The sequence below is a fragment of the Jaculus jaculus genome, chromosome 2 (assembly GCF_020740685.1).
Source record: "Jaculus jaculus isolate mJacJac1 chromosome 2, mJacJac1.mat.Y.cur, whole genome shotgun sequence".
In the NCBI taxonomy this organism is placed as follows: domain Eukaryota; kingdom Metazoa; phylum Chordata; class Mammalia; order Rodentia; family Dipodidae; genus Jaculus; species Jaculus jaculus.
Window position 1 is genome coordinate 69,575,243 of NC_059103.1, and position 143,547 is coordinate 69,718,789.

At 44.1% G+C, this 143,547-nt stretch overlaps 3 protein-coding genes and 1 pseudogene across 7 annotated transcripts; all 4 read left to right on the forward strand.

Annotated features, from left to right (window-relative positions):
* The first annotated feature begins 11,731 nt into the window (after window positions 1-11,731).
* On the forward strand, window positions 11,732-86,494 carry Tmc7 (transmembrane channel like 7). Of its 4 annotated transcripts, XM_045143878.1 has the most exons (17): window positions 11,732-11,784; window positions 12,596-12,668; window positions 25,825-26,068; window positions 27,898-28,046; window positions 31,414-31,581; window positions 32,216-32,298; window positions 38,978-39,123; window positions 42,265-42,412; window positions 43,993-44,166; window positions 48,259-48,416; window positions 58,498-58,624; window positions 58,896-58,993; window positions 61,712-61,898; window positions 65,339-65,469; window positions 81,154-81,309; window positions 82,885-82,963; window positions 84,555-86,494. In XM_045143878.1, exons 4-17 carry the CDS (start codon window positions 27,917-27,919, stop codon window positions 84,627-84,629), a joined length of 1,860 nt encoding a protein of 619 aa, XP_044999813.1. In that variant the 5' UTR covers window positions 11,732-11,784; window positions 12,596-12,668; window positions 25,825-26,068; window positions 27,898-27,916; the 3' UTR covers window positions 84,630-86,494. The 4 variants fall into 4 exon arrangements, with proteins under 4 accessions (XP_044999813.1, XP_044999812.1, XP_004665489.2 ...); XM_045143877.1 differs by lacking the exon at window positions 12,596-12,668; XM_004665432.2 differs by lacking the exons at window positions 11,732-11,784; window positions 12,596-12,668 and having other exon boundaries at window positions 25,765-26,068.
* A 3,930-nt stretch (window positions 86,495-90,424) lies between these two features.
* On the forward strand, window positions 90,425-101,422 carry Coq7 (coenzyme Q7, hydroxylase). 2 transcript variants are annotated; one of them, XM_004665431.2, is made up of 6 exons: window positions 90,425-90,517; window positions 96,681-96,856; window positions 98,659-98,773; window positions 99,586-99,725; window positions 100,728-100,796; window positions 101,222-101,422. In XM_004665431.2, exons 1-6 carry the CDS (start codon window positions 90,445-90,447, stop codon window positions 101,297-101,299), a joined length of 651 nt encoding a protein of 216 aa, XP_004665488.1. In that variant the 5' UTR covers window positions 90,425-90,444; the 3' UTR covers window positions 101,300-101,422. The 2 variants fall into 2 exon arrangements, with proteins under 2 accessions (XP_004665488.1, XP_044998470.1); XM_045142535.1 differs by having other exon boundaries at window positions 90,431-90,523.
* A 10,923-nt stretch (window positions 101,423-112,345) lies between these two features.
* LOC123458667 lies at window positions 112,346-116,309 on the forward strand (annotated as a pseudogene).
* A 16,868-nt stretch (window positions 116,310-133,177) lies between these two features.
* Window positions 133,178-139,369, forward strand: Itpripl2 (ITPRIP like 2). Its single transcript, XM_045143045.1, has one exon. The coding sequence runs from the start codon at window positions 133,184-133,186 to the stop codon at window positions 134,834-134,836; it is 1,653 nt and encodes a 550-aa protein (XP_044998980.1). The 5' UTR covers window positions 133,178-133,183; the 3' UTR covers window positions 134,837-139,369.
* The last annotated feature ends 4,178 nt before the right edge of the window (window positions 139,370-143,547 follow it).

Consider the following 143,547-nt stretch of genomic DNA (forward strand, 5'->3'; position numbering starts at 1 on the left):
TAAAACATTAAAAATATTTCACCTGAGAGGAGGTCTCAGAAGTTGGAACTGGAATCCTGCAGGATTTGATGCTTGTCCTGCTTGTTTTAGATCTTTCATTGGTTCAATGTTTTCTTGTTATGCTTTCTGTTGCAGTAGGAATGTTTACTCCAAACCATTATGTGTATGTATCTATATAACTTATGTTTTGATTCTACAGACTCACAGTTAAGAGACATTGGAGCATGCAGATGTTTGAACAGTGCTGGGAATGGTAAAATCTATGGTAACTTTTAATGTTAGACTAAATTCATTTTACATCTTGAGATACCTTGCATGTGGGGGACAAGGGTGGAATGTGGTGGTTTAAATCACATGTCCCCTAAACTCACGTGTTTTCAATGCTTGGTCCCAGCAGGTAGTAACTCTAGAGGTGGAGCCTTGCTTGAGGGCGGTGTGTTGCTGTGGGTAGGCTTTGGGATGTAGTAGCTAGTTCCCTCTTGTTAGAGTTTAGCGCGCTCTCACTGCTTTCTGCCAGCTGCTATGGCAAGGACTGATATCCAGCCTCTGCTTGTGCTATGCTTCCCCTGCCATCGTGAAGCTTCCCATTGAGACTATAAGCCAAAATAAATCTTTTCTCCCATATGCTACTTTTAAAAATATTTTTTCCTGGAATGGATTATACTAAGTGAGGTAACCCAGGCCCAGAAAGCCAAGCGCCACATGTTCTCCCTCATATGTGGATCCTAGCTACAGATGATTGGGCTTCTGTATGAGAATGAAAATACTTAGTAGCAGAGGCCAGTAAGTTGAAAAGGATACATAAAGGGAAGAGAAAGGAAGGGAGGAGGATACTTAATAGGCTGATATTGTATATATGTAATTACAATGATTGTAATGGGGAGGTAATATGATGGAGAATGGAATTTCAAATGGGAAAGTGTGGGGGTGGGGAGGGAGGGAATTAACATGGGATATATTTTGTAATCATGGAAAATGTTAATAAAAATTTAAAAAAATTAAAAAAATAAAAAATATATTTTTTATTAAGCCAGGTGTGGTGGCACACGCCTTTAGTCCCAGCACTCGGGAGGTAGAGGTAGGAGGATCGCTGTAAGTTTGAGGCCACCCTGAGACTCCATAGTGAATTCCAGGTCAGCCTGGGCTAGAGTGAAACCCTACCTTGAAAAACAAAAAACAAACAAACAAACAAACAATATATATATATATATAGATAGATAGATAGATAGATAGATAGATATGTATAATTTATTTATTTGAGGGAAAGAGAGAGAATGGGCATGCCAGGGCCTTCAGCCACTGCAAACAAACTCCAGATGCATGCCCCTCATTGTGCATCTGGCTTATGTGGGTCCTGGGGAGTCGAACCAGGATCCTTTGGCTTTGCAGGCAAATGCCTTAACTCCTAAGCCATCTCTCCACCTCCCATCTGTTACTTTTTGTTAAGAGTTTTGTCCCAGCAATGCAAAGGTAACTACAACAGAGTGTTTGCAAAATATGGTAGGGAAATAGAAATAGGGACCTCTGTGGGTATGGTGGCACATACTTTTAGTCACAGGGCTCAGGAGGTAGAAGTAGGAGGATTGCTGTGAGTTTGAAGCCAGCCTGAGACTCCCTAGTGAATTTTAGGTCAGCCTGGGCTAGAGAAAGACTCTACCTGAAAAAACAAGCAAGCAAGCAACAACAACAACAACAAAACGATAAACAACAACAAAAGAAATAAGGTTAGAGAGATGGCTTAGAGCTTGCCTGTGAAGCCTAAGGACCCAGGTTCAATTCCTCTTTATCCACATAAGCCAGATGCAGTAGGTGGCATATGCGCCTGGAGCTTGTTTGTAGTGGCTAGAGGTCCTGGCGTACCCATTCTTCCCCCCTTTCTATCTGCCTCTCTCTCATAAATAAATAAAATATTTTTTAAAAGAAACATGGGCCCTCACAGGGGAAAAGTCTCCTTAAACAAGGAGAAAATGGTTTTGAAGAAATACTTTCCTTATAGCTCAAACCATAGATCTGCTCCACATCCAAGGAAATGCTGTTCTCTCACTGTGTGGTCTGCATTTCTTCTGCCAGTACTGCCTCTTTTCCTTCCAATGGTGACTTCTGCTTGAGTTCCTACTCAGTCTCAGTTTCTATCACCATAAGCAAGGAAAAAGTTCTCATAAGTTTGCCATGACATGAGAGACACCATCAGGAAGTGAATACCCAAAGAATAGACAGACCTGTGTAGTGTTTATGGTTTGGTTTGATGAACATGTAGCCAGTGGTGGAGAAGTGAGATCAGGCATGCAGGGTGTGACCTAGTGGCAAAACACTGGGGGGAACCTGTCAAGGTCTGTGTATTACTTTACTCATTGCTATTATCATATACCTGACAGGAAGCAACTTAAAGAAATAGGGATTTATTTAGGCCAGGTGTGATGGTGCACACCTTTAATCCCTGCACTCAAGAGGCAGAGGTAGGAGGATTACCTTGAGTTCACGGCCACCCTGAGACTACATAGTGAATTCCAGGTCAACCTGGGCTAGAGTGAAAACCTACCTCAAAAAACAAACAAACAAAAAAAGGGATTTATTTGGTTTACAGTTTGACAAGTTATAGTCCAACATGGTGGGAAAGGCATGGCAGCTGGCGTGGGAAGCCAGATGGTCACATTGTATCCAGAGTCAGGAACCATAGAGCAGGGCTGTGAGATCTCAAGTCCCACCCCCAGTGACCCACTTCCTCCACCAAGGCCCTGCCTCCTGAAGGTTTCACAACCTTCCTAAATAGGGTCACTAGCTGGGGATCAAGTGTTCAAGCACATGAACCCATGGGGGGAAATTCATGTTTAAACCTCAACAGCGTGTTTGCTCAGATTCTTCTCCATGTCCATGTGCCTTCACAGGTGTGGTTTGGGTCAGATAGTCCTCATAAATTCATGTTTTTTGTATACTTGGTCCATAGCTGGTGACATTTTGGGAGGTGGAGCCTTGGAGGTGTGTTGTTGAGGGCCAGCTTAGGAGTATTAAAGCCGGCTCCCCATTGCCAGAATTCTTCTCACTCTCCTGCTGCTGTTTTCCACCTGCTGTGGTAGAGGTGATGTCTAGCCTCTGCTCATGACATGCTTTCCCCTGCCATCATGAAGCTTTCCCTCAAGATTGTATGCCAAAATAAAAAAGTTTCCTCCCATTTCCTGGTTTTGGTCTGGTGCTTCATTCCAGCAGCAAGGAGGTAACTGCAACTGAATATTGGTACCAAAGGAGTGGAGTCATGGCTGCTAGAACTCTGACTATAAGGAGTTTGATCTTTGGAACTGATTCTTAGGAGAAATGTGGAGGATTTGAAACCTTGGCCTGAGAGATGCTTTGCAGTGCTATAAGCAGAGTTGGACGGAGCAAGTGGTCATCCAACTCTGATCAGAATTGAAAGACCCAAATGCAGAAAGAACTGTGGACTGTGAGGCTTGGCCTTGAGAAAAGAAAGAGCTTTGTCCAGACTGGGCTAGAAGCAATTTGTATGAGAGTCTGGCTATGCTCTTCCCATGTCCTGAAAACTTGAGCAGGGTTGAATTTAGAAGAAAATGGACTGGTGTGAGAAGGAAATAGCACAAAAAGAAATGAAAGTTTCAGGCTGGAGACAGTGTCTGTTCAGCTGCAATTGTTTGAGATTTTACCACCATTGAGATTAGGCCAGATGTTCTGAATTGGGACAGCAGGAAGAATGCTGACACTTTTGAAAGTAGAAGGCCTAAATGCTGACTGAAGGAGTGTCCTGCTCCTCGATGTTCCTGAATTAACAAATTCAGTAGCTCACCCGATACTATGGAACATAACAAGTTCAGGAAAGAGAGGGTCATTGGATTTTCAACATGGTTTGTTTTTTGGAAATGCCTACTGGGCAAGGTGTGGCAGGGTTGGAGTCCTTGCATCAGAGGATGGATGGAGCCATGAGCATGAACTGTGGGTTGCAGTGGAGACCCCAGGATTGTGGATATGCAAGGACTGTGGGATGGCTGCCAAGGAGAGCTGCTGGAATGGATTGTTCCTCAGGCTGTGAGCAGCCCAGCTACAAGGGTGGAATTGGTACCCCAGAAACTTTGTTATGGGTCTCAGGTGGACACAGAACTGCAGGATTTTATGTTTTTCCCATTTGTTTTAGATATTCCATTGGTTCAATCTTTTCTGACAATGCCATATTTTACAGTCTGAATGTTTTCTCTGTGCCATTATGTGTTTTTGGTTTTACAGGCTTGCAGCTAGGAGACAATAAGGAACTATGAGGATGTTTGAACAGTGTTGGGATTGATAAAAACTATGGGGATTTTTATAGTTTCACTGAATGCAGTGCATTTTGCATCATGGATGGTTATGAGTTTTTAAGAACCAGGGGAAAAATATGGTCATTTGAATTAGATGTCCCCCATAAACTCATGTGTTCTGAATGCTTGATATCCAGCTGGTGGCAATTTGAGAGATAGAGCCTTTCTGGAGAAGGTGTGTTGTTGGGGGTCAGCTTAGGGGTGTTATAGCCAGCTTCCTCTCCGGCTGCTATTGTCCTCCTGCTACAACAGAGGTGATGTTCTGCCTCTGCTCATGCCATGCTTTCCCCTGCCATCATAGAACTTCCACTCAAAACTGTAAACCAAAATAAAAATATTTTTACCATTGGCTGCTTTTGTTTTGGCATTTTGTCCCAGCAATGAGAAGGTAACTGCAACAAGAGGTAAGGGTGCTTTTTTCTTATAGGGATAGGGAAGGCACATGTGGACTGGGGTTTCTCTAGCTGCTTTGGAATCTTCCTGCTCTGTAAGTAAGACCTTACCCCGAGGCTGAGAGAGGAGCATTCACAGGGGTAATCTGGACACATGGAGCTCCATCAAAGCAGCTATGCAGAGGTTGCCATCCATGCTTTGATGAAACTTTTCCATGCTATGGCTGCTGTGGGGTCTCTGTGTTCCTGAAAGTTACCCCTCACCCTCCTCTGTGAGTAACCCCAATAAACTCATTGGCTTACCAAAACTGATTTTGGTGCAGTCATGTTTTGGTCTTTCGTCTGAGCACTGTCTGGGATGAATAGTGTGTTTGTGTCTCCCCAGGGGAAAAAAGTTTCATGCAACACATGTCCTAGTTTTTAACATTAGTCATTGTAGCTATGGCTGGCTTCCAGAAGAGATATCCCAAATGCCACATCTATGAGTGGACTTATCCAGGAACATGGCAATGATGACCAAGATGCTGAGCGACTGAGTTTCTGAAGCAATTTGAACCTAAGTAGCCAATGCTCTTCTCATAGCATACATGACGGTGTTCCTGTAATGATGCAAAAGCACTTAGTGGCTGTTGATAGCACAGACTGGCTCTTGGCTCAGATCATTGTTCCAGGCTCCAGCTGCGGCGTGTCTGCTCAGATGTCCTGCAACACAGGATGGGAGCACCTCCAGCGAGCTGCTTTTACTCATCCATTCTGAAGTTGGTAGCATCTCCAGATCACCATGGCTCTTAACCTGTCCCTAGGGCAGGCATAACCCTGGTGCAGAATCATTGCCCTCACCCATGTATTTTTGTAAATATTTTAAAACCCAAGGACCCCCTGGGTGAAATGATTTGTCGTTGAGTAACTGCAGCCTAATGCTAAGTACTTGGGCTGCACTATTATTGCCAGTGTGAGTGATAATGGAGATTAGATGTTCAGCATCTTGTATGATAAGCATTTAACCAAAGAGGAAGACATGGAAACACTACAGGTGCCTGATTACATGTTTCAAAACCGTAACTTCCAGGTGGCAGTGGTAGCATGCACCTGTAAGCACTTGGGAGACTGAGATGGGAGGATAGTAATTTCATTCCCCCCTCCCTCCCTCCTTCCTTCTTTCTCTCTCTTCTTTTTTCAGATAAGGTATCATTGTGTGGAGTAGAGCAGGCTGTCCTCAAATTCACAGCTTTCCTGCCTCAGCCTCCCTGGTGCTAAAATAGATGTGTGCATGGCACTCAGATCAATAACTTCCATTTTGCCATTACAAATAGTTTGCTAGAAAAGTTTGACAATGAATTATAACATGGTGGTGCATACACATGATCCCAGCACTTGGGAAGCAGGAGGATCTGGAGTTCAAGGCCAGTTTTGGTGAATATAATAATGAGTTAAAGGCCATCTTGAGATGCATGAGATTCTAAGAAAATAGAAGAAAACATAGACAAGAAAGTAAAGTAACGAAAGTGGTTTCTGTCATCACCTTATATGACTGCTGCTCTTGTTCTGATGGTGGTGGGTGGTATATGTACATGAGTGTGCTTGCACAGTGATGAGTATACATGTGTCTGCACATTGATGTGTGTACACGTGTATATGCACAATGATGAGCTTACATATGTATGCATACTGATGTGTGTACGTCTGCACACTAATGAATCGACACGTGTCTGTACACTGATGTGTGTACACATGTGTCTGTACACATGCCTGCATTTTTTTTTACTGCACTTGAATTATATCCTTTACATTATGTTTAAGATTGCTCATTTTTTCATTAACTTGTTTTTGAGACAGGTTCTCACTGTGTAGCCCAGGCTGGTCTTGAACTTATTACTATCCTGTCTCAGTATCTCAATATCTATAGCCTGTGCCAATGAGCCTAGTAAGATTTATTTTTTAAATAATGCCAATATCCTATATTAATTATTCAACAGAACCATGATACTACCAGGAATAGAAAAATGTGCAAAGAGCTGTAAGTCAAAAATGCTGTCTAAATCATGAAGAATAGCGTAAGAAGTATTTGGAGCTGTGTCAGAAGCTGGGCAAAGACACACTGCATCAGACACCTTCCCACAGACTTGGCATCCTGTCTGGCCCACCGTCACTGGCACTTTCATGTGTCCCTGGTGCCAGCCACTGCTCCTGAGACTTTTTTCTTTTAAAGGATGACAGGTTTGTGGTTTTTTTTTTTTTTTATGTAGGGTTTTGCTGTAGCTCAGGCTGACCTGGAATTCACTATGGAGTCTCAGGGTGGCCTCCAATTCACAGCAATCCGATCCTCCTACATCTGCCTCCACAGTGCTGGGATTAAAGGCATGCACCATGCCCACCTAAAGGATGGCAGATTTTTAAAATTTGAGAACTTCGTTGTCTGAACACATTGCATAGTGGTTATCTTCCCATTGGGTTGTACTCTTATGTCCCTCTCCCGTGTCCCCGTTCCACTTAGGGCCTCTCAGTGGGCAGTGGTGGGGGATGCCTCAGACTAGTCCTTCTCACCCTGTGGCCCTTTATTCTCCATCTTCCACAATGTTCCCAGAGCCTTGGAAGGCGTTGCATTTAGTGTTGAGCTGTCAGCAAGCCTGATTTTCCGATTTGATGAGTGTGGTGATTTGATTCAAGTGTCCCCAAACTTAGTCGTTCTGAATGCTAGGTCCCCAGCTGATGGAAATTTGGGAATTAACACTTCCTAGAGGCAGTGTATTGTTGGGAGTAGGCTTATGGGTATTATAGCCAGTCTCCACTTGCCAGGACTTGGCACACTCTCCTTTTGCTGCTGTCCATCAGATGTTGGCCAGGAGGTGATGTCCACCCTCTGCTCATGCCATCGCTTCTTCTGCCATCATAGAGCTTCTCCTTGAGTCTGTAAGCCAAAATAAACTCTTTTTCCCACAAGCTGCTCTTGCTCAGGTGTTTTCTGCCAGCAATGTGAACCTGACTGCAACAAAGAGTCTTGATGTATCTGCCTTTCTAGTGATTCTCAGTATGAACTCATGCTGACTGTTACCACTCCTGCTATGTGGGACGCACGCTTCTTGCTCTGCTTTCTGTTGCCACCTGCCCTGTTAAGCTTGGGCTGCTGGGTCCACGACTGTCACCTCTCCATTCCTTGTCTGCTTGTGTGTCTGCTACTTTTTCATTGCTGTGACAAAATGCCTGACATAACAACTTAAAAGGAGAGAAGATTTATTCTGGCTCCCGGCTTCAGAGGGATTCAGCCCATCATGATTGGGCAAGCAGAGCAGAGCAGCTCAAATCATAGCAGTGGGAGCATGTTGCAGAGGCAGTTTCCATCATGCGGACAGGAAGCAAAGAGGGGGATGGGAAGAGAAAGAGCGAGAGTGAGAGAGAATGGAATGCGGTGGGTATAACCTTCAAATTCCTTCCCCTAGAGACCCACTTCCCAGTTACATCATACCTTCAGTGTCCCAAACACAGTGGCACCAGCTGGGGAACAAACATTTAAACCACCAGTCTGGGAAGGAGATTTCAGATTAAAACCCCAACAAGGGGCTGGAGAGATGGCTTAGCGGTTAAGCGCTTGCCTGTGAAGCCTATGGACCCCGGTTTGAGGCTCGGTTCCCCAGGTCCCACGTTAGCCAGATGCACAAGGGGGTGCACGCGTCTGGAGTTCGTTTGCAGTGGCTGGAAGCCCTGGCACGCCCATTCTCTCTCTCTCCCTCTGTCTGTCTTTCTCTCTGTGTCTGTTGCTCTCAAATAAATAAATAGAAAATGAACAAAAAATATTAAAAAAAAAAAACCAACAAGGCACTTTGCTGAACTTTTAGTGAACATTACATATAGAGACAAGAACTAGTTGATTACATTCAAACTGCCTTTAAAAATATTTTTTCATTAATTTTTATTTATTTATTAGAAAGAAAGAGAGGGAGAGAGGCTTTTGCCACCTTGTGCATCTGGCTTACTTATGTCCTGGGTAAATGAACCTGGCTCCTTTGGCTTTGCAGGTAAGTGCTTTAACTGCTAAGCCATGTCTCCAGCTCTCAGACTGCCTTTTTTTTTTTTTTTAACCTGTGAAATGTGTGTTGTGTGTACATGGGTGTGCATGGTTGTGTGCATGCATGGAGGCCAGAGATGGATATGCAGTGACTTCTTTGATCACTCTGCACCTTATTTAACTCAGAGTTTGAATTCAGAGCTCACTGACTCCATCAGTCTAGCTAGCCAGCTTTTCCAGGGGATCCTGACTCTGCCTCCCTCATGCTGGGGTGGCAGGTGGGCTGTATTGTCTGCCCAGCATTTACCCAGGATGCTGGTGACCTGAACTCCAGTCATCATGCTTGTATGATAGTTACTAAGCCCTCTCCCCATTTCAAAACTACTTTAAAAAAATTTTTTTCCTATTAAAATGTTCTTCTGTTACTCTTATCCATAAGAAACTTTTCATTCAGGTAATTAGGTTGCCCAGTGCACCTAACAGCAAAACTTGGAAATCCATATAACTTTGCATGGATCTCCTAGCTGGGCTCTGGCTTTCCTCCAGCTGGACCTCACAGTGAAGAGACTGCAGAGCGGGCTGTGCACTTCCTGCCATCAACACTCAGCCTGGTTTCAGTCCATGGCCACCGGGTTCCATTGTCCCTGGGCATCATGGCAGGGCCAATGGTGAGGGAAGCTGCCCACTCTGCAGACAAGTTCCGACCAGATTCTACTTTTCCTTCTCCCTTTCTTCCTTCTCCCTCTCCCTCTCTCTGCTTTCTTTCTTCACTCTTTCCTTTTAACTTTACTATTTATGTGCATGCATGTGAATGAGTGCATCAGGGTGCTGTAAATGGATGTCAGATGCATTTGCTAATTTGATTCCAGCTATGCACAAGTGCTGGGGAGTTGAACCTGGGCCATGAGGCTTTGCAAGAAAGTGCCTTTAACTACTAGGCCTTCTCCTCAGCCTTACATTTTTTTCATTTTGATGACATATTGTTAACAGCTTTCATTGTCATCATAGGAATCTGACCACGTTGAGTTGCCTAGTGTTGCTTTAAATGGATGTTCTGGAATTTACCCAACTGATCTTTTTTATAGTTGAGTAGTGTGGTGCTTTGATTCAGGTGTCCCCCATAAAGTTAGGTATTCTGAATGCTAGGTTCCTAGCTGATGGAGATCTGTGAATTAATGCCTCCTGCAGGCAGTGTATTGTTGGGGGTGGGCTTATGGGTATTATAGCCAGTATCCCTGTGCCAGTGGTTGGCACACTCTCCTGTTCCTGTTGTCGACCTGATGTTGGCCAGGAGGTGATACCCACCCTCTGCTTATGCCATCCTTTTCCCCTACTGTCATGGAGCTTCCTCTTGAGTCTGTAAGCCAAAATAAACGTTTTTTTTTTCCCCCACATGCTGCTCTTGGTTGGATGATTTCTGCCAGCAATGCAAACCTAACTGCAACAGGCAGTTTTCACTTTTTAAAAATTGTTTTCTTGGGGCTGGAGAGATGGTTGGGGTGCTTGCCTGTGAAGCCAAAGGACCTCGGTTTGATTCCCCAGGACCCATGTAGGCCAGATGCACAAGGGGGCGCATGCATCTGGAGTTCTTTTGCAGAGGCTGAAGTCCTGGCACACCCATTCTCTCTCTCTCTGCTTCTTTCCTTCTCTCAACCAAATAAAAATAAAATATTTTAAAAAATTGTTTTCTTGTTTTAGACAAACTTCAGCTTTGCTACTTGCTAGTTACATGACCTTAGAGAGGGTATCTGAATTCTGGCATCCCTATTAAGTGGGAATGTGCTGGTTTCTACCTCACTGGGTTAGTGCAGGGGCTGAATGAATTAGAGTACCAAATGTACACAGATGATGTCACAACAAAATACTCACACTACCATTATCACCATCCGTATTGTCTGGACCAAACATGAGACCCTACTGTGAACGCCATCTGCAAATGCTGTCTCAATGTTAGGAATACAAATTTAACAAAGGCAAGGATTTAGACTAAAAAAAAAAAAACAAAAAAACAAGCACACAAATCAGACAATGTTTTAAGTAGGTTTATGGTTTTGTGTTGGCCTAAATTCATGTCCCACAGACAGCAGGTTGTATATACCTGCTAGTAGGAGACATAATTAAACACACACTTGTAATATTTGATATTCAAATGACCATTCACTAGAAGCATATTTAGTGTCTTAAGTTATATGTGTGTACTTATACATACACCCACATTATATGTACCCAAATGGCAACTTGCTAGACATGTTTGGTGTTGTACATATACACACACATACATAAAACACACACGTGTCTTGGTACCTGTGGTGGTTTGATTCAGGTGTCCCCCATAAACTCATGTGTCTTGAATGCTTGATCCCTAGCTGGTGGCAATTTGGGAATCGTATCCTCCAGGAGGCGAGGTATTGCTGGGCTTGGAGGCAGGCTTGTGGGTGTTATAGCCAGCTTCCTCTTGACTGTGTTTGGCACATTCCCTTGTTGCTGTTGTCCACTTGATGTTGGCCAGGAGGTGATGTCCACCCTGTGCTCATGCCATCGCTTTCCCCTGCCATCATGGAGCTTGTCTTCCAGTCTGTAAGTCAAGATAAACTCTTTCCTCCTACAACCTGTTCTTGGTTGGGTGTTTTCTGACAGCAACGCGAAGCTGATTGCAACCATACCCAAAGGCCGGCTTACAACCGGGTATGGCGGTGTGCACCTGCCATTCATCCCAGCACTCAGGCGGTGGAGGCAGGAGGATCAGGAGTTCGAGGTCATCCTCACCCACATCTCGCATTGGAGGCCAGCCTGGGCCCAGTCTTGAAAACAGAGGGGTCAGATGACGACTTACTAGACCCACTTGCTTCCGCGCGTTCTGGACCCTCCGGCCGTGGGGGAGGTGGCCGGACTCCGCGCCCTCGCGGCGCGTGGGAACGGCCTGCGCCCCGCCCCGCCTCTGTGACGTCACGCCGGAACCCGGGATCCCGGCGGCGGAGCGGGTCGGCGGCTGGGCGCAGGCGGCGGGGCGCAGGCGGCGGGGCCATGAGCGAGGGCAGCGTGGGCGCGCTCCCCACCCGCGGGCCGAGCCGGCAGCCGGCCACTCACGCAGGTAGGGCGCGGGTGGCGGGGCGCACGGGGCGGGGGCTGCGGACGCAGGTGTGGGGAGGGACCCGCCGGTGCCGGGCGCGGCCTCCCGCCTCCGCCCATCCCGCGGGGGCACCGGGAGCCTGCCCCACCTGAGGGAGCCCGCGAGGGGCAGGCTCCACCTTCCTCGCTCGTCTGCGCGATGCAGACTGTGGAAGCCTCACCCATCCCAGCGCGCTGATACGAGACGCCTGTTCCCCCCAAACGCAGGCTTTCCCTGACACCCACCCCATGCATCTTCCCGGCTGTGTTGAATATTGCTATGCGGCTTGCCTTCTCCGAGCCTGTTTCTTAAAGAGAAGAGCCCGGTGGTGGGGTAAGCGCCTGTTACAGCCCTGACCCATAGAGAGCACCAGGAATGGCAGCCAGCCAAACACAATCTGTTTTATTGAGTAAAACACAGTAAGTTACAAGAAAATATAAAACCACTGCCCAGTCAAGATAGGAAAGCTGCCAAACTCCTTGGCGGGCTTCCTTGTAGCCTGAATATCTTACTTCTGTCCTGAACCACATACGTGTACGACCTTACTGTGAATGCTATCAGTAGTGTACTTTGTTATTTTTTTTCATTTATTTATTAGAAACTTTGTTGTATGGACAAATCATGTGTTGGTCCCACTCTCCGTGTCCCCGTCACTGTTTCACCATGGGGTTAAGGGTTCTGAGTTTTGGGAGCAGCACATTGTGTATGTGGTGGGTATGTGTATGTGGCAATGCCTCTGGATACTCCTTCCGACCCTGTGGCTCTCACGATCTTTCTGCCCCCTCTTCTGCAGTGTTCCCCGAGCCTTGGTGGGGGTGTGATAAATCTACTTCAGAGCACTCAGCCACTTCTGGATTCCCGCACTGGTACGTTTCGAGTGTCCTCAGTGCGTATTTTGCCATCACCCCGCACAGGTTGTCAGGCTCCGCGTGAGAACAGCTCTCATACCAACTTGCCAATTCCCCTGTGGTGTCACCTAGCCCCTGGCTGATGTGCAAGAGGTGGCTCATCTCATGGTGGAGAGTCAGCTATCTTTACTTGTCATGTTGGTGAATGTTGGTTCTCCCTGGTTTTCTGCAAGAGAGAAAACAGATGGTGAGAGCAGACGGGCTGAAGGGGATAAGCGTGGGCAATTAACAGATTCTGACGGGTGTAGCCTCTGTTTTGCCCAAAGGCTAGTGGGAGCTTTTCACTGGAGTTCACAACCCTTATCCCCATAGAATTCTGACTTGGTTCTCATTATCACAGCTTCCCACTGAGAGGGTCTCTTATTTACCAGAGAGCCATTGGTTACTTGCCTGGGCTGAGTACCACTGTTGTGCAGGTGTGTGCATCTTGTCCTGCTGGTTGATTTCTTATCTAGCCAGATCCCCTGCTTGTTCACAAGGTTGGTGGCCGTTCTCCCCAGTCACACCCCCACCCTACAGTTCATGTAGCGTTTTTCAGCACTATGAGGGGTAACCGTCAGGAATCTGGCTTCTTTTCCAGATTCCAGCATGAGTTCTCCATGTTCTGTATCAGCAGCTTGTGGTATCTTTAGCAATAGGGTCTTTTAGCTCAGGCAAGTAATTAAGTGCATTGACATAAGCCTGTCTTGTTTTGGGGACCTCATAGATCTCTCTGATAAATAGCTCACTGTGGGTGTAACCCATTTCTGGCACAGGGAATTACAAGCCAGAGTCAATGGTTATAGGATTAGGCTTCCTCCCACCCTCTCTGGGGCCCTTCTCTTTTAATGTGGGAACAGAGACTTAATAAAGGCAAGGGCTAAATCTAAAAACCTTAGTGTAGATTTGGGCACTGTGCCTTCCAAACAGATTGTTCTCAACATGGAGAAGAAACGTCTAGAAGACCCAACCCTGGGTACTCAGGAATCAGAGAAGAAAACTCAGACGAGATGCAGTGGTAATTACTTTCTAGCTCAGTGTGAATTTTGCTGATGTCCACTTTACTTTGGTCTTTTAGTAAGTCCGGGGGCTGGGGGTGTGGCTCAGTGGGAGAGGTGTAACCCAGTAGGCTGGAGGCTCGGGGTTGCATCCCCAGCACTGCAGAGAAAGCTGAGTGTTTTTCTAGTTGCTTTCCACTTAGCTTCCTTCTAACAATCCTTTTCACCTCAGAAGACAATTTCTGTCATCTTTTTCAGTTCTTTGTTGAGAATTTGGGAGCATTCTAAGCAACTTTTTGGCTCCTTTAGCAGTTATGCCTTCTCCTGCCTCTTGGACATGTGAAGTATTGGGTAAGGATTGAACCCAGCCCTGTAAGCATGCTAAGCAAGAGCTCTCCTAATGAGCTACATCTACAGCCCTCTTTTTACTTTTTAATTTTTTGAGACAGGGTCTCATGTAACCCAGGCTGGCCTCAAACTCCCTGTGTACCCAAGGCTAACCTTAAACTCCCGATCCTCCTGTCTCTGTTCCCCAAATACTGGGATAACAGGTGTGTATCACTACCTCTAGCTACATTTTAACTTTTGAGACAAGGTCTTGCTAGGTTGCCCAAGCAGGCCCTCAATTTGTGAGGTCTTGCCTCAGCCTCCTGGTAGCTGGGTGTATAGGCTACTGGCCAGCTATAATGTTTTGTCTTGTAACCACTAGTACAGGTGGGAGGCTGAGAAATGACCTAGCTGTGACTTTGTAGGACTATAAACCATAGCTGCTCTGTGGACATCCTGGGAGGACAGCTGGGTAGGGGTGTGTCAGGCAGCTGGCCATCACTGCAACAAAACAGCTAAGCTAGTTTACAGTTTTAGAGATTCCTATGGTGGTTGTCTCTGTGGCTTCAGGGGAGACAGCATATGGTGGTTACCTAGAATAGAGCAAAACTGTTCACCTCGGGGAGCCAGTGAAGCAAAGAGAAAAAGCTGGAGGAAGGGTGGGGTTCCCTGGTCTCCTTTAAGGACATGCCCACAGTGACCACCACTGACCTGAAGAGCTTCTCTTTGATCTTTACCATCCATCTTCATCCTCCTACTTTGTTGTATTATCATCCATGGGGCCATCTTGTTTGAAGGGATGTTTTCACTGGACCTCCAAGTTTCCTTGCTATTTTTCAAGTAGTTACCCTGATGTGAAGTCAACTGTTACATTGTTTCCTCATTGTGGAATGTGTCTTCTGAAATGTGGGGCCACAAGCAGGGGCTTCATCTTTGGCAATGAACAAGTGAGGGAACAAGTGAATGAATGAGTCAAGCAGTGAGTAAGTGAATGAATGTGAGAGATGAGGGAATGAATGAACAAATGAGTACACAAGTGAATGAATGAACAAATGGGTGAATGAGTGAGTGGGTGAGTAAGTAGGTGAATAAATGGGCGGGTAAGTGTGTGAGTGAATGAGTGGGGGGGCATGTGGGTGAATGAGTAAACATATGAGTGGGTGGGTGAGTGAGTGGGTGAATGAGTGAGTGGGTAAGTCAGTAAGTGGGTGGGTGAGTGGATGAATGTGTGGGTGAATGAGTGGGTGGGTGGGTGAATGTGTGAATGAGTGAGTATGTGAATGAGTGAGTGGATGATTGAAAGAGTGAATGAATCATTGAATGAAGCAATGAGTGAGTCAGTGAGGGAAGTGCATCTACTGCTGTGCTGACAGCTGTTATGTGGATATTGTGAATCTCGACTCTGGGGTCTGGAGGCATGGGCTTCTTTAGAGCTTCTTGGGTTTCTCCATGACTTGGCCACTAGCTTCAAGAAGATGATCCCATGAGGGCAAGGTGGAAGCTGCAATGCAAATTGATGTTTAGTGTACAAGAGGGTGTGAGCACATGGGTCTTGGGACCAGGCTTTCTGGGGTAGACCACAGTGTTAGGAAGTGTTTGTTGCTGTTATTGATGGCTGTGCCTTCCTGCTATACTGGACATCAGGAGGGTGGCCTCGCCTCAGTGGCTCACAGTATTTTCTGGGATAGATAGGACTCTGGTGGTCAGTAGTTGAGAGGATGCCCTTCTCCAGTGGTCCCTAGCTTGGCTCCAGTTTCTCCCACGTTTACCTGAGAGGGTGCCCTTTTGGAGTGGTCCGTAGCTTGGATCCCATTCTCCCCATACCTGCCTGATACTCACTGTTCTGCCAAGTACCTGTCCCTCTACCATGGGAATGTGATTTTCATTATACATCACACACTCTCCTCTCCCCTTGCAATGTTCCTTCCTCCTGGAAGCCTCACTTGACCACCATGTTCCTGCCTGTACTTATGCGGTCCCCTAGTCTCTCCCTGTCAAGCGTCCATTGCAGTGGGACTCTTGCTTCTCTGGAGCTAATGCATATTTGGTTTGGTTTGTTTTGTTTAAGACATAGTTTCATTATGTAGCCCAGGCTGGCCTGAAACTTTCTATGTAGGCCAGGTTGAACTTGAACTCATGACCCTCTTCCTTTGGCCTCCTGAGTGCTGGAATGGTGTGTGTGCTGCCATGCCTGGCTGAGTTATCATCTGTTTTAGTGCATTGGCTTGGAAGACATTCACGGTGAGATGCAACCATCACTTCTGTCTAGTTATAGCACATATCTGTCATCCCAAAGGAGACTCTCTTCCATTAGGCAGTCCCTCCCTCATCCCCAGCCTCAAGTGAGCCATCTGCTTCTATCGCCATGGGTTTCCTGTCCGAACATTTCATATGAACACTTTGTGGCCACCACTCAGCATATGATGCCTTCAAGATTCATCCCATGGTTGAATCAGTGCTTTGTTTCTTTTCATGGCTGAATAATACTCCATTGTCTGTGTTGGCCAGGCTTTGTGCTTACCGTCATCTGCTGATAGACATCTATGTTGTTTCCACCCTTTGACTACTGGGAATAGGGCCTCTCTGGACACGTGTTGTTTTAGTCACTTTCTGGTTGTTGGGACAGAATATCTGACAGGTAGTAAGTGAAGGAAGGGGGTACTTTCCATCCTGGTGGGGCTGGCATGTTGGAGGGAGCAGGAAGCCTGGCTGGTCACATTGTAACCAGAATCAGGAAGCTGACAATGAACAGGAAGTGAAGCTAGGCTGTGAAGCCTCAAGGTCCGCTCCCCAGTGACCTGCTTCTTCCAGCCAGGCTCTACTTTCTGAATGTTCTACAACCTTCTCAGGCGGTGACACTAGCTGGGAACAACGTGTTTAGGCAGATGAGTCTTGGGAGACATTTCACATTCAAACCACAACATACGTGCATAGTTTTATTTATTTATTTTTTTGTTGGAACATCTTCCTCCCTTCATCTCCTCTTTCTCTCTTTCTTTCAGAAAGTGTCAGGCTATATAGCCCATGATGGCTTTGCACTCATAAATGCTCTTGCCTCAGGCTCCTAAGTGCTGAGATTCACCATGCTGTTTCATCAGTTCTATGTGCACCTGAAAACTCTAGAGACCCAGGGTGAATGTTCCATTTTGATGCTAGGGCCCATGAAGCCACATGACATATAGAAATTTGATTGGGCCAAAAGATTGTGTGTGAGCTACAGCCTCAGCAGGAAGCCCAGCGAGGTCCTCTCATTCTGCTTGGTCCTCATTTGAGTCTTCTTCCCTGAGGAAGGGGCAGGATCCCTAAGGACTTGGATCTGCATCATCTTAGGTCAAACAGGGAAAGGCCCACTCCTAGATAGAAGGTGGGGAAGGGGAGATTGAAGTACATTTTTAGGGCTCACGGCCTGCTTTGGGAACAAGGGCTTCTACTTTTCATGACCCATTTTGGACAAGATAAATTCTATTTGCTTGGGCTTATGTTGGAGCTGGAGACAGAAGCATTTGCAAAGGGTTAAAGAGTAACTTTGCTTTCTGAGGCCCAACGTGCCATGCTTAAAAGCATTGTTTCCTCAGCCCAGACAGTATTGCTAAAATTAAAAATTTTTTTATTGGGAGCTGATGCACAAGGAGGCACATATGTCTGAAGTTTGTAGGGGCTAGAGGCTATGGTGCACCCATTCTTTCTTTCTCTCTCAAATTAATTAATTTAATTTTTTCCCCCACATGTAAGACAATTCAGAAACATACAGTAAATGGATGGATTCTACTGTGTGATAAAATATTTTTCAAAAAAAGAAACACCATTTAGAAGCCATCATAAAGATGTTAGGGATATAGCTCAGTGGTGGAGTACTTGCCTGTGTGAAGCCCTGAGTTCAATCACCAGTACACCCTCCCTTCACCCAGAAAAAGATCTTTTTTTCTAATCCTAATCCAGGCATAGTCCAGAAAGATTGTACAATAATATTTGTAACTGTTATGCAGCTGAAATGCTGACACTTGTTTGTTGGAACATTTTTACTTGTATCCTCATATTTATATTAAAAATATACACACAGGGTGTGGAGAAAAAAAAATTTTATTGGGGTTTTGTAATCCTGACAGCAGTAACGTTGGATGACTGCATGAGCCATGCACCTCCGCTTTCTGCAGCTGTGTGGTTAGGCCTTTGTGGTGTTTACAAGCTATTCTTCCATCTGCATTTGAGTTCAGGGCACAGGATTAAACAGACGTGATGACAAATGGCCGTTTGAACTGTGCTGTTTATTTTTACCCTTATCTGCTAAGCCCATTCTGGTGGATGAACTATTCTCCCTGAAGGTGCCTCAGGAGGGTGGAATGTTCTGGAAATAGCTGGAGATACTGCAGTCCATTTTCAGACAGGACTGGTTCTCTGGGGACTCCACCACCATCTGACTTGGGTTATTTTTTCCCCCTTGTCTGAAGGAGTGGAACACTTCCTAGCAACTGGATCCTAGATTAGGCTTACAGGTCCCGGGTGACTTTCTTGTTTATTTTTGCAGGAAGTGAAGAATTTTGAAGGATCAAAGGGGGAAGTGGCTTTGCAGTGTGGTGACCTTTGTGATAAGCTGGCTGGTCTCTCATGGAGGGTTTTTTAGGTCTAGGACCACCCATCCTTCTGGGCTCTACCCACCAATACCCTTCCAGAAGTTGAGAGCAAGAGAGGAGTCAGGCTCTTGGACTAGCCCGTGGGGAGCCAGTGTGGAAGAGGGAGATGGGTCCTTGTGTTCACAGAACCTTAGGTCCAGGGGAAGGAAGGATAGGAAGAAAATGTGAGGGAGCAAGGAGATCAGTAGATCAGAGGCAGAGGGAGGAGGCACCAGCTTAGACCACGTAGTGCTTTGAGGTAGAAAGGTCTCAGGTCTCACAAGGTGGAAGGAGCATTCAGGGAGATGGGACCCCCAAGGCAAAGGACTGGATGTGGAGGTAGTTATGCAAAAAGGGGATCTGGTGTGGAAGGTGGAAGCAGGAGGATCAGGAGTTTGAGGTCATCCTCAGCTATAAGGCTAGTTAGAGAGGGGCGAGGCAGAGAGAGAAGAGAGGAGGGGAATGAGAACACATACATGGGACATGAGAAGAGAAGCACCCCTACTGCCAGCGCTTCTTTCTGTCCCTCACTGGCTGACACTCAGGAATTTTGACAGTAACTGACCAGACTACCTGCAGAATAACTGTACTCTCAGTTTGGAGAGAGAGCTCAGTGAGTCAAGTGCTTGCGTTGGGAGCATGTGGTCCAGGGCCTGTAAACCCCAGCACTGGGGAGGTGGGGACAGGTAGGTTCTTAGGGTCCCCTAGCCAGCCAGGCTAGCCTACTTGGCAAGCTCCAGGCCAGCGAGAAGGAAATGGATGGCATTCCTGAGGTTGACACCAAGGTTGTCCTCTGACCTCCACATGCATGTGCACACATATGTGCAGTAAACATACACATGTTCCTACACACAACACATAGCATATGACACAGAAAGAAACTGTACTCCTAAGAAGCATCACAGGTGAGATGCTAAAATGGCTACTGAAAGAGGGCTCAAGGCCATCCTCCTTGTGACCTGGGTATAAGCTAGGACCACCCTGCTTCATGCTTCAACCCCAAGCATGCCCTTCTCCCGCTTCCAGCTGCACAGTGGACTGGACAAGTTTCTAAACCCAGAACTTTGTACATAACAAAAACAGCCATGGCAGCACCTGCTTTCCCTCATTTCTCAGCTTAGTTACATGTTAAGTAGCTTCCAAGCCTCAAATCACATAGCAACTGCTGAGGCACCCTGGGCTCTCTTTTCTGGATGACTCAATCTTTTCTAAGGGTGATTGTCATCTTTCCAATTAATTAGTGGACTCACTCATTTTGCTTCAGACTTGGCTGGGCCTCAAATTCTCTTCTGTGGTAGGTGTTCAGATCCTGGCTTTCCCCCGTGTCATGGCCCCTGAGACTCTGAGAGTGTCCTCTCTGCCTGCAGCATGGAGCTGCCAGTGACAGGGCATGTCCTCCATGCCTGAGGAGGCCTGAGCTGGGGCTTTTAGAAGAGCCGGGATGGGCCTTGGTCAGGCATGGGAGGTTCTTCATGAGGATTGGGTGGCCTGAATCTGCATTTTGATTTTGGAGTCTATAACTTTCCTCAGTTCTGCATAGCAACTTGATGAAGTAAGGGTGATTTGCCCATTTTGCCTCTGTGGAGACTGAGGCATAGAGAAGTTACTTGTCAAGCCTCTTGCAGTGGGTTGAGATGTGACTTGTTCCCTGAGGGTCTGTCCATGTGTGGGCGGCTTGGACCCCAGGGTGCTAACATTGGAAAGTAATGTGGTACTTTTAGGACATGGAGCTTAGTGGGAGGTTCATAAGTTAAATGGGGGCATGTCCTCCACAGGGATTGTGAAAATCCCAGGCTCCTCTCTTAATTCTTGTTTGGCAGTGTGAAGCTCCCTGAAGCCTGCTATCCTGAGACAGAGCTCAAAGGCTCCCACCAGAGCCGAACCGGTGCAGGCACCATGCTCTTGAATCTCCAGGACAGAGCAGAAACAACTGCTTTATGGAAAGCTAGCCTGTCCCAGGTTTTTGTGATAGCGATGATCGCGCCAGGGCAGCAAGTGAGCAGCAGCGTCCTCAGGCTCGTGTGTCCATGTGTTCATTTGATGGCGGCTAGATGAGTAAACATAACTGTCCTCTTTTCCCTCGGGGTTCAGGCCTTAGCTCACTCTCGGGCTGAGTTCTTACCTTTACTGACCCTTCCATAGCTGCAGAAGGAGGATATTGTATCACAAGAGCCTGTGTGATAAAGCCATTGCAAAGTCCCAGGTGACCAGATGTAGAGTGTTGGGTGGTCCTGGTGCATGCTAAATGCCTCAAAGGCCGCCACGGCTGGGCCAGGGTGGTTTCTGGGGCTTGCAGCATCAGCACACTCTCTTTTTCATGTTTTAAATTTTTTTTGAGACAAGGTTAGCCTGTAGCCCAGGCTTGCCTTGAATTCATAGTCTGGATTCTTGCCTCAGCTTCCTGAGTGTGGGGATGTCAGACCCTCACCTCCATGCCTGGCTTGGAGCTCTCTTGAAGAGGTGTTGGCAAAGAAGAGAATCCACATTAAAGAGGAATCTGGTCACTGGTAAGAAGTCTCCCTTTACTGCAGATTCAAAACCATCATGTATCCGGGCATGGTGGCATAGGCCTTTAATCCCAGTATTTGTGAGGCTGAGGTAAGAGGATGGTGTGAGTTCAAGGCCACTCTGAGACTACATAGTGAAATTCAGGTCAGCCTGAGCTAGAGTGAGACTCTACCTTGAAACAACAACAACAAAAGAAAACACACGCACAAAACCCCATCTTATATATTAAGCTTACCAGTAAATAATGTCAGGTGACAACTGTCTAGCATAATATCTGGAGCTTTGTTTTAAGCCAGGGACCTGCAAATTCAGCTCCAACATAGATTATTGTGAATGAAGCTTTATTAGAACATAGCCCCACATGATTCCTTTTAAAATATATTTTTTTTTCTGAGGTAGGATCTCACTCTATCTTAGGCTGACCTGGATCTCATTCTGTAGTCTCAGGCTGGCCTTGAACTCACAATGATCATCCTGCCTTTGCCTCCCAAGTGCTGGGATTAAAGGTGTATGCTACCACACCCAGCCATGATTCACTTCTGAATCATTCTTGCTACATGAGTGGCAGACACTATAGAGCATATGGTAAATTTTTACTGTCTGACTGTTTCCTAAAAAGCTTCAAAGCCTCTTATCTGAGCTCTTTATGTATGACAGCCACCTAATCCTCAGGAATGACCTCTGCGGTTCAGGTAGGAAAAGGAAGGCAATGAGATGGCCAGGAAGATTGCAGGCTTGCACAGGTGGGAAGGGGAGCCTGGGAGTCTGGCTCCAGGCTATGTACTTCACCTCCTCCTCAGACTCAGAATCACAGGAGCTGGCCCACAGCCAGTGCACCACACCCATGCTTGAGCAGTGTGGTGAAATCACATGGCGCATGCTTGGTCCCACTAGGGCCGGGAGTGGTACCTTTGCCCAGTGTATCCATGCTATGTGTGCTACCCACCGGCTGGTCACTTAGTGGTCACCTCGGTAACAGACTGTGGTGACATAGCTTACATTTAAGTAGCCTTTAAAAAAAAAGATTTATGTATTTACTTATTAGAGACAGAGAGGGGTGGGCAGAGAGAGACAGAAAGAGAGAGAGAGAATGAATGGGAGTGCCATGGCCTCTAGCCACTGCAAATGAACTCCAGACTCACGCATCATCACCATGTGCATCTGGCTTACATGGAACCCAGAGAATAGAACCTGATTCCTCAGGCCTTGCAGGGAAGCACTGTAACCGCTTAGCCATCCAGTCCCAAGTAGCCTTGTTTTACTCAGCACTGACCCCCAAAGCACAAGAGGAATGAGGTTACAAAATTATATATGCTGAAGAGAAGCAAGCCACAAAATGCTTCTCAAGTGAAAGGGTTACAGTTTGACATAATAAGAAAAGAAACAAAAACATCATAGGTTAAGGTTGCTAAGATTTATAGTAGGAATGTATCTTTCATCTATAAGATTGTGAAGAAGGAAAAAGAAATCCATGTAAATTTTGCTATCACACTTCTGAAAGCTGTGGCCTGAGTGTATGATAAGTACTTATTTAAGATGGAAAAGAGAGGGCTGGGGTGTCGCTCAGTGATAAAATACTTGCCTAGCATGCACATGGTTGTGGGTTCAATTCCCAGTAACATATACACATGATGAAAAAGATACTAAATTTGTGTGTGTGTGTGTGTGTGTGTATGTGTGTTGTCCCTTGGTTTCAGGCATCCACTGAGGGTCTTAGAACATATCTTTTGAGGAAAAAGGGGAAACTTATAATTCCCATAGCAGGTGGCAAAGTCTGGACTCCACAACTCACAAGGTCCTTTCTTACCCTGAGATCCCATGAACCTGAGTGAGAAGCCAAGCTGATAGTGAACCCGGCATCAAATACAACTAGATTAGTGCCACTTATACCATAGCTGGCCCATCTCCCGGGAGAGTTCATGTCCTTTGCCAAGATTTGATGATTGAACAAAGAGTCGCCAAGAAAGTCAGGAGCTAAGATACTTTCCACATGATTGATGATTGATTGATTGAGGCAGGGTCTTTCTGTATAGCCAAGGCTGGTCTGGAACTTGCAGCAATTCTCCTGTTTCAGCCTCCTGAGTTTCTGGGATTTGGTATGGATTGGGTAGGCTTGGCTTTAGGTATTTTCAATAGCCTGGCATAGAGTAAGTGCTCACTGCAGCTCAGCCACTATGGTGTGTGTTGTTTGTAAGCCATGATAAGGTTGGTGGTATTATATCCCCATTCCTGAGAGAGATGAGAACAGCTGTGTTCTCCTGCAAGTGGCCTGGCTGGTGGGTGGCAGGCCAGCATTTCAGGTCAAGCCAGGCAGCATTTCCCACAATGGGTCTCTGACCCCAAAGCTGCTGAATATTCATAGGTCTGTCCTGCTCCATATGCAAAGACCTTTGTTCCTGGTGAATAATAGTTCTTTGTGGCTGCTTGAAGGGAGGAGGGCCCCCATGGCCACACTGTAATAGTATCCAGCTGCCTTCAGGGCCGCACCTCCTACTTGCCTGAGGGAGCCCTTGTCTCTGAGACAGTGTATCACATCCTTAGGAAGTGTTGTGGATGGACACGAAAGGGTGAGTGGCTCACAGCTTTCACAAGGTTGGCAGAGTCCCAGGCATGTATCTGTGCATCATGGGCAGTGGGACAGCTGCTGCCTTATGTCTGAACTTGCCCATCAGGGAGGGGCAGACTTTACAGGCATGCATGTCATAGCAGAACATCGCAAGCAGGTCCTGCTCCCCCAGCCCTTCCTCATCTCCTAATGTATCTGCGGGGTCCACCGTATGCCTGCCATAGTGCTGAGACCTCATACCTTTGTGATCACTCTGATGCTGTGAAGAGGTTGCTGTGCTCAGGCCTGTTCTTAAGGTCCCACTATGTAGCCCAGGCTGGCCTTAAAGTCACGATCCTCCTGCCTCAGCCTCTCAAGTGCTGCCAGGTTTGTGCCACTGTGCCAGGCTTCAGGCAACCTTTGTAGGAGTGTCCAGCCTTCTGACATTAAGAACCACCTTGTCATCTACAAAGTTCATGCTAGAGAACCATGCAATTGAGGTATAAAAAATAATTGCCCCTCCCACCAAAGAAACTCCCCATAAGAGATGGAGCAGATATGCTCCAGACAGAGGGAGAAGCACCTGTAGACTGAGAAGGATGGAAGATCCTTCAAAGTGAGTTCAGTATGGTGGCACACATCTGTAATCCCAGCACTCTGGAGGTAAAAACAAAAGGTTCTTGAGTTAAAGGTCAGTCTGGGCTACATACTGAATCTGAGACTAGCCTAGGCTGCATAGGAAGACCTTGTCTTAAAAAAAAAAATCACTGTGTGATTGGAGAGCTGAAAGCCTGGGGAGCCAGAGAGGTGGGCAGGAGCTGGGTCTTTCAGGGTTTTGGGGGTCAGGGAATGGGTTGGGTAAAGCTGTTCTCATCCTGCAATGGAGGTAATAAAGGACCTTGCCTCAGCTGGGTCAGCTGCATGAAGGCTGGCCTGAATGGCTGCCTGCTGTTCTCCACCCCACAGTCTGCAGTGCTGGGGCTTGATATAAGGCCTGGTGCCCACTAGGCGAGCACTCTACCCCTGGGCAACAGCCCCATCCTTTTCTTTTCTTTGAGTCAGGGTCTCACTAAGTTGTTCATGCAGCTTTGAATGTGCTCTGAGACCAGATTGGCTTCAAACTCACACTTCCCCTGCCTTAGCCTCCTGAGCTGCAAGAATTGTAAGGCTTCTGTACCACACCTGGCTACATGGTGTGACACTCTTAACATGTTGCCAATTGAGTAGGAGAAGCTTTGAAAATTGTTAATGTTGTGACCAACATGCATTTACATAACACTGTATGCTTTCCTGTTTGTTTGGGATAACATACATTATTAGGCCATACATTGCTTGGAGATAGAACAGTATTATGAGCTCTACCTTAACAAATGGGCTTCATATGTAGCTAGTGGCCAAGGCCACTCGGGTATCCATCAAACAATGTAAAGAATGAGAGAGAAAGAGGGAAAGAATTAGCACACCAGCCACTGAAATTGAACTCCAGGTACGTGTGCCACCTTGTAGGCATGTGTGACCTTGTACACTGGCATCACTTTGTGCATCTGGCTTACATGGGACCCAAAGTGTTGACCATGAATCCATAAGCTTTGCAGGCAAGCACCTTAACCACTAAGCCATCTCTCCAGCCCAGTGTAAAGCTTTTTGAAGATACCTGCAGAGTCCATTTGACAATGATTTTATTGCCCTGTGCACCATCAGGGCAAATGAAGTAAGATTCAGCCAGGCTTGGTAGCACAAGCTTGTAATTCTGTCTACTCAGGAGACTGAGGCAGGGGAATTTCAAGTTCAAGGCCAGCCTGGGCCACTTATCAAGGTCCTGTCTCAAAAACAAAATAAAACAAACAATAACAACAACAAAAAATGAAATGAAAAAAAGAGCTGGGGATGTAGCTCAGTGGTGGAGCACTTTGTCTAGCATGTGTGATGTTGTGGGTCCATTCTCCTCTAAAACACACACACACACACACACACTCTCTCTCTCTCTCTCTCTCTCTCTCCCTCTCTCTCTCTCTCTCTCTCTCTCTCTCTCTCTCTCCAAATGTTTCTGTCAGTGGACCAGGTTGGTGACTGTCTACAAGGCTTGGTTATGGTCTCCAAGGCTGCCAAGCAGTCTGGAGTGAATGGCTTTTCCTTCTCCTACCCAGAGAACCTGTCTCTGGATTCCAGTTGCTTCTTGTCTCCACCTGTGAACTTCCTTCAAGAACTGCCAAGCTACCGATCAATTGCACGCAAGAGGACAATCATCCTTTCCCGGGACAAGCCAAGCGGCACGTTGCTGAAGCCCACAGACTCTTACAGCTCCCAGCTGGAGGGAGACATCGCAGAAAACCTCAACAGCCAATCCATTCGAAAGTATGCACTCAACATCTCTGAGAAGCGGAGACTGAGGTTGGTTCAGTGGCCGCCTGGCAGTTACAGGATACCTGCTGTGGGCAGGGGTGCTTCATGTGTGGTGTACAGTGCCCAAGGGGCTAGGGAATACTCCCATTCTGTGACATGTTGTGACGGAGATACCCAGCTGTATACTTCAACAGGCTTCATGTTTGCTTTCTGTTTGAGCAATGTCTTAGGTGAGGACTTTGTAGTCATTCAGAGACCCATACCCTTCCCTTCTCTTTCCCTCCCTCTCTTCCACTGTCCCTCCCTTCCTTTCTTCCTACATCTGTCTACAATCATCTATGATCTATCTAATGGGAAATATTCTAATAGCTGTGGGAAAGCAATTCATCTTCCATGGACACAGGAGCAGGTAAATCTTTTCAACAGGGGACTGTGTGTTCATTAGTGATGGGTAGTTACTGAGAGCCTGTTAAATGCCTGGTGCTGTGTCCATGCTAGAGATAGAGTGAAGATCAAAATAGACCTGGCCAAAGCTGTAGAGGAATCTACTGTCTGTGTGCAGGATAAGGGACCACAAAAATAAGTACCACTAGTCCTAGCCCTTTCAGAACTTGAGTGTCTTGGGAGAGACAGACACTAATAAGACTACAGGACAATTGAGGAGGGAATGAGATCAAAAGAAGGGATGTTCTGGGAAGTAGACTGGGGGAAGTTGATTGGCTTGGATTGTGGGGCAAGAGGTCAGGAGTGGTTACAAAGGGCCATTTTTACTGAACACACAGTACCTGCTGTCATAGACAGTGTGTAGTTCCATGACGGCACACTGACAGCATGCAGCTGTCACCTGCAGTCTCTTCAGGAAGTGCTTCAAACACCCAGGTGGAAACTGTACCTTGACCGTCACACAGCCACTCCCTACTCCCTTTGTCCCTTTAGCCCAGGCAGCTACTAACATTCTCTGTCTATAGATCTGCCAATTTAATACATTCTATATAAATGGAAACATACAGTGTGTGACCTTTTGTGTCTAGCTTCTAGCACTTCGAATGATGCTTTCAAAGTTCACCCAAGTAGTAGCATATATCGATGCCTCATTCTTTTTTTTTTTTTTTTTGCTGTTTTTAAAATTTTTAAATGTTTAAAGCCAGGTGTGGTGGCACATGCCTAATTTAATCCCAGCACTTGGGAGGCAGAGGTAGGAGGATCACCATGAGTTCAAGGTCACCCTGGAGACTACATAGTGAATTCCAGGTCAGCCTGAGCTAGAGTGAGACCCTATCTTGAAAAACAAAAAACAAACATAAATTAATTAATTAAATTAATTTATTTATTTCAGAGAGAGAGAGTAAAAGAAGTAGAAAGAAAGAGAGAGAATGGGCATATAAGGGCCTCCGGCCACTGCAAACAAACTCCAGATGCATGTGCCACCTTTTGTGTGGGTCCTGGGGAATCAAACCAGGGTCCTTTGGCTTTACAGGCAAACACTTTAACCATTAAGCCATCTCTCCAGCCCTGCTTCATTCTTTCGTATGGTTAATAACATTCCAGTGCATGGATAAGACCACATTTTATTTATCCATTTTCCACTGATGGGCATTTGTGTTGTCTGTTCCCTTGGGTTACTGTGAAGAATGCTGGCTGTGAACATGAGTGGAATGGTTTTGTGTGAGAACTGCTTTCTTTTCCCTCGGGTGCATACCTAGGAGTGGAATTTCCTGGTCCTCTAATGGCTCTGTATCTACTGTTTGGTTACCGCCAGGCCGTGCATTCCTAGAAGCCGTGGCTGAGGGCACCTAGCCGGTGTGCTATACTTGATGCTTAGGCTTCATGCTGCCCTTGTTGTTACCATGGCCATTCATTCTCACTTTTTAATGCAGAGACATTCAGGAGACTCAGATGAAGTATTTGTCAGAATGGGACCAGTGGAAACGATACAGCAGCAAGTCTTGGAAGAGGTTCCTTGAGAAGGCCCGCGAGATGACCACCCACCTGGAGTTGTGGCGCAAGGACATTCGCAGCATCGAAGGTTAGCCTCCTCGGGATGTAGATGCTTCTGGGGTTGGGGTTTCCTCCCACGATGAGTGATTAACAGCCACACTCAGCATTGGCAGGATCTGTGTCTCTGTCGCCTGAAAAAGTCATAGACACTGTCCTGTCCCCTTAGCATAGTTGTTCTGGGATGACACCATTTTAATGTATATCTCCTTTGAAGCCTCAAAAGTTGTTAGATCTGCCTTTGTGTCTTGTTATTAATATGCTATTGAAGATGCTTATCCATTACTTCATCATAAATGTGTGTTTTTCAGACTTCTCAGAGTTTTTTTATAGTTAGGAATTAAAAAAAATATTTTTATTTGCAAGGAGAGAGAATGGGCATGCCAGAGCCTCCAGCCACCTCAAAGAAACTTCAGAGGCATTCAGGGCATCTGGCTTTACATGGGTACTGGGGAACTGAACCCAGGTCTTTGGCTGGCAAGTGCCTTAACCACTAAGCTATCTCTCAAGCCCTACTCTGAATTTTGGTAATGTTTGTATTTTATCATATTCATGTGTGTGTGTGTGTATATATATATATACATGTACATATACATATACATATATATATGTATATATATATATTTATATATATAGTTATATTGTATCAGGGATTAAACTTAGGGCCTTATTCATGTTAGGTAAGCCTTGTAACACTGAAATACATCCATAGCTCTCTTCTCTCTTTTTTACTTGTTATTTTGAGACAGGGTCTCACAATTTGTTTAGACTGGCCTTGAACTTGTAATTTTTATGCCTCAAGTGCTGGAATTATAAACCCAATCTAGGCTTGTATTTCTAGATGGTGTTCCTAGAATGTACCAGAGTGGGAAAGGTATTCATAACCAAGAGACAACAGAAGAATCTCCACTTTCCCATGGTGGTGAAAATCTGGGTTAAAATAGTAGTGGTCAGCTTGGGTGGCCATAAAAAAAACAGCATAGAATAGTGGCTGAAGAAACTGTGGCTGGGGATCTAGCTCAGTGGTAGAGCACTTGCCTAGCATGTACAAGGGCCTGGGTTCAATCCCTAGTATCACAACATTAAAAAAAGAATAGGAGCTACAAGGTCTAGCATATTTTTTTTGGCACAATAGAGCTGGAAGCAGAGTGAGATGCTTCTTATCATAATGTATTTTCTATTATAAATCAAAATGATTTTATAAGCTTTCCCTCAAAACTGCTAAAATGGGATCTGAGGCAAAGGCTTAGATAGATTTGGGTGATAAAGTGGGTGACATGCTTGCCTCACAAGCTTGGAGACCCAAGTTGGAGCCCTAGAGCCCATGGGAAAAGCTAGGTGTGGCATTGTTCTCCCCACAGAGACTGACTGGTACATTCATGACCCCACAGCTATTGCCAAAACCCCACTGAGGAGCGACCTCAAAGTGAACATAAGAGTGTGACCCAATGGGCATGTGACACATATGTAATATGTTTATATATTAGAGTTGTTGTGGTGGCAGGTACTTGTAATCAAGGGCATTCTGGGGCTCACTGGCCAGCCAGCCTAGCCTAATTGACGAGACCCAGGCCAATGAGAGACCCTGTCTCGAAAGCAAGGGGGGGGCAATGTTCCTGAAGAACAACACTTGAGGTTGTCCTCAGGCCTCCAAATGCATGTGCACCTGTGAGCATGTGCACTTCAACACACACAAACACATATACACCCCCCCCACACACACACATGAAAACCTCCTGTGCCTTACTAACAGGGAAATTTTATAAAATCACAGCAGGATAAGTTGAAGAAGTCATTTTTCCCTTACAACTAGTTTTAGAAATATAAAATGTTGGGCTGGAGAGGTGGCTCAGTGGTTAAAGGTGCTTGCTTGCAAGGCCTATTGGCCTGAATTCGATTCCCTAGTACCAACATAAATAAAGCCACACATGCAAAGCGGTATATGCATCTGGGGCTTGCAGTTGCAAAAACTACCTTTTTAAATTGTTATTTTATGTGGAGAATATAAACATGTTTCTAAGGGGCTTAAAGGGTTATTTAAAATTTCAACAACGCAATTTTTTTCTCTTGAAATGTAAGCATAGCATGTTTGGAGCAAAATAATAGAAGCTAGTCCTTATGAAGCATCTGCTGTGAACCAAGTGTTGGGTTTGTTATTTCACTCACCTCAGGCCTCACAAGAGCCTTTCAGATAGTTATTTTGCCATTTCTTGGCTCAGAGAAGTTAGATCCTTGCTTGAGTCACTGAGCTGGGATGAGGCAGGTCCAGACCTTGATCCCAGGCAGTCATATCTCACAGACCAAGTGTTATGTGTGATTGTAAAATGTCCTCCATAGGCATATGTGGTTGAACACTTGGTCCCCAGCTGTGGTAGGCCTTGAAGTTGGGACTAACTGGAGGAATAGGTCATTGGGAGTGGACCTTGAGTTTTCTTAGCCATGCCCCGCTTCTTGTCTACTCTGCTTCCTTCCATGAACACAACCCAGCCAGCTGCCTCATGCTCCCACTGGGTGCCTTCCCCTGCCATGCTGGACCATGGCCCCTCAAACTATAAGGCTCAAGTTGAATAATAAGAAGAAAAGTCACTGTTGTATCAAGGTTTCAGCCTGGGGCTCAGCTTCCTCTCTGGTGAAGTGGCATACTCTGGTGGTGTTATCGGAAAGTGGCATGTATGTCAGAGGCTGGCCTCTCCCTGGGGACCTGGGGCTTTGTTGTCTCCTCAGTTATTTGTGGGATTTCTTGGCTGGCTGGATACTCCTTTGGCAGGAAGAGAAGGTGTGCCACTCAGGCTCATGGTCTCTGGTGAGGCTGGTGAATACTGAAGAGGCAAAGATGGTAGCTATCTCATATCTTCAGTGTCCCAAGACATACTCTTTGCTCCCACCAGGAAAAATGTCCTCAGCAATATAGCCTGGTGGAGGGTTGGTCTTCTGTTTGAAAGTCAATCCACATAGTTGATCATGTGAACAGAACAAAAGAAAAATTGTGATCAACCCAAGTCATACAGAAAAGGCCTAGATAAACAAGGAAGTATGAAGTAGATGGGTCCTTTTTTGCCTGTGTGCATGGAACAGGAAAGCGTCCAGAAGCAATCAATCAACAAAAAGCAATCAGTCAGTTGTGTTGGGTCAACTGGATATTCATATAAGGAATTCATGTAACTGTGGACTTCTTGCTCACATCACACTCTTCTCAGAGGACTAGTTCCTGGAACCACCCATCATCCTCCCAGCCCCTCAGAGGAAGAGTTCAGAAGTGAGAAATGGTCTTGTCAGTAGGGCATTAAAGTCAACAGTAGAAAAGGAAAATGTCTTCCCTCTCCCTACCCTTGCTGACTGAATCCACAGCAGGGAGTGAGCCAGTGCTCTCAAAGATGTCCGCATTTCTTTTCTTCCAGGGAAATTTGGCACTGGGATTCAGTCCTATTTCTCCTTCTTGCGGTTCCTGGTGCTGCTGAATTTGGTGATATTTATGATCATCTTTATGTTGGTTTTGCTTCCAATCTTGCTCACCAAATACAAAATTACCAATAGCACCTTTGTGTTCATTCCATTCAAGGATATGGGTAAGTTTAAGACGTGCTTTACCACACGAGCCTTCTTTTTCCTGTTTGAGGCTAATCTGGGCTACATAGAGAGACCTTGTTTCAAAAGAACAACAACAAAATGGAAACCAGCAAACCAAAAAGATATTTTATATGTATGTATGTATGTTTGTATGTGTTTGTATGCTTTCCCATTTTTTTTAGGGGAGAATAGTAAAGAAAATGCTAAGATTAGCGATAGGTGAAATGAGCTAGGTATAATGGCGCATGCCTTTAATCAGATCACTCAAGAGGCAGAGGTAGGAGGATTGCTATGAGTTTGAGGCCAGCCTGAGACTCCATAGTGAATTCCATCCAGGTCAGCCTGGGCTAGAGTGAGACCCTACCTTGAAAAAAAAAAAAAAAACAACAAAGAAAAATAAAAGAAATAGAAGAAATGGGTATCACATCAGACACATTAGGGTTTGGAAATAGAAAACAGAAAATCATAAATTCATAAGTACATCCATGTACAAATGTGCAGCCATATGAGACATGTCTGAATAGCTACATAGTTACAAGCTTATGTTTACAAATCACGAGAGATAAGTCACAGAAACTATTAGATAGTCATGAAACTATTCCTAACACATGCTCTTGTTTTTGTTTCTTACAGATGTACAATGTACACTCTACCCAGTAAGCAGTTCGGGACTTATTTACTTTTACAGTTACATCATAGACTTGCTTTCTGGTACTGTAAGTATTTAACTCAATCCTTTAGACCGTCAGTACACTGAAACTTGGTTGAGTTAAACATCAGTGTCCTGCACTGGGTGCTGGGGTGCAAACCTGTAATCCGAACTCTGTGCAGGTGGAGGAAGGAGGAGTGTTAGACCAGCCTGGGCTATACAGAGGAACACTGTCTCAAACCATCAGAAAATAACACTAAGAACAACAAAACAAAGCAGCAGCAAGGTCACCAGCAAGGCTGCGCTCTCCATCTGCAGGGCCACGCCCCTCCTAAGCAAAGCCGCACTCTCCCCTGCAAGCACATGCTTCTCCCCTGCAGGGATGTACTGCACCAGCAAAGACTGCACTCACTCACTGACCTCCTGCTAGAAGGTTCAGGAAATACATTTTGCTTCTTCTAGCTAGTGGGCTTTAGCTGACCTCTGTCACTTTTATTGCCCTGGAAGAAAATACTGAGTTTGCCACAAAAAGGAGTTGGATTGCAAATGAATCACGACTGAATTGATTTATTCTTTAACACTGGGAAACCTAGATCACATGGATTTAGGCTTGGCTTCTTTGTGCATAAATTATACAAGGGACACATGTGGCACACAACATACATGTCATGAGCATGCATATGTGCACACATGCCACCCAAGTCCATGTGCATACGCAGATTCCTTGAAACACCTTGAAAGTGTCAATTCTAAGTTAACAGGTAGCCTAGGCTGGCCTCAGATTCACTATGTAGCAGCAAATAACCTTGAATTCCTGATCTTCCTGCCTTTGTCTCCTCATTTCAGGGTGCTAGGATTCTAGCATTTGCCGCTATGCCTGGCAGTAGTGTGTGTTTGGTTGGTTGGTTGGTCTTTGTAGTACCAGAGATAGAACCAGGGTCTATTTTCTGTGTATGTTAGAAAAATGCTTTACCAGTGGACTACTGTGGTAGTCTGATTCAGGGTGTTCTGAATGCTAGGTCTCCAGCTGATAGAGATTTGGGAATTAACGCCTCCTGGAGGCTGTATATTTTTGGGGGTAGATTTATGGGTATTATAGCCAGTGTCTTCTTGCCAGTGTTTGACATACTCTCCTGTTGCTGCTGGCTGCCTGATATTGTCCAAGAGGTGATGTCCACCCTCTGCTCAGAGCATCATATTCCCCTGCCATCATGGAGCTTCCCCTTGAGTCTGTAAGCCAAAATAAACCTTTTCCCCCTACAAGCTGCTCTTGGTTGGGTGTTTTCTACCAGCAATGTGAACCTGACTGCAGCAGTAAAGTTGGTAGCAGAGTAGGATTATTGGTGCTTGAAACCTGACTGTGTGGCTTTGGCCTTTTGGAGCTGATTTTCAAGAGGAATGTGGAAGGATTTGAAACCTTGGCCTAAAAGACATCTTGCAGTAAGGTAAGTATAGCTTGATGGACTATTCTGGTCAGAGTTGAAAGATGTGACTGTAGTGAGAACTAGGGACTTTGAGGTTTGGCTTGTGAAGGTGAGAAAGAGCTTTGGCTGGACTGGGCTAGAGATAGTTTGTGTAAGAGACTTACCATTATGCCCGTGTTCTGAAAACTTGTGCAGGGTTGCATTTCATAGAAATGGACTTGTGTAAGCAGAAGGATATGGCACAGAACAAAATGAAATCTTTGGGCCGAAACTACTGCCCATTCAACTGCAATTGTATGAGAGATTACAACCATTGAGATTGGACCAGCTGATGTGCATTGAGACCACAGGGAGAATGCAAACTCTTTTGAAGGGGCCTGAATGCTGATGGAGTGTCTTGTTCTTCAAAGTCTGCTTTATTCCCCCCCGAGATTAACAAATTGGCACCCTACCTGTTATTATGGAATCTAAGAAATACAGGAAAGAGAGGGTCACTGAGTTTGCAACACAGTCTTGTGTTTTGGAAATGGCCTTGGGCTGTGTGAAGCAGGTTTGCCAATGCCTGCATGGAGACCGAAGGAGCCGTGAGGATGAGCTGTGGATTGCAGTGGAGACCAGTGGAGATGCCAGGACTACAAGATGGCTGCCAGGGAGAGCTGCCAGCCCTAGATGAAGTTTTCCAGGTCTGTGAGTAGCCTAGCTGGAGGGGCAGAGTTGGAACTCCAGAGATTTGTTGCTGGTCGGACTTGGAGATTTGTCATTGACTAGAGTTGTTGGACTTGGAGCTACAGAGATTGGTATTTGTCCTGTTTAAATCTTGTTTTGGTTGAATATTTCTTTGCTATGCCCAATGCCATATTTTGCAGTGTGCATGTTTATTCTAGGCCGTTATGGGCTTTGGGGGATTTTTTGGTATTACGGCTCAGTTAAGAGATCACAGACTATGGGATTGTTTGAACATCATTAGGATTGATAAAAACTATGGGGACTTTTAAAGTTGGACTGAAAGCATTGCATTTTATATTATGGATGGTTATCAGTTTATGGGGGCCAAAGGCAGAATGTGGTGGTTTGATTTAGTTGTCCCCCATAAACTTAGGTGTTCTGAATGCTAGGTTCCCAGCTGATGGAGATTTGGCAATTAATGCCTTCTGGAGGAAGTGTATTGTTGGGTGCGGGCTTAAGGGTGTTATAGCCAACTTCCTCTTGTCAGTGTTTAACACACTCTCCTATTGCTGTTGCACATCTGGTGTTGGCTAGAAAGTGATGTCCACCCTCTGCATGCCATCGTTTTCCTCTGCCATGGAGCTTCCCCTCGAGTCTGTAAGCCACAATAACCTTTTCTTCCCCATAAGCTGCTCTTGGCCAGGTGATTTCTGCCTGCAATATGACCCTGAACTGCACCTACACCTTTAGCCCTTCTTATAATTATTCTAAATTTTTTTCAATCTTCTAAAAATGATATTATATGTCTTTGGTTCATTGTTCTTTAAATCCACCTTCTTTAGCCAGTAATATTGTAGCTATGAGATATGATCATCTTTGACTCTTTACCAGGGTTTTCTGATCCTGTATCTTCGTGCATTTAGGACATTGGCTATGGGTGGGTCATGTGTATTATTGGGTGCTGACTAGCATCTTCAATCTCTATGCAGAGTATCAATAGCCAGATCTCTGTTGTGAGGTCCAAATTGTCTCTAGGTATTTCCATATGTTTCCTGGGGACAAAATAGCTCCTGGTTGAGAACAGTTGCTCTAGATGTGTAAGAAATAAATACAATTATACTTTAGGTATCTCTGATCTGAAAATTCCAAATTAGTGTTTTTCATTGTCAAATTTAAAAATGCTCAGAGCTAGTAAGGCTTATGCTAATATTCCAAAATTGTATAATGTCTGAAATCAAAAGGCATTTGCTTCCAGAAATTTCAGGTAGAGGATACTCAGCCCTCATATTAAACCATCTGTCTGGAAGTTCCTGGTATTAGAATGGCATGTCTTGGAGCTTGTAATTTTCTTCCATTAATGTATAACTAGGCCCAACCCTGCTTAGCTTCTGAGATCAGGCAAGATCAGGCATGTTTAGGGTGGTATGACCTTAAGTTTCTTGTAATTTTTTTTTGAACAGGTTAAGTACAAAGCTGTGAGTCTGATCATTGCATTTTATTTGAATTTTACAGAAGTGCTTTTATACCTCCAAACTGTTTTCCTCAGAGAAGCTCAGAGTAGTTATTGGGTGCATAGTCAAGTATCACATACACAAATGAGAAAATGGAAACACTAAAATAAGAAGTGGCTTGAGTAGTGTCACACTGCTACTGAAAGCAAAACTGGGAGCGTGTCCTAGAATTACTATTAGCCCTTCCTTTCTTCCTTCCAGGTTTTTTTTTTTTTTTTAAGCCAGTCTTATTATGTAGCCTAGGTTGGCCTTGAACTCATTGTAGCTTCATTTCTTTCTTTTTTTTAAAAAATTTTTTTGTTTATTTTTATTTATTTATTTGAGAGTGACAGGGGGGGGGGAAGGGAGGGGAAGGGAGGGAGGGAGGGAGAATGGGCACACCAGGGCCTCCAGCCACTGCAAACGAACTCCAGAGGAGTGCACCCCCTTATGCATCTGGCTAACATGGGTCCTGGGGAATCAAGCCTTGAACTGGGGTCCTTAGGCTTCACAGGCAAGTGCTTAACCCCTAAGCCATCTCTCTAGCCCTCGCCTCATTTCTTTATGTTACACCCTAAAAGAAAGCTTGTTTGTAAATTTTTAAATTTTTTATAATATATTTTATTTATTTGAGAAAGAGGAAGGGTCGGGGGAGAGAATGGGTGTTCCAGGGCCTACAGCCACTGAAAATGAACTCCAGATGCATGCTCCCCCTCATGCAGCTGGCTAATGTGGGTCCTGGAGAATCAAACCAGGATCCTTTGGCTTTACAGGCAAACACCTTAACCGCTAAGCCATTTCTGTAGCCCTTGTTTGTAAATTTATACATACCATAACCATCTTCCTTATGGATATGCTTTTATAGGACAGTTAGCAATATATGACCATGTATATGTGTGGTAGTTTGAATGTGAAATGTTCCCCATAGCCTCGTGTGTTTGTTACTACTAAGGGTCTGTGGTGGTATGAATGTGAATGGATGTCCCCCATCACCTCAGGGATTTTTTTTAAAATTAAGATTGAATTTATAACTTGAGTCTCCATCAGGCAGAGCCCTGCTAGGGAAGAGGTATGTCTCTGGGGCAGTGGATCTTTAGTGTCAGCCCTACTGGGTGTGGAAAGGGAATTTGGGTTCTGGCTGTTTGTGCTTGCTGGCTATTGGTGGTATCTCTCTGCTATGGATCTATGGAGATGAGCCAGCTTCTTCTGCCATGGTGATGTTTCTTTTGGGTTTTGTAAGCCTGAAATAAACCCTTTTCCTCCCATGAGCTACTTCTTGTTGGTTGTTTGACCCAGCAATGAGAAGTAACTGTAACAAAATTGGTACCAAGAGTGGGGTTGTTGCTGTTATGAATCTAACCATGTGGGTTTGGGTCTTTTGGAATGTGTTTGCTATAGAAATGTGAAGGTTTTGGTACTTTTAACTAGAAAGCCTTATAGTGTTATAAGCAGAGCTTGATGGGCTATTCTGGTGAGAGTTTGAAAATGCTAAATGCAGAAAGAATTGTTGGACTGTGAATGCTTGGCTTATGAACTTTCAAAGGAGAATGAGGGAACTTTGTTGGAACTGGGCTACTGGTATAAAGGCTGCCTGTGTTCTTCTGCCCATGCCCAAAGAGAATTGATTGATTGATTGATTGATTTATGAGAGAAAGAGGGAGAGAAAGAGAGAGAATGGGCATACCAGGGCATCCAGCCAATGCATATGAATTCCAGGCACATACACAACCTTGTGCAAGAGAGAAAAAGAAGACCAGAGAGAGAACACAAACCAGGTTCAATCTTAAATCAGTAAGATTATGTCCCTAGCCCCATGTGCCTTTGCCCTTCAGTGCCATTTTACTCTGAGGGAGAGGTTGGTGAGAGCTGTGATATCAACTTATCAAGGAGTTTCATAGAGTTCAGCAGATTTTTATGACCCGTGGGATCAAAATTTTTTTTCTTACTTAAATAATGTTAGAATATATAATTTTCATGAATAAACATCTAAGATTTTTAAAACTATTTTGAGATAGGGTCATGTTATATGACCCAAACTGTCCTGATTTCTGAGCACTTCTATGCCTTGGCTCTAGCATGTAGGTCCTTAATGTGGTTTAAACTACTTTTATTTATTTATTTATTTTTGGTTTTTCAAGGATCTTGCTCTAGCCTAGACTGACCTGGAGTTCATTATATAGTCTCAGACAGGTCTCAAATTTACAGTGATCCTCTTCTTCTGCCTCCCAAGTACTAGGATTAAAGGCTAGTGTGTGACACCATACCAGCCCAACTTTTTCTTTTTAAATATTCTTATTTATTTGCAAGTGTGAGTGGGGGGAGAGAAGGAGAAAAGGAAAGAGATAATGGGCACACCAGGACCTCTAGCCACTGCAAACAAACTCCAGAAGCATGCACTCCTTTGTGCATCTGGCTTTATGTAGGTACTGGGGAATCTAACTCAGGTTGTTAGTTTTGCAGGCAAGTGTCTTAACTGCTGAGCCATCTTTCCAGCCCCTTAAATATTCTTTTTGATGCTGTGGCAAATGGAACTATTTTTTTAAAAATATTTTATTTATTTGCAGAGAGCGAACACACACAAGTGAGCAAGCAAGCACTCTAGGGCCTCCAGCTACTGAAAACACACTCCAGATGCATGCACTGCTTTGTGCATCTGGCTTTATGTGGGAATTGAATCTGGGTCATTAGGCTTTGCAGGCAAGCACATTAACTGTTGAGCCATCTCTCTAGCCCTGGAACTATTTAGTTTGGTATGATTCACCTGTAATTTTTAAAAATTTATTTGAGAGAGAGAGAGGCAAAGAGAGAGAATGGACATGCCAGGGCCTTTAGCTGCTGCAAATGAACTCCAGACACATGCACCACCTTGTGCATCTGGCTTACATGGGCACTGGGGAATTGAACCTGGGTCCTTTGGCTTCGAAGGCAAGTGCCTTAACTGATAAGCCATCTCTCCAGCCCTCACCTATTGTTTTTAACAAGTGATTGCTTTAGCAGTACCTTATTCCCTAAACACCAACCAAGCACCCTTTATGCCTCTGGTGTCCAGGGATACCAAGATGTGAACAAGAATATGGCAATGTAAGCCCCTTGAGACAGCAGCACCTCTTCTAGTTGCCTGTCTAGAGCTGACCCATCTCACCTCATGTCGCTGGCTTTGTTTCAGGGATTCTTAGAGGAGACTAGCCTCTTTTATGGACACTATACCATTGATGGTGTGAAATTTCAGAACTTCACCTATGATCTGCCCCTGGCTTATTTGGTAAGCACAATTGCCTACCTAACCCTGAGCCTCCTTTGGATAGTGAAAAGGTGAGTTATCATCATTGCCTTCTATTTTATTGTCCTTTGCATCAGTTATATTTTGCATCATGGTGATTAAGCAATAGAAACAACTCAAGAGATTTATTTCTTTTCTTTTCTTTCTTTCTTTCTTTCTTTTTTTTTTTTTTTTAGGCTAGTCCAACAGACTGGCCTTTTTTTTTTTTTATGAGAGCGAGTGAGAGAGTAAGAGAAGGAGAATTGGCATGCCAGGGCCTCCAGCCACTGCAGTTGAACTACAGACATGTGCCATCTTGTGTGCATGCGTGACTTTATTTGCTTGCGTCACCTTATGTGTTTGGCTTATGTGGGAATCTGAAGAGTTGAACATGGGTCCTTAGGCTTTGCAGGCAACCACCTTAATTGGTAAGCCATCTCTCCAGCCCAAGGGATTTATTTTGATTTCAGTTCATCACAGTGGGAAAGCAAGGCAATAAGAGTGTGAGATGCACTCTTACATGGCAGGGGCACCAGGTAGCAGAGAATGCTACTTACTGTTCCATAGAGCTCAAACACAATAATTGTATTTATAGATTCCACATGAGACCTACTGAACTAAAACTCTGAGCTAGGCATGGAAGTGCACACCTATAACCCCAGCTACTCAGGAGGTGAAAGCACAAGTTTGAGGGCATGCTGGGCAAGTCACAAGACCATGTTTGAAAAGAAAAAGAAAAAAAAAAAAAGGAGCTAGGGATTTGATTATGAGGTTTACCTTGCATATATGAGGCCGATGGTTTGAATCACAGTACTGCAATAAACAGATGAATAAACAAATGAATGAAATCCCTTGTGAAGTATTTGGAATCTGTACACATTTTGGGAAACCACTGTAAATGGTTCTAGTATTGAGTCCTTTACTGTGCTTGTAGCAGAATGATAGAATCCGCCTACTTCCCTGGTTCCTGCGCTTCCCTAGACAGACCTTCTTAAAGTTGTTGCCACTTGACTCCTCTTCTCACCTGAGAAATTTTTATGGGACCCTTGGTGTGTAGGCATATAAAATAGGTGTATGAATCAAATATTTACTGATAATAAGTCATAAATTTATTTTCAAACAATTCTGTGGTCATATATATATATATATATATATATATATTTCTACTGCTTATTAAAGATAAAAGCAAATTCTAATATGATGGATGAGCTCATTTATGTTTACAGAAAGGCATCTTGACTAAATGTGAGACTGCAGGACATATTGCATCTTCAATGTATTTCAGAGTTGATTGACATTTTGATTTAAAAATTGTCAACAGAGAATGCGTCATCTCTATAAACATATAGCACAAAATGGAAGAAGTATGTTTAGATTATGTCAAAAATTGTTGTAAATTCTATTTTAGTCCTAAGCCAAAATTCATTTAATGACATTGTATGAAACAAGCCAGCAACTCAAATAGCCATTTTAAAATTCTAACATTCTAACACAATATAGTAATTTGATTACATGCTGAGGAATGAGATAGGAAAATATTAAACTCCTTTGTTTTCTGTGGTTAAACCACTGTGTTTTCTTAAGAGCGGGAAACTGCATACATCATGAAAACACTGCATTTCATAACGTAAGATAGTCTCAACTTGGAGCTCAGATGTCGGGCACGTACTGTGTGTTCAGAATCGAGGCTGCAGTGAAGTCATGCTAAACAACATAGGCAGCCTAGCCAGGAACACCTTTGATTTATTGCATGTCTGGTTTTGAGCTGAGTTTTGCATGTTGACCACTCAGACACCTTTTAGTATGGCTAGGTTCTTCACAGCCCCCATATCCATCTGCCATGTGGGGTGGTAACACACAGTGTGAGAAGCCGTGCCCTCAAAAACCCTAAAACTATATGGTTCTGCTCTAGAGCATGGTGTTTGTTGTTTTAGCACCGCCAGGGGCTAAGGGTGGATTTTTCCCCCCATGGAACTATTTATTATAATATTTTTAAATATTTTATTTGTTTATTTGAGAGTGGGAGAGACAGATAGCAGAGGCAGATAAGGGGCGGGGGGAGAAAATGCATTGCCAGGACCTCCTGGCCATTGCACACAAACTCCAGATGCATGTACCATCTTGTGAAGCTGGCTTTATGTGAATACTGGAGAATCGAACCTGGGTCTTTTGGTTTTGCTGGCAAGTCCTTTAACCACTGAGCCATGTCTCCAGCCCCATGGACACATTTGATTGAATACAAGTCATGAAATTTGTAGCAGAGTTGCATCTAGCCTAGACAGGTGTTCACTAAATAGTTGCAGCATTTGCTGATTAAGTCATTTATTCATTCATTTCGCCATTTCTTTGCCAAAGTATGATCCAGGCCAAGCAAATACACAGATGACAGGGCAACAAAAGCATCTGCCCTTGGGGAATCTGAAATGTAGTTAAAGTAAGGCAGAATACCAAGGGAGTCAACTTAAAAGGAGGAGAGGTTTATTTGGCTCACATTTTCAGAGACTTCATTCTGTGGTTGCTTGAGTCTGTTGCCATGGGCAGCCCAACATGTCCTATGCATAGTGGAGGAGGCCTGCTCACCGCATGGCAGGCTGAAGCAAAGGAAAGAAAAGGGCTGACACCCCAATAGCCCCCTCAAAGGACACACCCCTGACAACCTACTTCTTTCCACTAGGTTCTTCCTTCTAAAGGTTCCATCATCTCCCATTAGCACCGTGGAGTACAGACCAAGCTTTTTAGCATGTGGACCTTTAGTGGACACTCCTAAACAGATGAGAGGGTGCCAAGGGGGAAAATAAGGGGAAGAACCATCCCTGGAGAAGGTAGTTGAAGTTGCCAAGTATAAAGGCCCTGGGTCAGGGACATCCTTATGTTCATGAAAAGAAAACAATGCAATTACTGCAAGATGGCCACCTTGAGGCAAGAGGGCAGACTAGACCATGCGACATCTCTATACTGTCTAAAGAGTTTGAATTTTATTCCACCTGTGATAGAAGCTACTGAACTGATACATGAAAATGATTTTCAGCAGTGAGATACCTGGTTAGCTTCCACATAGATTTAGAATGAACTTGATCATGTCATTAGGGCCAAAAATGTAGCCATATCCAATGTCTTACATCTTAGATGAAGCCAGTTCACTGGGCTTGTTTTTCATTGACATTATCAGAAGAGTATTTGTGCTTTGGGGTCAGGTCAGTGGAAGGATTCAAAATCAACCTGATTCGAAGTGAGGAGCACTTCCAGAGCTACTGCAACAAGATCTTCGCAGGCTGGGACTTTTGCATCACCAACCGCAGCATGGCTGACCTCAAGCACAGCAGCCTGCGCTACGAGCTCCGAGTGAGTGCCACGGTCTTTGTTCTTGCTGTGGTCCTCACTGGACACGCCCACTTTGTCTAGGGAGGCTGGCTTGCAGCTAGCAGAGGATCTAGGTCTCAGCTTCTCAGAAAATTTTCCTCTGGACATTTTAAGGCAGTTTGTAGCAAGCAGTTTATCAGGTTGATTATCTTGAACCCAAACAGGGGTGCTGGTGACCAAGGGCTAGGAAGGGAGGTGGGACCCACAGCGGGCTAGTGGAGATGGTGTGTTTTCTCCACTACCTGGTCTTAAACTGTTAATGTCCTACCTGGCTCTATAGTAAACATTGCTTGTGCTTTCAATATGAGAATAAGGAGGGAGTGGTATGATAATGGTATGGATGGATAGAGTTAGAGAAAAGTTAAAAAGAATAACAAAGTTTCAAAATTAATTGAAAGAGGAGGAGAAATGAATAGCATGTTGGTCACATTGAACAGAAAAAGAAAAGGAAGAGGGGACAGACAATCAGAAGCTTAATAAAGTAAGGTGGATAGGATCAGATCAGATCATCATCATTCCTTACACTAAATATGAACACACTAAGTCCTCCTGTTAGAAGCAGAGACCAGGTGAAGGAGATGGATGAGTGGGAAAAGCTCTTACCATGCAATCGTGATGACCCGAGTTTGATCCTCAGCACCCACAAAAAAAGCCAGGCATAGCTGCACATACCTATCACTCCAGCACCAAGGGGGCAGAGACAGGAGGATCACTGAGGCTTTTTGGTCATCCAGTATAACTGACAGACAAGGAACTCCAAGTTCAGTGAGAGATGTCTTAAAGAAATAAAGCACAAAAGTTATAGAGGACACTCATCATCTTCCCCTGGTCTTCACATGTGGGCTCCTGGGGCACACAAATCTGTACCTACACATTTATACCATGCATACACACATATAACATACACACAAGTACAGAGACTACCATGCATAATAGGACACACTCATAATCTCAGCTACCTGAGGGACTGAGGCAGAGGATCACAAGTTTAAGGCCATTTTTGGCAACTTGACAAGACTTTTCAAAATGAAAACGTAAAAACAAAGGGCTAGAAATGTTGCTCACTGGTGGAATGCATACCTAGCATGTACAAGGTCCTGGGTTCAGTTCTTAAAACTGCAAACCAACCTAAGTGTAGAGGCTCACACCTTTAATGCCAGCATTGAAGCTGAGGTAGCAGGATCCCATGAGTTTAAAGTCAGCCTAGGCTACAGAGGAAGTGCCAAGTAGGCCTGGGTGAGACTGAGACCCTTCCTGAAAAAGCACAAACAAAAAAGCCCACTGTAAATTAATTGATGAATTAATTAAATATAATAACAGTAATGGCATCTACCTTTGTTTCAAGAAATACATACATATAATATGAATAAACTATGGTTTAGTTTTCACATTATTGCAAAGCTAACACATTGACACAGACCTTCAGTAAACTGACCAAAACTAGCAGGGTTTAGTGTGGGAAGGTAACTTGAGGGATGTGAATATTTAAGAGAAGTCTGGGGAGCATATCACAAATATCCCTTCGCCCTATTGCTCACAAGTGAGTTTTATTTGATCCTCAGGCAGATCTGGAGGAAGAAAGAATACGACAGAAAATAGCAGAAAGGACCTCAGAAGAAACACTGCGCATTTATTCCCTGAGGCTGTTTTTGAACTGTGTCGTGCTGGCTGTTTTGGCAGCCTGCTTTTATGCAATCTACATAGCCACTGTCTTCTCACAAGAACACATGAAGAAAGTAAGTGTGGCAGAGAGAACATTGGTTTACCCTGCGCCCTGCTGCGGCTTGATGCTAAGTGCCTCGTCATTTCTCTAGTCACGTGGATGCAGAAATTAGGGCCATGTGGCTGAGAACTAAAAATCAAGCAATTGGTTTCCATCGTTAAGTTTTAAAAACAATCTGAAATAGAATGTTTGGAGAATCCTTTCCCTTTTGGAATTCACGACATCCAAATCTAGACTGGACTGTGTTTTGTTTTTTTTTTTTAATTTACTTGACAGTGACAGACAGAGAGAGGAAGAGGCAGAGAGAGAGAATGGGCGCGCCAGAGCCTCCAGCCACTGCAAACGAACTCCAGACGCGTGCGCCCCCTTGTGCATCTGGCTAACGTGGGACCTGGGGAACCGAGCCTCGAACCGGGGTCCTTAAGCTTCACAGGCAAGTGCTTAACCGCTAAGCCATCTCTCCAGCCCCTGACTGTGTTTTATCTCACTTGTCTGCTTAATAGCCAGGACTTCAGTTTACATAAATAAGCAGTGGTTTTAAAAATTATAGTTGTGGGCTGGAGACATGGCTTAACAGTTAACCACTTGCTTGTGAAGCTTAAGGACCCTGGTTCAAGACTTGATTCCCCAGGACCTATGTAAGCCAGATGCACAAAGTGGCTCATGCATTTGGAGTTCATTTGCAGTTGCTCGAGGCCCTGGTGTGCCCAATCTCTCTCTCTCTGTCTCTGTCTCTTTCTCTCTCTGTCTGTTGCTCTCAAATAAATAAATAAAAATTAAAAAAATATCAAAAGTGGGCTGGAGAAATGGTTTAGCAGTTAAGCACTTGCCTGTGAAGCCCAAGGACCCCGGTTTGAGGCTTGATTCCCCAGGACCCATGTTAGCCAGATGCACAAGGGGCACACGTATCTGGAGTTCATTTGCAGTGGCCGGAGGCCCTGGTGCGCCCATTCTTTCTCTCTCTCTCTCTCTCTCTCTCTCTCTCTCTCTCTCTCTGTCTGTCTCTCTCAAATAAATAAATAAACAAAAAAATATAAAAAGTTACAGTTTCAGGGCTGGAGAGATGGCTTAGCAATTAAGGTGCTTACCTGTGAAGCCTATGGACCCAGGTTTGATTCCCCAGTACCTACGTAAGCCCAGTATACAAGGTGCATGGCTAGAGGCCCTGGTGCACCCATTCTATCTGCCTCTTTCTTTCTCTCAAAATAAATAAACAAAATATTTTTAAAAATCCCAAATCTTCAGTGAAAACATTTAGAATAAAATAATAGTTGTAAACCAGGCATGGCTGTGTATGACTATGAGATTAGGGCAGGAGGATTGAGTTCAAGGGCAGCCTGAGCTCCATAGTGATATCGTGTCTCTAAACAAGTAAATAAAACTCCAAGTTGGTCTAGTTGTGTGCTTCACGCAGTCAGTCATAAGGGCCCAGTTTCCATTCAGCTAGTGGGTCTGTCATCCATACATAGGCTGTGGCCAGCTCACTGCCATATCCTCATTATAGCCAAAGGGAAGGTGGTGATGGACTGAGAAAACCCTTCTCTTCCCTTTGAGGACATGACCTGGAGCCTGCCTTAACATGCTGATCACATCCCCTTGGCTAGAATTTAGTCACATGGCTGAATCCTAGCTATGATGAAGGCTAAGAAATTTAGTTTCTATACTGGTTATCTATATATACAGTAAGTGATCAGATATGATCAAAGAATGCCTGCTACAAATCAATCATTTCTACATTTTTTTGTTCATTTATTTTGTTTTGAGGTAAGGTCTTGCTCTAGCCCAGGTTGACCTGGAACTCACTCTGTCATCACAGGCTGGCCTCACAGTGGTCCTCCTACTTCTGCCTTCTGAGTGTTGGGATTAAAGGCATGTGCCACCACCTCTGGCTTTCTACATTTTTGAAAGTACTTTAAGTCATTTGTAGAGATTTTTCCCTTCCTCCTCTCCCTCCTTCCTTCCTCCCTCCTTCTTCTCTCCGTCCTCCCTCCCTCCTTCCCCATCCCCCCTTCCCTCCTTCCTCCCTCCCTCCCTCCCTCCCTCCTCTCTCTCTCTCTCTCTCTCTCTCTTTCTTTCTTTCTTTCTTTTAGCCTGGTGAGCCAGTGAGCTTAGCATGGCTACTTTCAGGAGCAAGAATGGGTGATGACTCATAAAAGCTACATTCCTGGAGCTTCCTGCCCATTCTGTAGACAGTTCCACCTAAAAGAATCTTCCCCATCCTAGTAGTTGTTTATACTGCTTGTACAACCTAGGGCCTTGCAAATCTTGTAACTCTCTAAGCTTCTTAAGGCTTATGAGCTCCACTCCTTTTTCTAGGAAGCAATATGTGGTGGTTTGAATCATATGTTCCTCATAAACTCATGTGTTCTGAATTCTTGGTCCCCAGCTGGTGGCAATTTAGTTGGTGGAGACTTGCTGGAGGAAATGTGTTTCTGGGGGTGGTGGTATAGCTATTTACCTCTTGCCAGAGCTTGGCTCACTGTTTTTTGCTGCTTTTATCCACCTGCTGTGGAAGAGGTGATGCCCAGCCTCTGCTTGTGCCATGCTTTCTCTGCCACCATAAAGCTTCCCCCTGAGGGTGTAAACTAAAATAAATCCTTTCCTCCCATCAGCTGCTTCTGGTTGGGTGCTTTGTCTCAGCAACAAGAAGATAACTACAACAGCTTGTTTCAGTTACAGGGAAATATCTATACATCTGTCTAAAATACCAAGTCCCTAGGAAAACTCAAGAGGAAATAAAAGAAAAATTGAATAGAGAAAAGATAAATGCAAGAAAGCAAAGGAACCATTAAACCTACACTTGGGTTGTTTATGTGTACATGTGAATGAGAGGGGTATACATGCATATGTGTATATGTATGTTCATATGCATGTGGGTGCACATGTGTACAATATTGCAGTTACCATCCAAGTCCTGAGACAAAACACCTGACCAGAAATGGTTTATGGGAGGAAAGTATAGCAGACAGCTTTAGGTCACTGAGATGAACTTTCAGACCAGGCACAGTTATGGAGGAAGGGATTTATTGAAGCTTACAGATCCAGGGGAAGTTCCATAATGGCAGAAAAAGCTGGCCTGCTTTCACAGGTCTGGGGAGGTGGGAGCAAAAGCAAAAAGCCACATAGCACATGTCAGGAACTCCAGGTGTAATTAGGCACTTTGTATATCTTCAGATTGGAATTTCAAACCCACCACCACACCTTAGGGCTGGACCCTAAACTGCATACTAAAAAAACATTAATATATTGGCGGCCATCTATTTAAATGATCACAGTGTTTATTTCAGCTTACAGTCTCAAGGGGAAGTGTCATCGTGGCAGTGAAGAGCATTGCAGAGCAGAGATTGGACATCATATCTTGTCACATCAGCTGGGAGGCAGCAGCAAGTGTGAGCAAGTGTGAGGAAGGCTGGGCTAATCAACCACAAGGTCCATCACCAGTGGTACACGTCCTCCAGCAAGGCTCCATTTTCCACAGGCTGTGCCAGCTGGTGCTGAATATAAGGCTTAATCACAAACACATAAGGTTAGGAGGGACATTTCACATTTAAACCACCACAGTGGGCATGTGTGCACATGTGTTGTGTGTGCAGGTAGAGGCCAGAGACTGATGTGGTGCATCTTCCTCAATTGCTCTCCACTTTACTGATGCAGCATCTCTCACTTGAACTCAGGGCTCACTGGTTCATCTATACTAGCTGACCAAGTTGCCACAGAGCACTCTGTCTAGCCCCTGATTGCTGTGGGATTACCAGTGGGTAGTCAAGCCCACCTGCATGTATGTGGAAGCTGGAGATCTAAACTCCAGTTTTTCTGCTGGTGTACCATTTGCTTTATCCACTCAGCCATCTCCCCAGCTCCTGAATTTTAATCTATTAAATTTTTATACTTCACCTTAATAAATCAGTAATGTTTGTTATTCCAGCATGGCAATAGGTTTCTGTGTACATACAACTATGGAAGGAGGTGACCATATTTTCAGACCATGTTGACAAATACGTTTTGTCTGTTTGCCAAAATACATAGTTGAATTCTTTTTAATTCAGTTTATTCATGTTGTCACTTTCCTTTGTATACTCCTGACAGTGCATACTTATCTTCCTAGGAAATTAGCAAGATGGTTTTGGGAGAGAACCTCTTGATATTGTATCTACCATCCATTGTGATCACACTGGCCAATTTCATCACTCCGATCATCTTTACCAAGATCATCCACTATGAAGATTACTCCCCAGGCTTTGAGATCCGCCTGACAATTCTTAGGTAAGGCTTAATTGCAGGGATATTAAACATACCACCACTTGCTCATAGCAGACATGCTAATTAATTATGAAACATACTCCCTGCTGAGTTAAGAATTCTCCTCTGAAGAGCACCTATGAAGAACACCTATGAAGAACTCATAATTTGCATATGTATTCTTCAACTGCCAAGTCTATTGTACCTTTGATTCCTGTATTAGCTAATGGTATTGAGTGGGGCTCATGAGGATGTGTGGCTCTGAAGATGCCAAAGCTGATAAGTAGCAGAGTCCATCCATTCACACAAATAAATACACAGCCAAGTGGGTTCTACTCATAGCAGACAGTAGAATGGGAGAATTTTCTTTCAAATATGTGAGATTAAATTTTTGAATTGTTTGGATTTTTTTTGAAACAGGGTCTTCATTTATTGCAGGTCATGTATCATAAGCTGGGCTTGAATTCATTATGTAGCCTATGATGACCTTGGATTCTAGATCCCCTGTCACCCATCTTTTGATTATGTGGATCTGAGGATGGAACCCAGGTCTAGGCAAGCACTCTACCAACTGAGCTACACCCCCAGCTCCCATTTTGTTCACTATGTTCTTTTTATTATTGTTCCTTTTTTTATTATTTCTTTTTTTAAGAGGGAGGGGAGAAAGAGAATGAATGAATATATGAATGAATGAATATGGGTGTGCCAGGGCCTCTTGATACCGGAAACCAACTCAAGATGCATGTGTCACATTATACATAATGCTTTACAAGGGTACTGAGGAATCAAACCTATGCCTTCAGGCTTTGCAAGCAAGTGCCTTTAACTGCTGAGCCCTCTCCCAGCCACGTAATTCATTTAAAATAATTTTCCATTGTTTGCTTTTTAAAATTTTTGTTTATTGGAAAGAGAAAGGGAAGGAGGGAGGGAGGAAGGGAGAGGGAGAGAGAATGGGTACACCAGGGCCCTCAGCTGTTGCAAATGAATTCCAGATTCATGTGCCACCTTGTGCATCTGGCTTATATGGGCTTTGGGGAATTGAACATGGGTCCTTAGGTTTCACAGGCAAGTACCTTAGCCACTAAGCCATCTCTTCGTTGGTTTTTATGAGATAGGGTTTGTAGTACAGGATGGCCTTGAACTCTCCATCCTCCTGCATCAGCCACCTGAATGCTGGGAATGTAGGCATGAGCCACCCTACTCTGCTGTATTTATATCTTTTTACATTAAATTTGTATTTGGGGAATTTTTTTTTAATTTTTATTAACATTTTCCATGATTATAAAATATATCCCATGGTAATTCCCTCCCTCCCCACCCCCACACTTTCCCGTTTGAAATTCCATTCTCAATCATATTACCTCCCCATTACAAACATTGTAATTACATATATACAATATCAACCTATTAAGTATCCTCCTCCCTTCCTTTCTCCACCCTTTATGTCTCCTTTTCAACTTACTGGCCTCTGCTACTAAGTATTTTCATTCTCACGCAGAAGCCCAGTCATCTGCAGCTAGGATCCCCATATGAGAGAGAACATGTGGCGCTTGGCTTTCTGGGCCTGGGTTACCTGACTTAGTATAATACTTTCCAGGTCCATCCATTTTTCTGCAAATTTCATAACTTCATTTTTCTTTACCGCTGAGTAGAACTCCATTGTATAAATGTACCACATCTTCATTATCCACTCATCTGTTGAGGGACATCTAGGCTGGTTCCATTTCCCAGCTATTATAAATTGAGCAGCAATAAACATGGTTGAGCATGTACTTCTAAGGAAATGAGATGAGTCCTTTGGATATATGCCTAGGAGTGCTATAGCTGGGTCATATGGTAGATCAATCTCTAGCTGCTTTAGGAACCTCCACACTGTTTTCCACAATGGCTGGACCAGATTGCATTCCCACCAGCAGTGCAGAAGGGTTCCTGTTTTTCCACATCCCCGCCAACATTTATGATCATTTGTTTTCATGATGGTGGCCAGTCTGACAGGAGTGAGATGGAATCTCAATGTAGTTTTAATCTGCATTTCCCTGATGACTAGTGACGTAGAACATTTTTTTAGGTGCTTATATGCCATTTGTATTTCTTCCTTTGAGAACTCTCTATTTAGCTCCTTAGCCCATTTTTTGATTGGCTTGTTTGATTCCTTATTGGTTAACTTTTTGAGTTCTTTGTATATCCTAGATATTAATCCTCTATCAGATATATAGCTGGCGAAGATTTTTTCCCATTCTGTAGGTTGCCTCTTTGCTTTTTTCACTGTGTCCTTTGCGGTGCAAAATCTTTGTAATTTCATTAGGTCCCAGTGGTTAATCTGTGGTTTTATTGCCTGAGCAATTGGGGTTGTATTCAGAAAGTCTTTGCCAAGACCAATATGTTGAAGGGTTTCCCCTACTTTTTCCTCTAGCAGTTTCAAAGTTTCCGGTCTGATGTTAAGGTCTTTAATCCATTTGGACTTAATTCTTGTGCATGGCGAGAGAGAAGAATCTATTTTCATCCTTCTGCAGATATTTATCCAGTTTTCAAAACACCATTTGCTGAAGAGGCTGTCTCTTCTCCAATGAGTATTTTTGGCATTTTTATCGAATATCAGGTGGCTATAGCTACTTGGGCTTACATCTGGGTCCTCTATTCTGTTCCACTGATCTACATGTCTGTTTTTGTGCCAGTACCATGCTGTTTTTGTTACTATGGCTCTGTAGTATAGGTTAAAATCAGGTATGGTGATACCACCAGCCTCTTTTTTGTTGCTCAGTATTATTTTAGATATTCGAGGTTTTTTGTGATTCCAGATGAATTTTTGGATTGTTTTTTCTATTTCCATGAAGAAAGCCTTTGGAATTTTGATAGGGATTGCATTAAATGTGTAGATTGCTTTTGGTAAGATTGCCATTTTCACGATATTGATTCTTCCAAGCCAGGAACAAGGGATGTTTCTCCACTTTCTAGTGTCTTCTGCAATTTCTCGCTTGAGTGTTTTAAAGTTCTCATTGTATAGATTCTTTACTTCCTTGGTTAGGTTTATTCCAAGGTATTTTATTTTTTTTGATGCAATTGTGAATGGGAGTGATTCTCTGATTTCATCCTCTGTGTGTTTGTTGTTAGCATATACGAAGGCTACTGATTTCTGTGTATTTATTTTGTATCCTGCTACATTGCTGTAGGTTTTGATCAGCTCTAACAGCTTGCTAGTAGAGTCTTTAGGGTCCTTTATGTATAGAATCATGTCATCTGCAAATAATGATAACTTGATTTCTTCCTTTCCAATTTGTATCCCTTTTATGTGTGTCTCTTGCCTTATTGCTATGGCTAAGACTTCCAAAACTATATTAAATAGAAGTGGAGACAGTGGACACCCTTGTCTTGTTCCTGATTTTAGTGGAAAAGCTTCCAGTTTTTCCCCATTTAGTAATATGTTGGCTGTAGGCTTGTCATAAATAGCCTTTATTATATTGAGATATGTTCCTTCTATTCCCAGTCTCTGTAGGACTTTTATCATGAAGGGATGTTGGATTTTGTCAAATGCTTTCTCTGCATCTAATGAGATGATCATGTGATTTTTGTCCTTCAACCCATTTATGTAATGTATTACATTTATAGATTTGCGTATGTTGAACCATCCCTGCATCTCTGGGATAAAGCCTACTTGGTCCGGGTGAATGATCTTTTTGATATACTCTTGTATTCTGTTTGCCAATATTTTGTTGAGAATTTTTGCATCTATGTTCATGAGGGAGATTGGTCTGTAATTTTCTTTTTTTGTTCTATCTTTGCCTGGTTTTGGTATCAGGGTGATGCTGGCCTCATAGAAGCAGTTTGGTAGAATTCCTTCTTTTTCTATTTCCTGGAAAAGCTTGAGAAGCAATGGTGTTAGCTGTTCCTTAAAAGTCTGGTAAAATTCAGCAGTGAATCCATCCGGGCCTGGGCTTTTTTTAGTTGGGAGATTATTGATAACTGCTCGGATCTCCATGTTTGTTATAGGTCTATTTAAGTGATTAATCTCATTTTGATTTAATTTAGGTAGGTCATAAAGATCAAGGAAATCATCCATTTCTTTCAGATTTTCATACTTTGTGGAGTATATGCTTTTATAGTATGTCCCTATAATTTTTTGAATTTCTCTGGAATCTGTTGTGATGTTACCTTGTTCATCTCTGATTTTATTAATTTGTGTCTCTTCTCTCTTTCTTTTGGTCAGATTTGCTAAGGGTTTATCAATCTTGTTTATCCTTTCAAAGAACCAACTCTTTGTTTCATTAATTCTTTGGATTGTTCTTTTTGTTTCTATTTCATTAATTTCTGCCCTAATCTTTATTATTTCTTCCCGTCTACTACTTTTTGGTTTGCCTTGTTCTTCTTTTTCCAAGGCTTTAAGGCGAAGCATTAGGTCGTTTACTTGCGACCTTTCTAATTTCTTAATATAGGCACTTAAGGCTATAAATTTACCTCTTAGAACTGCCTTCATTGTGTCCCAGAGATTTTGGTATGTTGTGTTCTCATTATCATTTGACTCTATAAATTTTTTGATTTCCTTTTTGATTTCTTCATTGACCCACTCATCATTTAGTAGTGTATTGTTTAGTTTCCATGATTTTGTGTATGCTCTATAGCCTTTCTTGCTACTGATTTGTAGTTTAATTCCATTGTGGTCAGATAGAATGCAAGGAATTATTTCAATTTTCCTGAATTTGTTAAGATTTGCTTTGTGTCCTAATATATGGTCTATTTTAGAGAATGTTCCATGTGCGGCTGAAAAGAATGTATATTCTGCAGCCTTTGGATGAAATGTCCTGTATATATCTGTTAGGTCCATTCCTTCTCTGACCTCATTTAGCCCAGATGCCTCTCTGTTTATTCTTTCCCTGGATGACCTGTCAATTGATGAGAGTGGGGTGTTAAAGTCACCCACCACCACTGTGTTTGGTGTTATCTGTGACCTTAGTTCTAATAGTGTTTGTTTGACGAATTTGGGAGCCCCCATGTTAGGTGCATATATGTTTAGGATTGTAATGTCCTCCTGTTGGAGTGTGCCCTTAATCAATATAAAGTGACCTTCCTTATCTTTCTTGACTAACGTCAGACTAAAGTCTACTCTGTCTGATATTAGGATAGCAACCCCTGCTTGTTTTCTAGGCCCATTTGCTTGAAACACCGTCTTCCAACCTTTCACCCTAAGATAATGTCTATCCTTTGTAGAAAGGTGAGTTTCTTGGAGACAACAAATTGTAGGATCCTGCTTTTTAACCCAGTCTGCAAATCTATGTCTTTTCGTTGGGGCATTGAGACCGTTGATATTAAGAGATATTATTGAAAGGTGTGTATTTATGTTTGCCATTTGTGTGTGTGTGTGTGTGTGTTACTTGTTCTACGTGTGCTCTCTTCTGTTAACTGGTATTTGAGTATAGCTGGTTTTTTCTAGGTTCCTTATATGTGTGCTTTTCCTTTTGTTCAGCATGGAGGATTCTATCAAGTATTTTCTGTAGAGCTGGTTTTGTCTTCAAATACTCCTTTAACCTGCTTTTGTCATGGAATGTCTTTATTTCTCCATCTATTTGAATGGATAACTTTGCAGGATAAAGTAACCTTGGTTGACAGTTGTTATCTTTCAGAACTTGGAATATATCACTCCAAGCCCTTCTGGCTTTAAAAGTTTGTGTTGAATAATCTGCTGTAATCCTGATGGGCTTGCTTTTGTAGGTAACTTGATTTTTCTCTCTAACTGCTTTCAATATTTTTTCTTTGGTTTGTGTGTTTGGAAGTTTGAGTATAATGTGGCGAGGAGAGGTTCTTTCTGGGTTTTGTCTGGCTGGGGTTCTAAAGGCTTCCTGTATCTGTATTGGCACCTCTTTCCCAATTTGGGGGAAATTTTCCTCTATGATTTTGTTGAAGATGCCTACTATGCCTCTGGAGTGGAGTTCTTCTCCTTCTACTATGCCCTGAATTCTTATATTGGATCTTTTCATAGTGTCCCGAATATCTTGAAATTCCCACTCATACTTTTCTATAAGTTTGTCTTTCTCTTTGTTGGACTGCATTAGGTCTGCCACCTGATCTTCTAGCTTAGATATTCTGTCCTCTCCCTCATCCATCCTACTGGTGAGATTTTCTACAGAGTTTTTTATTTCATTAACTGTGTTCTTCATTGCTAGTAATTCTGACTGGTTTTTCTTTATTATTTCTATTTCCCTATTTATGTCTTGTATTGCCTTCTTTATTTCATTAAATTGGTGTCCTGCCTCTTCTTTGATTCCTTTGATTTCCTCTTTGATTTCTTCTTTGATTGTTTTCATGTGTTCTTTGACCTCTTTGAACATATTTATAATTATTCTTTTGAACTCTTTCTCAGGCATTTCCTCTAACTCTTTCTCACTGGAGGACATTTCTGATGCATTAATATTTTTAGGTGGATTTATATCGTCTTGCTTTTTAGTGTTTCTTGTGTTATAATGTATATATTTTTGCATCTTGGATTAAGTTAATGCTTGGATTTTCTAGCTAGCTGTGTATTCTTAGCTGTATCAATTGATTTGATGTAATATATTTTCAGGGTAGGACCTTAAGGTATTAGGTGTGGCTCTTAAGACTCTCAGAGTATCTACAAAGATGTTCTTAGGGGTTGAGTTTCCCTGCTATAGGAGTATTCAAGCAGGCTGAGTGGAATAAAATACTGGTAGATTCTAAAATTTAACTAAACACTGTACACATTCAATCAAAAACAGCCCCGAGTATGTATGCAAGAGTAGTTATTATAAAGACCAGATCCTCTATCAACAAAGAGGTTTAGATTTCTGGTCTGTTGAGGTATCCAAGTCAGCTTATGACCAAGTGAGTCCCTTCCCTGGTGCAATCCCAGTTACCTTGGGTGATTGTGGTCTCAGTCAAGTTGCTGCCTGGGTCGTCGGGCTGCTGTTCTGATTTCTGGAGCTGGGCACTTGCTTTTCCTACGGGGCAAACTGAGCCGCTGCTGCTGCCTCTGCTGCTGTTGTAGCTGCCACCCCCGGAGCCACCACCGCTGCTGAAGCTGCCGCTGCCGTGTCCACCGCCGCTGCTCCCCTGAAGCCGCTGCTGCGGGATCTGCCGCCGCTGCCGCTCCTGGGTCCGCTGCTGCTGGGGCCGCTGGTACCGGTGCTGGAGCCGCTGAAGTTGCTGCCGAACTCTGCTCCTGCCTGGGTCCTGCTGTCAGCCCAAGTTGGCGTGGCCGGTCCCGGGCCGCTGCTGTGTTCGCTGGAGCTGGGTTCAGGCGGTGGGAGAGGGGAGGGAGCCGCGGCTGCTCTGGTTGTATCGCTGTTCCACGTGTGCTTCTACCTCGCGGTCTGCTCTTCCCTCTGTTGCTCGCTGCCGCTCTCCCCTCACGTTTCCCGAGTTGCGGAGAGCGCGGTGTGAGGGGGAAATCCCGCACCTGGCTTGTCCTGCGGCTCGAGCCGAGAGTCCGGAGGCTTTCTGCCGTGCTGCGGCTGCGGCGGTTGGCCGAGCTGACCCGGAGCCGCTGTTCCCGCCTGTGCGGGCTCTGGATGCTCTATAACTCTTCTACTTCTCCGCTGCCGCCTCAATTTCCTATACACCTCACTTTTTAGTAAAAGTGTGTATTTTGCTGAGTTTTTTTGGTCTTTTTCCCCCCTAAGCTGCTTTGGCGTGGTACCTACGCCGCCATCTTAACCGGAAGTCTGTATTTGGGGAATTTTTAAAAAGTAATTTTGCATTTTTTGATTATTAGTATATACTATTTGCACAAAATAACGGGCTTCACTGTGGTACTTTCATGCATGTTTACAATGTTCTTTAATCATATTGGCCCCTTTTTCACCCTCTCTGGTTTCCACTACTGTGGGGATTTTAAAGAAGCACATGAGTTAGGTTCAGCCATGCCCAACCTTTGTGCATCTAATTTCATCCTTTCCCATTGCTTCTGCTGGGTTATTTTAAGCAGCTGTCAGGGGATGTGTCAGTATATCTAAACACCTATAAACACTCCAGTATATCTCCAAGTGATGAAGACTTGGTTTAACAAAACATCACACATCCCTAAATGCAGTTGGCCTCTCTGATGAAGGCTTCAAGTTGAGATCTACATGGGCGATATGCTTGCTTTGATTGCTAAGTCAGTGTGGTGGTTTAATTCAGGTGTCCCCCATAAACTTAGGTGTTCGGAATACTAGGTTCTCAGCAGGTGACAGTTTGGAAGTTAAAGCCTCCTGGAGCTAGTGTATTGTTGGGGGCAGGCTTATGGGTGTTATATCCAGCTTCCTCTTGCTAATGTTTGGCACACTTTCCTGTTGCTGTTGTCCACTTGATGTTGGCTAGGAGGTGATGTCCACCCTCTGCTCATGCCATCATTTCCCCCTGCCATTGTGGAGCTTCCCCTCGAGTCTGTCTGTAAGCCACAATAAACCCTGTTTTCCCACAAGCTACTCTTGGTCAGGTGTTTTCTGCCAGCGATGTGAGCCTGACAACAGCCAGTCTCTCTCTCTCCATTGATTATAGGCAAAATGGAAACATTTGTCTTATAGAATGCCCTCTGCTTTGGTCATAGCTTACTCTTTCTTCCAGGTGTGTGTTTTTCTGCAGTCATAGTGGCTGTAAAGTACCATGTAGATGCAGAGTTGAAATTAGATTCTTTTCCAGTGCCCTGCAGGAAGCTGGCCGTGCTCTGCAGTGATGTGGCACATTCTTGCTGCTTGTTGTATCCCTCAGGAAGCAGTGGTGCTTGCCTAGGGGACGATAAGGGAGCAGATGGTGAGGGTACCTTTCATCCCTCCATTTTTCTTTTCCCCCTCTCTCTTCTTTCTTCCTTCTTCCTCTTCTCCTCCTCGTCCTTCTCATTCTTTGACACAGGATTGCACTTTGTAGTTGAGGATGGCCTGGAACTCATTATGTAGCCTATGCTGGCCTTGAACTTATGGTGATCGTCCTGCATCAACCTATCAAGTCCTGGGATTACATACATGAACTATCATACCTAGATTGCCCCTACCATTTTATATGTTCCTATTAATTGTTACCATAAACCAAACAATGAAAAAGTACCTTTAAAAGTTTTGTTTGTTTGTTTGTTTGTTTGCAAGCAGAGAGATGGGGAGAATGGGTGTGTTAAGGCCTTCAGTCACTGCAGACAGACTCCAGTTGCATGTACCACTTTGTGCATCTGGTTTTAAATGAGCACTGAGGAATCCACCTTGGTTCATTAGGTTTTGTAGCAAGTGCCTTAAACACTGAGCAATCCCTCCAGCCTGAAAAGTATCTTTTAATAAATTAGCCATGTCTTTCTACCTCTCTTAAATTCTGACTCTTCAGGTGGCCCATGGGGATGGCCTGTGTATATCTGTCCATCTCTCTGTTCATCCATTTACACAGTTCCTGCAGTTTGTGTCAATAGCATTTTTCTAAAACTAGGATCACGTCCTTGTTGTGATCTTTAATCTCTTTTTTTTCACTCTCAATATATCAGACACGAGGCAGTTAACACAGGAGTCAGTTGTGTTTTTCAGGAATATGTGGTGCTATGTCATGTGACTACATTGTCATTAAATTAGGAGTTGCCAACTTTCTCATCTTTTCCCTTACCATTTGTTTATTTGTTTGTTTGCTTGTTTAGAAACAGGGTCTCACCTTGTAGCCTAGGCTGGCCTGAAACTTACCAAGTAGCCTAAGCTGGGAACCCTTTTTGCCTCTCCTTCCTCAGTGTTGGGATTACAGGTATATATCACCATGCCTGGCTCTTTCTTCCCTTTAAAAAAATGGTAGTTAAGGCTTGGAGAAATGGATAGTCATTAAAACTGCTTGTTTGCAAAGTCTGCCATCCTCAGTTCAATTCCCCAGCCACTCACATAAAGCTGGATGGAAAGAGACTCTGGTGGGCATCCCCCCACATAAATAAATATTGTACACCCATCACCATCATCTCTCCTCTTGCTTTTCTTTTATTTATTTCACTGACACTTGTTTGCACATGTATAGTGTGTGTGGAGCCTGCTCATGCTCAGCAAGCCACCTGCATTTGTCTTAATAAAAACTCTATCCAGGGTCAGGTCATATTTTGTAACTCCAGGTCCTCAGAGAGGCCTGTCCTGAGGGCTTCTCTTACCCTCGTCCTTCCCTTCAGGTGCGTCTTTGTGCGGCTGGCCACCATCTGCGTGCTGGTGTTCACACTGGGCTCCAAGATCACCTCCTGCAACAACAAAGATGACGACCTGTGTGAACTCTGTGGCTACAACCAGAAACTGTACCCGGTGAGCCATGAGGTTGGCGGTGTCCTGCTGGGTGCAAGAGGTCATTTGGCTTTTGCCAAGAGAACAGCCTGAAGAGCAAAGCAATGGCTCTGACTCCCAGTGGGATCTCTGTAGCTGTAGCTGGGAGGCTGGTCTTGTCCTTTGCTAGTCATGGCCGAGAGCTCCGGCCAGCAGGATGTGAAGACAGAAGGAGTGTTGTAAGGACCTGGGAGCCTTGCTTCCTATGCTCAGAATTGGGTCTGTCAGTGTATCTCATGCTCTTTGGTTTCAGTGCTGGGAGACCCAAGTTGGACAGGAAATGTACAAACTAATGATCTTCGACTTCATCATCATCCTGGCTGTGACGCTTTTTGTGGATTTCCCCAGGAAGTAAGTGCCGGGGTCTCTCTGTCATCCCCAACTCTCAGTGGAGGCTCTTTCATAGCTGCTTAGCCCTGGGTAACCACTAATAATTGGTGACTTTCAGATGCTTCAGGCTGTTGGCACCATACTGCACATCAGCCCTGCCCTCTTTAGGCAGCTCTGAGGGCAGAAATGGCATCACTTTTTGAGCACCTTCCCCGGAGTTAACTTCTTGCCTTTTGGCCCAGCCAAGACCCTGCCTGTGCAGGCCCCCAGCCCACAGTGGGTGCCATATTTCCTGATCTGCTTTCAACTACCCTTTTGCCGGTCATATGCTGTTGGGCAAGCTATTTAGCTCAGGAGCTATTTCTCACCCTTCACATGCCATTGTAGCAGGACCACCTCACAGAAGACACCATGACCCAGGATCCATGAAGCATAGCCATAATGATTTTTATGACTTGTCATCTTAACTGTTTTCAGGGTCTTCCTGAGCTTTGCATGAATCTCTTTTCTGTTAATCACACATTCAAGACACTAGGTATGTGATGCTAAGATCAAGGCAGGGTGCTCATGAGTTCCAGGCTAGCCTGGGCAACTTAGCAAAACTCTGTCTCAGAAACACAGCACACTACTCAAAACAAACAAACATCTTTATCTTTTTTCATTTTAAACTTTTAATTGACAAGTTTCATAAATATAAACAATATAATATGACTATAATCCACTTCTGCCACCTTTCCCCCCTCCCAAATCCTCTCCTCCGCTCTTCCTTCCAACTAGTCTCTCTTCTATTCTATTTTGATGTCATCATCTTTTCCCTCCCATTATGCAGGTCTTGTGTAAATAGCATCAGTCACAATGAGATCACAAATATCTAGGCTACTTTGTGTTTGGAAGACAGTATTGTAATTACTATTCCCCTTCCTTTGACTCTTACATTCTTTTTGCCACCTCATCTTCACTATTCCCTGAGCCTTGTAGGGTAGATAGAGATGGCTCAGTGCTAAACATTCAACTGTCACTACTCAGTACTTTGGTGAGTTTTGAGTCACTCTAGTAGTCACTGCCATCTGAAAAAAGAAGTGTCTCTAACCAAAAGTGAGAGTAGCATTGATATATGGGCATAAACATAAGTATTTAGAGGGCAAGTTGGTGGAGATACACACACACACACACACACACACACACACATATATATATATGTACACACATACATACATACATATATATGTGTGTGTGTATGTGTATATATATATATATATATATCCATTTATCCAGACAACAGTAGTAGTATCCCTGCCTAGTGTATACCACCAGCCCAGCCATAGGCTTTTCATTAGGTTTTCTGTACCAAGCAAGAAATTCCTTCTATGGAGCAGGCCTCAACAACTAAACATCTTAATCAGACAATGGAGACATGGGCTAGAGGCCTCAAAATAAACATTGAAAGGGGAACCTTATTAAAAATGTATACAAATGTGGTATGCTATGTGATTATTAGAGGTTAGAAATTTAACAAGTGCAGAAATCTGAAGATTCTTGGGGTTCTCTTTACTGTCTCTCCTGTGTTTCCAATACCATACCAGTTCTCAGAAGCAGCCATTGTTGGCACTTTGTGGGTAGATGGGATAGTCATTAAACATAAATAAACATGTCAAGTCGGGCATGGTGATGCACACCTTTAATCCCAGCACTCGGGAGGCAGAGGTAGGAGGATCACCATGAGTTTCAGGCCACCCTGAGACTACAAAGTGAATTTCAGGTCAACCTGAGCTATAGTGAGACCCTATGTCCAAAAAAAAAAAAGCATCAGTGCACACAGCCTTGTTAGAAGTGCTCTGTGTAAATGGCATCACAGTACATCCACTCTGGTCTGCATCTTGCTCCTATGCCCTGTTGTGGATTGCATATGAAATGGCCCTCACAGGCTCGTGCTTTGACTATGACTACCTCGACAAGGTTCGATGTACCCTGGCAGCTGCAATAGAGATGACCCAACCAGTGCTAGTCTGCGGACTTTCCCTGTTTGTTGTAATTTTGATGAGTTTGGGGTCTCCCTGATATATTCCATCTGTAAAAAGAAGTTTCTCTGAGTGAGAACAGCATTAGTCAATGGGCTTAAACATGCACACTGAGGTGCTTTTATGAGCATAACCTTTCCATTTAGCCAAAGAACAGTGGGAGCTTCCCTCTAGGTACTGTGACCTGCCAAGCCATTACTCTATTCTCAGTACCAAGCATGAATTCCCTACCACTGAGCAGGCCTCATAAACAGTTGATTATACCCATAACTTAGGTGCCACTATTGCACCCATGGGCACATCTTGCCTGGCTGGTTGATTTGGTATCTTTCAGGACCCACTGCTTATGTAGATTGTAGATGATTTTTCTCCCACAGCAGCTCACATAGCGCCTTATAGCCTTATAGCAGTTGTCTGACCGGGAGGTGGCTTTCATCTCAGTTCCAGCTTGGTTTCTCAATGTTCTGCAACCACAGCCTGTGGTGTCTTCAACAATAATGTCTTGCCACCTAGTTCTGATGGGTAACCAAGTGCTTTGGAAATGGCCTGTAATGTTTTTGGGGCCTCGTGGGCCTCCCTGGCCAATTGCTGGCTCTTGTTTGTAATGATCTGAAGTTCACTGTGCTTTGTGTGAGACATAGGGCTAGCTAGGCTGCATGGAAATGGCCTTGATCAGGCACCTGTAGATACATGAGAGAATGAATGTTCGGTTTGTTTCCAGGCTTCTAGTGACCTACTGCTCATCTTGGAAGCTGATCCAGTGCTGGGGGCAGCAAGAGTTTGCCATTCCAGACAATGTCCTGGGGATCGTGTATGGCCAAACCATATGCTGGATTGGAGCCTTCTTCTCTCCACTTCTGCCTGCAATTGCCACCTTGAAGTTCATCATCATCTTTTATGTGAAGGAGGTAAGGAGTGGTGGGGGTAGGGCTCATACCCTGCACCATTTTGTTTTTGTTTTTGTTTTTGCTGTGCAGGGACAGACTCCAGGGTCATATTGTGCATACTAGGCAAGCTCTGTCCCACTGGGCTGACTCTCCAGCCCCATCATAGGCCACTTTAGATCTTCCAAGGCATTCATATGTTTGGAGTCTTCTCCACATCCTATAAGACACTTCAAAATTACATGCCTCTCAACCGAGGGTCCCATGCAACATCACTGTCTTGATATGTATTTATTCTGCGAAAGGACTTTAAAATTTTTTCACTTTTTTAACCAGCTGCAAAATTTACCTGAGTATCAAATAATATCAGCCTTACTCAGGTAACCAAACATTATTAAGACACCACCAACCCATTCATGCCTCTGAAAGTCTGTGTGCCCCTTGCCTACCTTCTTCCTTCCAATACAGAGTACCATAGTCCACTCTGTGTCTCTGCCTGACCAACATATAGCTCTGTTATCATAGTGTACTGAGCAAACACAGTTTGTCTTTATTACCAAGTGATGTCTCTGCAGGTAGCCGGTTTCCCTGGACTTAAATCTTATTGTTATTATCAAGGCAATGCATACTTATTATTAAACACTCAATAAAGCACATGTGTACACAATAATTTCCATCCCTTCTTCCAGAGGTACCCTTTGTTAACAAGCCAAATATTTAGTGATCACCTAGTCTGTTGTTGTGACTAGAATGTGAAAAGTCCCCCCCTCCCCCAAGGCTCATGTGTTTGAACACTTGGTCCCAACTTCTGAACCTTTAGGAGGTAGAGCCTTGCTGGAGGAAGTGAGCCACTGCAGGCAAGGCTTGAAGTTTCATGCCGACTTCCTGCTGACCCTCTGATTCCTGCCTCTCGGATGCAGGGTGAACAGTTGTCCTACTGCTTCTGGAGCCATGCCTTCCCTGCCGTGAAGGAATTCATCCCCTCAAAACTGTAGGCCACAGTACACCTCTCCTGCAGCTTCTGCTTGGCATGCACTGGTTACAGCAATGAGTAAAGTACATATGTCAAGTCCTGGGAATTCACAAGTTGAAGGAAGAGTGTCAATCATGATAATGATAGCAGATAACGATAATAGTATGCTCGCCCCACCCGCATGGTGGTGCCCCCACATCACACAGATTATCGTGCTACTTATCCCCTGCTCAGCGTATTGTAGAAATTCTCTGGAAAGATCACTCCAATGCCAGTATGAGGGAAAGTAAAGGAGTTTATTACCCAAGGGCCAAAGACCTTGACGTAGCTCTCCAAAGATGCTCTGGGCCTGAGCTGAGATTTTATTTTTATTTTATAGTTTCCACAGAAAAGGGAGGGTAAGTGAACAAAAAAGATGTGACAATTTGCATATCAATCATTTCTGTAGTCTGGCCACCCTAACAATGAACTCCATTTTACTTTGTTTTAGCCTAAACTGTCTTTCCTTATCATTCCTTTGGGCCCTTTCAGCACAGATCCTTCTTTGGGATTTTTCCATCTGCTGAAAAAGATAAGTTTTAGCTCCTCAACAGTTAACTCTTACATTAACTCAGTAAATCAGTCCAACTTTTAGCTGCTTTTCTACCACAGTAGCTTCCCATGTTTATGAAGGAGAATGCTAACATTCAGAGAGTTAAGTACTGATCAGAGTTTATACAGCTTGAGTGACTCCTGAGAGTGAACCCCGGGTGTGGTAGTTTGAATATATGTCCCCTAAAGACTACGGTGTTTTATTAAGCCTGTAACTTGGATAGCCACTTGGCTGGAGGAGGTGTCACTGGGGCAGATCCTGGGGTCCAGCCCTAAGGTATGTTTGGGGACAGTTTGGTTTCAAGCCCACAAGAGGGCAGAGCAGAGCAGTCTGCACTCGGGGCTGGGGAGGGATCCTGCCAGCTGCAGCTCCCTGTTGCTGCTGCTGGTGTCTGTGGCCGCGTGGCCGTTCCTCTCTACTTGCATGTATGGCAGCAGCTTCTGCCACAGATGGAACATCCCCATGGATCTGTAAGCTGAAAGAAACCACTCCTCCCCTTAACTGTGTCTGATTTGGATGTTCATCCCAGCAACACAGAACTGACTACCATACCAGGTATATTTCACTCCTGAGCCCTGTGCTCACCTGGGAAAGCAGTGCCTTAAATTGGGCCAAGCTTCCCATCTGGAAGCACTGGATGCCTTCATTTGGATCTTCAGTTTCCTGCAACCATCAGAGGAGACATGTTGTCCAAAGGTTCATGGGGACTTGTATCCTCCTCTTTATACAACATTCTGGTTAGCTAGTGATACTGCCATGCATAGCACGGCAAGGACAGTAATGAAGTCTATGTCTTGAGCATCAGGTCTGGCTTGGAACACTGCTCCAGCCTGGCTGGCTGGCTGCCTGCAGGCCAGATACTGAGTGTCTCCTGGTGCTCCGTGTCTTGCAGTTCGCACGTTGTTCTGACTCGTGGAATTCCGAAGAGCTTGATGTTCTTTTCCAGTAATGTAGGGCTTTTTTTTTTTTTAAATTAGGAAATATTGTGCCTTTACTTTTCTGACTCTCTCCTCTTACTTCATCTTCTTTTTCCTCAATGGAAATATTCCAGCAAAATTGTAGATCCATTTATACATCCCTAAGCCCTTAAAAATAATACTTTTAAAAACAAATGAGTTCATATTGTGTTGAGTCCTGAACTTTACCATTTTAATTTCAGCGTGTCACATGAGTATAGAACAGGCTCACATCCTTTCTAAGTGCTGTGTGGCATTCCATTGCGTGGATGAACTTCAAGTAGTCCTCATTGCTAGCCTTGATTTTGATTTGATGGGTGTATGCGATGTGGTACGTGTCATGGGTATTGCACTTGTGCCTCCCCCCCCCCCCCCCCCCCCCGTGTGCTCTCCTGAGCAGAAGGCGCTTGCCTGCAGTGGCTGAAGCAGAACTCTGGGTGTCCTACTCCCTCTCTCTTCTGCCCATCCTTGTTTGAGTCTCTTACTGATACTGGAGCTTGCAGCTTTTCATGAGCCTGAGTGATTCCCTGGCTCTGCTCCCCTTTTCGAGACTGGGCTTATAGCCACAGTTGACCTTGCCCAGGTGTTTACATGGCTTCTAGAGATTCAAATTTGAGTGGCTCCATCCCTCCCACAGCCCCTCATGCTTGCACAGGGAGTGCACTTAATCACTGAGCCATCTATCCAGGCCTCATTGCCAGCTTGGTAGGTTGCTTCCGATTTATTCCCTATATTCAGCAGCTGCCACAGTAAACATGTGCTTTGGTTCATTTCCCCATTATTTCATGTGTGAAATTCCCCAAAGCTGGAGTCTGGATCTGTTATTACTGTGTTATCTTCTATAAGGGATAGAGCAATCCCATTGTAATGTATGAATGTGTTCACTGACCTCATAGAAACTGTACTCATTACTCTTGCTTTTTCTTCCTTTTTATTCCCCTAGTTGAGTCTTCTTTATACCTGCAGACCATCTCCACGGCAGTTTAGAGCATCCAATTCTAATTTCTTCTTCCTGTTGGTGTTGTTGATTGGGCTGTGTTTAGCAATAATACCCCTAACAATCAGCATGTCACGGTAAGTATGTCTGTTTTCTAGAATATTCCCTTGCTTTGTGACACATCACTGTGTTCAGTGGTCCATAACATACTTCATTGGCTTTTCTTTGTCTATTAATATGCATGTGGAGGTCAGAAGACCTCAAGTATCACTCCACAGATCTGTTGTCATCTTTTTAAAGACAGGAGCTCTAGTTGGCCGGGCTGCTTCCCCATGCTGGGGTTACACACACAGCCATCATGCCAAGCTTTTATTTTTAATTTTTATTTCTTTGGTTTTTCAAGGTACGGTTTCACTCTAGTCAAGGCGGACCTGGAATTTACTGTGTAGTCTTACGCTGGCCTTGAACTCAGGGTGATCCTCCCACTTCTGCCTTCCGAGTACTGGGATTAAAGGCATGTACTACCATGCTTGGCTAGTTTTTTTCTTTTTAATGTAGGTTGTTGGGATAGTACTGAGGTCCTCATACTTAGAAAATAAGCATTTTACTAGCTGAGCTATCTCTCCAGCCCACCATGGCTTCACCAGACCCACGTTTAAAAAATATTTTATTTATTTATGAGAGAGAGAGAAAAAGAAAGAGCCAGATAGAGAAAATGGGCATGCCAGGGCCTTTAGCCACTGCAAGTAAACTCCAGATGCAGGCACCACCTTGTGCATCTGGCTTCTGTGGGTCCTGGGGAATTGACCCTGTATTCTTAGGCTTTGCAGGCAAGTACCTTAACTGCTAAGCCATCTCTTCAGCCCCCACATTTTTTGTTTGGTTTGTTTTTACATGTTAAACACTTTATCTTTCTTGCATAAAACAGTCAAAAAGATAAATGCTTTTACAGTTGTTTGCTTTTTGAGACAGTGTCTCATTCTGTGGCCTAGGCTGGCCTGAAGAGTCCCGGTGGGAGTTGAGCATGGGCCTTAGAAAAACATAAAAAGGGATTTTCTTTTTTAATAAAATTATTTAAGGGCTGGAGAGATGGGTTAGTGGTTAAGGTACTTGCCTGTGAAGCCTAATAACTCAGGTTTGATTCCCCAGTACCCACAGAAGCCAGATGTGGTACATGTGTCTGGAGGTCCTGACACATCCATTCTGTCTCTATCTGCTTCTCTCTCTCTCTCTTTATCATAAATAAAATGTTTTTTTTAATTAATGCTTAAATTTTTTTTGTTTATTTTTATTTATTTGTTTGAGAGCAATGGACAGAGAGAGAAAGAGGCAGAGGGAAACAGAGAATGGGCAGGCCAGGGCTTCCAGCCACTGCAAACAAACTCCAGACACATGAGCCCCCTTTTGCATCTGGCTAATGTGGGTCCTGGGGAATTGAGCCTCAAACCGGGGTCCTTAGGCTTCACAGGCAAGTGCTTAACTGCTAAGCCATCTCTCCAGCCCTAAATTAGTCTTTTTTTTTTTTTTTTTTAGGGTTGAAGAGATGGCTTAGTGGTTAAGGAGCTTGCCTATGAAGCCTAAGATCCCAGGTTCAGTTTCCCAGTACCATTTAAGCCAAATGCTCAAGGTGATGCAGACATCTGGAATTTGTTTGCAGCGGCTTGAGGCCCTAGTGGGCTCATTCTCTTTCTCTCTCTCTCAAATAAAAAAAAATTTTTTTTAAGTTTTATTTATTTTATTTCAGAGAGAGAAAGGAATATCCTGTCCCACTCTGGCAGCAGGGTGGGAAGGCCTGGTCTTCCTGGCATTGAGACCCCTGATGCTTAGGTGTGGAGATATGAGCAGCCAAGGAGACAGAAAAGGACTCCTGCCCATGGGCCCCATATGACTTTATTTGGGGTCAGGGGTGTATGTGGAAGAGGTTGGCACACATGGGTGCAGCAGGATAGCTGATTGGCTAGGGATCATAGAAGGGGTACATACACACACACACACACACACACACACACACATATCTAGATACAGTGGACTCTCCAGAGAGAGAGATCTGATTGGGTGAGATGAACAGAGGCTGAATTCCAGTTTTGCTGCTGCAGCAGTGTGGAGTGTGTGACATAGGGTTTCTCTTTTGTAAGCCTTGCTTTATCTAACTGCCCCCTCACTAAATCTTTCCAAAGAGGCCAGGGAATCAGTAATAGAGTCTTTGTAGATAATATGGTCTTGACAGCAACCCACTCTGCTGTCATGAAATCAGCTACAGACTGTATATAAACTAATGTTTGTGACTGTGTTTCAATAAAACTGTATAAAAAACAAATGGTAGGCTAGATTTGGCCCTTGGGCTCTACTTTGCCAAGCCTTGTCTAATCTCATGGAACTATTTCATCTTTAAACCAAAAGCCTTCTAGTTCCTCTCTCAAGTTTTAAAGCACTTTAAAAAATTTGAGTCTTGGCCAGGGGACAGAGGGTATTACCATGGGATGTTTTTTATAATCATGGAAAATGTTAATAAAAATTGTGAGAAAAATTTAGTCTATATTTCTTTTTTATTTATTTATTTTTATTAGTTATGTACACAGTGTGTATACAGTCATGTTGGTACCATCATTTGCCTCCTCCCTGTCCTCCCCCCTCCTCAGGGACCCTCCTTGTTAGGGAATGTGGGTCATGCATTGTGGGGTTAGCCATGAGTTATGGGTAAGGAACAATGTCTCTGTGCATAATGTATCAACATGTGGTTCTAACCATCTTTCCACCCCCTCTTCCACAAATTTCCCTAAGCCATGTCGGGTTCGTTTTAGGTCTACTTCAGTAATGAGGTCTTGGGAGCCTTTGTGTCTTTGGGTATCTGGTTTGGTAGGAGTTAAGTGTTCTCTGTGTCTATCTCCTTTGCCCTTGTGTTGGTACCAGGTTCACCAAGAAAGCAGCACTCTTGATCATTTCCCCAATTACTCTTGGTTTCAACAGGGGCCTGGTGAGGTGCAATGGGCTGATTCTGTCCTCAGGTTCTGTGTCCATCTGAAAAAGAGAAGCAAATTCTTCAATGGAGAGTGAAGTCAGCACCAGATAAATGGGATAGCCATTATTATTTTAGAGAGAATTTAATAGGTATAGGCCCTTTTGCAGCCCATGATTGGTGGGAACTTGATAATGGAGAGTGGGCTTATTTTTTTGGATATAGTTCTGACTTGTTTCCCAGCTCCAGCTATGGGTTCATTCCACTGAGCAGATCAATTAGCCAAATCAAGAGCAGTTGGTTACCCACCATGGCTTAACGAATTTGTTTGCAAATTGGTGAGAATCACGTCAGGTTGTTGGCTGCTGAGTAGCTTAAACCACGAGTTGCTTGGATAGATGTTGGTCATATTCCCCCAGTTGCTTATGTAGCACCTTCTGGCACTAGACAAGCTAACTGTCTGGGAACTGACTTGCTTCCAGATTCCATCCAGGTTACTCTATGTTCTATACCAGGTTACTCCATGTTCTGTATCAATAGCATATGGTGTCTTTGGCAGTAGGGTCTTACCACTAACCTTTGGTGGGCAATCAAGTACTCTGACAGAAATCTGTCTTCTTTTGGGAAACCTTGTAGGTCTAACTGATCACATCTCATTGTGGATGCTAACCACATGCTAGTACTGGGAGTTACAGGCCAGCACCAAGGAAAAGAAGGAAGAAGAAGACAGGTAATATAAAATAGATAGAAGAAGAGGGAGGGAGAGAGAGAGAAACAGGAGAAGATTAAGGTTAGTCTTCATCATACCCTCTCCAGGGTCTTGTGATTCAGGTGTTCCCTCTAAGGACCTGATGAAGGTTCAACCATTTAGTCTGTCTTTTAGGATGTAGAATTTTATGGAACCATTGCCATTTGGGTCCAGTTTTGTGTTCCCCAACCCTACCCTTACTCTCCCCTCCTGCCCCACCCTCCCTGTTGTCCAGTCCTCGAGATGCTTATTTGGTATGTCAACATCTAGAGCAGATTCAAGATAGGAGCCACAGATGAGTGAGACCATGCAACAATTGTCTTTCTGTGATTGGGTGAGTTCACCGGGGATAATCTGTTCCAGGTTCTGCCATTTTTCTTCAAATTTTATTGTGTCATTTTTTTCTTACTGATAGGTAGAATTTCATTGTGTAGATATACTACATCTTGGTTATTCATTCATCTAATGGTGGATATCTGGGTTGATTCAGCTCTTACCTACTATGAATTGAGCAGCTATAAACATGGTTGAGCAAATCTCTCTGAACTGAGGCATGGAGATTTTAGTGTAAATGCCCAGTAAGAGAATAACTGGGTCTGTTGGGTCTTCTCCATATTGCTTTCCATAGTGGTTGTACCATCTTACATTCCCACTAAGAGTAATGAGGGTTCCTATTTCTCTATATCCTTACCAGCATTTATTTTTATTTGATTTTTAAATGTTTGTTGTCCTTACTGGGGTAAGGTAGAATCTCATAGTTACTTTAGTTTGAATTTCCCTGATGATTAGGGATGGTGAACATTTTCTTAAGTGTGTGTTTGCCATTTGTATTTCTTCCTCTGAGAACTGCCTGTCCAGTTCTTTGGCCCCATTTTGTGAGTGGGTTGTTTGGCTTTTTATTGTTTAGGTTTTTGAGCTCTTTGTAGATTCTAGAAATTAGGCCTCTGTCAGTTGTATAGCCAGCAAAAATTTTCTCCCATTCTGTGGATAATCTATTGGCTCTGCTTATTGTATGTTGGTCTGTAAAGAAACTTTTCAGCTTCAAGAGATCCCAATGGTTGAATGATTGTTTAAGTTCCTGAGTTACTAGGGTTTTGTTCAGGATGTCTTTTCCCATTTCTTTATCTTGGAAAGTTCCTATTTTTTCTTCCAGTAGGAGCCCGGTTTCCAGTCTTATATTAATGTCTTTGATCCATCTGGATTTGATTTGTGTGCATGGCGAGATGTGTAAATCAAGTTTCAATTTCCTGCATATGGTTATCCAGTTTGTCCGGCACTATTTGTTGAAGATGTTGTCTTTTTTCCAGTCTACATTGTTAGGGCCTTTGTCAAATATCTAGTAGCTGTAGTTAATTGACCAAAGTCCAGGTCCTCGATTTTGTTCCATTGGTCTACAATCCTGTTTTTATGCCAGTACCATGTTGTTTTTATTACTATGGCTTTAGACCAGGTGTGGTGATGCCTCCTGAGGTGTTTCTTTTGCTGAGGATATGCTTGGATATTCAAGGCCTTCTGCCATTCCATATGAATTCTGAGATCATTTTTTCTATCTCTGTGAAGAATGATGTTGGGATTTTGATGGGAATTGCATTAAATCTATAGATTGCCTTTGGTAAGATTTCTATTTTCACAATGTTAATTCTGCCTATCCAGGAACATGGGAGGTCTTTCCATTTTCTCAGGTCCTCCTCAGTTTCTTTCTTGAGTGTTTTTATGTTTTCATTGTATAGGTCTTTAATATCCTTGGTTAATGTTATTCCAAGGTATTTTTTGTTGTTGTTATTGCTATTGAAATTAGGATACTGTCACTTATTTCTTTCTCTGTATCTTTGTCTTTTGCATATAGAAAGGCTACTGATTTTTGTGCATTGGCTTTGTATCCTGATAGTTTGGTGAAGGAATTAATTGCCTTTAAAAGTTTTGAGATGGAGGTTCTTGGGTCTGTTATGTATACAATCATGTTGCCTCTGAATAGGGCTAACTTAAATTTTTCCTTTCCGATTCTATCCCTTTTATTTCTTTCTTCTGTCTTATTACTTGATCTAGGACTTCCAATACTATGTTGAAGAGCAGAGATGAGAGTGGACACCCCTGTCTTGTTTCTGATCTCAATGGGAATTCCTTCAGCCTCTCCCTGTTAAGTATTAATTGGGCATTAGGAGATTTATATATAGCCTTTATTATGTTGAGATATAAACCATCCATGCCTGTTCACTCCAAAGTTTTGATCATGAAGTGATGTTGTATTTTGTCAAAGGCCTCTTCTGCATCTCTCCAGGTGATCCTATGTTTTTTGTGTTTAACCTTGTTTATGTGATGTATTACATTGACAGATTTCCATATGTTGAACCACCCCTGTGTTCCTGGAATGAAGCCTACTTGATCAAGGTGGATAATGCTTTTGATGTGTTGTTGGATTTAGTTTGCGAGGATTTTGTTCAGGAACTTTACATCTAAGTTCATCAGGGAAACAGGCCTATAGTTTTCTTTTCTTGTGGCATCTTTGCCTGGCTTTGGTATTAGGGTGATACTACCTTCATAGAAGGAGTTAGGGAGCTTTCCCTGTTCTCCGATTGTGTGGAACAGTTTGAGAAAAATTGGTTTGAGTTCTTCCATGAAGGTTTGATAGAATTCAGCTTAGAAGCCATCTGGTCCTGGACTCTTCTTTTGGGGGAGGTTTTTGATTACCTTTTTAATCTCAATGGGTGTGATAGGTTTGTTTAGGAGATTAATATGCTCTTGAGTTTAGCTTTGATAGGTGCCATGTGTCCAGGAATTCATCCATTTCCTCCCTATTATCCAGCTTTGTGGAGTAGAGGTTTTTGAAATAAGTCCTGATGATTCTCCCAATTTCACTTATGTCTGTTCTGATCTCTCCTTTTTTCATTTCTAATTGTGTTAATTTGAAGCATCTTTTCTTTTTCTTTTTTTTGCTTGATCAAATTGGCCCGGGGTTTATCAATCTTGCTTAATTTTTCAAAGAACCAGCTCTTGGTTTCATCAATTTTCTTAATTGTTTCCTTGGTTTCCAATTCATTAATTTCTGCTCTGATCTTAATTATTTCTTTCCTTCTGGAGCTTTTGGGTTGGATTATTCTTGTTTTTCCAATGCCTTTAAGTGGATAGTTAGGTTATTGATTTGGGATCTCTCTGTCTGAAGGCATTGAGTACTACAAATTTTCCCCTGAGGACCGCCTTCATTGTGACCCATAAGTTTTGGTATGATGTGTTCTTGTTGTCATTCATTTCTAGAAATTTCCCAATTTCATTGTGTCTACTACCCATTTATTGTTTAAAAGTGTGTTGTTCATTTTCTAGGAGCTGATAGGATTCCTGGTGCATCTTTTGTTGTTAATTCCTACTAATACAGCATTGTGATTTGATATCATGCAGGAAATTATGTACATCTTCCTAAATATATGGAGGCAGACTTTATGACCCAGTATATGGTCTATTTTAGAGAATGTTCCATTGCCTGCTGAGAAGAATGTATAGTCTGTGGATTTGGGGTAGAATGTTTTGTATATGTCTGTTAGGACTAATTGATCTATGTTTTTGTTGAGCTCTCTCATTTTCCTGTTGATTTTCTGTTTGGATGATTCTATGTATTGCTGATAGTAGAGTATTGAAGTCCCCAACTGTGGTGGTGTTGGTGGTTATTTATGATTTATTGTCAAGTAGGTTTTGTTTTATGAATTTTGGTGCATCTGTGTTTGGTACGTATAGATTAATGATTGTGATATCCTCTTGTTGGCTCCTTCCCTTGATAAGTAGGAAGTGCCTTCCTTGTCTTTCTTGATTATTTTTTATTTAAAGTCTATTTTATTTGATATTAGTGAAGCTACACCTGCTTGTTTCTTAATTCCATTTGCTTGGAATATCATTTTCCACCCTTTCACCCTGAGGAGGTGTCTGTCTTTAGTGGTGAAAGGGGTTTCTTAAAGACAACAGATTGAAGGGTCTAATTTTCTGATCTACCCTGTTAGCTTATTTCACTTGATGGGTGAGTTAAAGCCATTAATATTTAGGGGAATGATTGTGAGGTTTGATTTAATACCTGCCATATTGTGGTGGTTTATGTGCTTTGGTGTTTTCTTGGACTTTGTAGTTTTTTGTGCCTTCTCTGAGTTTGGTTATTGTGATCTGTTTCTTGTAGGTACTTGAGGTTGGTTATTTGATTCTTCTGTGTGAAGAATTCCCTCAAGTACTCTGTAGGTTTGGCTTTGTGTATAGTTGTAAAGCTAAGTTTTATTTTGAAAATTTTTTCTTTCACTATCTATTATAAGGGATACTTTTGCTGGGTAGAGTAGTTTGGGTTGGAAGCCATAGGTTCTTAGAGTTTGCAGTGTCCCTTACTATATAGCCCATGCTAGCCTCAAATTTGTGACCCTCCTGCCTCCGACTCTTCAGTGCTGTAATTATAGACATTAGGTCACCACTGCTGTCTGTTTTTTTTGTTTGTTTGTTTGTTTTGTTTTTCAAGGTAGGGTCTCACTTTAGCCCAGGCTGACCTGGAATTCACTGTGTAGTCTCAGTGTGGCCTTGAACTCACTGTGATCCTCCTACCTCTGCCTTCTGAGTGCTGGGATTAAAGGTGTGTACCACCATGCCCGGCTAACTGCTTGGTGTTTTGAATGTACTGATGAACCATGACCTTTCCTCCCTAAGCTTCAGCATGCAGCTCCCAAGAGCAAGCCTTCTCCTTCATGTGTTCTTAGTGACATTATCACCTAAGAAACTTAATACTAATCTGTTGCTGCCATTTTCAGTTCCTCCCTCCTGTTGTCCCAAGGTCTGTAGAGTTATTTCAGAAACATCATTTTTTCAAAATCACATGGACTCCCAGTTGTGACATCTTAGTCTTCATCTTACATTCTCCAAAGAGTCTAGGCTTTCCTCATCTTTGAATTAAGAGGTTGGGGGGAGGGCTGGAGAGATTTCTTAGTGGTTAAGGTACTTGCCTGTGAAGCCTAAGGATCCAGGTTCGATACTCCAGTTCTTTTTTTTTTTTTTTTTAATTTTTATTAACATTTTCCATGATTATAAAATATATCCCATGGCAATTCCCTCCCTCCCCACCCCCACACTTTCCCGTTTGAAATTCCATTCTCAATCATATTACCTCCCCATTACAATCATTGTAATTACATATATAAAATATCAACCTATTAAGTATCCTCCTCCCTTCCTTTCTCCACCCTGTATGTCTCCTTTTCAACTTACTGGCCTCTGCTACTAAGTATTTTCATTCTCACACAGAAGCCCAGTCATCTGTAGCTAGGATCCCCATATGAGGGAGAACATGTGGCGCTTGGCTTTCTGGGCCTGGGTTACCTGACTTAGTATAATACTTTCCAGGTCCATCCATTTTTCTGCAAATTTCATAACTTCATTTTTCTTTACCGCTGAGTAGAACTCCATTGTATAAATGTACCACATCTTCATTATCCACTCATCTGTTGAGGGACATCTAGGCTGGTTCCATTTCCCAGCTATTATAAATTGAGCAGCAATAAACATGGTTGAGCATGTACTTCTAAGGAAATGAGATGAGTCCTTTGGATATATGCCTAGGAGTGCTATAGCTGGGTCATATGGTAGATCAATCTCTAGCTGCTTTAGGAACCTCCACACTGTTTTCCACAATGGCTGGACCAGATTGCATTCCCACCAGCAGTGCAGAAGGGTTCCTTTTTTTCCACATCCCCGCCAACATTTATGATCATTTGTTTTCATGATGGTGGCCAATCTGACAGGAGTGAGATGGAATCTCAATGTAGTTTTAATCTGCATTTCCCTGATGACTAGTGATGTAGAACATTTTTTTAGGTGCTTATATGCCATTCGTATTTCTTCCTTTGAGAACTCTATTTAGCTCCTTAGCCCATTTTTTGATTGGCTTGTTTGATTCCTTATTAGTTAACTTTTTGAGTTCTTTGTATATCCTAGATATTAATCCTCTATCAGATATATAGCTGGCGAAGATTTTTTCCCATTCTGTAGGTTGCCTCTTTGCTTTTTTCACTGTGTCCTTTGCGGTGCAAAATCTTTGTAATTTCATTAGGTCCCAGTGGTTAATCTGTGGTTTTATTGCCTGAGCAATTGGGGTTGTTAATTCAGAAAGTCTTTGCCAAGACCAATATGTTGAAGGGTTTCCCCTACTTTTTCCTCTAGCAGTTTCAAAGTTTCCGGTCTGATGTTAAGGTCTTTAATCCATTTGGACTTAATTCTTGTGCATGGCGAGAGAGAAGAATCTATTTTCATCCTTCTGCAGATATTTATCCAGTTTTCAAAACACCATTTGCTGAAGAGGCTGTCTCTTCTCCAATGAGTATTTTTGGCATTTTTATCGAATATCAGGTGGCTATAGCTACTTGGGCTTACATCTGGGTCCTCTATTGTGTTCCACTGATCTACATGTCTGTTTTTGTGCCAGTACCATGCTGTTTTTGTTACTATGGCTCTGTAGTATAGGTTAAAATCAGGTATGGTGATACCACCAGCCTCTTTTTTGTTGCTCAGTATTATTTTAGATATTCGAGGTTTTTTATGATTCCAAATGAATTTTTGGATTGTTTTTTCTATTTCCATGAAGAAAGCCTTTGGAATTTTGATAGGGATTGCATTAAATGTGTAGATTGCTTTAGGTAAGATTGCCATTTTCACGATATTGATTCTTCCAAGCCAGGAACAAGGGATGTTTCTCCACTTTCTAGTGTCTTCTGCAATTTCTCGCTTGAGTGTCTTAAAGTTCTCATTGTATAGATTCTTTACTTCCTTAGTTAGGTTTATTCCAAGGTATTTTATTTTTTTTGATGCAATTGTGAATGGGAGTGATTCTCTGATTTCATCCTCTGTGTGTTTGTTGTTAGCATATACGAAGGCTACTGATTTCTGTGTATTTATTTTGTATCCTGCTACATTGCTGTAGGTTTTGATCAGCTCTAACAGCTTGCTAGTAGAGTCTTTAGGGTCCTTTATGTATAGAATCATGTCATCTGCAAATAATGATAACTTGATTTCTTCCTTTCCAATTTGTATCCCTTTTATGTGTGTCTCTTGCCTTATTGCTATGGCTAAGACTTTCAAAACTATATTAAATAGGAGTGGAGACAGTGGAGACCCTTGTCTTGTTCCTGATTTTAGTGGAAAAGCTTCCAGTTTTTCCCCATTTAGTAATATGTTGGCTGTAGGCTTGTCATAAATAGCCTTTATTATATTGAGATATGTTCCTTCTATTCCCAGTCTCTGTAGGACTTTTATCATGAAGGGATGTTGGATTTTGTCAAATGCTTTCTCTGCATCTAATGAGATGATCATGTGATTTTTGTCCTTCAACCCATTTATGTAATGTATTACATTTATAGATTTGCGTATGTTGAACCATCCCTGCATCTCTGGGATAAAGCCTACTTGGTCAGGGTGAATGATCTTTTTGATATACTCTTGTATTCTGTTTGCCAATATTTTGTTGAGAATTTTTGCATCTATGTTCATGAGGGAGATTGGTCTGTAATTTTCTTTTTTTGTTCTATCTTTGCCTGGTTTTGGTATCAGGGTGATGCTGGCCTCATAGAAGGAGTTTGGTAGGATTCCTTCTTTTTCTATTTCCTGGAAAAGCTTAAGGAGCAATGGTGTTAGCTCTTCCTTAAAAGTCTGGTAAAATTCAGCAGTGAATCCATGCGGGCCTGGGCTTTTTTTAGTTGGGAGATTATTGATAACTGCTCGGATCTCCATGTTTGTTATAGGTCTATTTAAGTGATTAATCTCATTTTGATTTAATTTAGGTAGGTCATATAGATCAAGGAAATCATCCATTTCTTTCAGATTTTCATACTTTGTGGAGTATATGCTTTTATAGTATGTCCCTATAATTTTTTGAATTTCTCTGGAATCTGTTGTGATGTTACCTTGTTCATCTCTGATTTTATTAATTTGTGTCTCTTCTCTCTTTCTTTTGGTCAGATTTGCTAAGGGTTTATCAATCTTGTTTATCCTTTCAAAGAACCAACTCTTTGTTTCATTAATTCTTTGGATTGTTCTTTTTGTTTCTATTTCATTAATTTCTGCCCTAATCTTTATTATTTCTTCCCGTCTACTACTTTTTGGTTTGCCTTGTTCTTCTTTTTCCAAGGCTTTAAGGCGAAGCATTAGGTCGTTTACTTGCGACCTTTCTAATTTCTTAATATAGGCACTTAAGGCTATAAATTTACCTCTTAGAACTGCCTTCATTGTGTCCCAGAGATTTTGGTATGTTGTGTTCTCATTATCATTTGACTCTATAAATTTTTTGATTTCCTTTTTGATTTCTTCATTGACCCACTCATCATTTAGTAGTGTATTGTTTAGTTTCCATGATTTTGTGTATGCTCTATAGCCTTTCTTGCTACTGATTTGTAGTTTAATTCCATTGTGGTCAGATAGAATGCAAGGAATTATTTCAATTTTCCTGAATTTGTTAAGATTTGCTTTGTGTCCTAATATATGGTCTATTTTAGAGAATGTTCCATGTGCTGCTGAAAAGAATGTATATTCTGCAGCCTTTGGATGAAATGTCCTGTATATATCTGTTAGGTCCATTCCTTCTATGACCTCATTTAGTCCAGATGCCTCTCTGTTTATTCTTTCCCTGGATGACCTGTCAATTGATGAGAGTGGGGTGTTAAAGTCACCCACCACCACCGTGTTTGGTGTTATCTGTGACCTTAGTTCTAATAGTGTTTGTTTGACGAATTTGGGAGCCCCCATGTTAGGTGCATATATGTTTAGGATTGTAATGTCCTCCTGTTGTAGTGTGCCCTTAATCAATATAAAGTGACCTTCCTTATCTTTTTTGACTAACTTCGGACTAAAGTCCACCCTGTCTGATATTAGGGTAGCAACCCCTGCTTGTTTTCTAGGCCCATTTGCTTGAAACACCGTCTTCCAACCTTTCACCCTAAGATAATGTCTATCCTTTGTAGAAAGGTGAGTTTCTTGAAGACAACAAATTGTAGGATCCTGCTTTTTAACCCAGTCTGCAAATCTATGTCTTTTCGTTGGGGCATTGAGACCGTTGATATTAAGAGATATTATTGAAAGGTGTGTATTTATGTTTGCCATTTGTGTGTGTGTGTGTGTGTTACTTGTTCTACCTGTGCTCTCTTCTGTTAACTGGTATTTGAGTATGGCTGTTTTTTTCTAGGTTCCTTATATGTGTGCTTTTCCTTTTGTTCAGCATGGAGGATTCTATCAAGTATTTTCTGTAGAGCTGGTTTTGTCTTCAGATATTCCTTTAACCTGCTTTTGTCATGGAATGTCTTTGTTTCTCCATCTATTTGGATGGATAACTTTGCAGGATAAAGTAACCTTGGTTGACAGTTGTTATCTTTCAGAACTTGGAATATATCACTCCAGGCCCTTCTGGCTTTAAAAGTTTGTGTTGAATAATCTGCTGTAATCCTGATGGGCTTGCTTTTGTAGGTAACTTGATTTTTCTCTCTAACTGCTTTCAATATTTTTTCTTTGGTTTGTGTGTTTGGAAGTTTGAGTATAATGTGGCGAGGAGAGTTTCTTTCTGGGTTTTGTCTGGCTGGGGTTCTAAAGGCTTCCTGTATCTGTATTGGCACCTCTTTCCCAATTTGGGGAAAATTTTCCTCTATGATTTTGTTGAAGATGCCTACTATGCCTCTGGAGTGGAGTTCTTCTCCTTCTACTATGCCCTGAATTCTTATATTGGATCTTTTCATAGTGTCCCGAATATCTTGAAATTCCCACTCATACTTTTCTATAAGTTTGTCTTTCTCTTTGTTGGACTGCATTAGGTCTGCCACCTGATCTTCTAGCTTAGATATTCTGTCCTCTCCCTCATCCATCCTACTGGTGAGATTTTCTACAGAGTTTTTTATTTCATTAACTGTGTTCTTCATTGCTAGTAATTCTGACTGGTTTTTCTTTATTATTTCTATTTCTCTATTTATGTCTTGTATTGCCTTCTTTATTTCATTAAATTGGTGTCCTGCCTCTTCTTTGATTCCTTTGATTTCCTCTTTGATTTCCTCTTTGATTTCTTCTTTGATTGTTTTCATGTGTTCTTTGACCTCTTTGAACATATTTATAATTGTTCTTTTGAACTCTTTCTCAGGCATTTCCTCTAACTCTTTCTCACTGGAGGACATTTCTGATGCATTAATACTTTTAGGTGGATTTATATCGTCTTGCTTTTTAGTGTTTCTTGTGTTATAATGTATATATTTTTGCATCTTGGATTAAGTTAATGCTTGGATTTTCTAGCTAGCTGTGTATTCTTAGCTGTATCAATTGATTTGATGTAATATATTTTCAGGGTAGGACCTTAAGGTATTAGGTGTGGCTCTTAAGACTCTCAGAGTATCTACAAAGATGTTCTTAGGGGTTGAGTTTTCTGCTATAGGAGTATTCAAGCAGGCTGAGTGGAATAATATACTGGTAGATTCTAAAATTTAACTAAACACTGTACCCATTCCATCAAAAACAGCCCCAAGTATGTATGCAAGAGTAGTTATTATAATGACCAGATCCTCTATCAACAAAGAGGTTTAGATTTCTGGTCTGTTGAGGTATCCAAGTCAGCTTGTGACCAAGTGAGACCCTTCCCTGGTGCAATCCCAGTTACCTTGGGTGATTGTGGTCTCAGTCAAGTTGCTGCCTGGGTCGTCGGGCTGCTGTTCTGATTTCTGGAGCTGGGCACTTGCTTTTCCTACGGGGCAAACTGAGCCGCTGCTGCCGCCTCTGCAGCTGTTGTAGCTGCCACCCCCGGAGCCACCACCGCTGCTGAAGCTGCCGTTGCCGTGTCCACCGCTGCTGCTCACCCCGAAGTCGCTGCTGCGGGATCTGCCCCCGCTGCCGCTCCTGGGTCCGCTGCTGCTGGGGCCACTGGTACCGGTGCTGGAGCCGCTGAAGTTGCTGCCGAATTCTGCTTCTGCTTGGGTCCCGCCGTCAGCCCAAGTTGGCGTGGCCGGGTCCCGGGCCGCTGCTGTGTTCGCTGGAGCTGGGTTCAGGCGGCGGGGGAGGGGAGGGAGCCGCGGCTGCTCTGGTTGTATTGCTTCTCCACGTGTGCTTTTACCTCGCGGTCTGCTCCTCCCTCCGTTGCTCGCTGCCGCTCTCCCCTCACGTTTCCCGAGTTGCGGAGAGCGCGGTGTGAGGGGAAAATCCCGCACCTGGCTTGTCCTGCGGCTCGAGCCGAGAGTCCGGCGGTTTTCTGCCGCTCCGCGGCTGCGGCGGGTGGCCGAGCTGTCCCAGAGCCGCTGTTCCCGCCTGTGCGGGCTCTGGCTGCTCTATAACTCTTCCACTTCTCCGCTGCTGCCTCAACTTCCTATACACCTCACTTTTTAGTAAAAGTGTGTATTTTGCTGAGTTTTTTTTGGTCTTTCCCCCCCCTAGGCTGCTTTGGCGTGGTACCTACGCCGCCATCTTAACCGGAAGTCCCTCCAGTTCTTATGTATGCCTGATACACAAGGTAGCACATGCATCTGGAGTTCATTTGCAATGGCTAGAGGACCTGGCATTCCAATTCACCCTTACCCCCCCCCCTTTCCCTCTGTCTCTAATAAAAAAATAAATCTTTTTAAAAAAGAGGTTGGGGGAGAAATTAGATATTCCTCACACTCTGTATTTGTCTGATCTCTTTTTTAAAATTAGTTTTATTTTTGAGAGAGAGAGAGGGAAAAGGGCAGAGAGAAAGAGAGAGAATGGGCACACCAGGGCCTTCAGCAGTCACTATGAATGAACTCCAGGTGCATGTGCCCCCTTGTGTACATGTTTGACATTGCATGCTTGTATCACTGTTCATCTGACTTATGTGGGACCTGGAGATTTGAACATGAGTTCTTAGGCTTCTCAGACAAGCACCTTAACTGCTAAGCCATCTATCCAACCATGTCTGCTTAACTTGTCCTCCCCCCTGTTCTGAATGTCCTATAAACTAGAAATTAGACCTAGAGACCTCCTATTTGAGGGTAAGCATTTCTAACCAGGATATTCCAAAAGCTGAAGAGGTTCTGGTAGGCCATTGTAAACAGACATTTCTTGTGTGCAGAGGCAAGTCTTCAGCCTGTGCTGCCTTCCCTGACATAATCCTTTTGCTCTCTGTGCCTGCAGCATCCCTTCCTCAAAGGCCTGTGGGCCATTCACCAACTTCAACACCACCTGGGAGGTCATCCCCAAGACAGTGAGCACTTTCCCCAGCTCACTGCAGTCCCTGGTCCATGGCATCACATCAGAAGCCTTTGCAGTTCCTTTCTTCATGATCATCTGGTGAGTCAAAGTCTGGAGGACCTTGGGGAAAGCTTCTTGCCTGGGCACACGACTCCTTAAAGTAGGAAAATGGAGGGTATGTGATAGATGGTTTACTGTCTGTTAGCTTCTTTTTTTCTTTACTGCAGTTAGCTTCTTTTCTCTGGCAGAAAGTACCCAACCACGAGCAGCTTGTGGGAGGAAAGGGTTTATTTTCACTTACAGACTCAAGGGGAAGCTCCATGATGGCAGGGGAAAATGTGGCATGAGCAAGGATGGACATCACCTCCTGGCCAACATCAGGTAGATAAAAACAGGAGAGTGTGCCCAACACTGGCAAGGGGAAGCTCGTTTTTCCCCATAAGCCTGCCTCTAACAATACACTGCTTCTGAGAGGATACAATTCCCAAATTGCCACCAACTGGGGACATAGCATTCAGAATACTTAAGTTTATGGAGCATACCTGAGTCAAACCACTACACTGTCACTGTGAGAAAATATCTGAGAGATTCAACTTAAAAGGGTAAATTTTTTTAAAATATATATTTACTTATTAGAGAGAGAGAAGAGGCAGATAGAAAAATAAAGAATGGTGAGCCAAAGCCTTCTTGCTACTGCAAATGAACCTCAGATGCAAGTGCTACTTTGTACATCTGGCTTACATGGGTACTGGGTAATCGAACCTGGGTCTGTAGGCTTCATAGGCAGACGCCTTAACTGCTAAGCCATCTCTCCAGCCTAAAAGGTTTGTTTTGATTTAGTGTTTTAGAGGTTTCAGTTTGTGGTCACTTGGCCCTTGTTGCTTTGGGTCTATGGTGGCACAGTACATTGTGGTGGGAGCCTATGGCCAGGAGCCCTGTTCACCTCATAGGCACTGAGAAGCAGAGAGGGAAAGAGGAAGGGACACGAGTCCCCATACCTCCTTCAAAGATACACCCAAACGACCTAACTTTTTACACTGGGCCCCACCTCCTAAATATTCCACCTAGTAGCTCCTTAGGCCGGGACCATGCTGGTAGCTCATGAACCTTAGAGGGACATTCCAGATTCAAACTGTAGTCGAGGGTCACCTGCTTCACAAGTTACTGAGGGCTGAGCATGTTTCCCATGTCCAAAATGGGCATAACTTGTCGCCGCTTTCAGAGGGATGTTGAGTAGATTCGGAAAGATTCCCTGTGTAAGGCCCTCAGCCCTACACCTGCTTATAAATGCACAGTAAATGTGGCATATTCATAACATTCTGGTGATTTCCTTAAATCTCATTCTTTATGACGACAGAGAGAGCCTTTGAAACCACGCTCTGCCATTTCTAAGTGGTGAATAACTGGAATTGATTATACTGTCCATGTACTAACTAATGAGATCATCACACTCTGCCCCCTGATGTAGATGTTATCTATGTGTAAAAGGGAATTTCAGTTCTTTGTTGAGATACTAACCTGGGAGAGACCCAAAGCTACCATCCTTGGACTTCCCAAGAATTGCTACTTGCTTGTTTACATCTTTGGCAAAGGAAGGTGTTCTACACAAAATGTATTAGGCTGTTTGCTAGTGACCTTCAGATTCCCTCGTGACCTATCTGTCTTGACGTGCAGCCTTATCATGTTCTACTTCATCGCCTTGGCTGGAGCACACAAGCGAGTGGTGGACCAACTCCGAGAGCAGCTATCTCTGGTAAGGAAATCCAGGCCCAGAGCGTCATAGCCAGGCTATAAAACGTTAAGACCCACCCCACTGACCCATTTCCTCCAGCAAGGCTTCATCTTCCTACATATATATTACTATTTATTTGTTTGTTTGTTTATTTGCAAGCATAGAAATAGAGGTGGGGCATGCCAGGGCCTCTTGCCACTGCAAACTAACTCCAGATGCTTATGTCACTCTGTGTATCAGCTTTACATGGGTCCTGGGGAACCAGACATGGGCCAGCAGTCTTTGCAAGCAAGCACCTTTAGCCTCTGAGCCATTTCCCCAGCCCAAGGCTCCATCTTCTAAAGATTCAATCAACTTCCTAAATGGCACTGCCAGCTGGGTGCCACATAGGTAAACATATGAACTTCTGGGGAACGTTTCACATTTGGACCACAATAGTAGTATGTTGTTATAATCTTAGCATGTGGGAGTCTGAGGATCATGAGTTACAGCTTGGGCTACATAGTGAGTCACTGTTTCAAAAATAAATACATATTGGGGCTGGAGAGATGGCTTAGTGGTTGAGTGCTTGTCTGTGAAGCCTGAGGACCCTGGCTCGAGGCTCAATTCCCCAGGACCCACGTTAGCCAGATGCACAAGGGGGCACATGCATCTGGAGTTTGCCGTGGCTAGTGGCACACCCATTCCTTCTCTCTATCTACCTCTTTCTCTCTCTGTTACTCTCAAATAAATAAAAATGAACAAATTTTTTAAAAATTACATATTGGAATTCCCAAGAAAATAAAACAACAGCCAAGACAGTCTCTGGGAAGCAGTGCTTTTCCAAGGGAGGGACTGGAATTGCCATTGGCCTGCTAACAACCACTCCTCTACAACTTGACCTTAGGGCCCAGCCCTGTCTAACTTCATAAATTTGCCTGATTCATCCATTTCCACACCAAAGGCATGGAGTCACTAAGTAGCTAAACACACCATTCCATTACCCCTACATTCAACTTTGCTTTAGATCTATCTACCAGGACACAGGCAGAATACAGTCAGAATACTACACAAACTGCCTAGCCCAGTTTTGACAAAGCCTTCTACCCATTTGAAACCCCAGAAGCCAAACTTTCACAGTGTACACTTTTCTATGTATTTTGGGAAGTCCCAAGTTCTAAATCTTCCATAAAACCAGTTCCAAAAGACTAAATGTCATATGGTCAGGTTATCACAGCAACTTGTTAGTACCGATTTTCTGTTATAGTTATTTCTCATTACTGGGACAAAACACCTGACCAGAAGCAGCTTATGGAAGGAAAGGCTTTATTTCAGCTTATAGTTTTGAGGGGAAGCCTCAGTGGGGCTGATAAAGCATGGCAGAATAGACAGAAGGGTATCATATCTTGGATGAAGCAGCAAGAGTGAGCCAGCGAGCCCTGGCAAGCTGAGCTGGGTTATGAAATCCCAGATCCCAGTGACACACCTCCTCTAGCAGGGCTCTCCCAGCTGGGGATCAAGTATGAGGCTTTCTTGCAAACACATGAGGCTATGGGGGACATTTTATGACGAAACCATCACAGTATGTTTCTACATGTATAAAATGGACTTTCAAATTCATTTCTCTTTCTAGGAAAGTCGTGACAAGCGCTATCTTATCCAGAAGCTAACGGAAGCCCAAAGGGATGTGCAGAGCCAACCAGCTTGAGCCTGAAGTCACCTTGTTGTGCTTGTTGCTTCTCTGCTGACCTCATGACTCTGATGGGCCTACAGAGTCTACCTGGGTTTTGAGTGGAAATTTTAAGATGTATTTTTCTGGACATCAGGGCTTTTCCTGATCACTATTGTTCATGTTTACATATCCCACTTAGGGCTTTTGGTGACTTAGCAAAGCAGGTTGGAATTCAAGTCGTCACTTCTGGTGGCAGTGCTTAACACTTAACTCCTTAAACCATGAAAGCTTTTATAGCCAAAATTGTGGAGGAGAGACTTTTACTTAGTTTGTTAGACTTTTATATTTTATAAAGGCTTGTGTTGTCTTTCAAAGTTAACTAGAGTTCACCCATTCTTGTATCCTGATGTTTTTGGAACACATTTCTAGTTTAGGCTGAGTACGTAGCCTTCTTGAATATCCATAGTTACTTAAAATGAAACCTTTTTGTTGTTAATGAAAATAACAGCTGGTGGGAATGTGGAGATGATGATCATGCCAGTAATATGAGAGGAAAGTTGGTCCCTATGGTGTATCTAAGCTGTGTTTGAATTCCTGCCTGTATGACCCTCGTGAGCAGGAATTGCAGCAAGTAGCCATCTTGGTTTCTTAGCTTTCTAGACAATTTCTGAAGCATCATTTATTACTCAGGGGAATTCTGCCTTTAGTGAGCTGGTTATCCACATGCCTTCTTCAGTTTCTGTCTAGTCCTGAGGCAGACAAAGTTCATTTCTCAAGTTGTCCTAATGCAATTTCCCATTCCATGTCAAGGTGTCAATTTCTGTAGGATACTTACCATTTTAGATCCAGGCTGAAAAAGGCTATTTAGTATCAGAGCTGTGGGGAAGGCATTGGAGTTTTATGTACAGAAATGTTTGAGATGCGTGTTCATCAAAACAGCCTCTGATGTCAAAATAGGTTGGATGCTAGCTTCTTAAATGCACATTTTTACATTTCAGAGGACTAGCATTTGTTTCTCTGTGTTTCAGACTTTGAATGCACTACCTTTATTTTACAAAACATCCTAAAAGTAGAATGTCTTAAGATTTCCATTATAGTAAAATATATCTATGTAATAAATACCTCACAAGAAGCATGCCCAACGTTGATAGCTCTGGAACCATCTAATAGTAGCCTATGCTATTGTTTGCTATAATGTTTTCATTTTAATATCTCAAATCTTTGCTGGTATTTTTAATGGACTGTTTGAGTCTTTTTTCATTTTTTTCCTTTCACTGGGTCCAACCCCTTCCTAGAATTTAAAATTGGATTCAGGTTTTTAGAAAGCTGCTACTGAAAATAGTTTCTTCCACCCTGACCATTGCCTCATTTCTTAAAGAAATAGTTACTTCCTTGTTCTGGGAAGTAAAGCAAGATAACCATGGATTGTGCATTTCTATATGTATGATGACCCTCTTTTGGGCCGTGTGTGTGTGTGTGTGTGTGTGTGTGTGTGTTGCTGTAGTTGGAACTCTGGTCCTCACATATGCTAAGCAAGTGCTTGCTGTACCACTGACCTACATCCCCCCTGCCCAAACATGTCCGCTTCTTTTCTTTTACACACGGCAGTATTATGGTGGAGTGTTTTGTACCCACAAGAACAAAGCCTTTTCAGACTTTTCCTGTACTGTAAGGTTAATGAGTTTCTAACTGTTACTGGTATTTTGAGTAACCCAAAGTTAATTCCATCCTTACTTTAAAACCATATTCTAATTGTTGCCATTTTTTGCCTAGTGCCTTTATGTATAATATTATTACTTTCACCATGCCTCTAAAAATGGTCTACTTTTCTTTTTGTATGTATGTACGGTGAATGAAAAGAAAACTATGTTGTTTTGTTATAAGAAGGATACTGAAATATGTTAACTAGTGACTTTAGTTAAGTGCTGCTAATTTATGTACTTCTTACTTGAATGTTTGATAACTAATAATTTCAGGTGATGCCTCTGTAATTGTTAAAGTACAGCTGTAACAAACATGCATTAAAACTACTGATTACACAGTATCTTGACACTTTTGGAATGTGTGTGCACTTGAACAGATGTTTCTTGTCAATCATTAGGTGACCACAGGAAATTATAACTGCAGAGTTTGTCTTTGTTTTCTTCTAATGAGAGAAAGAAGTATTTCATCTGCTGTGTGTTCTGGATGAGTTTTAACACTCAAGAGAAGCACATTTGTGTGTTTAAACCTCATGTACATAAAATGATTTCAAGTATTCTTTATCCTGGTCCCAGAGGAAACCACTGCTAATAGTGTTTGTTCTCCCAGAAAGCTGTAGCATTTGTTCAAGTAGATGTAAGTAGAGAGATGTGAGTGTGTTGTGGGGTGTCTATTTCTGAATTTTCCTCTCACTTCTCCTTAACAGCGTCTTGAAGACCTTTCCATGTAAAGAGCTAGCTGGTCTTTTATATATATATATATATCTGCAGAGCATTGGTGGTACAGACATGAACTTTCTATAGCAATGCAGCCACTAAATGGCTACTTGGATTGATTTTGCCCCTCTTCCCTCATTACACACAGTGGAAGCTGGAACTTTAGAAGCCTCTGCAAACATTTGTTGTGTTTCTACTTGTACACTCTTATTTATTTTTAAGGCAGACTTTCAGGTTCTTGTCATCACAAAATGTTCTCATTCCCAGTGAAAAGAAAAAAATAAATCTAGTTAGACAGGTCTTTGGTTTGCATTAACCCTTAAGATGGCAAAGTCAATTCTTGTAGCAACAATCTGATGGCAGCTAGCCACAGTGTCAAGTATTTGAAAGCAAAGGAACTAATTTTACTAGAGAAGCACTGCAAGTTTCCAACTCTTGGGAAGAACTTCTGACTATATCTTCATTTTTTAAATGTATTTTATTTATTCATTTTATTTTAAATTTTGTTTTAGTTTTTTGAGGTAGGATTTCACTCTAGCCCAGGCTGACCTGGAATTCACTGTGTAGTCTTAGGGTGACCTCAAACTCTTTGTGATCCTCCTACCTCTGCCTCCCGAGTGCTATGATTAAAGGCATGTGCCATCATGCCTGGCTTATCTGCATTTATAACATGGGGCTCTACTGATCTACCACTAATTTCCATTTGGTGCATTTCCTGTCCAATGCATGGGGCATGTGATGGCTTTGCTGCTGGCTTAATTGTGTGATTAAATATCTTTTTGAGACAGTCACCTTATATTTAAAGTAGAAAAGTAATGCAGGGCTGGAGTAATGAAAGGGTCAGTCAGTAAATTAATCCCCTCATTCCCTTGGTTTTTTAAAAGATAGGGTCTCATGTAGTACAGACGGACTGCAAACTAGTTATGTAGCTGAGGATGACCTTTGAACTTCTTGCCTCCACTTCCAAGTGCTGGGCTTACAGTGTGTGCCACCACACTTGATTAATGCAGAGCTGCAGATCAAGCTGAGGACTTTCCTGCCAAGCACTAGAAATTTAAAAGTGCATGCTTACCACACAGGGTATGAGAACATGGAAATTGACAGAGAAGAATACTCATCATGTATAGACATCCATACATGGTGCTAATCATGGTAGAACTGCTTTTAAGATAAAAAAAGGACAGAGATAGGAGCTGGAGAGAAGTCTCAATGGTCAAGTTGCTTTTCTGCAAAGCCTGAGGACCCAGGTTTGATCCCCAGTACCCATTTAAAACCAGATCGTTGTTTTGGCACATGCATCTAGAGTTCATTTGCAATGGCTGGAGGCCCTGGCATGGTACATTTTCTCTGTTTCTTTCTCTCCTAAATAAGTAAGTAAATAAAAATTATTAAAGTACAAGGGAGTAGAGAAGGAAAAGAAAAAAAAATAATCTGATTTTTTTATTTAAATATTTTCTTGTTTTATCAAAAAGTTCTTTTTAGCTAGCTGTGGTGGAATGCATCCATAATCCCAGCACTAAGGAGGCTGAGGAAGCAGAGTCATGAGTTTAGAGACAGCCTGGTCTGTATAGCAAGATCTGGTCTAAAATGTTACATTCATTTCAGTGGGCTACATAATGTAACAGTATGCAGATGAGTCATAGTTTTAAACATTCATTTGATTAACATTTACCAAAATTCCCCAATGTCACATCACAAATCTTTGTCAGCATTTTTTTCCTCCTTGGTATAAGACACCTGACAGCGAAATTTTGACAAATGTTTTTTTCAAAAAAAATTATTTATATATTTGAGAGAGAAAAAGAGGCAGAGAGAGAGAATGAGCATTCCAGGGCCTCCAGCCATTGCAAACGAACTCCAGAGGTATGTGCCACTTTGTGCATCTGGCTTATGTGGGTCCTGGAGAATTGAACCATGTTCTTTGGCTTTGCAGGCAAATGCCTTAACTGCTAAGCCATCTCTCCAGCCCTTGACAAAAGTTTTTAATGTGTTTACATGAGAATGTTACAACACTCTCAATTTCAGTAGGATTATTTGGGCTCATCATAATTCTAAAGTCTCTGCTAATCTGAGCACTGTAGAGTTATATAAAACAACTAGCAACTTTATTTAACAATAGCCATGCATCTTAAAAACTTGTGTTAAGGTGGATGTGGTGGTCCATGGCTTTAGCAGAGATAGGAGGATCGTTGTGAGTTAAGGCCACCCTGAGACTACATAATGAATTCCAGGTCAGCCTGGACTAGAGTGAGACCCTTCCTCGAAAAACAAAAAACAAAAAAAGTGTCAAAGGCTGGGCGTGGTGGCGCACATCTTTAATCCCAGCACTTGGGAGGCTGAGGTAGAAGGATCTCTGTGTGAAGCCACCCTGAGACTACACAGTGAATTCCAGGTTGACCTGGGTAGGAGGAAGACCCTACTTTGGAAATCGGAAAAAAAAGGGTTAAATTTGTAAAAGTATATAAATAAGCCAATTTTCCTTTCTCTAAGTCCCAGCCCTCCAGCCCTCAACTGTACCAACATCAAATGTCTTGTTACCTCTCCTTGCAGTATGCATTGATTTTTCTGACTTCAAATACATGACTTATTTGAAAAAAAAAATTCTAATGTGCAAACCCCTAGAAATAGGAGTCATATTAATGGATATGTCCTTTGGACGTTTGATGTATATTACTAAATTTTCCTTGCCCTCAATCACACAGCCACCAAGATGTACAAAGAACATTATTCTCTGTAGGAAATATGAAACGTGAGAAAAGGACTAGGAAATAATTTAAAGCCGGTTGTCAGACCCACTAGATTACACTGTAGACACTGAAACTTAGTATATAATTGACACTTTAAAATATGTATTTGCAAGGAGAGAATATGCATGGGTGCTCCAGGGCCTGTAGCCACTGCAAACGAACTACAGACGCATACACCACTTTGTGCACCTGGCTTTACTTGAGTACTGGGGAAATCGAACTTTCTTCGTGAAGCCTATACAGGCAAGGGTCTAAACCGCCGAGCCATCTCTCCGGGCGGCTGTTTTCTAAGGGAGACCGGATATAAACAGAGGAAAATCTTCCATTTAGGAAAGGTGGGGAAAGGCTCTGCCATAAATGCTTGGGCCTTTTCAAGAAAATCTTAGGCAATAAATTCTAACCCTGTTTTCCAAGAGCAATTAGCACTCTCAGCTAACAGCGGCCCAAAACTGTTATCGGAAGGGCCTCGTAGTGATCGACAGGGAAGCTTTCCAATAGGAGAAGCGCATTTGTCATTTCCAACCAACCAGCTGAGAGCTCGGGCGTCTCCGGGTGACGGGATGGGCCGCACCTCCCTCGCGGGGCGTCACGTCACGTCACGTCACGTCGCGTCGCGTCGCGTCATCGGCCTGTGCCGGGAGCACGCTGGGCCCGCCGCGCCGGCCGGGGCAGCCTCGTCAGCGCGCGATGAGCTGCGCTCGAGCGGCAGCGGGTCCCCTCCTGTGGCGCCTGCGTCCGGGCGCTCGGCCGCCGCTCGCAGGTAAAGGTACGCGCGCCTGCAGTCCTGCCCGGGGAGACAAGCTAGGGGATGGTCGTTTGAGATTTGGGTCGTAGGGGTCACGGGGCGACGGGCACGTCACAGGCACGCGACGTAGCGTGCGGGGCAGGGCTTCCCCAGCCCAGGCTGGAAGGGCGCGGACTTCCGCCATGAGCGTTGTGGTGTCTGGCCAGGGTTGGCGCGTCGCGGAAACTGCACATCTGTGCCTGGACGTCACGGCAGCTGTGGCTGACCTTGTGTCATGGGAAGTTCCGTGTTACTGTAGTCTTGACCCATGACCTTCTCTCTGGCATAGAGCCTGCTGCTCAGCAGTTTCGGCTTCTCTCACAGCTCATTAGAAACGCACGTATCCGGGTACCACCCTAACCTACTTAGGTGTCTATATTTTATCAATACATATTGTTTCTAACATCTTATTGACAACCTCAGTACATACAACGTACCATGATCATAGTCTCATCCCTTCTCCGCCCCCCATCCCCCTTATATTTTGGTGTCATCATTTTTTTTTTCCTACTATGCAGGTCTTGTGAAAGCAGTGTGAGCCACTGTGAGGTCTTAAGTACCACAGCACATTGTGTCTGGAAGACTATTGCAGAGCACTCTTCCCCTTCTTTTGGCTCTTACATTCTTTCCGCCATTTCTTCCACAATGATACCTGAGTGTTGGAGGGTGTGATGGAGCTGTCCCACTTACAGTTGAACACACCTCTGTCATCTGTTCTCAGACTTATTAATGAGTTTTGAGTCTTCCCCCAAGGTCACCACCATTGGAAAAGAGAAGCTTCTCTAACCAAAAGTGAGAGTAGCATTAATATGTGAGTATAAACATAAGTAATTTTAGAGGGAAGTTTGGTGGATATAATATATCCATTTAGCTATATAATAGTAGCCCCCACGCCCCCAACTTACAACCTCACCACAGGCTCTTGATTAGGTTCTCAGTATCAGGCATGAATTCCCTCCTGTAGAGTAGGCTTCAAATCTAATCAAGAAAACAGTTAATTTCACCCATAACAGACATGACATCATTGTACCAGTAGGTATATTTGGCATGGCTATCTAGCTGTAAAGCTTGGAGGGTCCACTGCTGCTTAAGCTGGTTGACTTTTCTATCCACACAAGCTGCACAGCTGTTTGTGGCATTCTGATAGCTAGTCAGCACTGAGGAGTCTTCCAGCTCAGCTCTAGCTTGATTTCTCAGCTTAGCCCAGGCATGTGGTGTCTTCAGCAGTAGGATCTTCTCATCTAGTTCTGGTACAGATTCAGGTTCGCTGAGATGAACTTCCAGACCAGGCACAGTTATGGAGGAAGGGATTTATTGAAGCTTACAGCTCCAGGGGAAGTTCCATAATGGCAGAAGAAGCTGGCCTGCCTTCACAAGCCCAAGCAGAGAGAGAGAAGCACAAGCCAAAAGCCACACAGCACACTTCAGGAACTCCAGCTAGGCACACTTTACATATCTTTAGCTTGAAATCTGAAACCCACCACCACACTTTAAAATCCACCCAGTGACATTGCCTCCAGCCAGGTGGCTGCAGATGCAAACTACAAAGAACTGCATATATTGGGGGCTATCTATTCAAACTACCACAGCTGTCTAGGTGTAAAGCTTGCAGGGTCCACTGCTGCTAAAGCTGGTTGACTTTTCTACCCACACAAGTTGCACAGCTGTTTCTAGCATTCTGATAGCTAGTCAACACTGAGGAGGCTTCCAGCTCAGCTCCAGCTTGATTTCTCAGCTTAGTCCAGGCACATGGTATCTTCAGCAATAGGATCTTATTATCTATTTCTGGTGGGCAACCAAGAACCTTGACAACAGCATGTAATGTGGGACCATCAGGGACCACCCTGGCCAACAATTCAATGGAAGGTAATCTACCCCTGGCACTGAAATTTTCTTTTTTTATTTTATTTAATTTTTTGAGGTAGGGTCTCACTCTAGCCCAGGCTGACCTGAAATTCACTATGTAATCTCAGGGTGGCCTCAAACTCACAGCAATCCTCCTACCTATACCTCCCAAGTGCTGGGATTACAGGCGTGTACCACCACGCCTGGCTTCTGAAATTTTCTTGTAACACTCGATGATTTCTGGAGCCAGCATTATCCATCCACCCCCAGGGTACTTCTGCCCAAATTCTCTTTGAATTTTTAAAAATTCCATTAAATTTTTTGCTTTTCTGCTTCTTTTTTGTTTTTAATCTTTATTATTATTATTAACAGCATATTTCATATGGCTACATCATGTGTTGGTACCCTCTTTTTCCTTGTCCATGACCCCATTCCATTGGAGACCCTCCTCAGTGGGGTTTCAGGTATTCCCCATGTGGTTGGGGTTTATGTGTTGTGGGAGCAGCAGTCATTTTGGAGGGGAGGGAATTCCTCTGGGCTTGATGTTTCAACCTGTGGCTCTTACAGTCTCCCTCCCCTCCCACCTTCCACAAAATTTTTATTTGCAAGGAGGGAGAGAGGAGAGAGAGAATGGGTGGGCCAGGGCCTCCGGTTGCTTCAAACAAACTCCAGATGCATACGGTAGGTACAGGGGAATTGAACCTGGGTTGTTAGGCTTTGCAGACTAGTGCCTTAACCACTAAAAAATCTTTCCAGCCCCAAAGTCTGTCTTTTTAACCTATAGGTTATTTGGCGAAGAAGTAGGTTTCCATATGGCGTATTCTTAACACCTTTAATTTTGATTACTCCTCCTCCATACCCTCTTCTGACCCCAGTTAGACTATTTTATCCTTGGTATTTTGCCACTCTACTTACATATCTACTTTACCTTCCTCTTCAGCTCTCCCCTTTCCTCCTTCCCTCATGGGCCTTTTCTAGCTTCATGATCTCTGCACTGAATTATGCAAATCTAAATATTTGAAGCTAGGATTCACATATGAGAGACAACATGTGGCTTTTTTTTTTTTTTTGAGCGTAGGTTACCTCAGTATAATCCTTTCCAGCAAATTTCATAACTTCACTTTTTTACAGGTGAATAAAGCTCCATTGTGTAAATGTACCACATCTTTATTATCCATTCATCAGTTTGTGGGCATCTAGGTGGGTTCCATTTCCTAGCTATTGTGAATAGAGCAGCAATAAACATAATGAGCAGGTATCTCTGTAATAATGTGCAGAGAGTCCTTGTGGTAAATGCCAAGGAATGGTATAGCTGGATCATATGGTAGATCTATTTTTAGTTGTCTTGGGAACCTTCCCACTGATTTCCATAATGGCTGCAATAGTTTACATTCCCCCTAACAATGGAGAAGGGTTCCTGTTTCCTCAAACCCTCACCAGTATTTATCATCATTTGATTTGTTGATAACAGCCATTTTATCAAGAACTTCACATGATTGTATGCATTGTAAAATGTTAGGGCCACCAGTGGAGATAAATGAGGTTGGATCTAGGACCCCCTTGCTATGTGAACTGTAGTACACTAGTATTGTTTATCCCTAAGTGGATGAGTAATCTTCAAAAACACATATTCAACCTGGTGTGGTGGTGCACGCCTTTAATCTCAGCACTTGGGAGGCAGAGGTAGGAGGATCACCATGAGTTCAAGGCCACCCTGAGACTACAGAGTGAATTTCAGGTCAGCCTGAGCTAGAGTGAGACCCTACCTCAAAACAAACAAACAAGCAAAATTTACAAATACACATATTTTGAGAATAAGAGTTACAAAATTGTAATAGATATTGCGGCTTAAAAAGCCTTTATTCCATGGTAGTTTTTATTTTGTTCTTTAAAAATAGATCTGGGTGGGGGATATGTCTCAGCAGTTAAAAGTGCTTGCTTGCAATGCCTGCTGGCCCAGGTTCAGTTCCCCAACATCCACATAAAGCCAGACACAAAGTGGTGCATGCATCTGGTGTTCCTTTGTAGCAACAAGAGAGTGCACTTGCACACATAAGTTTGAAAAATCACAAAAGGAAAAGTGCTGTATTATACCCTTTGTAAGTTGAGACATTTTCTTTGGTGAGAAAAGAAGAGAAATCTTAAAATTCTTGCTGTGTGATTTAATATATATCCATAAACTACTTAAAATCTCCCAGGTCCCATCATTGGTACATTTTACACAATGGGAAATTGGGTATAAAATAATACACTTGAGAGCTTATAGCACTTGGCTGCAATTTTATTGTAAAGTGTGTGACAATGCAGTCAAAACTCATGATTGTGTGTGTTAATGCCCCTTGCTAAGCCAATGAACATGTGATAATAATCATTTTTTATTCTTAAAGGTATTATGCTACCTTTATCTCACTTTATCCTAATGATAATAAGAAAAGGTTCTGTGTATATTTCTTCTAAAAAAAAGAAATAGACTGCTGGGAGTTTTATGTGTAAGAGATAAGTAATTTATTCTGATTGGGCCAAAATTCATGTTAGAGATTGGATACACATGTTTTTCTCCCCACCCCTAATTGCATGTGATCCTTTTATTCTTTACAGTAAAAATAATTCTTCCTTGAAGACCCTGGGACATACAGTTTTAAACTAGGTCCATGCCTATCTGAAGTCCATCCCATACTTCACAGGGACTGTGAAAGAAAAATGCAACTATTATGATACCTAACTTTCCTCCTTGCCCCCAAATCACTTACTAAGGATCTGAATCCAGAAGAGTGAATCTCCAGTGTGCTCAGAGCAGAAATGCAACCCTGCACATTCCCCACTGAAAGCTGTGTGTTTGAAATTATCCTATTTGCTCAGCAACTTTGATTTTCAAAACAGTCCTGGACTATCTCTGTCATTAAAATGTTTTGGGATGGTGGTCACATGTAAAGGAGCAAGCAAACAAGATTATTTTGAGAAATAGAGCTAGCTCATCAACCTCTGTTACTAGACCCCATCTTTCTACAAAAATATGAGTCTGCCAGAAGCACTAGCCCCTGGACTCAGAGACAAAAACTTGCAACCAGGCTACTTTGATGGTGTCTGTTAATTTGTTCTCCACATAGAATGTAGCTACAGAGTATAGTGATCCACTGTTTAGTACATTGCACTTAACAGAAGTGTCCATGAGATTTGCTCTCTTGTTCCTAGACTCTTCATTTTCTTACATCAGTGTGTTCAGTGAGGTGGAGCATGCCATGTAGGAGTAGACCAAATCAAACTTCATGTCTGTGTTCCTCTGTCTACAGTGTGACATGCCAGGGCTCAGCAGTATAGCTCTTTCCTAGCATGCATGAAGCCCTGGGTTTGATTTCAACACTGCAATAAATGTAACATTTAAAGTTCCATCTGGTAAAAAAATTAATGTTCAGAACCACCCCAGATTCTACCCCAAAGCCCTCAAACCTTTGTAATGAAAGAACTGAAGATGAATCCCAGATAACCTTTTCCACTCATTTCCTGGCTGTTGAAGTTAGCCTTGCTGAAAAGAAATAACTGCGGAAGACATGTTGGAAGCACAGAATTCCTCAGTGCATCTCCACAGACAAAGCACAGGCTAGAGCTAAATGTCCCATGGACTTCTTTTTTTATATGGAATGAGCACACTACAAGATCCTTCTTAGAGGTGGGAAAAGCCAGACTTTTGAGATTCCCCAGATTTTGTGAATCTGGGGCTCAGAGAATATAAGTAGGGTGCTACTGTTAGGTCTACAAAGACGAATTTACATTTTGAAGACAAGGTTGGTTGAATTGATTTGGGGGTCACAATGAGATCAAACAACGTGTAAGGCTAGGTCTTAACAATCCCCTTTCTGCCCATGGCTGCGAGTATTTTCAAAAACAGAGCTCAGTGATTCTCAAGTTTGGTCTTTGAGATTTTTACCAGAGGTCTGCCAGAATATCAGCTGGCACCCTCTTCCCAGCAGTGGAGTGGGGAAGAGCATTGAGTTTTGGGAAGCTCCTCTGATGGAGAGTTCGGGATAGGAGAGCCCTTCTAGCAACTGCTGTCATGTTAACTAGCTGCTGAAAGCAAGCTTGGCATTTCTGGATCTCTGGACATTTCAAGTGCACCCAAAAGGCCAGAATTTTAAGTGAAATTTTTCATGTTTTAGCAATGTAGATGGAAAAAGAAAAAAAGGCATGGCTTAGTTGACCCTAGGGAACTCATTTGTAACCTTTGTTTCGTCTGTAAAAGGAAACATGGCTACCATGCCATGTTGTGGGTCATGAAGAATTAACACTTGCTTTGCAGCTTCTGCAAGAATTGATGTCAGGTTCCGAAGTTCAGGAGTGACCTTAGACAATATCAACAGGACAACTGTGGACCCAATAATCCGGGTGGATCATGCTGGTGAATATGCTGCAAATCGCATCTATGCAGGCCAGATGGCTGTGCTGGGCCGGACCAGTGTTGGGCCCATAATTCAGGTGAGCACTTTTCAAACTCTCAGCCTAGTTTCCTGCATAGGTAGAGCTGAAGGCCAGTGCATCACATTTGGCCATGTGTTCCAAAGAGAGGTGCTGTTGTCCTTAAGAGGGTAGAAGATGCGTTCTCAGAGTGAAGAGTACATGATTTTGTTATAAAGCACACATAGGTCTGGTGAGATGGCTCAGCAGTTAAAGGCACTTGGTTGAAAGCCTAACCACTTGGGTTCAATTCCCCAGAACCCCTGTAAAGCCAGATAAACAAAGTGATGCATGCATCTGGACTTGTTTTCAGGGCCAAGGGGCCCTGGAAAACTCATTCTCCACCCTTGTAAATTAATAAATATTGTTTTAAAAGTACAGATGGGGCTAGAGAGATGGCTTAGCAGTTAGGGCACTTGCCTGCAAAACCAAAGGACCCTGGTTCAATTCTCCAGGGCCCATGTAGGCCAGATGCATTAGGTGGCACATGCGTCTGGAGTTTGTTTGCAGTGGCCGGAGGCCCTGGCATGCCCATTCTCTTTCTATCTGCCTCCCTCTCTCTCTCTCTTACACACTATCTCAAATAAGTAAATAATTTTTTTAAAGGACAGATGGACATAGAGTATGTAAAAGACACATAGTACACCTGTAGTGTTCACATTTCACATAGGCACAGGTTCTGCTGCTGCCACTGCAGAGTCTGAGAATCACTTCATTCTGTGCCTGAAAGTTGTTGTAGGTGTGCTCCACAGGACACCTGGGAAGGACTAAAATTTGTGGGCATAAGGATCCAAGGTCCCACTCTAGCTCACCTCCTACCTGTGTGACCTTGAAGAAGCTGATTGACCTTTCTAGGTCTCCATTTCCCTGTCTACAAAATTGCTTGATGACATCTGTCTCTCTGGGTTTGGGTGAGGAGTGAACAAGCTAATGTAGAACAACTAAGATCCTACCTGGGATGTGGTAGACAGGTCAGGGCACGTGCCTTCAGATCTACAACTCTGCAGACACCACAGTCCCATCCCAGGATGCTCAAGTGCCTTATGCAAAATGGTGCAGTATTCGCATGTACCCATGCACATTCTTAAGATTTTAAGTCCTCTCTAGATTACTTAAGTCACCTACTGCAATGTGTATGCTCTGTACGTACTGGTTCTTCTGTGCTAGCTAGGGAATATTAACAAGGAAAAAAAGCCTGCATGTCTTCAGTTCAGCCACAGGTTTCTTCTATTTAACCTATGAGTGGTTGGACCTGTGCTTTCAGAGGGCTGACTGAGCAAGCTGCTGTCCTACTTTGAGTCATTGGGTCAGGTACTATACAACTTGAGGGTAATAATGGTCTCTCCTTTCTAAGGTAGTTGTGTGGATTGAGCTGGTTGCCTCTCTGTGCAACCATTTGGTAATACCTGGTGTTTAGGAAGCAATGTCTAAGCATTGGCTGCTGTTAGTCTGTCTCCTTTTCTCCTTTGATGTGAATGATAACCTGTTCACCAGCAGTCTAGAAGGGAATACAGCATGGCTAAGATTTCCACTTCCAGTTCTGAACTGGGTTAAACATCTTGCTGGAGCACTGAATAGATAAATGGTTCTGGCAATGTGGAAGTGGCCTTAGCTGAAGCTGAGGTGTTGGGCTCTTTTGCTCTGTGGACCCCTTCTCCTGTCAGAGATTTCATGGATATTTAAGGTGATGGGGAGACAGCAGTTCTTGTCACTACCACCATGTCTTCTTGCCTCCCGTATACAGTGATCAGGCCATAAACTCTACTGTGGGTAGAGTGGAAGCCTCTGGAATGCTTGCCTGTCAATTGTTATGTTTCTTTTAGAAAATGTGGGATCAAGAGAAGAACCACTTGAAAAAGTTCAATGAGTTGATGGTGGCACTCAGGGTCCGGCCAACGATTCTGATGCCCATTTGGAATGTGATGGGCTTTGCACTGGGTACGTGTCTGACTAGATGTGCTCCCGTAGGCTCCAGGGTATCATTCGGGCATTGCTTCCATAGTCTTTGTCCCATTCTTACTCAACCTTTTTTATTTGCTTAGGGTTTTCCTAAAGTTAAATTGAAGTTGATTGAATCTTTTTGCTTAAATTTCTCCAAGATAGAATCAGCTCTTTTATAAATAGAAAATACAATAAAGAGCAAACATAGCAAAGGGAACAAACCTGTGTAATTCAATTGCAGCAAGCTAGTGTTCTCTGACAGCTTCTGAGCCCAAGATCAGCTTGTGCTTTTTAAAGGGAGGGGAGAAAATGGCAGAGAATAGCAAAGACAGCATGTGCAGACTCCCCACTGCACATGGAAGGTTAATTGCTCACTGAGCCAGCGTGGTAGTGCACTTAGGACTGAGGAAGGATAGAGCACTCAAGGCTAGGCCTAGGCTGCCTTGTAAATCAGGTTAGCCTGGGCTTCCTAGCAAGACCCTATCTCCAAACAAAACAAAATCCAGGAAAAAATGAAAACAAGCTTTGTTACTGAGTGGTTATGTGATTTAATCTTTACCTGAGATCTGGACCACCTCCAACTCTGCTTCTCAACCTAGGGTGACAGCCCTTCCCCACTCCAGGATGCATGGCCGTATCTAAAGTCATGCTCAGTGGTCACACTTTGCAGGTGCTACTGGCATCTACTGGATGGAGCACAGCATATCCCCACCACAGAGAACAGCCAGCCCCAAGTGTCAGGTTGCCTCACAAGCACCATGAGCAGAGGCATGTAGCCTACACTTTGGCCTCTGGGTTGACAATTGCAGGGGCAGGAACTGCCTTGCTGGGGAAGAAGGGTGCGATGGCCTGCACCGTGGCAGTGGAGGAGTCCATAGCCCATCACTACAACAACCAGATCAGGACGCTGATGGAGGAGGACCCTGAGAAGTATGAAGAGCTGCTTCAGGTAACTACTACACAATCACGGGGAACAGGAGCTGGCCAGCTGGTAAGAAGAAAAGGATGCTAGCATGGCAAGAGCTTAGATATGTGGGGTAGCACCTCTTTTCCCAGGTAAGTAAACTGAGGCACAGACAGATGAAGTTACCTGTCTTCTCTGGTTACACAGCTGGGACAGAGCGAGGCCCACAGCTGGTGTCATTTCAGTTTAGTCCCATGGGTTATCTGCAGTCCATGTCACTGGCAGACTCCAAACAAATGCTGTGAGTGAGCACAGAAGTAGATGTTTTTTATAGAAAATAAGAGCTGGTTTACTTTTTGCTTAGTTCTCTCATTTTGTTTTGTTTGTTGAGACGTAGCAGTCTCACAGTATTGCCCGCTTGCTTTCTTGGGCTCATGTGATCCTAATATTTACTCTCATCCCTCTATTCCCCCCCCCCAGTAACTTGGACTATAAGCATGACCTATGATGCCTGGTGCTAAGGGAATTGTTTGTTTGCTTTTATTTATTTGCAAAATAAATTCCCTCTCTATGGAGCAGTTGGCCTCAAACTCACAAACATCATGCCTTTTCTTCCCAAGTAGGACTATAGGTATACATTGCCACACCTAGCAAGAATTACTTCATTTTTTTAAATAGTTTTCTTGAGGTAAGGTCTCACTCTAGCCCAGGCTGACCTGGAATTCACTATGTAGTCTGAGATTGGTCTCAAACTCGCAGCGGTCCACCTACCTGTGCTTCCCAAGTGCTGGGATTAAAGGTGTGTAAATCAGAAGTCAACACAGTCTATGGAAGAACCTGTTCCTGTGAATACAGTTTGATTGAAGCACAGCCACGTGCAAGGTTTGCACATCTAAGCAGTTTTCCCTGCTACAGTGGCAGATGGGAAACCTCTAGCCCTTCATAGGAGAAGTGTACCCACCCTAGCCTTAGACTCCAACACAAAGCTTTGGTCTGTGGAATAGTAGTTAACTTGGGATACTGACTTACTCTGTTTCCTTTGCTCAGGTGATCAAGAAGTTTCGGGATGAGGAGCTTGAGCACCATGACATAGGTCTTGACCATGATGCAGAATTGGTAGGGACCTGTTGCTTGTGGTGCTCTGGGGTCCCCTATTTAAAATCAGATTGAGGGGGCCAGAAGTTTCCATCCCATGGAAGAAACATTTTAAAGAGCAAGAACCTAGTCATGACATAAAGGACCAAAGGAACACATTTTTGTGGGGAGGGGGACTCCTGTGTCCTGCACCATCCCTATCCTTTCTCTGGGAGCATCTTTTTTCCTTCCTGAAAGAAATCCATGATTTGGGGGCTTGGGAAGTGGCAGTACATCCATGTTGGGAATGGCCTTTGCTCCAAAATTAAAGTTAGTTGTTTCCTATTCAGTGGAGTCCAGACTGGACCTTCCGGCCCTGAATCTTACAACTAGAAATAAGCATTTGGCTCTTTGCTTGCTCTTTTATGTTGGTGCTAAGAATCAAAGCCAACTCTTGTTTTTACCAGGCCCCAGCATATGTCTTGCTGAAGAGAGTTATCCAAACTGGATGCAGTGTAGCCATATATCTCTCGGAGAGGTTTTGAAGTGTGCCTGCTGACCTATGTCTGTAAGAGATAGTGGAAATTTAATGAAGAACCTTTGAGAGGACTGTACAATTATCAACGTGTGAGTTTTGTTAATAAATAAATTTTTTTCTACTAATAAAACTCTAGTGTTGCTTTTTCTGTTGTCACATGCCACAAAGCTGAAGTTCAACATCAGGTCAGCTCACCACACAGCTGGTCGGCTGGTTTTTCTTTGTCTCCCAGTTAGCTTTGTCTTAAGACATAAAGAACAAAGCAATGGAGCTGGAGAGACTGCTCAAGGGTTAAAGGCACTTGCTTGGAAAGCCTGATGCCCAGATTCAAGTCCCTAGTGCCCATGTAATGCCGATGCACAAATAGTGCATGCATCTGGAGTTCCTTTGCAGTAGCAGGATGCCCTGGCACACCTATATTCACCTTCTCACTGTCTGCTGCTGTCTCTTTCTCAAATAAATAAATAAGACAAAGTTTTTTTAAAGAAAGAATGAGGCATGGAGTGGTTAGCAGGCACCTTTAGGAGGGAAAAATGTTGAGTTTTCTGCTATCAAAGGTATTTAAATATGAAGATATTTAAGGTTGACTAGATGAGACCGTGAAGTCCATTTAGGATGTCAGAATTAGTCATTGTGCATTGTGAATTCTGCATGACATGGGGATTGCTGTGGTTTGAATATTTATATCTTCCAAAAATTGTCCCCCAAAGGTGGTAGTATTAGGAGGTTATGGTTAAAACCCTCACCCAAAGTGATGGTATACGACTTTTGGGAAGTAGTCAGGTGATGAGGACAGAGCCCTCATGAGTGAGGTTAGTGCCTTTATTAAAGAGGTCGTGGAGAGACCTGTGACCTTGATGACGCTGTGCCACATATAGTGCTGGCGATGAGGAAGCAGCTTCACCAGGCATCAGTCTGTTGGCACTTTGATCTTGGACTTCACAGCCTCTAGGACTTTGAGCAAGAAAAGTTTGTAAATTATGAGCTCACTTAGACTATGGTATTTTGTTATAGCAGCATGAATAGATTAAGGGAGAGAGAGTGTTACCTCCTCCAAAGAATGTACTTAAGCTAGATGTGGTGGCACCTGCCTATAATCCCAGAATTTGTGGATTACTTGCAAGTTGAATTATAATTTTCTAAAGGTCTGCTGCCAAAAAATTAAACCAAAACTGACTTAATTTTTATTCTTTCATGAACTCTCTTATGATTTTCACATTTTACACAATTTATTTTTATTTTTTATTTATTTTTTTCAATATTTTATTTATTTGAGAGAGAGAGGGAGGGAGGGAGGGAGGGAGGGAGGGAGGGAGGGAGAAAATGGGCCTCCAGCCACCGCAAACAAACTCCAGATGCATGTGCCCCCTTGTGCATCTAGCTTATGTGGATCCTGGAGAATAGAACTGGGATCTTTTGGCTTTGCAGACAAATGCCTTAACCACTAAGCCATCTCTCCAGCTTCACAATTTATTTTTAAATAATCACTGGCCCTCCTCCCACATTAGAATGTCCTTTGTACATTGATTTTGGCAGGCACAATAGTACAAACATGTAGACCCAACTCCTCAGGAGCCTGAGGCAAGTCAGTCCATCCATTGCTTGAGCCAGGATTTGTAGCCAGCCTGGGCAACATAACAAGACCCTGTCTCTTAAAAACAAAAAACAGGGCTGGAGAAATGGCTTAGCGGTTAAGCGCTTGCCTGTGAAGCCTAAGGACCCCGGTTCGAGGCTCGGTTCCCCAGGACCCACGTTAGCCAGATGCACAAGGGGGCGCACGCGTCTGGAGCTCGTTTGCAGAGGCTGGAAGCCCTGGCGCGCCCATTCTCTCTCTCTCCCTCTATCTGTCTTTCTCTCTGTGTCTGTCGCTCTCAAATAAATTTAAAAAAAAAAAATTTAAAAAAAAAAAAAAAAAATCAAGAATTCCTTCAGTCTGTAGACCAAAAATTCTGATCTAGTTATATTGGTTCTAAGATTAGAATGGGTTGCAAGTCCTTAGGTGATCCTTCCGTGGTTTGGGGTGGGGAGTGAGTGAGATGCTGAGCTGACCCCAGTGGAGAGCCATATCCTTAGATGTGTGTCTCATAGGGCGAGGAGCAAACTAGACACTGAGATGCCTCAGTGAAGAACAGGCGTCCTTCGGTGTGTGCCTCAGCAGTACTGATACCAGTGTGGAGGACAGTGGATGATAGGGTGACTTTGAATTAATCTTCTATGTCTTTTCTCTTCCCTGCAAGGAAGAGGGAATTTAGCAATTGGAAGGCTGAGGCAGGAAGATTATTGGAAGTTCACAGCCAACCTGGGCTCCATAGTGAGACCTCATGGATTTAACTTTGTGATGAACTGTCTTCCACTAGTATTTGTACTAAATTAAACATGGATGGGAAGGGATAAAGGCAGTTGTAGATTCTGGACTCATCTGTGCTAGGTTAGCAACAGAAGTCTAGAACATCACTTGGTGTAGGTGACAGCCACAGCCTAGCCTCAGTTACTGCCTTGTGTGCACACTATTTCCTAAGCACACACTTTCTTGTGTAACAGCATAAGTGTGTATGGTAGTTTGAATGTACGTTTCCCATAGACTCAGGTCTTAAGCTTGTAACTTGGATCTCCAGCTGCCTGGCTGGAGGAGGTGTCACTGGGGGTGGATCCTGGGGTCCAGCCCTAAGGTGTGTTTGGGGACAGATCTGATTTCCAGTTCAAAGGCATGCAGAGAGGTTTGAGCTCTGCCTAGAGTCCTGCTTCTGTAGGTTTGTGCTTGCTGGTTTTTTTTTTTTTTGGGGGGGGGCGCGTGTGGGTGCTGGTGCTAGAGTTTACTTGCTGCAGTTTTCTGTCTGCTTGGATGTGTGGAAGCAGCTTCTTCCACCATCAATAGGACCTCCTCTCAATCTGTAAGGTGAAACCAATCCCTTTGTCCCCTAAAATGAGCCTGGGTAGGTTGTCCATCCCAGCAACGTGGAGTTGACTACAAGACTGTGTTAAGGATAAAACATCATTTTCCAATACCTAGTATGTAGTAGGTTCCCATTTATAGGAAGGAAAGTCAGAGGGAAAGAAGAAAATGGAGGGCTCAGTAGGTGAAAAACCCTTGCTTCATAATAGTGATGATAAGAGGTCAGATCCTTGGAGACCATATAAAGCTGGATCTAGTAGTTAGCTGAGCATCTGTAGTTCCGGCATGGCTATGTGAATGAAGACAGGAGACACAGGAGAACCTCAGTAGCCATAGACCAGCTAGCATGGTGAGTACAGTGGTAAACAACAAGGGATCCTGTCTCAAACAAGGTGGAAAGCGACGAGTGACACCCAAGGTTCTCTGACCTCCACGTGCATGCCAGGCATATGAACACGTGCACACTCATGCTCATGTGCACACACCCACACACAAGTAAGTTTCAAATAACCAGAAACTCCAGACTAGCCCTTAGTACATCTTAGCAAAATTCAGCAGAGATTTATATCACCAAGGAACAATGGAAAGCCCTTTGCTTTTTGGTAATGATTTAAAAAATACCAGGTTGGCTATCCACATGCAAAGAATAAGTTTGAACTGCTTCCACCACAAAATACACTAAAAATCTCAATGTTAGTGCCTAAACTCTAAGGTTCTAAGAAGAAATCACAAGGGTATCTAAGAGTGACTTGGATGAGGCTGCCATTTCTTAGTTATGCCACCAAAAGCACAAACACTAAATGAAAACAAGGCTTGAGAGTATAGCTCAATGATAGGACACTTGCCTAGCATGTGTGAGGTCTTGAGTTTGGACCTCCAACCACAAATACAATGAGTCTAATGAGATCATTGGATTTCATAGGCATAAAAACTGTTGTGCTCTGAAAGTCAAGAAAATGGAAAGATAGCACGTGAAATTGAAGATGTTTGCAAGTCATTTATTTGATAAGGGACTCATAGCTATAATATACAAAGAGCACATATAGCTCTCAAAAAGAATGAGCTCAACTAAAAAAATAGGCAAAGGATTTGAATTGATACTTCCTCAAAGAAGTGACTAATAAGATTGTATAAGGCTAGTTAGCATAGGAAAATATATTCAGGATCATCATTCACTTGAAAAAAAAAAGAAAAATGGGAAGTATTGGTAAGAATGTGGTTCAGAAACTGGAGTTCTCTTACATTGCTAATGGGAATATGAAGATCTGCAGGCACTGTGGGAAACAGCCTGGCAATACCTCAGTCATACACCATTGTAATAGAACAGTAATTTTTCTCCTGAGTAAAAACATGACAGAAATGAAAATACACTCACTTGTACATGAGGGTTCATGGCAGCATTATTGATAGCCTATATGCCCATCTACTGATGAACTGAATAACAACCTGTGGCCTCCATGTATAAAGGAATATGACTCAGCCATCAAGAAGAATGAAGTGTGGTTCCCTGCTTTTACATGTATGAACCTTAAAAATACACTTGGGCACAAGATTTCAGAACAGAAACACGAATTCTACAAATGGACAATGATGAGGGTCGCACAATGTGAGCACACTGAACTATAAAGTTCAAAAGTGGTTAAAATGGCAAGTTTGCATGATGTGTATTTACCAGTTTGAAAGATGTGCTAAGGGAAAGAAGCTAGGCCTAAAGGGCTGATAAGAATGTTTCAGAACTAGTGATTACTGTTGTACCAGCTTGCATATATAGTTAAAACATGTTAACATTGTGAGGTTTCTGGTGGTATGAAACACAGAAATAGTATCTAGTTCATTAATGTGTGTGAAAGCAGCCTTTGATCCAGGGTGTTGACAGGATATACTGAGTCTTTAACAGAGCATGTGGCATGTGGAGTCTAGAGGTCTTTCTAGCCTCCACACACCAGGACTCATGTTGTCAGCATCCCAGCCAGGAGTCAGACGATATGAAGGTATTTGGTTCAGTTCTTGAACAGTTCCCATTAGCTGCTGTTTGTTTAACCTCCCTTCAGAATTGATATTTTTTTCATTCTGAGAGCTTCCAGAACAAGGCCAAAGAGATTTTCTGAATCCCTCTTGGATTGCCTATAATTCCATTTTGGACTGTCCTTGTGCATTAGCAAAGTCTGACCTTTCAGGGAAAATATGATTTAAAGTTGGATAGAACCCAGAGCTGGTGCCAGGGTGCTGTCCTTGCAAGCAGTGTGGGCAGTGTGAGTCCAGAGAGGTGGTCTGAGCTGGGGGTCTTTGCATGCCTTTTAAATTTTTGTGTATATGTGTTCATATGCATATGGGCACATATGTGTGCATAAGGAGCCTAGAGGTCAATGTCAGATGTCTTTCTCTATTGCTATCCACACATATATTTTTAGATATTTTATTTATTTGAGAAAGAAAGAATGGGCACACCAGGGCCTCGAGCCACAAACTCCAGATGCAAGCATCTGAATCTACATGGATACTGGGAAATCGAACGCCAGTCCTTAAGCTTTGCAGGCAAGCACCTTAACCACTGAACCATCTCTCCAGCCTTCCACTTTATTTTTTGAGACAAACTCTATCCCTGAACCTGGAACTCTAATTCCACTAAATAGGCAGGCAGCCCTAGGGAGCTTCCTAGGTCCACCCCCCACCCCCCAGTTCTGATATTACAGACATACACCACCGCACCCTGAATTTTATGTGGATGCCAGGGGTCTGAACTTAGGCCCTTGTGCTTGGACAGCAAGCACTTTGGGCACTGAGCTCTCTTTACATGCCTGATACCCTCGCTGTTCAACATGTGGTCCTGGGGGCCTACAGCAGCAGCTTCTGAGAGCACGTGGGAAATGCGATTTGGGCTCCTTCCTCAACTTACCCAGTCAGATCCTGCATTTAAGGTTTTCAAGTGTGCTCTTGTCTGATTGAGTTAGGCTGTTTGACCGCCTCCTGCTCAGCAGAGCGGGTGCTGAGCTGGTGGTTTCTCTCACAGTTCTTCTGGAGGGACGGTGTCTCTCAGTCCCCTTTAACCATATGGGCAAGAGGAGTCTCGTTCACCTGGTGTTGCAGCGTACTTTTCTCCAGGCTTGACAGGGTCATTGCCCTCTTGACATCTCAGCAGCTATGCTTACGTGCTCCAGCGCTACCTCCCCTCCCCCCCCAAATCCACTAAGACCTTGGGCGCAATGATGTTCGGTCATGGAGAAGGGGAGGTGCTCATGAGCCCTTCCCCTCCCCAGGGATACACAGACCTGTTGCTGGGGAAGAGAGATTTTTATTTAGTGACCCCCACCCATGCTCCTGTAGCCCCAGATAAAATCATTGGTTCACCAAGGCAGACTTGGGTGGAATCTTTTCTGTGGTCTGTTCTTGGTGCTGTATGTTCTTGGTGGGTACATTTGTTTACATCTCTCCAGGAAAAGTCACCAGCCAGTGGTTCCAGAGACTGCAGATTCACCAGCAGGTCACCGTACACCTGCTGCTCTTCCGTCTCGTCCTGTTGTAGGGTCATCTGGATTTCTGATACACTCCTGGACTTCTAATGTTTTCATGTTTCAAGGATCATTTGTGGCTCAGGGTGGCATCTGTTGTTGGTTGGTAGTTCTGGCGCTGGGCCTTGTGCATGCTAGGCAAGTACTGCACCACCGAGACATATGGTCAGGCACAAGGTGCAAGGTGATTAACACTTTTGAAGACCCGTGGGGCCACGCCCTAGCACCTCCTAAGACACCTTGATCTGGGGGATTTGGGGACAAAGATGCACGATCTCTCCAAACTGGAAACCATAACGGAGCTTCTACCTGGATCCCGCACGTTTCTGGCTTCAGTGCTGTCGGGGGCCGTCCCAGAGAGCAAAGCAATGCGAGTTAGGGTTTGAAAGGGTGCCTGGGCTTAGGGCACCGGTCCTCCCACCGCCGGCAGCAGAGACCATAGCCCGGCAGGGCGTGCCTGAGCGCCGCGCCTCTTTCCTGCCCTGGCCGGTAGCCGCAGGCGCGGAGCGAGGCGACGCCGCTGCCTCCAGAGGGCGCTCGCGAGCCGGGAGCCGAGTCTGTGGCGGGGGGGGAGGCCAACCGCCCTGGGCGAGAGGCGGGGAATTGCTGCGGGTGGTGACCCCCGCGGTAAAACGAGTGCATACCCGGATATCACGTGTGATCCCTGCTAGATCAGAGATTACCAAGCTGTGCTACCCGCCTGACTAGGTCATCTTTGTCTCGTGGATTTTTATTTTTATTTTCCAGAAAAGGGAGAGAGGGTGAGATCAGAGAAGAGGCCAGGTAGTTTGGGGATCTGCCTGTCTGGGATATCACCTGGGATACCAAGTTAAAACAGCACCATCCTCCAGGGTCAGTGTAAAAGAGTGCATCCGTTTTCTGGGTACATCTTGCTCAAACACATGCCCAGCCCGTTTCCCCAGTAACAGTTCTTTGCTCCCGTAAACCCGCCCATCGCTTAGCTGAAGTCCCTCAGTTCCACTCTGCTGTCCCCACACCCTTTGGCTTTGTACGTTCATTCTGTCAGTGGGTGCTTGTTACCTGCTCTCCTGCCATCTCCCCAACCTGGCAGTGGGCTAAAAGTCAAGGGCTATTCCCAGGCACTGGGGCCCAGCAGTTCTCAGACCATGTCTGAGAAGATAAAGAAATAGGACAGAACACAGGGACAGAACAAGCGACTGCCAGTCAGGACAAACGGTCCTCCTTGAAACTGGATGAAAGTATGAACCTTGTCCACTGGGACCCAAACCCAAGTCTAACAAGGCCAAGCCTGGCAGACATTTAACCAACAACTGTGCCTCAGTCATCCTCAGAAACGCTTTTTATTTGTTCCCATTTACTGAGGGAATTCTTCAATTCTTTTTTTTTTTTTTTAAATTTCTTTATTTGAGAAAGAAAGAGAATGAGCACACTGCTACTGCAAAAGAACTCCATACTCATATGCCACTTTGTGCATCTGGCTATACGTGGGTACTGGGGACATGGAACCCTAGCTGGACTTTTAACTACCACTGAGCCATGTCCCCAGCTTTGAGGTTTCCTTTCTTTCTCCCTTTCTTTCTTTCTTTCTTTCTTTCTTTCTTTCTTTCTTTCTTTCTTTCTTTCTTTCTTTCTTTCTTTCTTTCTTCCTTCCTTCCTTCCTTCCTTCCTTCCTTCCTTCCTTCCTTCCTCCCTCCCTCCCTCCCTCCCTCCCTCCCTCCCTCCCTCCCTCCCTTCCTTCCTTCCTTTCTTCCTTCCTTCCTTCCTTCTTTCATTTTGTTTTGGTTTGTTTTTGTTTTTTCGAGGTAGGGTCTCACTCTAGCCCAGGTTGACCTGGAATTCACTATGTAGTCTCAGGTTGGCCTCAACTCGATCCTTTTACCTCTGCCTTCCAAGTGCTGGGATTAAAGGCCTGCACCCCTGCGGCTGAGAATTGCTCAATTCTTGCTTTTTTGTTTGCTTGTTTTTTGAAAAAATCTCAATGACCTCTCCAGAGTTGGACAGACTTTTCAAATGCTTCAACTGGAGGTTTTTGTGTGAATGTTTGTATGTATTTGTGGCACGTGTTCATGTGTGTATGCATGTTCATTTTTGTGTGGGCACATGTGTACATGTGTGAGTGTGCATGTACATGTGGAGGCCAGAAGTCAACACGGAGTGTCTTTCTCAATTGCTCTCCAACTTACTATTTTTTTTTTTTTCAAGGTAGGCTCTTTCTTGCTCTAGACCAGGCTGACCTGGAATTCACTATGTAGTCCCAGGGTGGCCTCGAATTCACAGCGATCCTCCTACCTCTGCCTCCCGAGTGCTGGGATTAAAGGTGTGCACCACCACACCTGGCTCATCCAACTTATTATTATTATTATTATTATTATTATTATTGGTTTTTCGAGGTAGGGTCTCACTCTAGCTCAGGCTGACCTGGAATTCACTATGGAGTCTCAGGGTGGCCTCGAACTCACAGCAATCCTCCTACCTCTGCCTTCTGAGTGCTGGGATTAAAGGTGTGCACCACCACACCCAGCTTCATCCAACTTATTTTTTGAGATAAGGTCTTTCATTGAACCTATAATTCACCCATTTGTCTAGAGCAGCTAGCCAACAAGCCTCTGGGATCTCCAGGTCTCTTCCTCCCCAGTGCCAGGATTGCATATGTGTGACACTGTGTCCAGCATTTATGCAGGTGCTGAGAATTTGAGCTCAGGTCCTCATCTTTGCAGAACAAACACTTTCCAAAGGGAGCCCCAGCCTCATCCTGAGGCTTTAACTGGGCAAGCCCGTCAGAATAAACTTTGAGACTAAAATATACTCTGCAGATGCTTCTGCTCTGCCTACTGAAGCAGGCACTCTGAATCTGGCCTCGGGCATGGATGTATTTTAAAACCTCACACAAGAGCTCTGGAGAGAAGATCTGGTTGTGAGGCAGTGATGGATTCTTCAAAGCCTTGATCTTAAGCCTGCTACCATGGGTGCATTTCCTCTACTTTGAATCTTGCCTTCCTGGGCCAATTCCCAGGATCCCCATTCTGTCCTACCTTTCTGCAGTTTTCTGCAAAGAGTGAACTTTTTGTTTGTTTGTTTTCTCTAGGGCGTTCAGGGCCACAACAGCTAGAAACATGTCCCAGATCAGCTTGCCTTTCCCTGGGGAAACAATGGCAAGTAGCTTCACCCCCATTATGCTGGGTGGGGGCAGCTTTTGTGAGGTATTTTCCATGCCTAACCTCGAAGTAGCTTTCTTGCAACAATAATAAACTATTGATGTGCCACCTGTTGTGCTTATTTGCTGATGCTGTGTGTGTGTGTGTGTGTGTGTGTGTGTGTGTGTGTGTGTGTGTATTCAAATAAGGTTCCATGGGAATTAAAGAATAATTAAATTATTCACTTGACTACTTCAAGGATACACCTTGTTCTAATGGAGTGGGATAAAATAATTTTAGAACATGCATTTACATTCCTCCCTCATTTAGAAGAGACAAGTTTGGCCTGTGCATCTAACAGAAGCCATGAGCTCTGCTAAATGAAGAATGTGGAGGTCTCTTTATTTAGGTTATTTTTCTCATTGCTGTAACCAAATTACCCACTATTAGCAAATTTGAGAGGACGGATATATTTTGGCTCAGTTTTAGAGATGTCAGCCAATCATACCATGGAGAGTGTTGCAGTCCTTAGGGCTGGACTCCAAGATCCACCCCCAGTGACACCCCCTCCTCATAGCAGGGATCTGCCTCATAGGGGCTCATGTTGTAAGCTCAATTTTAATAAAACACCTGAGTATATGGGGCCATGCATTCAAACTACCACAGAGGGCATAGAAGAGGAGAGCAATTCACATCATGGCAACCAGGAAGCCCCCAGAGACATACCCCAGTGACCTAGTCCTCCAATGAAGCCCCACCTCTTATCTCTCACCACCTCCCAGTGATGCCATCACATTATGTATCCATCCGGGGTCTAATCTATTCATTAGGTCAGAGCCCTCAGGATCTAACCATCTCTGGAAATTTCAGACATACTCAGAGGTATGCTTTACCAATGTCCTAGCCAACTCCTTATAATAAATCACCCATTGATCTCCCCTCTATCATGTACCTATCCACATGCCCATCTATCTTCCCATCATGCACAATGTGGTAGTTAATATTTACTGTCAACCTCACAACATTAAGAACCTAGGAGGCATACCTCTGGGTATACTAATGAGGGTATTTGTAGAGAGGTTTAACTGAGGTAAAAAGATCCACCCAGAATGTGGGTGGCACCATTCCATGACTTAGATTCTTGAACTGAGTAAAGGAGAAAAGGACTGTACAAAAGAAGCAGGAGGAGGAGGAGGAGGGCAGTGGCTAACTGAGTACCACAATTTGCTTTTCTCTGTTTTGCCATCTGCCCACATGTGAGCAGTCTCCTGCTCGTACTGCCACAGCCTCAGTTGTTTCCACCACCCTGTCTTCCCCACCATGATGGATGGGTTGTATTCCCTCAAATCAGAAGCACAAATAAACCTCTCTCACACTAAATTAGCATTTAGTCACAGTAGTGAGAAAAGTAACTCACACGCATACCTATCATTTACTCATTCTCTTCCTTCCCTCCCTCTTCCTTTCTCCCTCTCCCATTTGTGCCTCTTCTTTTTCTCTCTCTTCTGGTTCCGTGTCTCTGGGCCATAGGAAAGATGAGTCAGAGGTGAGTTTCAGATGAATGGTTAGGAAAATCATCAGAATCCTGGACAGATATAAAGAAGTCAAGGGAAGTGACTGGTTTGGGGGAAGGGGGTGATTTTATTTTTTGGTATTTGAAACATTTATTTAGAATCTCCTCTGTGCCAGAGTTTCAGCCACTGTGTATTAAAAGATCTTCCCCAAATGCCTAAATTAGAAGCCAAAATTCATTCTCCATTCTTCACTCTCTTGCAACATGAATTAATCTTGAAAATTGTAATTTTACTTCCTCAAGTTGTTCTGTTGGTGGGTAGAGAGGAGCTGAAGAACTATTCTGAACCCATGAAAACTACAGTTATTCTTTCCTTCCAGATATGTATGAGTGATTTCACTTATGCATCAGAAGATCATGGGAATATTTGAATTATGTAGAAATTTATTGAGTGTGAAATTAGGACATGGGAAGTTATTGGTATTGCTCAAAAAACATGAACACAAAATGCATTTCACATTTTCATATTCAAATGAGGAGGGTTCTGCTAATCATGTTAAATATTCATTGGAGGGTAAGATACTGTCCAAAGAGAAGCATACAAATTTTTCTATAAAAATTCATTAGACATAATCAGGCTTAGAGTACAAGAAAGATGGGATGAGGACATAAAGGAAGAGAAAAGACATCAATAGTAACTTTCTGTCACTGACACAATACTTGAAATAATCAACTTAAATAGAGGAAAGGTTTACTTTGGCCCATGGTTTCAGAAATCTCAGTCTATGATGGGTTGGCTCCATTGTTTTGGGGCCTGTGGCAAGCAGGAAGCAATAAGAGAGGAGATGCCAGGCTTCCAATATCCTTGAACCTGAAAGTCTCCCACATTTCATGGGTTGAACTCTCAGCTGCCAGTTTGTGGTAATACTTAAAGGTTGTAGAAGCTTTTGGAGGTGGAGCCTGCCTGGCTAAAGGAGGTCAAGAGCTGGATCCTTGAAGGATATACCTGCCCCTGGTTCTGGCCTTGCTGTCTGCCTTCTGGCTCACTATGTCACCATGGTGGGAAAACCTTGCCTCACACTCACCACCACAGATGAATCCACACTGCCATACCTTCCCCACTAGGATGAAGTGAAAACTCTGAAACCATGAGCCAAAATTAACCTTTCAGTCCTTAGGTTGTTTCTCCCAGGGATTTTGGTCACAATAATGCAAAAGTAACTAATACAACACTATGCAAGTGGTTTGAGGCATTTTACACACATGCGCGCGCACACACACACACACACACACACACACACACACACCATGGCTTGTCCCTAACAGTTGTGGTCTGTGCCTGTTGTCTCAGCTTAGTTAATCTTGGTAATCACTTTCCCTCCAGAACATCTAAATTTGAACAATGAATTTCTAAGGCTGAAAATGCCATTTCAACAAGAGATGAGGCCTTGTTTTGTCTGCCATGCTCCAAGCACCTAGGTCAGAATATGACACACAGTAGACAGTCAGTATTTTGTATCATCATCTACTGTTGAAGGAATTATCTGTCACATACTGTGGGATGGAAATGCCCTGTCAGAAGAACTCTGAACATATATCTTCTGTTCCTGTCTGTGTTGATGGGCAGCTGAGGCCAGTTTTGATTTTATGTTTTCCTCTTGCAAATCAGGTGTCCACTTCATACTGGGTTTGGCATCAGTGGGCACCCACAATGACTTACAAGATAGGTATTGCTTAGGGCCTCTGCTGAAGCTTGGATAAGGGTCCCTGTTGTGGACTGAGTGTGAAATGTCCCCCATCTACTCATGTGTTGGTCTGCTGCTTAGTTCACAGCTGATGGCACCATTTGGGAAGGTTGTGGAACCTTAGGAGGTAGAGCCTTGCTGGAGGAATATGGATTACTAGGGACAGGCTTTGAGGATTTAGCTGACACTACTTCCTGTTTCTCTCTCTGTTTCCTGACTGTAATATGACAAGTATGCTTCCTGCTCCTGCCACCATACCTTCTCTATCAGCATGGGATGCATCCTCCCAAACTATAAACCAAATTAAACTCTTTCCTCCCTTAAATCCCTTCTGTCAGGTGTTTGGTCACAATTAGAAATTTGGTCGCAATTAGAAAACAACTGATACCATCCCCAAAGGTCCACTTGTTAGAGGCTTTGTCTCCAACCTGTGCCACATGGGAAGATGGTGGGACCTTATAGAAGTGGAGCCTAGAGAGAGGCTTTGTCACTGGGGTATATCTTCACAAGGGACCATTTTGCTTCCTTTCTTTCTCTTCCTCAACACGAAGTGAACACCTCTGTTCCCCACATACTCCCACACCATGAAGTGCTGGTGCCTCACAACCTGCCCAAATGATATGAGGATAATCCTCCACGGGCTGAAACTCCATCCGAAACTGGAAATCTAAATTAACCTTTTGACTTTAGAAGATGATTTTCGAGGTTATTTTGTTGCAAATATGGAAAGCGGCCTGATATTCTTCTAAAGGATGCTGGTATCAAGACAGTCTTCCATGCAGGGTCAAAAATAAAAGTAAAGCCAGGAGTGGTGGCGCACACCTTTAATCCCAGCACTTAGAGGCAGAGGTAGGATTGGCGCAGTGAGTTCAAGGCCACGCTGAGACTACATAGTGAATTCCAGGTAAGCCTGGGCTAGAGTGAGACCCTACCTCAAAAAAAAAAAAAAAAAAACAGAGTTCGATCGGTAGCGGGAGCGGAGAGCGGGCCCCGGAGAGCCCTGAGCAGCCCCACCGCACCCCGGGAGGAGCCGCAGCTGCCGCAGCCGGCCGAGTCACCATCACCGCGACCACGAGCAGCGAGGCCGAGGCCCAGCCGCCGCCGCCGCCCCGTCCTCAGCGCCGCCGACACCAAGCCCGGCACCACCGCAGCGGCGCAGGGAGCGGAGGCCCGGGGGGCTCACATCGCGGCGCCTGCGGGCAGGGACAAGAAGGTCATCTCAAGGAAGGTTTTGGGAACAGTAAAATGGTTCAATGTAAGGAATGGATATGGTTTCATCCACAGGAATGACACCAAGGAAGATGTATTTGTACACCAGACTGCCATAAAGAAGAAGAACCCCAGGAAGCACCTTCGCAGTGTAGGAGATGGAGAGACTGTGCAGTCTGATGTTGTTGAAGGAGAAAAGGGTGCGGAGGCGGCGATGCTGCAGGCCCTGGTGGAGGTCCAGGTCTCGGCAGTAAACGCGCAGCAGACCGTAATCATTATAGACGCTGTCCACGTCTAGGGGTCCTCCACGCAATGACCAGCAGAATTACCAGAACAGTGAGAGTGGGGAAAAGAATGAAGGATGGAGAGCGCTCCTGAAGGACAGGCCCAACGACTCCGGCCCTTCCGCACTGACCACATGCGGAGGCCCTATGGGCGCGGACCACAGTATTCCAACCTCCTGTGCGGGGAGAAGAGATGGAGGGTGCTGACAACCAGGGTGCAGGAGAGCAAGTAGACCAGTGAGACAGAATATGTACCGGGGTTATAGACCACGATTCCGCAGGGGTCCTCCTCGCCAAAGACAGCTCACAGAAGATGGCAATGAAGAGGACAAGGAAAAGCAAGGAGATGACACCCAAGACCAGCAGCCACCTCAACGTCGGTACCGCCGCAACTTCAATTACCCACCCAGACGCCCAGAGAACCCTAAATCACAATATGGCAAAGAGACAAAAGCAGCCGATCCACCAGCTGAAAATTCGTCCGCTCCCGAGGCCGAGCAGGGCGGGGCTGAGTAAATGCCGGCTTACCATCTTTACCATCATCCGGTTTAGTCATCCAACAAGAAGAAATGAATATGAAATTCCAGCAATAAGAAATGAACAAAAGATTGGAGCTGAAGACCTTAAGTGCTTGCTTTTTGCCCATTGACCAGATAAACTAGAACTATCTGCATTGACTATGCAGCATGGGGTTTTTATTATTTTTACCTAAAGATGTCTCTTTTTGGTAATGACAAACGTGTTTTTTTAAAAAAGCCTGGTTTTTCCTCAATATACCTTTAAAGGTTTTTAAATTGTTTCATATCTGGTCAACTAGAGATTTTTTTTTTTTAATTGGCCAGGCCTGGTGGCACACGCCTTTATTTATTTATTTTTGTTTATTTTTATTTATTTATTTGAGAGCGACAGAGAGAGAGAGAGAGAGAGAGAGAGAGAGAGAGAGAGAGAGAGAGAGAGAGAGAGGCAGAGAGCAAGAGAGAGAATGGACGCACCAGGGCTTCCAGCCACTGCAAATGAACTCCAGATGCGTGCGCCTCCTTGTGCATCTGGCTAACGTGGGTCCTGGGGAATCGAGCCTCGAACCGGGGTCCTTAGGCTTCACAGGCAAGCGCTTAACCACTAAGCCAACTCTCCAGTCCTCAAGTAGAGATTTTTAAGAACTTCATTTTTAATTTGTAATAAAAAGTTTACAACTTGATTTTTTTAAAAAAAAGTCCATAAACTGCAAGCACCTGTTAATAAAGGTCTTAAATAATGAAAAAAACCCACAAAAAATCCCCAAATAATAAATGAATAAATAAAAATAAATAAATAAATAAATAAATAAAAGTGATTAAATTGAACATCAGGTGGCTTTTCATGAAAAAAAGGAAGTAGGTTATGTAGTCAGTCCAGTGCTGACAGGATGACAGGACTGCTAAGTTATCCCTTGTAGGTGCACAGTGTGCTGTGGGCTATTTGCAGCTGCAAAAGAAAGCCTGACCTTTGCAGAGGGTTATCAAAAGACAGACAAATTCACCCCTTCTTTCCTCACAATGCTTCCTCAACAAAAGAGGACAAATGCAGTGTCTCTGTGTTCAAGTGCAAAGAACACAAAGTTGGCTTGGCTGATGGCCAGAGCCCAGAGCAACAAATAAGATATTTAGTACTGGAGCAGTCTGACAGGCCAGGTATGAACTTGACAGTGTGGTTCTCAGCAGAGGAAATCTTATTCCCTCAGACAGTAGGGAGATGGTCCAGAAAGACCATGGTCTTCAGGTCTTCATGTATGAAGGAATCACATCTACATTTGCGATGGCCTTAAAAACTGTCTGCAGTGAAAATATTTGAAACTGTAAAGTATTCAAGCATTACAAAAGAAAATGCAGATGTTATCCCCTGTAAGAGCCCTGTTCACACTCTGCCCAGGCTTCTCGGTGTTGGTTAGAGTGAAAGGAGTCTCACAGCAAGGATGGTGAAAACCACCCACTATCAAAGGTGCTTTGAATGTGATTTCCTCAAATTCCCTCTGACAGTTGCATGGCATCCCAGAAACTCTTTGTTCCTGGATGACTCATTCCCAGATCTGGAACACATCAGCATGTTTCTTTCACTGAGCTCAGTAGAAACCTGTTTTTAGAGAAAACAACAACAACAACAACAAAAAATTAAACATAGTCACCATGTGAGTCAGCTTTCCTTTACTGTAACAAACATCCAAGACCATCAACTTATAAAGAGAAAAGGTTTATTTGGGCTCATTGTTTTGGAAATTTCATTTCATGATGGGTTTTCATGTTACTGTGAGCTTTTGGCCACACATGATGGCAGAGCAAATCACTCACCTTCTGGACAGGAAGGAAGATGAAAGAGAGAGATAGAGAGAGAGAGAGGGAGAAAAGTTACTATCCCCTCCAGTAACCTGAATGAAGTCCTCTCCCTAGGCTCTTGTCTTAAAGATTCCCACCAGATCCAAACTAAAGCAGTCAGACACAAACAGGTAGGAATGGGGATGGCCTGAGAGATGCCATCTGCTTCTACCTCTGGTTGCTCTCACTGCTGTGAGGCTTGCTCATTGGTTTCAAACATAGGTAGGCAGGCTCCCTTTGGTGGTTTGAATGTATGGCCCCATAGACTGTTAGTCTCCAGCCTGTGGGGCTCTTCTGGGGAAGAGGTGTGTCACTACGTGGTGGATCTTAAGTCCAGCCCTAAGGTGTGTAGAGAGCAGTTTTGTAGTGCTGGCTGTTGATAGTGACTCTCTGCTTGGATTTATGGAGTGAGCAAACTTCTTCCACCATTGATGGTCTTCCCCTGGAATTGTCAGCCTGAAATAAACCCTTTCCTCCTACAAGATGCTTTTTTTTGGGTGTTTGTCCCAGCAGTACAAAACTGACTACACTTCCCAGTGTAATGATCTTTACGTTAATGGCTTTTATAGTTATCTAGTCTATGTTTCTCTGTGCCTGTCTCTTTTCTTTCCCCTTCCCTCTACCCCCTCCCTCTTTCTCCATCCCCTGTTTCCCCCACCTCTCCTTTGGGCCATGTGTATGTGCCTAACATAACTCACAGGGTGTCCCCATGGACAACAGGAATCCAAAGGTGAAGCTCCATGACCTAATTACCTTCCACTAGACCTCACCTCTTAAAGGTCCCACACCTCCATATCACACGCCAAGGACCAGACTTACAGAATATGGACCTTTGGGGGCCCCACTCAAAACATATCTGAGTCATCACAGGCACAAATTATTCAAACCACTTGACCTGTTGACTTCATTAGATGCTCAACCAATGAGAACTTTGTTTTTAATATTGGAGAAAAATCTGACTGCCATGGTCAGAGATAATAAATACCAGCTTCTAGCCCTGCAGCTTCCTAAGAGAATTTTAAGTGTATTATTTCCTTCTCAATATTTTATTTAATTTTTTTCCCTGACATAGAAATTGAAATAATTGTACATTGAATCCCATATACCATTTACCTAAGTCCCAACTCTCTCTGATGTCCTCCTATGCATTCTTCCGTCTCCATTCACCCATCTGACTGAGATTCATGCACTTCACCCCAAATGCCTCTGCCTGCATCTTCTCAATGCAGTTCAATGTGTGTTTGTGGGGTTTGGAGGCAATACAAAATACACAAGACTGAAGTGTATTGACTGTTCATAGAGTCTGATGAATGTGTGACCTGACTCCTGTGTCCACATAGCAAAGGCATTTTAAGTTAATATGATTTTCTTTTTCTAAGTGCTAGGTTTGAAATGCTTCTACCCTGTGAGACAAGATTCCACTACAATAGAGCCTTAAAAAAAAAATCTCTTCATATGCTTTATTTTGCTCTTTTTGCACCAGACCATGAAAACCATCCAAGCAAGAGGCCAGCAATTTGGAAAAATGGGCTTGAAGCATTGTGTGGGAGGCACTGGTTCAAATCTCAGGTATGCCACTTTCAGGCAATGGCATCCTGCCTATGCCTCAGTTTCTTCCCCTATAAAACAAGCTATCTGATACGATTGTTCTATGTGGTGAGGCTAAACAACTTCCACCATTTTCAGGCCTGACATTGCCTTTCAGTCACCTAGAAAGCATTCCAGGTGGTGACACTTGCCTCTCCCCATGATGTATCCAGCAGTCAGGGAAGGGAAGATGGTCGTGTATCTGACATGCTAACTTTGCAAATTCTGTAGACACTGGCTTTAAGGACTCTGCGATTTCATGTCCTAAATACTTCTAAATCCCCCTGGCCCCATTGGCCCTCCAGCCAGAAATTTAATGACTGTCAAAATTCTCACCATGACATCACCAGACAATGTCAGTGGGAAGTCATTGTCCATAAAATGATTCAAAGTAGAAGAGCCAGAGCAGGTGGGGGATCGGCTGCTCGGTCTCTAATTGTATGGGGCGTATACTGCAAGTCTCATGGCCTAGGATTTAATGTGGCACCATTTTATTGGCACCAAACTTCATTCAGTCTCATTAGCTCTCTCTTGTCCTTTCATCTCAGCCAGACCAAAGCCTTCCTTTGACTGACATTAGTTCTGTTATTAATGACAATGGCCTCTAAAATGTCAGGGAAGGCATTTCTTAGGGAAAGGGGTCTGTATTAATCCAGGCCTCCTCTTCTGGATATCTGAAATTCAGTCACTTAATGATCAGCAATTAAGTGCCTGTAAGATAGGTAAGGGAGCTGGGAGTGGTGGCTCATATGTGTAATCTCAGCACTTGCAAGTCTAAGACAAAAGTTCTGCCTGCATACCAGGTTAGCCTGGGATATAGTGTGAGAATCCCCCACCTTTTTTAAAGCCAGGTATGGTGGTGTACATCTGTATTCCAGCATTTAGGAGGTTGAGGCAAGAGGATCAGGAGTTCAAGGACAGCCTGTGCTACACAGAAAGTTCTATGACAGCCTGGGTTACATGGGTCCCTGTCTCAACTAAAATCAAAACAAAACAAATAGATAGATCTAGTCCCTTCTTTCAAATAGCCATTATTTTCAGCACTCTGAAGACTGAGGCAGGAAGATTTTGAGTTTGACATCAGCCTGGGCTCTGGAGTGAGGCTTTGCTGTGGTGAAGAGGGATGGCTGGGCTTTAATACCCTCTTTTATTTATAGTGGTAAATTTTAGCAGGAAATGTGGGATCTAGGGAAATTGCTATACTTCCCAGCTTCCTTTGCTATTCTTTGTGACCATGTAACTAATTTATGGGATTTCTGAAAAAAAAATTGCCTTGCTCTTCAATAGAGACCCAAGGGAATGACAGTCTCCTCTATACAGAATCAGGAATGTATGGTATATGTGGATAGCTGTGTCAGGCCCTCTTGCTGCTGTAACAAACACCAGATGCTTGCACCACATTTTGTGTCTGCCTCATGTGGGTGACTTTGGCATTGAACTTGGGCAGATAGGTTTTAGCAAGCACCTTTAACTGTTGAGCCATCTTCCTAGCCCAACATGTTCTTATGGTTTCTATTTGGAAATCCAAGTGTTCTGCTGGTTGCAACTGCATCTGAGAATATCCTAACCAATCACTATAGTATGTAAGGCTCAACACCTGGCTCCTGCCTTGCTATCCAGGTTCACCTCTCCACACTCTAGACCCACCAAGAGCCAAACAACTTCTACCAGATTCCACCCCAGAAAGGTCTTCTCACAGATTACCCCTCTCCATTTCCTTAGCCTGACCATTGTCAGTTCATTCTCCAAGATCAGGAAATTACTGATACCAGACCAGCCACCAGTTGCACTCCTGGACCTCAAGCTACTTGTCATTCCTCCACCAGAGCACCTTTAACAATAGTCCACTCCATTTGTGCAGTTAGAAAGATCCAGCTGCTGTCCCACTTGCCTCAGACCAAAGTCTTCCTTTCACAACAAGGAGACTCTGCCCACATGCACACAGACTGGGCAAGATGGGTAGGGCACTGTGGGTCTAAACTGAATAGGGATAGTGGGAGGTGGCTATCCGTTCGCTGTTTGCCCTTTTTCTTTCTGACCTGTTGAGATTTGAGGGGTTTCTACACAGCATCTTTGGAGACTTGGGAACCAGCCCTGTTTGTTTGCTGCAAAGCTTCCTTGGGCCTTTTCCAATAAAACATTTGCAGCAAATGTACATGAAGGTTCTGCTGTGGAAGGAACCGGAAATGCCTTCACATCTCATGCCAGCCACAAGTCTCAGTTGCAGTGAAGAAACACATTCCTATGACCTCAGACCCCATAGGGAATTATGCAGATCATGGGAACAGAAGCAGCAGCTGCTCCTGGGAAGCATAAGTTCATGAGGCAGCTCTTGTGCCCAGTAATGGACACACCACCATTCTCGGCCTTAACTCCCTGATGCGCTTGCTTCTTCCTCTCCTCTGACTTACCATGACTTCTGTGTCCTTGGAGGCCATTACCTTTCCAGAGCTTCTGCTTACTGGTGGGTCTGCTTGATTCTCAAGTCAGCTGCCAGGGCTCCTCTGTGCCTTTCAGACACTCCATGAGGGGAAATTACTTGGGCCATTTTGTTTTCATGCATTTCTGGATAGCATTGTTGTAATCCTATCTGTTAGGCCTTTTTACTAGCTTCTCTGGGCCAGACATTTTAGTGTGTTTTAACCTCCCCCTTTGGTATGTGTGGTGTGCATGCAAGTGAGCACTGTGTAAATGTATGCATGTGCAAGCCAGGAAATTTAAAAAATAACCCAACAGCATAACTTGTCATAGACAGTGTGGGAATCACTGGGAAGTTTGTAGAAAGGATGCTGAATGAAACTTCCAGAAAGGACTCCCAAGACACCAAGAGAATTGCCACCTCAGGTCCCATCAGCGAGCTTTCTGCAGTACCAGGGCTGTTACAGATGGAGCTTCAAGGTAGTCCCCACCCCTACAGCCAGCCACACCAGCAAAGCCAGTGTCTCCACAGCATATGGTGTATGTGAGTATGATTTTTACTGTGCAGCTCCTACCGCAGAGAAGGAAGTCTGGAAGAAAGCCAGGGCATGGAGTCACAATGGCCATTCACCAACTGCAGATTTCCAAATGACAATAGGGCCAACATCCCCTCCCCCTAATATCACATACTTTTTTGATCGCAAAATTTGCATTGTTGTTTCCATTACCTGGAGGGCATTTCTGTATTTCTGTAGCTCAAACTCCTATTCATTCATGAATTCATTCAACAAGTCTCTTTCAAGGACCAAGTATGGCCAAGCTGCTTGGAATAGCAAGATGAATGTGGCCAAGTCCTTGCCTTTTATTTTTTTTTAAACTTTTTTTTGTTCATTTTTTATTTATTTATTTGAGAGTGACAGAGAGAGGGGGAGTTGAGAACGGGCACGCCAGGACTTCCAGCCACTGCAAATGAACTCCAGATGCGTGCGCCCCCTTGTGCACCTGGCTTAGGTGGGTTCTGGGAATCAAACCTCAGTCCTTAGGCTTCATAGGCAAGCGCTTAACTGCTAAGCCATCTCTCCAGCCTGTCCCTGCCTTTTAGAACCTATGTCTTTTAAATAAATATTTTGTTTATGAGAGAGAGAGAGAGAGAGAGAGAGAGAGAGAGAGAGAGAGAGAGAGAGAGAGAATGGGCACGCGAGGACCTCCAGCCACTTCAGATGAACTCCAGGTACATGTGCCACCATGTGCACCTGGCTTATGTGGGTTCTGGGAATCAAACCTTGGTCCTTAGGCTTCACAAGCAAGTGCATTAACTGCTAAGACATCTCTCCATCCCACAGTCTCATCTGAAGGAGATGGACACAAACAGAAATTCACGTGCCTTCCCTGACTGCTCCTTTTCTGTCTTCTAAAATTCTCTTCTATGTGCCAGGAAGTAAAGCCTACAGACAGACTTGTCAGACATGTGACCTTGATTAAGGTTTATAACCTCCCTCACTCAGCCTTGCTTTCTCCAAATGTGAAAGGCCCCTGATATCAGCGTCTCTGGACACCCTGGGAGACACTGCACAGGAAGAGCTACCTTTAGGAGGTCCAGGATGAAGAAATCAACTTTCAAAGCCTAGCCATCTATCTCTGCCCACACCCCTCCCCCCTCCAGTCTCCCTGGTCCTCCCGTGGGAAATGAGTCACTTCTGCCTCTTTCCCTCAGTGCTGTCTGCATTCTCCTCCCACTGGATATACTTCTGGAGTATCAGGAACACTGGGAGGTGTGTATATGTATGTTTTCTAAACTATTAAGTAATAGGAGTATCCTTTGTCAAATATTAAACATTATGAAAGATTTTTCAATGAAACAATTATCAGAAGTCTAAGAAAAGGTGGCTTGTTTTCTGAATCCCTCTACCCACTGTGGAGTTTTTGTTATTCCATAAGCTCAGAATACCGTTTTTTCCTTCATCCTCCCCTGACTGGGATACTTAAGAATCCACAGATGTAGCAATAAAGGAAGGAAGGAATGAACTTGTATTTGCTCCAACACAGCTCACATTCTCCAAGTGCAAAGTTCTGAGCCATGCCCCTCAGCCCTTTGGAGGAAATGTGCCATGGAAACTGGTTAGGGCAGCACAAACAGCAGGAGGAATGCGTCCATTACTCACCAAAGTGGATGAATGGTGGAGCCCCACTTTAGTTACTTTTCTCATCACCATAATCAAACACTAATGTAGAGCCGTTTGAAGGAGAAAGAGTTTATTTGGGCTCACAGTTCAAGGGCACAACCCGCCGTGGTGGGAAAGCAGGGCTTTAGGAGTCTTGTTGCTCACATTTTGGGGCTCTGGTCACCCAGCGAGGTGCACGCGGGAGCTCAGCTTGCCCCTTTCCTCTTTTATTCAGGTCCCATGGGGTGGTGCTGCCTGCATTCCTCCTCAGTTAAGCCTCTCTGGAAGTGCTCTCAACTCTCCAGAGATGTGCCCCCTAGGTGATTCCAAATCTAGTCAACTTGACAACAAAGATTCATCATTAACATCCTTTAAAATGTGTCCAGATCCTCAGTCCTGGAACTTGTGAGTGCGACCTTATTTGGAAAAATGATTGTTGTGACATAATTAAATAAAAGATGGTTGAATTTAAAATCCTTAAATTAAGCATCTCTTGATAAGGTTTATGAGGCTATCTGAGGAGACCCTGAATCTGAAAACAGAGGTCCTTATAAGAAATAGGAAAGGAAACTCAGATCTAGAAAAGGGCATGAGTGGGCACAGGCAGAGATTAGAGATCTGCAACCACAGGCTGGCAGTGCCTAGAGCCACCAGGAGGTGGAAGAAGCAGAAAGGATCATCTTTGGTGGCCTTCCAAGGGGACACACCCCACAGACACTTTGATTTCAGGATTCTGTTTTGCAGAACTGCATGTGTATTCATCACATTTGTTACTGTGACAGACAGAAGCAACTTAAGGGAGAAGGACACATTTTGGCTCATGGCTTAGAGGGCACAGTCTGTCATGGTGAGGAAGGCTGGGGTGAATAGACTGGCTTACTCCAGTGGGAACTTTCTCACATTCTAGTGGATCAATATGGTGGTTGGGTTCAGGTGTTTCCCATAAGCTTAGGTGTTCTGAATGCTAGGTCCCCAGCTGATGGCAATGTGGAAATTAAAGCCTCCTGGAGGCAGTATATTATTGGGGGTGGGCTTATGGATATTGTAGCCAGTTTCCCCTTGGCAGTGTTTGGCACACTCTCCTGCTGCTATTGTCCATCTGATGTTGGCCAGGAGGTGATGTCCACCCTCTGTTCATGACATTGTTTTCCCCTGCCATCATGGAGCTTCCTCTTGAGTCTGTAAGCCAAAATGAACACTTTTATTTTCCCCAAAGCTGCTCTTGGTTCGGTGATTTCTGCCAGCAAGGAGAACCTGACTGCAACAATCAGAAAGTAGAGTAGTCTGGCAGGAAATGGGGCCAGGCTATAGTCCTCACATGTCCATTCTCAGTGCCTTAACTTCCTACCTAAAAGATTACACACCTCCTTAAACATCACCACCAGCTGGAGACCACACATTCAAACACACAAGCATGTGGGGAACATTTCACATTCAAAACATAACATTAAGTGGGTGTACTTTGATGGTTTTAAGCCACCCAGCTTGTGGTAATTTGTTACAGCAGCCACAGGTTATACTCAGCAAGTATAACCGTAAGTTGCAAATTTTGGTCCAAAATGGACTGCATGCACCATGGTGGTCCCATAAGATGATGATGCCCTTACCTTGCATAAGTATACTCCTGTGATGTTTTCACAATAGTGAAATCGCCTAGTGAAGCATCTCTCAGACCAGAACCCTGCCATTAAGCAAATGACTGATTTTTTTTTTAACCCAAGAATTACTATTGGTTGGGCACTGTTCTAAAAGCTAAGGATTCACTGGTGAATGAGACAAAAATAAATCTCTGCTTCCATAGCCTATTTCAAAGGAGGACAAGAAATAATTCAGTGACCAGATAACAAAGATATTCAATCAGTATCCAGAGGGATTTGTTCCAGGACCCTTGAGTATACCAAAACCCAAGGTGTTCAAGTTCCTATGGAGAATACCATAGTCTGTAATCTTCCTGTGGACCTGCAATCCTTTCTAGATTACTTATGATACCTAATACAATGGAAATGAGTTGTAAATGTTATAATGCACTGTTTAGGAGAAAATAATGACAGCCAAATTCTGCACATGTTCACTACAGGTGCAATTTTCAAATGTTTTCAATACACAGCTGGTTGAACCCATGAATACGCAAGCTGAATATTGCTAGAAAAAAACAACATGGAGTGTGGAAGCAGAGAGTAGTGGGAGCTTTTTTCTTAGGGCAGAGCGCACTTAGTTAAGAAGATCAGCTCCAATAGGGCAATTCTGAGATGTAGAGGAAGTGAGGAAGTGAGCTATGAGTATATCAAAGGAAGGGGATTCAGTCAAAGGGAACAGGAAGGACAGAGGGCAGAGTAAGCCTCAGGCAGGTGTGTACTTGGAGTGCTAAAGGAACATGCAGCTTGTAGGGAGTGAAGTTGGGGAGAGAGAGAGAGTAAGATATGAGGATCACTATCTGTGGTACATCCTGCAGGGAGGACCAAACTGAGCATGGGGAATTTACTCAGAACACATGGGACATGTAGTAGGTTTTTAATTTAATTTTATTTTTTTATTTGAGAACGACAGACACAGAGAGAGAAAGAGGCAGATAGAGAGAGGGAGAGAGAATGGGTGTGCCAGGGCCTCCAGCCACTGCAAACAAACTCCAGACATGTGAGCCCCCTTGGCCATCTGGCTAATGTGGGTCCTGGGGAATCGAGCCCCAAACCGGGGTCCCTAGGCTTCACAGCCAAGCACTTAACCAATAAGCCATCTCTCCAGCCCATGTAGTAGGTTTTTGAACACAGTCACTACATAATCTGATGCAGGCTGTAGAAAGACCAGTCTCATTGCTAAGTAAAGAAGAGTATGGGATCAGGAGTGGAGGTGGAGGGACCAGGTAGGAGGCTATTGGAACAGGTCAGTGGGAAGTGGTTCCGTTCAAGGATGCAACCAACAAGATTTGCAAATGAAAAATGGTGATTCTTGCATGGATGTTTATTTCTTACATCCAAGTTTGGGCATGTGGCCCACTCTTATCTGCAAGCTCAACAGGCTGGGGATCCAAGCTCCTTCTCCTCTGTTGGTGTTTCTTTGGTTTTAAATTTAATGTGTCCCCTATTAGCTCCTGTGGTGAATACATGATCCTCAATTGGTGGCAGTTTTTTTTTTTTCTTCTCTTTTTGAAGGTTTTGGAAGCTTTACGGTAAGCTTAGCTGGAGGAGGGAAGTCGTTGAGGGTGAGCTTTATCCCTTTCTGCCTCCTGTCCTGTCCTGCCACCACAAGGTGGGCCCCCACCATACACTCCTGCCACCATCGTGCTCTTCCCTACCAGGGCCTCAGCGACAGGGAGCCAAATGACCATTTACTGAGCACTCTGAAACTGCGAGCCTAAATAAGCCTTTCCTTCTTCAAGTTCTCCTGCCAGGTATTTTGGGTGCTGCTACGCAAAGGTAGCTAACACATGGCTCCTTCATGGTCAAGGGTGGAGGGTGAGGGGAGCTGCAAATTATGTACTATAAAGTAAAATATGGTGTCTGTGACTGACCCTCATGCTGAGAATGGGTTTGACATTAAAATTAATTATGGGCTGGAGGAATGGCTCAGGTAGTAAAGTACTGTCATGGAAGTATGAGGACTTGAGTTCAGATCTCCAGAAGCAACATACATCTGAGGCGGGTGTTGGGACTCCTAGAATCCCAGTGCTCAGGAGGCAGAGGTCCCCATGGAAAGCTGGCTAACTAGGCCAGTCAAATCATGGAGCTCTGGACTCAAGTGAAAGACCCTCTCTCACTTGGATGTAAGGTAGAAAGTGGTCAAAGTAGACATCCCCTACCTCAATCTCTGACTTCCAAGGGTGCACTCTAACACATACAGAAACACACACACACATGCACCCACCCCCACACAAATGCACACCCAAAACTTTAAAATAGATTTTAAAAATTGATTGGTTTTTAAGAGAGAGAGAATATATGCCAGGGCCTCTAGCTGCTGCCAATGAACTCAAGATGCATGTACCACTTTGTGCATCTGACTTTACATAGGCACTGGGGAATCAAACCCAGGTCATTAGGCTTTATAGCCAAACACCTTAACTGCTGAGCCATCTTTCCAGTCCTACATCCCAAAATTTTAATTAATGAATTGACTTTCTTGAGAAAGGATCTAACTCTGTAGCCCAGCTGGTCTCAAAGTCATGATCATCGTGCCTCAGCCTCCCAAGTGCTAGGATTATAGGTTTGTGCCACCATGCTTACATTTTAAAATTGTTGAGAAAAATAAAAAAGGGCATTTTATGCCATATGAAAATTTTATGAAATGCAAACCTCAAAATCCATAAATAAATTGTGGAGAACAGCCCCATCTACTCATATTGCCAGTAGCCACTATAATGGGTTGAATTGTGTGCCTCTAAGCTATGATGAGTCTAATCTACTGGTAGTCAGGCATGTAACCTTATTTGCTTATTTATTTCATTTGCATGTGTGTGCACATGCATGTGAGTAACCTTATTTATTAATTATTTAATTTGAGTGTCTGCCACAGCCTTTTGCCACTTCGATCGAACAACAGGCACTTGCATCACTTTTTTGCGTCTGGTTTATGTTGGGTGTCTTGGAAATTGAGCCCAGGTCAGCAGGCTTTCCAAGTAAGCATCTTTAATCACTGAGACATCTTCCAGCCTGGTGACTTTTTTTATTTTTTATTTTTTTTCAGCCTGGTGACTTTTTAAGAAGCAAGGTCTCTGCAGAGCTAACCAAATTAAGTGGAATCATATTGGATTTGGCCTGAAATCCAATGGCTTTTGTTTTCAGCACACATGGTAGGCAAGCACTATACCACTAAGTTACATCTCTTTTTTATATTTTCTAAAAATTCCATTTCTACACAGAATCTCCCTAAGTTTTGTCCAAGTTGGTCTTGAACTCACATTGTAGCCCAGGCAGGTTGTGAACTCGAGACCCTTGTACCTCATCCTTCCAATTAGTTGCTATGCCCAAAATAACTGTTGTCTTTTTTGTTGTTGTTGTTTGTTTTTTGAGACTGGGTCTCTGTGACCCAAGCTGGTCTGGAACTTACTATATGGCCTAGGCTGGCCTTGAATTTATTATGGTCTTCCTGCTTCAACCTCCTAAGTGCTAGGATTATAGGCATGAAATACCACATCCATTTTATGACTGATAATGTTTATAGGAAAAGAGAGAGAGAGAGAGAGAGATTTGCACACAGAGAGACCCTAACATAATTAGGTGGAAGAAGATAGCAGAAGCAGAGGTAGGAATGTTGCCAAAAACTTCCAAGGAGTTCCAGGAAGAACCAAAGAAGAGCATTGCTCTGGGGCCTTTGGAGGAAGCAGAGCCTGGCCAACAATGTGTGAAAATAAATAACTAGGAAAGAGTATTTAAATTTGTTTTTCTGTTGTCTGTGTTTGTATGACTCTCAAACTGAGAATGTTTTAATTAATTCATTAATTTTCTTGAGATAGCCTAGACTAGTCTCAAATGCATGATCCTCCTGCCTTGGCCTCCTGAGTACTGAGATTACAGGCTGAGCCATTATGTCTGGAAATTTCCATCATTTTAAGCCACTAGTTTGTGCTACTTTGTTCTAGCAGCCCCAGGAAGTGAGCAGTGCACCTTTGGACTACTGAGCAGACCTGAGTGGTTGTGGGAGATTGTTTGACTCACAAGCCTAAACTATTCTGTGGGTCCATACAAAAAATATTTGCCAACCTCTAATCTATGGTACTACCCTTATTTGGATGGTTGGAGATATCTGGTCGCCATATCTGCTAGAGTAAAGTAATTCTACTTTACAGGTGGAATATCAGAGCAGAACAATGTTAAGACTTAACCAAACAAGGTATCCATTTATACTTTTCATGTTCCACAATATCCCATCCTTCTTCTCCTAACCACAGCACCTTGTCTTTCCCTGGGGAATACTTCACAGACTAGGCAGTAGTGACCTTGAGTCCTGATTCCAGGGCTGGATATCCAATGCAGTAGTCAGCTTGGGTTGCCACAGCAACTACCACACAATAAGCAGCTTAAACAACAGGACTTGATCTTCTCATGGTTCGGGAAGGTGAAGTGCCCAGCATCAAGGTCTGCTAGGGTTTCGCTTCTGCAGAAGGGTCCTTTCTTGACTTGTAGATGGCTATCTTCTCATGTGTCCTCCCACAGAGTGTGTGTGCATGTAGAGATCTGTGTCTCTCTCCTGCTCTTTTCACAAGGTCACCAATTTTATCAGATCAGGGCCCTACCCTTATGACTTCATTTTACCTTAATTAACTTCCCAAAGTTCTATCTCCAACTTTGGGATTCTGGGGAGATTTCAGAAAGCATGAGGACCTGAGTTTGATCCCCAACACCTACATAAAAAGCCTGGTGTTGCTGTGCATGTCTGTACCCCTAGCACTATGGGGAGCAGAGATGGGAGGGTTGCTGGATCTCACTGGCTAGTCAATGTAACTGAAGAACAATGATTTCCAGGCTCAGTGAGAGACCCTGTCCTGGGGAAAGAAAACGGAAGAGTAAGAGAAAAGGGCACACAGTTTCCTCCTTTGAATTCCACAAGTGTATGTGTGTGTGTGTGGGGGGGGGCTCGTGCATCTGCACGCACACATCACACACATCCCACATAGTACACACCAGAGAGGGTGAACATGTGTGTATACCATTGCAACACCTAGATCCAGGTGTATGTAAAGTAGGTTCACCATAGACTCAGTGTGATGCTATGTACACATCTTTTCTGTTTTTACAAAATATTTTTGTTTTATTTATTTGCAAGCTGAGAGAGGGGGGAAGAGAGAGAGAGAGAGAGAGATATGAGAGAGAGATAGGAATGGGCACTAGGGCCTCCTGACACTGCAAACAAACTCCAGACACATGCACCACTTTGTGTATCTGGCTTTGAACCCAGATCATCAGGCTTTCCAAACAAGTGCCTGTAACTGCTGTGCCATCTCTCCAGCTCATCTTTTTTCTTAAACCAGTTCTATCTCTATTTCTGTCACTTGTGACCTTAAGAATTCTAATGGACTGTAGTCTATTAGTCTTCTAGCTAACAGTAGTAGAGGTACCATCTAAAAGTCGGTCTGTTTAGAACTCAATCAGGTGGCTCAATCAGGATTTCCTGGGCTGATACCAGAACTACCCTCTATCCTGCTCTGGGTCATAGTTGGGCCTGATATTCCTTAGTTCATTTCCCCTTCTTAAACAGCAGTGGAAACAAGCAATACGAATACATGAAAAATGATTATTCAGATTAATTTTGGGAGTATGTGTGGTTATGAAACAACACTGGCTTCCCAAGAACTGTGTCTCCAGCATAGTCCCCACAAAGGATTCTGATCAATTCCCAACAGATGAGAAAGAGAGTCCAGGAGCTCCTCCCTGGGCATCCTGCACTCTCTGTATCCAAATGCCCAAATTCAAGGCACAGCTCTGCAAAAAGTGCATGTCCTTGGGCAAGCTGCTGAACCTGTCTGGGATCTAGTCTCCATGTCTGAAAAGATGGGGACAATAATAATTCCTGTTAGTAACAGGTGCTAGCATTGGTACCTACTCAATGCTATTAGCATTAATGAGGAGCAGGTGAGTAATGTGCAATGCTTGAGGCACACACTATGTCCTCTGTAAAAACTAGTCATTCCCAGGCTCCTTCTCTCAGGTCTCAGTGCCAGCATTATTCCTCAGCCAACTGCTGACTTAGGGGGGACCCTGAGGAATCACTATGTTGTCACTTTAATTTGAATCCTCCTGCTTCAGTGCAGGAATTGAAGTGTTCGTTCAGCTTTCTTTCTGAGCATTATCTGGCTGTGGGTTCCCTCTCCCCTCTCTCTGTTCACGTGTATAGGCACACACGTGCATGCATGTGTGTGCACACGAGAATGATGGCCAGAGGTAGAGGTCAGTGAGGGGTCTTCTTCAATTGCTTCCCACCTTATTGAGACAAGGTCTGTCACTGAACGCAGAGCTCACCCATTCACCTAGTTTGGTTTGCCAGCTTACACTAGGAATCAATTGCCTAACTTTGCCTACCCCGCCCTAGGGGTTCAGATGTGTGCGGCCCTGTGTACTACCATTTATATGCTGGGGATCCGAACTCAGGTCCTCGTGCTTTACAGACTGAGTCATTCTCCCCCCCACCCCGCCCCGTTTGTTTTCACTATGTGGCCTGGGTTGGCCTTGAACCCAAGATCCTGCTGTAGTGCTAGAATTAGATACACGACCCCACCTTTCATCTGAGTTCCCCGCTTAAGGCTTTAAGCGTCTGGGAGGGGCAGGAACCTCGTCTAAGCTGCAGACTGCATTTCCAGCCGCCCGGCCTTCGGCCTTACACACAGTAGGTGCTCAGTGAACGAGGGCTTCCAAAACAGGCAGCCTCAGACAGCAGGGGCCACTTCCGCCCGGGCCTGCCACGCCGCCACCGGGCCTTGCTAGGGGTGGGGCCGGGTGGAGGGAGGGCTGGGCGGTGGGGCCCGAGGCTTTCCTCCTCCTCCTGCTCCTGGGCAGGCAAGTTCCCTGCGTAACTGCAGAGGCTCCGGGACCGGGCGAGGCCACCGCCCAGGAATCAGGCCTTCGCAGTTCTGCCTTCAGGGAGGGAGCCCGAGGGTGGTCCCTGGGAGGTGGGTGCGCTGCTGCCCCGAAGTGCCTCCCGGCGCCCCGCGTCGCTCGCAGGCGGGAGCCGGGGAGAGGGCCGCCCCTGCCCGTCCCGCGAGCGCTCCAGACTCCGGCATTTCCTCCTGGCTGCCTGGCGCGGCCTCGCCTCCCCTCGGAAGAGGAAACTCCCCCGGCCCGAGTAACGGAGCAAGTCGCCGGGCGTGCGGGCGCAGCGGCGGTGGAGCCCAGGGTAGGCGCCGAGGCGAGCCGGGCCGGGCCGGGTCAGAAGCTGGCCGCGGGCAGCGAACCGCCGCGCCGGAGAGCGGAGAGCGCAGCGGGGCCCGAGCGGGACGGGGCGCGGCCCGGAGCCCGGGCGCGCGAGGCGGGCGGCAGCTGGAAAGAGAACTTGAGCTGGGAGAGGAGGCCCAGCGGCCCGGCGGCTGTCCCCAGCGCTGCGAGCGGGGAGCCGCCGCCCGAGGCCCGGAGACGGGGGCCGCGGGGCCGCCCGAGGGCCGCTCGCATGCTGGACCGGGAATGTCGCCGGGGCTCGTGCCCTGGGCCACCCGGGCGCCTGGCATGTCGGTGCACTACACCCTCAACCTGCGCGTCTTCTGGCCTTTGGTGACCGGCCTGTGCACCGCGATCGTGTGCCTCTACCATGTCCTGCGGGGCAGCGGGGACGCGCCAGCGGAGCCCCCCTCTCCCGACGGCGCGGACAGCGGCTTCCCGCTGCTCAAAGTGGCTTTACTACTCCTGCTTGGCTACGTCCTCTTGCGCTGTCGCCACGCTGTCCGCCAGCGCTTCCTGCCCAGCTCTAACCGTCTGGGCGGCCACGCCGACGTCTCTGCTAGACATGTCGGAGAGCCAGGCCTGGGCACCCTCCTGGAGAGTTACTATGAGCATGAGGTGCGCCTGTCGCCGCATGTGCTAGGCCACAGCAAGGCGCACGTGAGCAGGATCGTGGGCGAGCTGGTGAGGGCTGGCCGGGCCCGGGGGTCCCCAGGCCCCATCCCCGGGGGAGCACTGGCCTTGGCCTTCCGCGGGGACTTCATCCAAGTTGGCAGTGCCTATGAACAACATAAAATCCGCAGGCCCGACAGCTTCGATGTGCTGGTGCCACTGCGCCTCCCGCCGCTGGTGGCGCTGGAGCCGCGGAGCCTCGGCACGGAGCCCGGGCTGGCCCCGGCTTTCTGCAGCTTCTTCGTGTGCGCCCTCAAGGCGCCCCCCTCGCCGTCGGGAGCTTCAGCGTGCCACTGGCTGCGGGACTGCAAACCCTTCGCCGACGGCTTCTGCGTGGACGTGCGCGGGCGGCGCCACCTCTCCTCCACGCTGGTGCTGCGCTGGTTTCAGTCGCACCTGCAGCGCTCCTTGGCCACGGTGCGCTACAGCCTGGAGGGGCGCTGTCGGGTCAGCCTGACCCCGGGTGGCCTAGAGCAGCCCCCTACCCTCCACATCCTCCCTTGCCGCACTGACTATGGCTGCTGTCGACTTTCCATGGCCGTGCGTCTCATCCCCGCTGTCCATGTTGGTGATGGCGCCTTCCTTGTGGCACCGCCACCCTCGCCCATCATCGGGCCCCTGCCAGATCTCCCGGGTGGCCTGCGCGCCGAGGCACTGTGGGGTGTGAACACAGCGCGCCAGGAGCAGAAACTGCTGAGCTGGCTTCAGGAACGGGCCCCGCCAGGTGCCTGCTACCTCAAGTGCCTGCAGTTGTTCAAGGCTCTAAGAGACTTGGGTGCCCGCGGGCTGGACCCGGTGGCCGCCACCCAATGGGGACACATCCTGTCCTCCTACGTGCTCAAAACCGTGCTGCTGGCAGCGCTGCTGCAGGAGGGCGCCCTGGCACCAGGCTGGGACGACGCACACCTGAGCGAGTGCCTAGAGAAGCTGGTGCATTTTCTCAGGGGTTGCCTGCTGCGGCGCCGCACGCTCTTCCACTGTGTGCTGGGACCCGGTGGGGCGGTCAGCGAGGTGGGCCCTTTGCCCAAGGTACTGAGAGAGGCCGCTCCAGTTGACCTCCTGGCTCCTTTTGATCCACGCGCCAGGGAGCTTGCCGCAGCGCGGTTACTTTCCACGTGGCGGAGATTGCCCCAGCTTCTCCGAGCCTATGGGGGACCTCGTTACCTTGACAGGTGCCCCCTACCTCGGAGTCAACGCACCCAGGGGTTCCCCAAAGATGAACCATAAATCTCAACCACACCACACCCAACCAAATGCTTTTAACTAAAGCCTTTCCTGTGGAGTGGAGGTGGGGGAGGTGCCAGTTAAATTCCCGATTTGCTGCCAAAGCTGTTTGAAAATTTAAGAGGATGCCACAGGCAGGTTTTGGTGGCTTAAATGTTACCCCCTGGGCTCCACCCCCTGGAATCCAAGGTAGTTGTGTCGTCTGTAGGCGCAGACACTCCTGGGCCTAGGTGGTATTTCATACACACAGATGTCTCAGCCCCCCCCCCCATTTTAGAATTGTTTTTGACATATCTGTTAGATACTGTTTGTTTGTTTTTTTTTTCCTTGAAGGGGTGTTGCTTGTTTGGCTGTTTCAGTGCTGGGGATGCTAGGTGGGCACTCTACCAGAGCTACGTCCGTAGCCCATCTTAAAGAAGAAGAAAAAAAAAACTCTACCACTAAGATCGACGTTTCATTCTAGCATTTGGTACCTAGAAGCAGCATTTCCCCTATTCAGATTAACATTCCTGTGTTTTTTAACTCACAGCCTTGTCTTATGGGATCAATGAGATTGTCACAAGTCAAGTGAGCGGCCCTGAGAGGCCACCAGGGGTGGGTTAGAGAGACTTTGAGCAAACAGCACTGTCTCCTGTCAGCTTTCTGGTTTTGTGGTGGTCGTTTGCACCATGTCATTGCATCTGAAAGGCCAGTGACAGCTATTCCAAGACTTGTGGCTCTGAAAAACAACGGTGTGCTCTGGCCGCCAGCCAGGATACATACCTGCTAGTCAGTACTCTTTCATTGGGCATCTACTCTGAGCCAGACATAGTTGGAAGGAGCCACAAGATGCATAATTAACACAGCTGGTGGAAGTAGAAAACCTACCATCTTGAAAGAGATGCAGTTCAGTCTTTGCCTATAAACATGTCTGACTAGGGCTTGCAGCTGCTGACATACAACTTTTTTTGTTGTTGTTTTGCTTTGTTTCAAGGCTTCTTAGCAAACTCCTCCACAAATTTTTTTTTCCCCGAGTTTAAACAGCTATGAGGGGGAAATGCCTGGTGTGGTGCCTGGCATGGGTTAGTAAGCTCTGATGCACAGAGATGAGTCAGTAGTTGGAAGATTCTTGATTGCCCAGGCAGTGTATGGTGTACTAGGAGAGCAGCTTGAAGGGACTCTTGATTCAGTCTGTGTTATGTAAAACAATTCATGTATAGGCCAGTATCTAGGGATCTGGACTTGAATCACTCCTGGTTAGGGGGAGAGGAGATAAAGAGCAGGAGATGAGGTTAAAGGAGGAGCAAGGGATACCAGCCATCTGCTGTTTTCTGTCTTGGGCATAAACTTTTCTGGACTGGGTGTATTTTGCAGACAGGAGGAGTCTTTTCTGAATTGCCTCTTGTCCTCCCAAATGTCTATCAGTATTCAATTTCAGTTCAAGTTTAGGATGTTCCATCATCTTGCATGATGGGAGATGTAGCCACACTCAGTGTTATGCTTGCACTTTAAAAAAAACAACAGCAACAACAAAGACATGTAGTTCCTTAGACTCTTAAAAGCACAACTTTGAAAACAGAAATAGTTACATCAATAAAGCCATTGTTTAATTTCTGAGCTATTTCAAGGGAATTATATAAAGCCCCTTTCTTTAGGGCACTCAGTTGGCCACTGTGAGACATTATTGTGAATAAATGATTTATAGGGAATTCTCCCTGGAGCTGCGCACACTTTTCATCCCCTTTGGAACCATGGAGTGAAAAAATAACAGGTGCAGTGGGGTGTTTGAGTTGTTCTGGAAACCATTTCCTTTGATACCCCAAAGGTTGCTTTTAGTTTTTTAAGGCCATTGTTAGGGTCATAGGGTACTGCATTGAACTAAGGAGTCATTCTACCAGCCTCTTGAAAAGATACAAACTGCACAGTAGGTTTTATTTTAATTCCTTTGTAAAGTAAGTGGCAAGTAGAGATTATACATAGGTATATGTGTGTGTGTGTGTGTGTGTGTGTGTTACACACACACACACACACACACACACACAAGCCTGTACTTACCCTTTCTTCCCCTCTACTCCTCAAATCTACTGGAATAGGGAAATGAAGCTATCATTTGGATTACAAAGCTTAGCTAAAGTTTCCAAATATTTCTAGCTGAGTTTCTAGGTTCCTTTCAAAAAATGTCAATAGCATTTTAAAGTATAAATCTGATTATATATTGTTCTTATAGTTTTCTTCTGTTATTGTTATTATCATTATTATTATTTCAGGTTAGTCACCCAAAGCTTCATCCATCCTCAAAGCTTTTAAATTTTATTTTTTTAAATTAATGGGCATTTTTGTGTATAAAATTTAACAATATTAATGTTTTATTTAAATGTCATGCTGAGCAATTGTTCTCTGTATGTGGTAACCAAAACTTAAAAGAGATTTCGATCAATTTTGATCAATGTTTAGTAATTCCAAACATGTACTGTGTACAGATGAAGTAATAGGGCCTGTTAGCTGAGGGCTGCCCAAGGCATTTAAATTAGCTCAAGTCTGTGTTTTATGAGCACTGCCATGACGGCCTCCATTTGAAATGTACACATTTTTAGTGTACACTTGGTACTGGAGATTCATATATGCAATTATTCTCATATATGAAGGCTCTCCCCAAAAAACTGTTTAGCCAGTGCCCCCAAAAAATGTTTTGAGGAAGATGACTCAGCCTTTTTGCAAGGCAGATACCTTTTAGTAACTCCCACTGCCAGGGCCTGGAGCCTTCCTGGAATGCTCATGGGCTGGGAGAAGGAGATGTGTTTTGCAAAATGAAACTGATATTGAAAGAAAGGAGGATTTGAGTGGATCACCAGATTCTCTGAAGGACTCAGGAAAGAGGACTTATGATAGAAGTTCAAAAGGAGGAGAAGATGGGAGGAGGCAGATGACATGAAGGTGTAAGAGGTTTGAATGAAGAAATGTCATCTTTAGGTGTGTGTTATTTCCAGTCAGGGGTCTCAAACTTAGCAGCCTGCAGAAACAAGGCAGGGAAATAAACAGGGGAAGGGGATGTGTTGCTGGGGACGGGAGACTGTACCCATCTTAAAGGTGGGCTGCCAGTTCCACATGGAGAAAGAAAATGGGGGGGGCACAAGGAGTTAGCTTTTTTAAAATAACAGAATGTCACTGATTTTTTTTCTCATGTAATAAATAATTTTAAAACATTCCAGACAAGTGGACCAAATGACATTTGGTTGAACCTGAGGCCACCAGTTTGCAACCCTTTCCTTAGTATCCCAAGGATGTTTAAGATTATATCCATTACTTTGGAGATGGTGCTCTTACATATAGATGGGGATGAGGTATTTCAATTCTTTGTCTGTCAGAGTTAAGCTTTATTGTGGAAACAAGCAAGTAAGAAAAGAAACATTTGATACAGCCATAAGTCACAGTTAATTGGCCAGGAGCCAATCCTTAAGGTCCAAATGGTCCATCACACACACCACTAGGGGCCAGTTATTGGCTTTTCCCTCTTAGTGATTTGGGGTAAACCTCTTCACCCCACTGGAACTTGCAGATGAATAATGAGGAAGGACTGCAGAATAACTTGTTTCCTTGTATTTTGTTTGGTTTTTGTTTCTTTTTTGTTCCTGGTATCCTCACCTGGGACTTCACAATGGTGATTGGTGATTTTGAACGTCAAACAAAACCAGTGCTGGGTTTCCAGGCTAAACTTCATAGACTCATACTATTCCCACTGCCTCGAACAGGGGACACTTTTGACCACTTCTGTCCCTTTATTATTTAAAGGCTCCCACCAAAATTAGTATCAATTTACTCAGTGCTTCCAAAGCAGCTCTTGTTAGCTCCTGGAGGGAAGTTACTTTTTTTGGAATATGTCACTTTAATCTTGGTGAAGATGCTTCCCCATTTGTACACACATAAAGGAAGATTTTTCTCCTGAGTTGGAGAAAATGAACTGCATCCACATTTTCAGCATCTCTCAAGAAGGAAGTAGATTCAGTGTTATCACTATGGTGTTAAGTTTTCTTGTTTGTCTGTGATTTAGACATAAGCATTAATGGGATACAGATAACGAAAGTAAGAGTAGGAAGAGGGTGGAAAATATGCCATCATGTGAACAGAGGAAATTGACTAAAATGTGCAGCTAAAATATATGTAATCTGTTTTTGAAGTATTAGAGATTCAGGAATATATTAGTATCTTTGCTTTTTTTTAAGTGCCTTGACTAAGTCGTGACTTCAAACATTCCTGCTGGCGTTATTTTTAATGTGTCTTCTGACCCCGAACTGTTATGATGCAGTCTGATGAGACAGCAGTCATAGAGTAAGTTTTGTTCCAATAACAGAGACCAAAGGGTTAATCCAATATGGTTCAGCTGCTATAATTATGTGATTAAGGGCATTTTAATCACATCAGATTTCCATGGCCACAGTTGTCAAGGCCTGCCATTCATTTTCTATTTGAGGTTGGAGTATTTGCACTTTGAATACTATGGGTAACTCAGAGACCTTGTTCTTTTCTATTCTGTTGTATCAATAAAGGAACTTGTGGAAACCTCGGGGCTGTGTGTTAGCTTTGAGGTTGGCTCTGATCTTGCTGGAGTCACTAGACTGGCTTGTGCCTTTGTAGACAAACTTCAGTTTCTTGTCTATGGATGTCATCTTTTCAGTGCACCAGGCTGTGGAGAATAGTTTGCCCAGAATTGGGTGGAACTGTGGGAGAACATGCCACTCCTTCCCTACTTAGAACTTTCTGCCTTGTCCCTCCTTTTTGCCCCAGTACTTCCCTTCAACACAATTCAAGTCTTGGTCTGTGGCTGATTCATAGCTCAGAATTTTTGCCCAGAAATTTCCTGGGCCTTGGGGTCCTCTTGACATGGTAAACAGAGCTAATGTGAAAAGCCACAGGGCTCAATCTGAGATGGAATCTTGGAGACCATGTGGGATAGTTAGACCTCTCAGAGCCAGGTGGAATTTGATGGACCCTGCAGCCACAGGTTCAAACACTAATTGTGTGCTATGCCTGGGCAAAGTTGGTGAGTGTGTTTCATTTCATTTTCAACTAAAACAATAATGTCCCCGGGCATTGAGAATGTTAACAGAGGTGGCCAAGAGAAATTGCTTCTCTTCCAAGTTCACAGACAGGCAGACAATTAAAGAAGCTTTGTGGGGGAGAGGGGTATTGGGCAGGTAAGGTAATAAAACTCATGAGAGCCCTCTCATGGAGTGCAGGGATTTCAAAGGGGGCTGCTTGGGGGAGATCCAAAGACAGGTGGGAATCAGCCAAGCAAAGGAAGCAGGGCTGGCAAGTGGGTGTGGGTGGGAGGGAGGAGGAAGGTGCCAGGGCAAAGGTCTGAAACAAAAGCCCCAGCTACTATGTGGTCACCTTAGTCCTGATGGAATGTGGGTTCCAGTTCAGCAGGCCTGGGCAGCACCTGGGACTCTTCCTTTTGAAGAAGCTCCCGGGTGGTGGGGATGCTACAGGTCCAGGGGCCACTTGAACCCACACCGCACTGAGAATCTGGGCTGATAGGAAGGGCACTAGCAAATCACTCCAGACAGGGCTGGGTCAGTCTGCCTCACTTTGGCTGCAGTGTGGAGAATGGGTGAAGCAGGGGCTGGCAAACTGCTGCTGAGCACTTATTTTTGCAAAGAAGGTTTTATTGGTACATAGTCACATTCACTTATTAATTTGTTATATCTATTGTTATGCTGCATCAGCAGTTTTGAGTCATTGAAACAGAGACAAAATGCCCTGCAAATCTGAAAATATTGACTATCAGGCTTTTTTTTTTTTTTTTTTTTAATTAAGGATTTGTTTTTGCGAGGGAGAGAATGGGCATGCCAGGGCCTTCTGCTGCTGCAACTGATCTCTAGACACATGTGCCCCCTTGTGCGCATGTGCAACATTGTGTGCTTGTGTCACCCTGTGTCTGGCTACATGGGATCTGGAGAGTCACACATGAGTTCCTAGGCTTTGTATACAAGTGCCTTAACCGGCAAGTTGGCATCTCTCCAGCCCAACTCTCAAGGCTTTAAAAAAATACATTTATTACAGAGAAAGACTGAGAGAATGGGCGTGCCGGAGCCTCTAGCCACTGCAGATGAACTCGATGCATGTGCCACTATGTTCATCTGGCTTACATGGATACTGGGGAATCAAACCTGGGTCCTTAGGCTTTGCAGGCAAATGCCTTAACCAGTAAGCAATCCATCTCTCCAACCTGTCTCTGGCTTTTTGTAGAAGTTGCTTCAGGTGCTGTGGAGATGGTACAGTGGTCAAAGCCTTTGCAATGCAAGCCTGATAACCAGAGTTCAAATCCTCAGAACCCATGGAAGACTGAATACAAGTAGTAAATTCAACTGTAATTACAATGTGCCTATGGCAGTGAGAGACAGAGTCTGGATAATTCCAAAGCATGCGAGACCAACCAGTCTGGCATTCACAGCAACAAAGCAAGAGAGACCCTGTGGAAGACAAGTACTGTATGCTCGTGTGCATGTACACACACACACACACACACACACACACACAGACATACACACAAAGATTAGATTGGCAGTCCCTGAACAAGAATGAAAGTCATACAATGCTGCAGTGGTCTGAGCCTGGGTAGGGCCTGAGTTGGGCTCAGAGGGAAATTACTATAGAGACAGAACAGTGGCATGCTTTAATGCCAAGACCTATCTTCAAATACTGATTCTGCACTTCCCATCTGTATGTCTCCGCAAGTCACTTCTCTGTGGACATCCATTGCCTCATCGGTAAAAATAAGTCACGGTACCTCACTCTGGAGAGGGCAGGACCTAAGTCAGGTTTTGCACACAGTGTACTCAAGACGCATTAATAAGCAAGCACTCGGCACCAGTCAGGATGGAAATTACTGGAGTGGAATTTTCACATCTGTGGCTCCAACTTCTTCCGTCATTGCTCAGGCCTTCCTGGCAGTCAGTCTGTCTTTCCATTGACCACCCCCAGCTATCTCCCTGATGCCTAGCTTTTGTTCTTCTCTTACTTCTATGCCCACTGCACTCCCCACCATTAGAGGTCTTCCTATGGTACTGTGGCAGAGTGGTTCCAAAATAGTCCCATTCCCCAATGCTTCCTATACCCATGACTGTTGCAAAGTGATTCTATACTTTCTCCCCTTAAGAGTTACATATCCTTAAACCTGGACTGGTTTTATGACTTTTTAGTGTTTTTTTTTTTTGTTTGTTTGTTTTTTTTTTTTTTTTTTTTTTTTTTTTTTTTTTTTTTTTAGGTAGGGTTGCGCTTTAGCCCAGGCTGACCTGGAATTCACTATGTAGTCTCAGGGTGGCCTTGAGCTCACGGTGATCCTCCTACCTCTGCCTCCCAAGTGCTGGGATTAAAGGCGTGCGCCACCACGCCTAGCTTAAATTTTTTTTTTTGAAGTAGGTTCTCACTCTAGCCCATGTTAGCCTGGAATTCACTATGTAGTCTCAGGGTGGCCTCGAACTCACAGCCTACTTCTGCCTTGAGTTCTGGGATTAAAGGCATGTGTTACCACACCCAGATTCTTCAGTTAATAGAAAAAGGCTGCTTCCAGCTTACTGGAGGATGGGCTACCACATGGCTCAATCAACCCCATCACCATTGGTGACAGCCAGCTCAGAGGCATTGTCCAGTCCTACTGCCTCCAACTCACCCACAGCCCACTGCTGCCTGATGGGAACATGCACGTGAGCAAGCCCAGCCATGATAGATAGATAAGTTTTATTTGAAGCCACTGAGTTAGTGAGTGCTTGTCATTCAACAGTAATGGATTTTAATGTGTTCTTTAAAGTTCACATGTTAAAAACTTAATCCCCAATACAAGAGTGTTGAGAGATGCAAACTCTGAAAAGTGAATAAATTACCAGACATGGTGGTACCCTCTTACACCATTAGGGAGGTTGAGGCAGGAAGATCACAAGTATGAAGTCAGCTTGGACTACATATCTTGTCTCAAAAAAGTAATAATCTAAAAAGTTAGTTGAAGCCAGGTGTGGTGGTGCACGCCTTAATTCCCAGCACTTGGGAGGCAGAGGCGAGTTCGAGGCCACCCTGAGACTCCATAGTGAATTCCAGGTCAGCCGGGGCGAGAGCAAGACCCTACCTTGAAAAACAAAACAAAAAAAGGTGTGGGGGGAAGTGGCAGCAAGAGAGAAGGAATTCACAGTTTACAAAAGCTTTCAGTTGCTTTGAGTCTGTGGTGGTGCAGTACCTCACGGCAGCAGGAGGAGGTGGCCAGGAAAACCATCCACATTATAGTGACCAGGAAGGGGAGGAGAGAGAAAGGAAGAGAGGAAAGGAGACAAGAGGGGAACGAGAGAGAGAGAAAGGAGGGAGAGAATAGTCCCATTATCTTCTTCAAGGGAATGCCCCCAATAACCTAACTTCTTCCTCTATGTTCCATCTCCTAAAAGCTTCACTGTCTCCCAACAGTGCTACAGATTTGGAAGCCTTTGGGAGACGTTTGAGATCTAAACAGTATCAAAAAAGCATAGAGGAAGACAGGAGTGGTACAGCAACTTTAATTTTTTTTTTTTTTTTTACTTTTTGTTTATTTGAAATAGAGAAATGACAGAGAGAGAGGGAGAGAGAATGGGTGTTCCAGGGCCTCCAGCCACTGCAAATGAACTCCAGATGTGTGCACCACATTGTGCATCTGGCTTACATGGGTCCTGGGGAATTGAACCTGAAATTCCAGTACTCAGGAGGCAGAGGTATGT

Excerpts from the sequence above, each read along its gene's own strand:
- Itpripl2 (XM_045143045.1), top strand. The coding sequence starts at position 133,184 with ATGTCGCCGGGGCTCGTGCCCTGGGCCACCCGGGCGCCTGGCATGTCG.
- Tmc7 (XM_004665432.2), top strand. The coding sequence starts at position 25,767 with ATGGTCTCCAAGGCTGCCAAGCAGTCTGGAGTGAATGGCTTTTCCTTC. Across the intron at positions 44,167-48,258 it reads CACAAGAACACATGAAGAAA|GAAATTAGCAAGATGGTTTT; the intron begins GTAAGTGTGGCA and ends TTATCTTCCTAG. Across the intron at positions 81,310-82,884 it reads CCTTTCTTCATGATCATCTG|CCTTATCATGTTCTACTTCA; the intron begins GTGAGTCAAAGT and ends CTTGACGTGCAG.
- Coq7 (XM_045142535.1), top strand. The coding sequence starts at position 90,445 with ATGAGCTGCGCTCGAGCGGCAGCGGGTCCCCTCCTGTGGCGCCTGCGT. Across the intron at positions 98,774-99,585 it reads TGTGATGGGCTTTGCACTGG|GGGCAGGAACTGCCTTGCTG; the intron begins GTACGTGTCTGA and ends TGACAATTGCAG. Across the intron at positions 99,726-100,727 it reads AGTATGAAGAGCTGCTTCAG|GTGATCAAGAAGTTTCGGGA; the intron begins GTAACTACTACA and ends TCCTTTGCTCAG.